This window comes from Fundulus heteroclitus, chromosome 21 (assembly GCF_011125445.2).
Source record: "Fundulus heteroclitus isolate FHET01 chromosome 21, MU-UCD_Fhet_4.1, whole genome shotgun sequence".
Taxonomy (NCBI): Eukaryota; Metazoa; Chordata; class Actinopteri; order Cyprinodontiformes; family Fundulidae; genus Fundulus; species Fundulus heteroclitus.
The window spans coordinates 26,358,645-26,502,823 of NC_046381.1; the positions used below are offsets into that span (position 1 = coordinate 26,358,645).

Consider the following 144,179-nt stretch of genomic DNA (forward strand, 5'->3'; position numbering starts at 1 on the left):
ATTAATATAAAGTGAGGTTGGAACAAATGAAACACATAAAAGACAATTAATGTCAACTAATTCTTAGAAGAATGGGTGACCAACGCTTGCAAAAAGATGAACATCTCAGTTATTCAATAACTCACGCCATCCCTATATTAATTGCATATGTTGAATATAGCCAATTAATGATTTAGTTGAGTATCTTTAAACATAGGAAAACTTAACCATACCTGATTAAACTTCATCAAGATTGGTTGCCATGTCCTTTCAATGCGCCCTCCCCACTCCCCCCTTTTGTGTTGAATTAGTGAAGTGGGAGAAAGAGTTAATTCTCCATCAGATAACTTTCACATCAAGCCAACTCGCTTTTTCAGCAGCAACAGCATAATTTCCTATAGTTAAATATTCTCCATATGCCTTTATTAAAATTTTATAATTCCAATCGTTGGAAATGCGCACTTTAAGGCTTATTTCCTGTCGTTGCCATGGTGAAGCATGTTATCTGAGTTCCATTGATCAGGGCTTCTTTCATGCTCGTACTCGTGTTGAAGTCATGGTTGGTTGGACACTGAGTTTAGTTACCTGTTCTGAAACCGAAAACCTGAGTATGACAGAGGGAGGAAGAACTACTCAGAGCAGCAGCTTTCTACTTGGGGTAGATTGTTATTTTTTCTTTAACGGAGTCCAGAACAAAGACGCACACCGCAATCTCCCCAAAGGCGTCTGCCCCACCCATCAATCAGTGATGCGCCTCAATCAGCACCTGCCGCTCACAGAGCGGGCCGTCGAACACCGTCTCACCAGAGTTGCAAAATAGTATAAAACAACTTGGTTCATTATTTTGTTTATTATCAAGTTCAGCTTGGATGTTATTTTCTGCGCAGCATTGATTTGCTGTGCGCGCTGAACCCAGATTCCGTGCTCGATGGCGCACGTGTGCAGCTTAGAGGAAACTCTGCCAGCACCCATATTAAAAACTAGTTATTATTCATTTCCAAATAAACTCCAGTGCTCTCATCAGACATTAAAGCTAAATAAAACTATCCTATCATGTAGTTTCACTTTAATGTCAACCATTGGTCTCAGTGATAAATTAAACACTGAGCGCCCCCAGAGGCCGCCTTCTCTGGGGCTGAGGAGCTTGATCCCCCGCTCAGCTACTGCTGGGTGAAGCGCAGTGAGAACGGACATAGCCGACTTTCACAACTAAGCCATATCTTGATAAGCCAATCAGATATTTTGGTTCTACACAGCCACATTCTTGCCTAAATCAATCTAAAAGTTAATTTTGCTACAAAGAAAGTGTAATTTACGAAACTTTACTAACTTTAGTTTCTTCTTCTTTCGGCTATTACTGCGGAGCTGCAGTCATATGAGAGGGTCATGTGACAGGGGTGGCTCTTTGCTGGGAACTGACACTATACTGCTCTCTGCTGCAGCCTTAATGAATCGCACGTGACTTAAACTCTACCACTGAAAGTGAAATATTAAGACCACAGCAATGTTTATATATTTTTAAACAACGTGTCAATGCATGCAGTTTTGTGTCAACAATTTTTCATTATCGGCATGGTCAATAATGGCGACTAATCGTTGCAGCCCTACTGCAGACCAACTCTGCCAACAGTTCACTGATTTGGACAGTAGACGGCTTGCGCAGGAATTCAAGAACTTCCCTGACCTGCCATCAAAAACATGAGCTTCCTTGAGCATATCACTTTTTTGCATGATAGGGTTCTATCTGAGTTCTAGCCTAACTTTTGGGCTGCTCTTAGGATTGCACTCACTTTGCCAGTCACTGTGGCTTAAGCAGAGATGAGCTTTTTAAAACTGAAACTGATCAAGTTGTACCTGAGGTCAACCATGTCTCAGGAACAGCTCACTTGCCTGGCTGACATCAGCATCAACAACTCAATAGGGGAGCAGAACTCCTGTGATGACATTATTGATGATTTTGCATCAAGGAAGGCAAGAAGGGTCAATCTGTAGTTTTAGTTTGTGTTTTCTGTTCTCAGTGCAACATAATGTATTGAGGACATACATCAACTCCCTCCCAAGATTAGCAGGATCCCCCCCAATCAAATGAGAATGAGAACAGCACCATCTCAGTGATGATCATGTGGTTCTTGAGGGTCAGGTACAACAGCTGTGGGCCAACTTGCTCTAGAAATACCACCTTGTGTCCAGTCCCAAGGGGTTCCACGCCATACGGAGATATGGAACCATCAGTGTGCTTAGACTGACAGCTGTTATCAGTAGTATAACTGTGGTGATGATTGCAGTTACATGCAGTGTTGTCACATTAACCACATAATCCATTTCATTCCCTTTCTGCAACTGTATCTGCATGTCTAACTTATTTCTATGGAAAATCTGACACCAGTTTGCACATTTTCTTCATCCAGTGTCTGAAATGGGTTTTCTTTCATTCTGCCCAGGGTTTCCATCCCACCACCCATTGATCTGTTGACCGACTTGGGAAGCAGGACTCTTTTCAGCACTGTCAGCAGTCTCTCCAGCAATTTACTGCAGCGTGGACTGTGCAAACAGACGGGATCCCTCAGTGTTTGAATTTCATCTGTGAAAATGGTTTATTTAAATATTATTCTGATACTGTCATTATAATACAAACGGTTGCAATGTTTCATTACAGAAGCCTCACACAATACCAAAGGAAAAGAAGAACCAGAGTTCCTATAGAAGTTTTGACAGCTTAACAGACAGACAGGACCGCATCAAAAATGAGATACATTATTAGAAGAAACAAACACATTTGAAGTGGATGAAAAGCGTGGCACCTTAAAACAGAACAGAAGGATCTCTGAGTGATGTGTCTGAGAGAACATCCCTGGAAGAAGGACCCACCGCTCAAGATGTCAGAATGAGCTCCTCTCCTTCCTGGCGGATAGAGACTGAGAAGCTTGTAAGCCACCATTACTCATTCCAATAACAATCCAATTTAAGTCATCGCTTTCCTTCTTTGTTATTGAGTATTTAGTGGGGGTGCCCAATCAAGCGAGCCCCCTAGATTATGATGAAATCATGATGGAGATGTTTTCGATATATCTATATCTATATATATCTATATATATTTATATATATATATATATTTATATATATATATATATATATATATGTATATATAATTATATATATATCTATATATTTATATATATCTATATATATCTATATCTATATATATATATCTATATCTATAGATATATATATATATATCTATATATATATATATATTTATTAATGTGTGTGTGTGTGTGTGAGAATATAGCTTCTTCTTTTGCATCAAAAAACATTTTATGCAAGTTCATTTTCAAGAGATGGGAAATCCACTTTGGACTTCTTAACATGTGAATATGAATACATGATACTATTTTTACAAATACAGAACATCACTGGCCTCTTCCTCTTCAACTGGCTCTGAAAAACCCACAGAAATAAAACGTTAACATGCTTTTTATCTCATGTACAAGTTATACAGATCTGCAACTTTTTTACACAATGGTTGGACAAACCGCCCACTCAGATTGTGCACACTCTCTAAAAGCATTCAAACAAACGTTCAGTGGAATCAGCATCACAATCCCATTCTCATTTCTGGAAAATAAGAGGCCTTTTATTTCTTTTTTTCTTGCAAAATAAATTTTCTGAACTATATTATATAACAGGTCTCATTTAAAAACAATCAGGTCTCAGTCACGGCAGAGTGACGATTATGAGACAGTGATGGTAGATTAACTATACAAACACACCCTGCAGCGGTTTGGAATTGGAGGGATTAGGCCGGGCTGACCCTCCGCCCGCCCACGCATCTTGCTGGAAGCTGCTGATCAGAGGACGTCTCGGGTCTCCGGAAGCACGCTGTGCTCCATCAGCCTGCGGACCTCACTGCTGAATCAACAAGTTTCCCTAAATCATTCTTTGGCAATGCAATAAACTATACAGGGGAGGGGATTCTGCTTCATTTGCAGAGTGAAATATGAGTTTAGAGTGGGGGTTTGCATTTTGAGAACACACAGCAGAGGGATTATTGCACATTGAGTTGTTTTGTTGCCTATAAATTGTACTGCACCACAAATGTCGGGCTGCATATTCATGCTACCCAGGACAGGCCACCTCACAGTTTGGCCATTGGGTTGGCAAAAAAAAAAAAGTGCTATTGATCAGGATGTACTTATCTAAAACTAGCTCTCATGGCGGGATAACAGCAGTGCTAAGGCAGTATGATACTCATGGAGGGTAACTTTCACTTCTGATATCACTCTTGGCAGATATCGGCTGCTCTGTCATTCATGGCTGTTTCAGTCTGAATTGTAATCTGAGCTGCTGATGGATGGGGTTCATAAGTTAACAATAAAAAATGTGTTTTAGTTTGGGTGTGTTCAGGATCGCGTTAAAGATCCTGAAATTACTGCACTACGAAGGCCAGCCACTGTTCTTCCTGTGTTTGTATCAGATTGTCAAGGCGTTTCGCTCATTATTCCTCTGTGCATGCAGGAATTCCAGGGACACAGGAACTTTATGTGAAACTGGAAAAAAACAGAGGATGAGATCAAAGAGAAGGAATTTCAGCAATGCCAACACACTTCTCTTGAAGATAGTTGTGTAACTCTAACTGATTTTAATTCATCATATTTCCACCCAAATATCTCTGGAACAGGTACAAACGCAGAAAATCTAAAATACTCAACACACCCTTGTTAAAGTGCCGGGTTTGCGGTGTAGAGAAACATTTTTTTCAAAACCTCTCCTGCCTTAAATGTAACACAAATCTGTTCATCCCTCCCTCCATCCTTTACCCTTATGGTGTGTTAACATACTAAATGCGTTTTGAGCGTCAGTGGCAATATGACCTCTTCAGAAGAAAATGAGAGCTTTGGACTCACTGTGACGCTGATTTCTTGATGTTTAGCTAGAACACACCTGATGGGATTGGATAACTGACCGATGTTAGAAACATCTGAACCAAGGTGAGAAAATGCAACCCCAGAGCATGATGCTGCCACTGCCAGGTTGTACTTTTGCAATGGCAGAGTTTTTAATTTGTTTTTTGATGTGCAGTGTTGTTTTTGCAACAACAGACTTTTAGGCATTTTCTCCCAGCTTTGGTGTCACCAAAAGCTCCATGCGCCTAAAGGATTTTGGAAGATTCTAGCCAAGCCTGGATCATTTCTTTGAATGACACACCTCTCATCTTGCAACAATGCTCCTGGGTGCAGACTTACGGAAAACACAGGAAATGGTTCTACATGGAGAACGCAACCAGTACTTCCCAGTAAACCTTGCAGTTCCTTCAGTTTTGCTGTCGGCCCCCTGGCAGCCTCCCTCACCAGTTTCAGTCTTGTTTCCATCCCACATTTTTTCCAGTTATTAATGTCTGTGTTAACTGTGGCGTAGTGTACATATAAATGCATTATGACCTTTCCCTGTCCAATACCGTTAAACCATTTGTCACTTTTAGATGTTTCACAATTGACTGTATATAATATGGCCCATTAAATGTAGAAAAAGTTTTGAAACGACTGACCTTGATTTGATTATTTGATATTAGAAAAAGTTGGCATTCAAACAGGGGTGTGAAGAGACTCTAGATCCTCTGTGTTTCTGTGTTGACAATTGTGATCTAGAGTTAATTAAATTATTCGTCAGCGATGAGGTGCACAGCTGCTGAAACATTTCAGATGGTAATTGCTGGTCATAATCAATCATCCAGTTGTCACACATCAGGATTTACAATAACTCATAAGTAGTGGCTTTCTGTTTTTTTTATTCCTACTAAGGGTGCATTACAAATTAAAATGACAAGGGGACATTATTTTCACACCAAAGCTAGCACAGAAAATTAAGTAGCAGGTCAAAAATATTGAAACATTAAACTCCAAGTGTTGGCCAATGTAGGTCAAATATTTTCCTCTTCTTTAAACCTTCAGACCAAGCATGCACATCTGATAATGAATCACTAACAAGATGTAAAATTATGCACATCTGAAATTTGGATGGCTAATATGGCTGAAAGAGAAATGAAAAGAATGAACCTTTCAACTTAAAGGTTAACATCAATCGTCTAATTCAACACATACTTGTATTAGATTTATCTCATCTGGTGAAGGCTAGAGGGCCTATCCACAATGATTCATGGCCAATATCAGCAGCAGCTATGTATACAGCACAGACATTAGTTCTATGTGTTTCAAATAAAACAGACATATATCTAGGATCATATATACTACACAAATAGAGATTCTTAATTTTTCTTGTTTACTTTTGAGTAATGAACACAGAAACGTCAACAGCAAAACTTTAAGAAAGTCATTCTTCCATGAGAGTTATCCAACAGGGTAGAGTCCTGGCGTCACGCGGCATCTCTGACGGCGTCGACTAGGCGTCTGTAGAAAAGGTGATCCTTCTGCTGCGGTTGTGACGGGTGTTTATAGTGGCTAGTAACAATGTGCTAAGTGCAAGAGCAGAAGTGGCGAGGAAATGAGGCGCAAACTGTGCTGTCCGCGTGGTGGAGTTCGGGGTTGCAGTGAGTGAGTTGCGAAGGGAGTAAAACAGGCAATTTTTTTTTCCCCCTCTGTTTGCTTTCAAAGCAAACATCTGGGCCAACATCTGGGAGCAAATCATGACTGTTCTTTAAATTATAACAAGGCATCCCTCACCAAGCCACACGCCAGAAGCAGGACAGCAAGTCCGTAGCTGGACGATATTCTTGAACCTGGGAAGAGACAAACAGAGGATACAGCCTTTGTTGTTTTAAGTGAATTTGAATCCTTACATCTGAATATGAATTAACATGCTAGAATGATTATTGTTAAAAGTGTTACTGAAACGACATGACAGCAGAATCTATGTGTTGATTTCATGTTTGCACACCAGCTAGTGCTGTCCTTGAAGCCTTGCTAGATGGACGTTAGAAAAGCGGAGGTTTAAAACTCCCTCCAGCTGTTGCTTCAGGTACTGTGGAACCTTTTGTCGTGACTTGTGCAACATGACAGCCAACCTGACACATGTGTTTCTAGTGAGTGCCTTTAGTATTTGTTCATTTATTTAGTTATTTGTAGCATTGTTGATTAATACCCATCATAATAAATGTCCCACCTTCCATTAGTAATGTGCTACCTAAATAATGAAGCATTATTTATAATTAACAAATAAGCACATAGATAAGCGTCATGGAGAAAAAAAGAGTATAAAACTTTATTTTGTTTGTCTGAAAACCTGTAAAAGCATAGGGCTTTAATCCACAATTATTTGTTTTAAAAAGCTAACCTGAATTCACTGGAAGGTTTGCTTGAAAATCATTCCAGCTTCAAAACTCGTAAAATATTCAATGAATTCGCCTCAAACCACCAAACAGCCAAGATGCACATCACATTTAATTTTGCTGAATAAATCTTTGATGAAAATTGCCCTTTTTGATGGTTGGAAACTAAAGGAAAAAAGAGAAACTAATTGAAAATGACAAGAACTTTGACTGAAACGGTCGGTATTTATGTTAACGACGTGAGTCCTTTCAGCTGCTCCATTATTCAGGGGCACCACATCAAATCATCACAACTCTCACACAGACTTGGCAGTTTTTACACTGGATCTCTTTCTGATGGAACCAGGATTCACACCCAAATTTCTCATATAGTCAATCACTCAATCAATCAAAATGTATTCATATAACATTTTTCAACAATCCATATGGTGTTCAAAGTGCTTTACAAACAAAAAGATGCTGAGACAAAATATAAAAATATATAGGAAAATAACAGGATAAAAACAGATAAAAGACTATGTATATATATATATATATATATATATATATATATATATATATATATATATATATATATATATATATATATAGAGAGAGAGAGAGAGAGAGAGAGAGAGAGAGAGAGAGAGAGAAAACCCACAAAATAAACAAAAGTAAACATTATCCATAGCTGAACAGCTGGGACTGAAAGGTCTGTCTGAACAGATGTGTTTTTAGTTGTGATTTAAAGACTCCTAGCTCAGTAATGGATCGTAGCTCTGGTGTTAAAGCATTCCACAGTTTAGGAGCAAAAACAGCAAAATAACGATCACCCCATCTTTTGCAACTAGTCCTGGGAAAATGCAGGGTTATAAGTTCGGATGAGCGCAGAGCCCTGACATTGCGGCAAACAGTTAAAAGTTAAAACAAATATGTTCAAGCAAGGTGATTTATGACTTTAAAAGCAAACAGCAGGACTTTAAATTCTATCCTAAAGCAAACTGGAAGGCAGGGGAGAGAGTTGAGAATGGGGCTGATATGGGCATGTTTGGGAGCGTTTAAGAGAAACCAAGCTGCTGCATTTTGGACCAGCTGAAGTTTATGGAGAATGGTTTGGCTGATTCCTAAATACAGAGCATTACAGTCGTCCAGCCTCAAACTCATGAATTCTTGCATTGCCTTTTCCAGATCAGCCCAGAATAGAAATGGTTTCACTTTTAATAGGAGTCCTAGCTGAAAAAAGCCTGCTCAGACCACTGCGTTAACATGTTTATAAAACTTCAGAGTGCTGTCCAAATCACACCGTAAAAGGTGGGGAAATGGGACCAAGGCTGGGACCCTTACAAGATAGTTAAGAATTGAAGAGAATGTACTCAGTTTTTCTTTCATTTACATGGAGAACATTTTTTAGAAAACCACTGCTCGATGTCAGACAGTTTTACAATATACAAAGAGTATTACTGTTGTTTGTTTCATTGGTAAGTTGAGTTGTACGTCATCACCATAAAAATGAAAAGAGACCTTGTTTTTGGAGATAAATCCTAGTGGCAACAGATAGAGGGAAAACAGAATTGGTCCAATAATTGAGCCTTGTGGCACACCATAGGACAAAGGGTCTATTTTTAGAGGTGAAGTCATCAATCATAACAGAAAACATTTGTTGCTTAGATACGAGGCAAACCGCTGGAGCAGTGGACCACGCAGGTCGATACAATGTTCCAGATGAGAAATAAGCTACATGGTCTGCAGTGTCAAAGGCAGCTGTGAGGTCTAACATCACATGCACAACTGAATTATTTACATTTAATGCTGTGAGGATATCATTATGAACCTTCAGCAATGCAGACTGTCATGATTTGGGTTTTGTTATGGTTTATGTTTATTTGATTTAATTAGTTCACTCTCCCGCCTTAAGTTCAGTTTCTGCTTTGAGTTATTTCTTGTTTGGTTTCTATTATAGCTTGTGTTCTGTTTAGTCTTAGGTTTAGGTTCTGTAGTAGTTGTGGTTTATGGAATAGTTTGGGTTTTTATTGTGGTATGATTTTGTACGTTGTTTTATGTTATCAGTTCTTCTGGCCTGCTCCCATCACTTCTGTCACCAGCCTTTATTCAGTTCACCTGCCAGCATTCTTTCACCTCTTTGTCACTAACCTGTCACTCCCCTTCTCCAGTCACTATCCAATCAGCTTCAGTTTACTTCCAGTCACTTCCCTTCCCCTGATTAGCTCCACCCATTCCGGTAATTAGTTTCACTCCATTCACCTGCTCACTCCCCTACTTATACCTGCCTCTGCCCCCTGCATTCTGCCAAATCAATTTGAGCCTTTTGGTGAGTCTTATCCAGTGGTCTTTTTTGATGGTCCTGTGAATATTGACCCAATCTGCCTTTTTGACTTCTGAGCCAGCCTGATCCCTGAACCTGTTTTTCCTGCCCTGTCTGACTGCTTACTTGTTTTGCCGACCTGATTCTGCCTTTGGATTATCTGAGCTTATCTGTTCCCTGTCTGTATTCCTGCCTGTTTTGGACTGTCAATCTGACCACTGAGTTCTGCCTGCCCCTGGATTGTCAAGATTGCCTCCATTAAACCAGCTTTTTCACTCACCCTGCTTGTCTGGTTTAATACTGGGTCCATCTGTCTCTGATTCTTGAAAAAGACAGACACTGCGCTGGGACAGTGCCTGAAGTATGACTGAAGCTTTTCAGCAATTTCATACAGCGAGAGATAATATTTTACCTGTGACAAGATACAATTTTTTCTATGACCTCAAAGATGAAAAGGCAGATGTGAAATTGGGCAAAGATTAGAACAAATGGATTAATCAAGATTGTTTTTTTTTTTCAGGAATTGCTTAAACACAGCATGCTTAAAGGCATAAGATTTAAAACAGATGAGGCTGGGTCCAGTGGTGTCAATTGCTTCTTTAATTATTTCAGTAGGGACAATGTCCAATGGGCAGTTGGTGGAATTTAGAGACTCGACTGCCCTGCACAGTTCTTTGAGAGAAATAAGGTCAACCTCTCAAAACATGTTACACAGATGAATCAGGCAAAATCTCAGTGGTTTTGGGAATATCTTGTCTAACAATGTTAGACAAGATAAAAGTTCAAAAGTGCTGTTTGAAGGTATTGCAGGTGTATATAGAAACATCACTGAAAACAACAATTCCAGGATTTATGACAGAATTTAAGGTATTAAATAGAACTCTAGTTTGATGGTAGAGATGATAGTAGATAGATATTGGGACTTCTCTTCCTTTACAGATTTTTGGTACGAAGCCAGACAATCTCATAGTATGTTCAGTGACACATGTAATCTGTCTTTTTTTACATCTACGCTCAGTTTGTCTGCACTGTCGGCTCAAAGCATAGGTGGAGTTATTGAGCCATGGTTCAGGTGCACATTTGGCAGTTCTGTGCCTGACATATGCTAAGATCTGAGTACATGTAGAGTGAAAAGAAGACAGAAAACTATCTGAGTCCATGACAGATACCAAACAAGGTTTGGAAGAAATTTTAGAAGCTGAAAAAGCTGCAGCAAAGTCATCAGTTGTTGTGGATGTGATGATACAGGTACCAGGACTTTGAACTGGATGGGAAAATGATCAGAGATGGGAATGTCCGATACATTATCAACTGCCACAGTGAGCCCAGGAGAGATGACTAGATCCAGCATGTGTCCAAGCTGATGGATAGGGCAGGTAACTGACAACATCAACATCTGATTGGAGGGGCAGCCAACGTGGATGTTAAAGTCACCACAAGCCAAAAGATTATCAAATTTTGGCATATACTCAGCCACAAACTCACTCTGGGGTACTTTGGAAGAGATACTCTGGAGGGAGGAGCTCTGAGAAACCACTGTTGTCACCCTGGAATTGCCACGTCTCCGTCAGAAATAAAAATTCCAGGTTATTAGTTAAAATCACTTAATTTAAATAAAAATCTTATTATAAAACAATCTGGTGTTTAAAAGCTCCATCTGACATGCACTCCTGTCTTCCTGGAGTGGAGCATGAGGAAACGAGCACAGGTTGGCCTGAACTTGATGTCGTCTGGATGGTCATGCCTGGCTGCGACACGGAAGCCAGAAGCCGGCTTCAGGGCAGACGGGTCGAAGCCAACGGTGCACGCACTGAAGCGATCGTCTCGGTCCAAAGAAATCCGCCTCCGTCAGGATGCCAAAGATAGGCAAATCCTCTGCTTAACGCGGAAACCAACTCTTTTCCCACATATTCTATGGCCTTTCCTGCCGGTTATTAGGTAGACTGAAAGAAGGAAAAAAAAGTGGGTGGAGGGGTTGATTGACCTTTGAAGCAATCGATTGAAGGAGGAACGAACACCTAGAAACATAAAAAATGAGCCGGCAATACAAGGTAAAACAAATTACACAAAGAGGAGAAGGATGAGGGAGAGGTGGACCAAACAAATGCGCCATCTTCCAGCCAGAAGCAGACTTAGTCTGCTAGACTGCAGAAAAAATCAAATCCATCCGTCCATCAATCCTGTGTCTACACCTATATAACCATGCATGCTCACAGGGGGACGTATGCTGTTCTTGCTGAGCGTTCATTCCCGACACAAGGGAAACATTCTGCTGGGCAATAAATACACTGACACAACACCAGTCCCTATCTCCAGGCTATGAGGCAAGCTACCCTAGACAGGTTTCCAATGAGACTGCACCCTCCTGAGTGATAGGAACTGTATGCTTCCTGCACGAGGTGTGGGTCATGTGTCTTATGAGGTGATTCTTCCCACAGTTCATATGAAGGAGCTCCTGGAACAATTTAAAAACAGATAGATACAAACAAAACAAACCTGAAGAGCCCAGTGGCTGTTTGTGATATACATAGGCTTGGAGAGGTGCGGTAGAAGTCGGCGATTGTTCCGTAATTTGACATGAACTATGGAGAGCGGGTCTGCTGACGGTGACGTTTGGAGTAGTCACAGAGAATGAGGAACCGTTCTCATTAATTAATATAGCAACGTAGTTGCTCCGTCGGATGCAACATGCAAGTATGTGAACGGAACGGATCATGTGGAATCTGGGGAAAAGCCAGTAATGTTGGTCCTGTAGGGCTTAAAAACATTTGGTATTTTGTTTGTCAACTTCCATTCATCCATCCATTTTCTGACCCGTTTAATTCCTCATGGGGTCGCTGGTGCCTATCTCCAGCAGTCACTGTGCAGGAGGCAGGATACACCCTGAACAGGTCGTCAGTCTGTTGCAGGGCAACACAGAGACAAACAGGACAAACAACCATTAACGCACACATTCACACCTAAGGACAATTTAGAGAAGCCAATTCATGTTTTTGGACTGTGGGAGGAAGCCAGAGTACCCGGAGAGAACCCACACATGCACAGGGAGAACATGCAAACTCCATGCAGAAAGACCCAGGGTTGGATTTGAACCCAGAACCTTCTTGCTGCAAGGAAACAGCACAACCCACTGCGCCACTGTGCAGCCCACTTTCTTAAGTTATTTTAGTTTATTTATTTTTTCTACCACTTATTGTATTGTGTCCACACTACCTCAACTACCATTAAAACTACCTCACTGACCGCCCTCAGTACGTGCGGCTGCACGGCTGTCAGTCAGAGGTGGCACTCTGCAGCACCGGGGGCCCCCAGGGCACCGTTCTATCGCCGTTTCTCTTCACCCTCTACACCTCGGACTTCACCTACAACACGGACAGCTGCTACCTTCAGAAGTTCTCTGACGACTCGGCCATTGTGGGCTGTGTATCTGAGGGGAACGAGCTGGAGTACCGGTCGGTCATCATGGACTTTGTGGACTGGTGTGAGAAGAACCATCTGTGTTTAAACACCAGTAAGACCAAGGAGATGGTGATCGACTTCAGGAGAAGACCCCCACCTCACTCCCCCGTGAACATCCAGGGGCAGGACATAGAAACTTAGGAGAGTTTCAAATACCTGGGTGTTCACGTTAATAATAAGCTGGACTGGACACATAACACCGACGCCCTGTATAAGAAGGGCCAGAGCCGCCTCCACCTCCTGAGGAGGCTGAGGTCCTTTGGAGTGAGCCGACCTCTGCTAAAAACTTTCTATGACTCTGTGGTGGCCTCAGCCCTTCTCTACGCTGTCGTCTGCTGGGCTCCAGGCAGCACAGAGCGGGACAGAAAGAGACTGAATAAACTGGTGAGAAGGTCCACTTCTGTCCTGGGCTGCACTCTGGACTCTGTGGAGGAAGTGGCTGAGAGGAGGGTGTTGTCCAAGCTTACATCCATCATGGACAACACCTTCCACCCCCTGCACCAGACTGTAGACGAGCTGAGCAGCTCCTTTAGTGACAGACTTAGACATCCTGTCTGTAAAAAGAAGCGCTACCGCAGGTCAATCATCCCTGCTGCTACCAGATTATACAATGCTGCACTATAACTGCAATAACGTGTGCAATAAGTAATGTGCAATTACTATTTAATAACTAACATATAATTACTATTTAATACCCTGTGCAATAACCTGTGCAATAATCCTGTTAAATAAGAGACTTCGGCTGTTATAGTTATCTCAATACCTCACTGTTGTTCTTTTGATGGTACCACTTTAATGCACAACGTCAAATCCATATGTATATAAGTCACCTAAATCTACATAAGTCATCTTAAATCTCTGCTTTATTTCTTTTTTATTCTCGATCCACTGTATATATGTGGACACACTATATACAGCTTATGCACCCTTTCCTCTTTTTGGCACCTTCTTTTGATTACTGAGCCGATGTGACACGTGAATTTTTTCACTGTGAGATCAATAAAGTCTATCTTATCTTATCTTATATTATCTTATCTTATCTTATCTTTCTTATCTCACAAAGTAGTAGTCTATAGATGCCCTGACGGTTACTCCTGCATGACCTGTAAATACTGCGTGCATACAATTTAAGTTAAACTGCAAGACAGCAAGTACCCCAAAGGCACACAGGATATACCCTGAAGTACCTAGTAGCTCGTAGCTACTCTGTAGGTAATCTGACGTTATCCAGCAGGTACCCTTTAAGAGTACTGGCTTGTATTGCACGCATCTTTCAAATATATGGAGTCGTATGCAAAAAAATTAAGATATCCATCCATCCATTTTCGAACACGCCTATCCCTTGTGGGGTAACGAGGGGTTCTGGTGACTATCTACAGCTGTCAATGAACAGGTCACCAGTCCATCGCAGAAAATAAAGGTATTTTATCTGTAAAATGTAAGAAGTATTTTCCTAGAAACAAATAATTGAAGGCCGTCTGTTCTGGCTCATTCTAAACGATTTACTTAAAAATCCTTCACATAATAGACAAGAAGAACTCTCCTTGCATAACACCAAGGGCACTCGTGTATTCTCTGAGCTGAAATTAACAGAGAGTGACTGAACATTTAATACTTAATGTGTGTAATGACTGCAGCAGCACAGAGGTCCAAGGGTCAGGCATCCCGGGCCCGTTCCACTTGACTTGATTAAAATGGCTGTTAACATGTTAGAAAATGAATCAGCTGACTATAAAGAGATGCAAAATGTCCAAAGGGAATGGGAAAGCCAACAGTACAAGGGCAGCCAAATAAGGACAGGAACCGACCCTCATCAGATAGAAAGCAGCCATAAAATGTATTCAAAGAGAGTCAAAAGCACAAATAGAAGGGTTAAAACTCTAAAAGGCATTCATGGATAAGAACAAATCCAACAATAGATGCAGAATGTACCTCATGTTTAAACAAGTTGAAGTTTTCAGACAAGGTCATACCCTGCTGCTTTTGCCTCAACAAGATCCAAAGTGCTGTGACTGTTTAACGACCGCCTGACATGACTAATAACTGCAGTCTGCACCACAGTCTGCTAAACCTACAGCTCCTTCTATCGCTGAGGTGCCGAAATGGAACCGAGACAGCATAGTTACACAACAAGTAATACTCAGATGTCTTATGCAGCAGATGTCTGTGGATAAAGATTGGTTATGTTTAAATCAATTGGGAAAAGTTTAAGTTAACTCGGAAAAAAGACAATTCTTATTAGAAAATAAAACAGTAAAGGAAAGTACATTTAGAGCACATGCACAATTTTTCTATCATTCCATATGGTATCTTATAATAACTGGACAGAATTTATTTAAGAAAATAAACTAGACATTTACCACGTATCTGGGCAACAGTTTTAAGACATCCAGGGGCCACGTTTCTTAAATGTTTAAATTTTGGATTGTCGGGACTTACATGAGTTTGAGGAATGAGGGGAGGAATGGTGTAGTTGGTGAAAGTTACTGAGACAGAAGGCTTTGGCACCAGATTTCTCACCATTACATCCTGTTTGTTTCGAGGGGACCCAGGGAGCAGGGGTGCCACACTGGACCACAAGTCATGCCAGGTCAAAGCATCCTAAACATAATTCCTATGCCTTTAGCTAGGAATCTGAGGACAGCTAAATAAAAGGGGGTGGGAAAATGAGAATAACATGGACTGATTCTGTATTTAAGCCTGAATTGACAGTTCTTGCATAGATTAACTATTGGGTGAGACATTGACTCAGCACCTCTGCACCCCCACCACCCCAATCACAGCCATACCCCCAACAAACAACCAAAACAGACAAAAACAATTAGACTAAACCAGTATTGATACATCCAACATTAATCTTATGAGACTGATGGACGGCCAGACAGACAGAATCCACCGGATGGATATAAGTGAGTAACAGAAACCCCTTGGGGTACAAAAGACATAACTTTTTAAAATGTTTTTGTGCATCCTCTAAGCTGAGTACCCTGGGTACATCTGCCTCATATTTTTAAAATGGTATGTATTAAATGTTAACAATGGGTTTCAAGTCATCCCATTATATCAAAATGCCTGAGCCCGCGCTTGGAGCTATTTTTTTTTTTTTACTTGAACTTCCAATTATTTTTCAGATCTGTTAAAGCTCAGTTGATTTTTATCAGACAATTGAAAACTGGAGTTACTATTCTGCCTCTGAAAGCTTCTTCTGATCCAGGGCGATCCATCCTCTGGTCTGTATGATTAGCTGTTTCATGAGCAACCTCCATGTGAAACAGTTTGAAACCTGACAACAACAAACCAGTGACTCCATATAGGCATCCACTATCTGACTGTGCAGGGTATAAAAGCAAGTTTAGCTTTAACAATTTTAAGGTAAACGGACCCAATTTTATATCTAGTTGCTGTTAGCATGTGAAAGTGGAAGTTCAGTGTTAGATATTAATATGGGCAAAAATTTGAATGTGTGTGCTTTTAGCTTGACACATTACACACATTTGATTGGCTAACCATAACCCAATAAAATGCAAACGATGTCATGTGCTCTGGATCTCCCTAAACTGAACATAAGGGCTACTTTACAGGTTTTTCATAAGCTGGGACTCCGTTTACTCTTCTCTTTTTCAAAATCTCTGTTTTTCTCACCATAACCAACTCCAAATTAGCCTGGAAAATAGAGACTCTGAAACACACTTTGAGAAGTAGGAAATATCCTCTATTTTTCTCTGTGAACTCTTCATTTGGTTAGGATTCTTGATTCCTACCCAAAACAGAGTTGAAAGTATTGTTGCACTCTTATTACTCCAGTTTCCATGACCTTTATCAGCTGGATGCTTAATACTGAGCCGTAAGAAAGGGAGACAGATCTGGAAAAACCAACAAAAATGCTTCCGTTCTTGAAAGCGAAGCGGGCATGTGAAGTAAGCCTCTACTGCATTGTTTCTTTAAATCTCAACTTCTCCATTCTATACAAGTACAACTCTGACAGAACTTTCATAAAATCTCTGCTTTTGAAAGATGTTTCAAAACCTGTTTTTCTCACCAAACACACAAGGAGTGAGCGGAGCAAACAAAGCAGAAAATAATTGAAAACAAAAATCAATTGGAACAATTGTTTAAAACCGTTAATCATGAGGGGGAAAAAAATCACCATTCAACAGCACTTCCAGAACCTGTAGTGCATGTATGAAACACCCGATGACCATCTGTTACACTTTAATACACGTCCTTTCCTAAAAAAAAAAGAAAGAAGGAGAATTCACCACCTGGATTTGACAAAATAATCAGGAAATACTCTTCCATTGGTTATTTAATACATGGAAGATTATGTTTCAGCTGGTAACACATTATTTAACCCTAACTGTATAACAAGGAGCTCTTTTTTTCTTAGACAACCATGTAAAAGATACATACTATGGTCTTGGAAATTTGTTTATTTGGTTCAAAAGAATGAAATTATTGATATGCATCAAGCAATGAAAACAAATAAGAACAGTGATAAAAGTACAGAAATTGGGTTCATAAATTGGATTCATAACATCATCAACCTGAAAGATAGTTGGGACGAAACATCTTCACAGAAGAAATGTGGACGGCAATAAGTCTTGGATGATTATGATCAGCGATCAGTTAGCTGTTGAAAATCTAATTGTAAAAACTGTAAAAATGGAACGTAAGAGCATTTAAATACTAAACAGCTATATAGTTTAAGAACACCACTCACTATTTAGAATGGGACTTCAATTACCAAGATATTGGATATAAAGATTGGATACTTGAGCAATGGAACGAGGTCAATGTGGTCTGATGAGTCCAGGTTGACCCTGTTCTATAGTGATGAACGGGTTGTCATCACTTCCCTTCATCTATGAAGAGAGCCACATGAAAGTGATGCAATGATGGGAGTGTTATGTGCCCAAAGAATGAGTTCAGCTGAACTGCCAGAATATACTGATTACCCACCTATGTTATTCCATCAGTGTCTTGTCTTATGGCAGAGACATATTCCAACATCACAAAGGCAGGATTCATCTGTCTCAAATTGTGCAAGAGTGGTTCAAGGAGGATGAGACATTGTTTTCACAGATGGATTGGCCACAACAGAGTCCAGACCTGATTCTCACTGAGAAAGTTTGGAATGTGCAGGAGAATAATTTGCACAGGATTCCAACTCTTCCATCTCTACAATATTTTTGGAGTAAAGTTGGTTGATACGACTTTGTGTTTGAATAAATGTTGTAAAATTGCAGAAGCTTAAGGAAACAATGCCACAGTGAGTGTACAGTACGCTATAATCAAAGCCAAAGGCAGGTTTACAAAAAAATAGGGTGTGACTTTTTTGGGGGTTAGACATTGTAGTACAGTCAAATTTATCTAAGAGTGCTACAATTATGACAATCGGTGCTACTTTGTTTTGTATGCCATATATTCTACTATTACTATCAAACAGTGTACAAAATGTCAGTGCAAAATGATTGACAGGACACATCTTTCACATAGCTGCTTCTCTTCCCTTTCTCAATCAATTCACCAGAAGCTTCATCAACAGCTTTAGAAGCAGAACAAAGATCTTTCACTCAGTTTTTGCAGCCCTGTGTAGAGAATCCTTATAGCCAACGGAGTCTCTTTCAGTTTTCTTTTTTTTGCCGTCTTGGTTGTTACTCTTTCATCCTGACCTCCATGCCTGTGGCTCAGTACATTTACCAAACGATTTTTAGAGCTCAGCGTTCTCTCTCAGGAAAAGTTTGAAATAAAACAACAACTTTAGAGCCTTGCACTTCCATAGACTTTCTATACATCGGCCAACTCCTTTAAAGAATCCCTGGCATTTGAGAAGTGCTGCATCGCAAAGCAATTTGAAATTATACGTGGACACTCTAAAGCACACGCAGCTCCTTTTAGTAATTTTTTTCATTTTCAGATATGCTATCCATATAGTTTCCCAAAAAGAAATGTCCTCTGAAGCAGCTGCTATTCGCCGTCTCTCAAGAATAGAGATTCACATGACGATACATGCAAAATGGAAGTGTTCATTGTCTTCAAGAGGCAATGTTTCTCTCTGCGACATTGACTGATAACATTACACAGATTTGCTACAACAAAGGGAATGTGCTTCACTCTCAAGAAACAATACTGTTCTGTCAATCCAACAGTACTCTGTCACCATTATTCAACCTTGATATTCGTTGTGGCCATAAACTGTCCAAGAAGTTCATTCTTCTCCTGTCAGGAAAATCAGCCTTTAATCTTTCAGACAGAATTCCCTTAAAGTCATCTTGGTCTTTTATCAGTTAACCACTCAAACTCACCTGTCCTATGACTGAGGTGAAGCTGATATTGTGAAACTGTGTTCCATTTAACACCTACTTGCCAACCTGGCTCAGTGACTACTTCTCTTGGGGGCCTAGTGGCATAACAGAGCCAGGCTAAAGCAGTATGGGGAAAAAAGGTATCTGTCCAGCAAACCAAAGTACTTCTGGCTGTTAAACTGCCTTAGTTTTATGAATGCAAAGGTACCCCTTTATCGCTCAATCATGAAATGGATCCTACATTCTAACTGAGCATGCTTTATTCCCCAGTGCTATTGTTTTTAGTTCCATCGGTATCTGGATCAGAACTTTTGTTTGTTCCACAAATTGTTTTACACACTTGCAAAAACTTTGTAGACTATCCAATAAAACGGAATAGGGACTGATTTAAGGCATATTTAACCTCCATCAACCTCCTTCCCACATCTTTCCTATATTCAAAGAAATCTCAGGTTTTTGTTTTGAGAATTGCAGTAAACATGTTTACAGTGCTCTCTTTTACTCTGGGAAAACTATGTTCAGTGTTCTTGCTCTGCTGCACATTGGTAGGTTTTGAGGCCGTTTGGATGGAAATAAAAATGGTCTTAGATTATGTATGAATGAGGGTGAAAGTCTTGCATCACTGACTGCTGTGATATAGCCCAGCCGGAATAATGAGGATGTATGGAAAGCATTCTTACTGGAGTCAAGGTAGCAGATCCTTTAGCCATGTACTGCTTTGTACTGCTAATGGCATTAACAATGTTTTACAGCAACATGCACACATAGCACGTAAGCCCACAAGTTACTGCTTTTTAATGTTAATTCTATTTTTTTTTATTGTTGCCATAGCAACATGTTGGAATCTTAGTGCACATCGTTGCAGGTTGGAATCTACAATTCTTCAGTCCAGACAATAAAGTAGTGGGTCTGACATGAAAGTTTTCTCATTATGCTTTAATTAGTGTCCAAATCAAAAGCCATAGGCAACTATGGTAGTTGGGGCCCATGGAGATTGAACATGGACTTCATTAAACTGACTTTTTATAGAAATCCATCTACTGCTTGGGTGTCAAGAAGTAAGGCAGGTGCTCCTCTCCCCCCCCCAAAAAAACAAAAATGGCTCCATAGCTTTAACTTACGTATGTCTTACGTGTAAAAGCTATCAATTTTCTTAGGAAGAGTGTTGTGCAATTGCATATCCTTTGTTTCTCAGTGTCAAAGTACAAGACTTTTATGTTTGTACTGTGCATGAAGTCACGTGTCTATAGTGTCTATACATGCAATAACCTATTTATACAAGGTGCTAGAACCCTTGCAATAATCCTGAGCAATAATCCTGTATAAAGTGTATAATAACATATGTGCAATAACCTATTTATACATAGAAGTGTATAGAATTGTTTATAGCTGTATAACTGTATCTAACTGATTCTACTTACCTACTTTGGCACCTTCTTCTGACTTTTGACTATTGAGCCGATGGGACAAGTGAATTTCTCCATTGTGAAATCAATAAAGCTTATCTTATCTTATAGGGAACATTTCACACATTTAAAAAGAAGGTAGTCGGAAAACAAGGTAGTCGCAAAACTCTGTCCTGGCTTGCAAACAGTTTCTCTCCCCTCAGTGGGCCAGTTTGCAACAAAGGGTTTCAGAATGTCTGCAGGAAAGAACAATTCAGGAATCTGTTGTTCACAGTTAATAAGTTGGGGGTTTAGTTGTCTCACTGCTTGTAACATAAAACTGTTACACATGTTCACACAATGTGGTGTTCATTCAGTCTGATATTTTCTGGATCAAATTTTGGAACAATAACAAGATCTGGATAAAGCTGCCTTGCAGATGGTGCAGGGAAATGATCAGGGGGGTTGTGGGTGCACTGGGAAATGGCATGGAGTCAGCAGTGGGTTGACTAAATGATCAAAAACAGAAACTGAAATGCACCAGAACTGAGGTACTTAACATGAACTGCTGAACATGTCTGGTTTTGATATTGTTTGATATTGTCCAAAACTAACCACTTACTAAATTAGAAAACTGTTTTTGGAGCACCCAGATGCACATTGTTTCATTTAAAACTTTCACAGTTCTTGCTGCATGTAAGAAAAGCACTGGTTTGTGGAATCTAAAGAACACATTGTTTGATCTGAGTGCTAGATTTGAACTTATTTAATCTAAAGAGGCACAGTACTCAAACCAAATCATTTTTTTCATATCCATTTGTGGTGTAAAATAGCAGAACAGTGAAATTAAAACACAACTCAGTTTAAAAACAAATGGAACTGCATTGTTTTCACAAGGTACAGAGATTCCAGGTTATTGACTATATGTACAACTCATTGTCATAAACATTGTTTTCTTGGTTTGTGGTGTAAATATTGTGCTGTCTTTATCGTGTGTGGATTTGTAGCTAGCAATTCAGGTGTATTTGTTGATTATGTTATATTGGCAGATATTGATTTGTAAACCTAATAACGTGTACTAGTAAGGATCCTACTAAATAAGTTTAGGTAATAAGTACCATCTATGTTTCCGAAGCATGTGCCTTTGTTGAATAATTGTGAAAACTTGATTCCATGTATTTATTTATACACATTGAAATTAAACTGTCAATCATAAAAACAATAGAAAAATCCCACTACTGCATTGTTTATCTTCTTTTAAAACATAAAGCAACATTTCTATATATAAATCATTTTCACATCCATTCTTGCAAAAACAGGATTACATAGCAGTGCAGAAATCAATATTGGGTTGTATGAACCCCTGTTTCAATTTTCCTTTCCATGTCTCCTCCTGTGTGTTTTTCCTGCCAGTCTTTGAGTGCGTTTCAGGGTACTGATCCTGCTGCCAATTACTCTGCAAATTTCTGCCTCATCAGGCCTCTCTCTCTCTCTCTGCTGAAAATTTACTCCCGTCTACTCTCCTCCAATTTCCACATTTGCCATCACACAGAGATGCATGACTGTAAAGCGTTTTGTTTAGACTCTTCGAAATAAGAGCTCAGTTGCTGAGTTTGTGTGTGTGTGTGTGTGTGTGTGTGTGTGTGTGTGTGTGTGTGTGTGTGTGTGTGTGTGTGTGTGTGTGTGTGTTAGGCTGAATTGGACTGCTGGGATATGGTAGCATCTTTTCGGTGAAGCTTTTAAAATGTTTAAAATTGCTTTCCGCGCATCACAGTTCTTTACAGCGAGAATGTTTGACAGAAGCTGAATTCTCGCTTCAAGGTCTGTTGTCTGTTTTTCTGTTAAGGGGCATCTTAAAATTTACTTGAAAGGTTGTTAATCGCTGAGAAAAAAAAAGACAGCCAAAAAAACATCTAACCGAGAAAAATAAGCACATGAAGAACTGGAGTCCTATAAATAGAGGTAAAGGAGGTATGAAGACCATGTTGGCAGGTGAGTTTTTTTAAATTCAAAAATGAAGAAATGATAACCCAAATCCATTTCCTTTAATCAGTTCCCTGTTCTATCCGTTATCTATCTGTTTTCTGGATTGTATCATTTATTGCTAATACCTCCATTAGTCCTCTCACTATAATTATTCCTGGCTCTCCTTTTCCCTGTTCTGTTTTTTTTTCTACCAGGTCTTGTTGTTCATGTGTTATGTCTTGGTTGAATTTCCCATTCCTTCCTCTCCAGCAACTTGACTTTACTGTTTAGTAAAACTCCTCTCCTTGTCTATCTGCTCCTCTCCTATCATTTTGCTGCGACTAGATTCCCATCCTCCATCTGATCCTCACAACAGGTTCATAAATTAAACTTTTAAGCCAGCTACACTAACACAGAAATCCCATTTTGTTTTTTTTTGTTTGTCACTTGCACGAGCTGTTATTTTTTTTGTTTGTTTGTTTTGTTTCCAAACTAACATAGCCAGTGACCATGCCTGGAAGATAAAGCTCCAGCACCAGTGCTATTTATAGAGAAGAACAAAGGAGCATCATTTGGGAGGTACCGTTGCATTTTTGTACGCTGCTGTGCATTCTGACTGCTGAGCATGTGGAGAACAACATGCTAGAGGAGTGCTGTGATACAGCTATAAAAACAAAAACACAATTTAGGTACATTCGTCATTCGCTATCCATAACAGCAGCTGAAAGCATCCTCCTCCCACCTTTTCTCACAGTTTGTTTGACAAGGTCACTCTCGCTTCACAAGCTGTGGAAGGAATTCACAGCTCATTGTCAAAGAGGCTGACGGAAAACTGAACGCCTGGGCATTTTACTTTTAAAAGGCGCAGTTTGAGCCTGCATTTCTCTTCCAACCCATGCCTTCCCCTTAAGCGGGCAGGGATTCTGTCAAGGCGTAGCGAGGAAGAGCATCCATGTGATTTAGTGGAGATGTGAGTTTTTTTTACTTTCTCAGCACAAGCTGGGGTACAGTAAGCCCACGCTGAACCATTATCCTCGACGACCCAACACGACACTCAGCTTTTGGCCAAAATGTTTTTGGCTTGGTGAATCAGTGATGTGAATATGGATTCCAGGCCAGCCGAGACAGTCGGGTTCAGTGAGCCGGCGAGGTGAAACACCGCAGCACCTCCACTGAGAGCTCCAACTGGCTTAATGCCACTTCCATCTACTGCTGCTGATCGCTGGCTGGCTGGCTGCTTTGCTGCTTTGCTGACGCTCTCTCTGAAATGCTTATTTACTTGCCTGGCGGGTCTTTCATAAAAGTTGCTGTCTGATTGGCTTGTCGAGTGATGCAGTCTCAAAGTGACTGAGTGCAAGCCCGAGCTATGTTTCTTAGGCTGTCTGAGTGCTTACTCTGTATGAAAGTGGATGTTATTACTGAGCATCGAGGCAGTTCATCTGTGAGCGAGGGTAAATATAATGTCAGACGAGTGAGGAATACAGCAGACCTAAAAATAATCATCAGCAGCACCAGAATCACATCAGCAGCTTTGTGTGATACAGGAAACATAACCATGGTCATTTTTGCAGCTTAAAAGCTAAGTCGTTACATCTTCATTCTGTCCTACAATCATCCATTGATCATCACAGATTCATTCACCTCATCCTTTTTCCCTTCTCATGACACCTTTTTTATTATTGTCATCAATTTCTTCACTCTTCATCACTCCAATTTTATGTAATTTATATTTCAATGATGACAAATGATAGAGGAAATCATCTAGACTTTAGAAACTTTGAAGCCTCCAACCCACAAAATAAATGAAAGACTTGTGTATACTGTATGTGTCGTATACTTCACCCGTAAGACAATCAAAGACAAAACACAACAGCTTCAAAAACCACTGAGGTTGTAATAATTTTCAGCTCATGGGATGAGACGGCTGCTATAGACTGGCGACCTGTCCAGGTTGTACCCTCCCTGTCGCCCATTGACAGCTGGAGATAGGCACCAGCTCCATCCATCCATCCATCCATCCATTTTCTAAAATAGGCACCGTTTTAGGAAATGGATGGATGGATGGGATGAGACGAACACTAGATTAACAAAAGTGGGTTTAAATTTTAGAAAAAACTAAAGGTATAGTGGCTTCAAGTTCCGGGGGGATCATCTTACCTATTGGTTGTCCCACTTCTATTGTTTATGTATCCAGTGAGCTTCAGTTTCACCCATTCATTGTAGCTCCACTGCTCTTACCATATACTTTGAAAATGGTGGAGAGTTGCAAGAAGAAAACTCTCTTACAAGTTTATGTTAAGAAGAGCAAGGACGCAGAAGAAAGAAATAAGACTAGGGTGTATTTGAGATATTCTTTCATGAGTTCACCCTATAGGAGCGGAAAGGCAGGTAAGATGATTTTGCGCATGGGCAGTATTTCAAAAAGTGACTTGGGTGTTTCTTGCCTACATTTCCAGAAAAATCACTTATTCTATCTGTAACAGTCCCATTTACCCTCCTACCTTCTTGATTAGCAGCCAAAGAAAGCGCAGAAGCTAACTTTAGCGTTTCTAACATTGGATGATTGTTACAGTGCTTGCAAATTATTTGTCTAAAAGGAACTCTAAATAGGTGGGTTTTTAGTCTTGATTTAAAGGAACTCACTGTTTCCGCTAATTTGCACTTTTCTGGAAATTTGTTCCAGATGTGTTGAGCATAAGAACTAAACGCATAGGAACTAAATGCTGCTTCTCCAAATTTAGATTTACCAACTGTCAGTTGGGGGAAACCTTGAAGCTTTCAGGTGACAGTTTAAACCACTGGAGCTAAGAAGTAACTCATTCCTGCATGATTAAAAGCATTTCTAGAAAAAACAATTCCGTATTCCACCATGACACACCTGCAAGAAAGGCATAGCACTACGTTTTAAAAACCAGGGAGTTAGAGGGCAGTCCATTAACGTTAACCAAGCAAGGAAGGATCGCCCTGAGGGAGATGCAAAGGTCTTCAGCAGATATTAGATTGTTTGACCAGAAACACACTTTCATCTCTTCACTTCACAAAGTTCAGCTGAATGAAAGGATAGCTGGAGAGAAAGAGAAAGAATATATTGATCAAAGGCAAAACAAGAAACCACATTTGGATGGATTTTTAAAAGGCATCCATTGAAATAAGCACTCTGGACAAATGAGACACTAATGACATTTTCAGGCCATCAAGGATAAAGCTCCATATGGTCCCAACTATTTTTTTTACAATCAGTTGAAAAAGGAGAAGCACTTATTTCCTCTCCATTTCATGATCATTTATAAGTGCAGCTACTAAGTGCTTACTAACGCTTTGATTAGAAATGTGGACATTACATACTTTCTAGGTTTAGGAAATAATATCTAACTTAAAATTGTTGATCACAACATCATTCAGGTAAATGCATCAGGATGTTTCAGTGATGGCTGAAAACAGGACTCATATTACTCTTAGATTTTCTTTGATGCACTAATTTCTATGCTGTAAAATATTGTTGAAGATGCTCCCACACTGCTTCTGATCTTCCAACATATATTGGTGGATCAAAAAACACATTGCATGGTTCAAAATTTTCATAACGCCTTTAATGATATGTAATTTTAAGTCTTGTCCTGCGCTTTGAATCATGATTGTCTCTCGTGAAGTGCTAAGGTTTGTTTGGTGTGTATGCGTATTGGAATGAGGGGTGTAAAAATGCCAGATTTTGGTCTTTCCGTACCCCAAATGAGCTGAATTAACCAGAAAGTAGGTTAGTCATATAGACGTTGGTGCCACGTCATGTGTTTCGCATGCCAAGAAGCCTGAAACTTCATCAGTGCAGACATAACATCTGCATGGCACAGCATGATTTTATTATTAGATTATTATTGGATCATTGCTTCAGCATTTTTCTGTTGCATCTCAGCGTTGTTAAGCTCATAGCACTGAGTTTTGTACAGCTAATTTCACACTGCACATTGCAAAGATGTCAGTGTTTAGAAAGCTCTAGTGCACTCCCTGTGTGCAGGGGTCCTGTTGTTTGCTGGACAATCTTGGACATCCTGAAGCCTCCTTCACTGCAGCTGAACTCCTTCTCACCTTCCTGATGATCCAGGTTTCCTTACATGTGATGTAAAATGATGATGGTTTCACGCTTTTTGTGGAGGTAACTATTGCTAAATCAAAAACACATTAGTTTAACTCACAACTGTCCTTGTGTAGTCCGTTTGCCCAGTATTTTGGCAGAGTGATTTGAGCTTGACTTTCACAGCTTCACCTGTGCTGGCCTCGCCCAGTTAGAAACCGTTCTGCAGTCTATGTTTTAGCAGCTGTTTCTATTCTTTGACGTAGTTTCCTTAATAATCTGTATGCATCAAAACCCTTGTCTGTTCATTTTACGAGCGTCCTGGTGAGCAGCTGCTCAATGAGGTGGACACTGCAGCTCTCATTGATGATGACTGCAGCTCTGCATTTTTTGTTTCAGAAAAGCGCATGTTGAATAATTGGGACATTGTTTCAGTTTGTGGGACAGCAAGACAAGAGTAAAAAATGCGTGGCTGTCCCGCACAAATGGGGACATCTGGTCACCCTATAGTGTCCCAGGGTATAGCAGTCTACTGAAGGGGGGCATTTTCAACATTGTAGCCCCTTGTAAACAGACTCCATTTGTCCTGGCTCTACTCGGCTCCACCCGCTTTGCAAGCATTTTGTTTACAGTTTTGTTCTACCGGCTGTTTTTTTCGGCCCTGCTCTGGAGTTGGGCTGATCAGAGCAGAGTAGAGCAAAAATGTGACATAAACTGTTCACTGATTGGCCAAGGATGAGGAGAAATGAGAAGGTTTTCTCCAAGTCCAGGGAAAAATGAAACTGCAGCGTGGCAGCAGTAATATTAAGGACCACCATAAACAGAGTGGGTCAAACCAAAATTTGATTTTATTATTTACAAACCATAAAACACTCCTGAAGGAAACAAAAGAAAAGAAAAAGGACAATTCAGCTTACTATACACTTACAGGGGCGCTGTATTTAATAACTCAGCGAGGCTCCGTATCGTTTTACACACATTGAATGCTGTTAGGTTTTGTCTGTAGAGTGTTTGGTTCAAAAGGTTGTTCATGGTCTCTGATCAAACCGCTGGGTGTACTGGAGAAAGGAGAAGACAGAGAGCAGCTGGCCCCTCTGCTGCAACAGCAGCTCCTCTTTGGGTTTAACCCAAAGAACACTCCGGTGAATCAGCACAACGCCAATATCCAATATCCAACCAATAAAAATGATTTCACTGCCATCAAAAGTCCTTAGTTTTGCACTTTAAAGTCCTTCGCATCATTCTTGCCATAGCTGAGGCAAAATACTCCTCCTTAAACCCCAGATTTGAACTCCATGGGGAAAACTTTGGAGCAGATCAGACAGTATCATTGCCCCTCTCCGCCTCTTTCAACCGCCTATACCTGTTCAGGCAGACAGAAGCTGCACTTCATGTTATTGATCCTAATTTTTATCCCAGGTTTATTTTATCCTTAAAAATATTAAAGACAATCTTGCATATATGATGATACAAACATAATTTATATTGTTTTACTTGTGTTTTCATTTACAATGATTTATTGCGTTTTTATTATTTGCTGTTTCTCACAGATTTCTTTAAAGTGTTGATGTCACACAGCAATGCTTAATGGCAGCAGAGTGCACAACAGTAACGGCTGGACGTGGGGCTAAAGCCCCCCCCCAGGAGGTGTTCAGCCCCTTCTGGCCCTTCTGGGTCTGTGGAAGACCAACAGGAGTAAAGTGCGGCCAAGCGGAGTAGAACATGCAGTGTAGGGTCAGACCGGTAGAAAAGGGGCTGCTGTGGAGTTTAACTGTCTGCTACTTTTACCCGATTTACTTTGATGATATGGCGTCTTTCTGCTCTTTATATTTATTTCTTCTGTTTATTCTTTTGTGGGAAAAAAATCTTTTTTATCTGTTAGGGTATTAGGGTACATGCATGAAGTAAGTAAATTAATCAAGTTTAAGTTAAACTATCTTATGAGTCCTTAATACACTCATCATAAACACATGTTAAAGCAAAACTACCATTTATTTTACATCAACATTTTAAGGAAATATATTGCCGGTTGTAAGCTGTTCAAGCCTCACCATCGGATTCTGACGTGTGTACATAAAGTCTGAAAACCCCTGTTATTGATCAACACAGTAATCATTCTAAAATTGACAAAAAATGACACACAGTTTTCTAATTTGATTTCAAACAAAAGTAAACATCACAAGCATATTTTTTCCCTTGTTTTTTTTGCAAAATACCTCAAGCTCTGTCAAAACGCAAGGAGAGCATGCAGTGAAAACAATTTTCCAAATCTCACCACAGATTCTCAGCTAGATTTAGTGACTAAGCCTTTCCAACACTTAGACTTGCTTTGATTCAAGCAGTGAGTTTCCTGTAGTTCTGGCTGTATGTTTAGGGGTATCCGGGTCCAGTCTCAACTAATTCTGTTCCTGCTAAAGAAATTCATGCCCAAAGCATAATGCTGGCAAAACCTCTCATTTGCAAGAAATTCTAAGGACTATGTATTTTTTCCTTCCGTTTTATAGTTATTCACTACAATGAGTTGGCCTATCACATAAACGTTCAGGTCTTCTTTAAATCCTCAGCAGCATCAAAGAATAATTATAATATTATACAAAATGCCACATTTCCTGTTCCTGATCCTTATATGTTGTCAGATGTGCTCAGAAATGGACTTTTGTCCTGCATGCTGCTCACTAACAAATGTTAGGCCAGTTTGCATGAATCCAAGAGACGTTGATAATGTGTTGGGAAGGAACGGACGACACTGACATTGAGTGCGTGTCCTTGAGCAACATCAATGCAACGATGAGCATTTCTGCTGCTGCTATCCACCTACTGAAAAGATGACTCACTGGTGTTTTTTTCCTTGGATGTGCCATTGAACTGGTTTTCAAAAAAAATATTGCACTTGTTAAAAAAGGTCAGCATCTCTTTTTTCTTTTCCATTTTTTTTTATATATTTTGAACGAGGGCTTATGCAATCAAGCTTGCTGCATATTTATTTTTCTTTCAAGCGGGGAGCAGGCTGGCCTCGGGAGGAAAGGCAAATCTGGCTTGGGGGACAGTTTTCTTTTCCCTGCATTATTCTGCGGTCACCTCTGAGCTTTAGAGAGAACAACACTGCCAGGAACGATGGAGGCCGAGCTGTGATCTAACAACAGCTGACACACTGGTGGGGAGTTAGCTGTGAACGAGCCTCTCTGCTGCTGCAGAAGACTCTCCAGCGGCCTTACTCCCATCACTCCCCTTCTGGGAAGTGCTTCAGTGTTTACAGACGCAGCAATGCGGAAAAATAAATATCCGCACTCCGCTCGGTTTAATTTCATCTCAGGCCATTTGCCTATTGTCGCTCGCCAGCTTCAAACCCGAGCACGGCGCTTCTAGAACTCTGTCCCCCTCAGTCGCAAAACACCTTTCTGAAACTCCGAGGAGGTTGCTAAGGCTGCTTGAGCAGTTACAGAGAGGCATTTATCTCTGTCAGACACACCGTGCCGGGGACTCACCGCAACACAGATGTCAGCATAATTTAGCTGCCTCATAATCTCCGGCTCTGCAGCCCTGGGGATTATTCAACTTTTTACTTCTATTCAGTGGCAAGTAATATCTTCCTATGTCTTGCTGCGGGGAGCACACGGCTATCATCCCCCAGAGTAGGGCTGAACGAGTCCGAACCGTCTGACCTGCAGGGAGATGATTGGCATTTAAAGCTGGGAAGGAGCTGCACAATTACAACACAGGTGGATAGTCAGAGAAATGATGGGGGATTGAATTCGAGTTCCCCTGAGGGTAAAATGTGAACTGGCACGCAGGGAATATGTGCCACTAATGATTCAAAAAATAGATCTTCTCTTTCAAGGCCTGAATGCTAACATAGGGGAGAATGTGGAGAATCAAGAACATGTTAGCTCTGCTGTTTACAATTTCACTAGCAACACAAACGTAAATATGCATTTATGTTCAAAGAGAAATTATAGGAATAAGCTAGAAGCAGCTAATGTCGAATTTTTAAATGAATCAAAAAAGGAAATGCTTTTATTTTGAAGAACCAAAAGTGCATCTGTAGCAATAGTAGCTTAAAAATGAGAGAAAAAGATACTGGAGGTAAGTTAGTTGTTCATACAGACTTCAGTTTAGTTTGGTTTGTACGGTGGCCGGGAAGTGCAGAAAACGTTTCTGAAATGAAAATTTGTTCCATCCATCCATCCATCCATCCATCCATCCATCCATCCATCCATCCATCCATCCATCCATCCATTTTCTAACACGTCTATCCCTTGTGGGTTTGCGAGGGGTGCTGGTATCTATCTCCAGCTGTCAATGGGCGAGAGGCGGGGTACACCCTGAACAGGTTGGTAGTCCATCGCAGGGCTGTAAATTTGTTTCAGATTTTGTATTGTTGGTTTGCACTTCCCAGTCACTATAGGTTTGAGGTTATTCAATAAACTCAAATAAACATCCGTTTTGGTCTTTGCCCATGTTGGACAAGCTGTTAGCTTCAGCCTCTGGAACCAACTATCTGAATTTATTTAAAAGCCAAACACCAAAAAGGTTGCCTCCTGCAGGTCAGATAATGCCCACTTATAACCTTTTAAACAGTCCTGTTAGCTGAGCTTTTTCATGATACAGGTATGTCAATGACATACCTGTATCATGACTCTGTGACATCTGAATCCATTCTTTAAAGGTCATAGTAGTAAATGTAGCAAATGTTAAAGGTTGTTTACTCTTACAAGGAAGGAATGCACGCGTAACCTTTACTCAGAGGCTTAATTTACCTACACCAAACAAATCAGAAAATGCTCAAACAAAGATGTTTGGTGGAAGGCTAGGGATTTACATTTCTCAGCCTTCTCATAAATAGTAGTTACATTATAATGTATTTGTAGAAAATGGGGAGAATAAAATGTATAAGATAATCTCTTTGAAAGCTTAGCTTGCATAAATTACTCCAGAGAGGAACGGATGTGTTTGAAATAATTGCCTTCCAATGTTATTGATGGTTACTTCCAATGAAAATTCAGCAGCCATAATGTCTTTGTCTCAAAATAGCCTGACAAGTAAGAAAACTGATGGAGGAATGTTCCAGATGGCAGTACAGGTTTCTGGATCACCAAGAACCTCAGGGTGAAGATGGTTTAAAAAGAAAAGAGGATCCAACAAGTTCCTAGATGGACTCATAAACAGAATAGTGTTAAGGAACAATACTCCCACAAAATCAGTTTCATTTAAGCGCATCTGCAACAAGCACTTTTGGGCAATGGACCCATGAAACGATGGGTAGCAAAGAGCCCACTTCAACAAAACCATCAAGAACTGAATGTCCGGAGGAAGCACAGGTGGGAACTGTAAAAAAATAAACAACAAAGGTTATTTTCTCTTTAATTCAGAGAAAATATTTGGCAACCAAATATTTTGGACAAAATCAAAAATCATTCGAAGACAAAGACAGCCAGAGCTAACATGAGTTCTCTATCGTTCCAACAGTGAAACATACTGATACTATTTACTTTTCTCTACGGAAACCATGTCATAAATAACATGTGGGATCAAAACCTTCTTCCACAGCAACTTTTTTCAAAAGCTCAGGAACAATTTGGTCATGGTCTGTGAAATTCCCAGCTTGAGGATCCTTGTGTTATAAGGCCAGAAGGGATAACTGTCCCTCAGATTAACTAAAATGTTTGGAGCTATAGCCAGAATCTCTCCAGATCTTAATCCCATGAGAAACTGTCTCAGTTCACAAAGAGTTTTTGTACATTCGCTTATTACCTGTACTGTCGCAGAGTGGACTAATTTCTATGAGAACTGTGAGCAGAAAGGTAAACCTTGGACAGGCTGATGGATAAATTGTTTGCTTTTAAGCAAGTTCACCCTAAAACCAGATTGCAATATATACTGTTAAAAAAGAACACTTGGAGTTACATTGTGTTAAGTGTTCCTTTTCTTTTAGCAGTATATTAAAAGAGGTCCCCAAAGCCCCTAAAATGTCATCATGGGTCCTATAGCAGAAATTTCTACTGTTGATATTAAGATTCACACTTGCACAATCAAAAAGAGACGGCATAGCTATAACTTTCATACCTCTGTTCTTTCTGAAAAAAACAAAAAAAAAAAACAAAACATAAAGGCCAGACTAAAGTTTGCCCTTCTGGAGTAATATTCTTTGGACTGGTGGGACTCCAGAAGAGAGGACGGATCTAGAGAACAAAAGGTCCCCCTTTGAAATCTCTCATTTGAAAGGGGGACCTAGGCAGAAGGACTGCAGCACAAATGGAAGGTTAGACTAGTCAAAAGACCATCAATTAAACCATTACAACAATCACACAATTATAGAAGGTAAAAAAAAAAAACGATTTAAGAGCATTAACATTGATTAATGTTGCTTTTTCTTAAGAATGGTTCAATAGAATTTAAAAGAAATTAGATCCAAAATCTTGAGCTCAGAGTGGAAATGATTCCATGCTGCAGGAGCTGTGATGCTGAATGCTTCTTTCCCTTTTTCTGTCTGAATACGTGGAACAAGCCAAAGGAAAGTGTTAGAGTGAGGGAGCCTGGACAAGCACAGTTTTATAAATCAAACTCATCAAAGGAATGTATGGCCGTACATTCAGAGCAGACCAATCAGCTTTGGTATGCAGCTCCCTGTGATGCTTGAGATGTCTGTTACAAACCTCAAACCACAGTGAGAAACAACATTTAATGACTGAAGACATCTGAATGAATCATTCCTACACAGCAAATGTCCATAATCAAGCAGAGGGAAAAAGGTTGCTAAAACCATTTTTCTTTCCAGTTTCAAGAGAAACAGGATCCATTGCCGTAGTAAAACCTAATCTTCACCTTCAGTCTATGGACACCATGATTACAATGTCATCATGAGAGAGAGCTCGTTATCCAGTATTAAATCTAGGTATCTAATTAGCAGCAAACTTATTTTGATTACCTAAAAGCAGACTAAAAACTCTACGGCCTAGGAGTGTGAAGAAGAGCAGCTATAGAGTATAGAGTAAAGTTATTTACATGAAAATGGTAAATACAGTGTTGCATAAATGATTTATATAAATGGAAAATAAAATTGGTCCCACAACTAAACCCTGTGGAAATTATTTTGTAATCTAAACAAGAGAGGAATAGGACCGAGCCAATTGAACACTCATAGGGTAGCTTGATTTGAAAGGTGAAATATACCGTATGTAAAAAATAAAAATCCATTTGAAACTGAACTGAAACCTGCAACATGAGAATGATCCAAACAATATTGGTAAATCCACCAGGGACTGGCTGGAATTGTCTGAGTCAAAGCCAGGACCTTGATCTCATTGAGGCACTGTAGGGTAACTGTGCATGCGAGGCGTCTCTCAAATGTGACACGTGAATTTCTCCACTGTGAGATCAATAAAGTCTATCTTATCTTAAATATCTCACACGAATCAAGCAAATTTTCCTCACTTAAGATACACATTTTGGTTGATCAGTTTTGTTCAATAATATCAAATCAATTCTGTTTGATTTGTAGTGTCCTTAAATCCCTATTTTTTTAAAACAAATAAATGTACAACAATACATGAACAATCCATGATTTTTTTTTACAAACAGTGAAGTGAAATCACACAGCGGAACATTGGAATATTTGTGGTTATATCTGCAGGGGAAACCTGGTGTTGGACTTTATCACTCCTTTTCTTGGCAACTCCAATAACTCTGAGCTAGTCTGGAACCATCTCACAGATTGTTCTTCAGATTGTCCCACTGAATATATAAGAACCCTTAAATGTTTTTAATAGTTCCAATGTTCTTTATAATGCATCAGCCCAAAGAAGAACTACAGCAATTAAGTGGTATACACTAGCAATGAATGTAATCAATCTGTTGAAAAGCACTGGAGGAGACCTGTTTGAAAATCTTTATCTAATCATTGAGGGTAAACATGTATTAATCACAGCAGGCCTGGCCATTTATCGCCTCAGACAGTAACAGTAAAGCCTCTTCACTAGCATCAAGGGAGAAGAAATGAGAGAGGCAATGAATTTAAAGCAATAACAAAACCTCGCAAAATGGGGAATAATCTAAAGGGAGCAGATTCATTCACAGCTGACTGCTGAATAATCATAACAAAATAAAACCAGACTCCAGTATATGTGGTGACTAAAGATTGGCTGGAGAAAGAGATCAGTGGGTTTCTTTGACCAGATCAGGTAATGCTCTGCCAGTTTCTGAACGGACAGGTTTCTTCTGTTCTTGCTTTTTTTTTTTTAAAGACAACAAAACCTAAGAAAATACAAAATGCAGCTATGATCAGCGATATAAATAATGAGTTTCTTAATTAAGAGAAAAAATGTTTTTAAACCCAACTCTATGTTAAAAAGTAATCCCCCACCCCCTTTGATAAATGATGCATTAACTGTGATTAACCACAATTTTTTTCACTAAATTCCATTTCACTAGCCACAATCAGGCTAAAGTCGTAGATGGTCAGAAGGTCAGCCAAGTTGGACTGGTAGAATGAAGGTATGGTTCACGCTCCAGATAACTGCAGTGAGAGTCATTATCCAAAAATGGGGAACAATTGGAAAATTATTCCAAGAAGGTATTGACAACTCATCCAGAAGGCCATAAACCAATTAAGAACAATATCTGAAGAACTGCAGGCAAAGGTAAAACTAATGAGTCCACGACAATAAGTATAAAGGGGTTCATAAAAAAGGAGGGACATAGGGATGCATTCACACCAGCCCTGTTTAGTTTTCTTTAATCGGACTCTGGTTTGTTTGCTCAACAAGTTTGGTTTGTTAAACCTTCTACTTGTATGTTAGACCCAATCCCAACCAAGTTATCTAAGGAACTATTCCCTTTGATTAATGCCACTATTTTAGACATGATTAATCATATTCTTAGTAAATAGATATGTACCACAGGCTTTTAAAGTAGCTGTTAGTAAACCTTTACTTAAGAAGCCATCTCGTGATCAAGATGACTTAATAAATTAAAGACATATATCTAATCTTCTTTTCCTATCTAAAATTCTTGAGAAAGTAGTTGCTAATTAACTATGTGAACTTTTACAAAGTAGTGACCCATTTGAAAAGTTTCAGTCAGGCTTCAGAGCTCAAACTGCACCAAAACAGCTCTGGTGAAGGTCACTAATGATATTCTCATGGCCTCAGAGACTGGACTTGTGTCTGTACTTGACCTGTTAGATCTCAGTGCTGCATTTGATACAGTTGATCACAATATTCAATGGATCAATGTGTGTTTCTGTACTCTTATGTCTCTGCTCTCTAAACCCCAGTTGGTCGAGGTAGATGACGGTTCACACTGAGCCCGGTTCTGCTGGAGGTTTTTTCTTCCCGTTAAAGGGGAGTTTTTCTCTCCACTGTCGCTTCATGCTTGGTCAGTATGAAGGATTGCTGCTAAGCCATGGACAGTGCATGGACTCTCCCTGTGGCTCTACGCTTCATCAGGAAGAGTGAATGCTGCTTGTCAAGACTGGATGCAGTCTACTGGGTTTCCTTAGATAGGAAACCTGTATAATCTGATTGAATTTCGCTTTGGAAAGTGCCTTGAGATGACATGTATAATGAATTGGTGCTATATAAATAACATTGAATTCAAATTAATTGTTTGGGGAGGTATAAATGTACAATCTATCTCTGATGCGAACCAAAAAATCAAACTTGGGTCTGCCTCATAACCTAGGACTCGGGTCGGTTGAACTGAACTCTGGAGTGGTTCGAATACATATGGGAATGCCAAGCGAATCAGAGGTTGCTCCAAAAGCAGGAACCGGACTACAGAGCAGGAACATGTGGGTAAATACAGTTGCAATTGAGCAATTATACTAATGAATAACATAAACCTCCAAATCTCATTGTACTGTGTACAATGACAATAAAGGCTTTCAATTCAATTCAATGAAGTAACTCATATATTGTAAATACCTTGCTAAAATGTAAACATGACATCAATTCAATGAAGCTGTATGCAGTTGCACGCTGCCACCTCATATGCCTTGTGTAAATTATAACAAATCTCTATCGTCAATCTCCGCAGGTGTCCTGCATTGCTGACCAATCTCTTTCGTTCTGTGTTTCTAGGTGCAGTGCCAGCACAGGCAGGGGTTGAACAGGTTGGTCAAAAGGTCTGGTTAATTTGACAGTACAGCATGAAAGCAAAACAACCATAAAAACGACCATAGTTAAAGGCTGGAAAATACTGACTGCCAGTTATTTAGGTGCTTGGCAATTGTTGGCAATTGTTGCCACCAAGATGGCAATTGTTGGCACCAAGGGTGGCACAATTGAGGGACTGGATTTCTCACATGGTGGCCAGACTGCTTTGGTTAGCCTTTTATTCTTTAATAAATTAAATCAACCTTTAAAATCTTCTTTTTGTATTTACTCAGGTTAAATTAGTTTGATATTATTATCTGCCCAATGATCCAAAAAATTTGAGAGAAAAACAAAAGAACTCTGAACATATTAGTTTTTCACAGCACCGTACAAATGAAAACAGTCCTTCCAGATGAAGCCGCTTTCCTCTACCGCTCAAAAAGATTCCGTTGCTTCTGTAAATGTCATCATGAGAATTTGATGCGCATCTCCTTTGAACAGCCACAACAAGAATAATTAGCTGGAAAAGGTGTAACATTGGAGTCGTTGGGCCAAACCAGATGCTGGATCCATACTCCACTGAACAGCAGTGACAAACTTAATGAACAAGGATTTCTGCTCTATGGGTTTGTGGGTCTTCCGCTGTGGCATTGGGTGGGCATTTGGGTTTAGGCATTGAAAAGCTGCTGTTCAGTGACTCTGCCATATGGCCATTACTCCACTCACTCATGAATCTGTAAATACCAAAATGAGGGTGTTTGACCATGTTCTCTGAACACCAATACACCCACTAACCCAGACAGATAAACTACTTTTCTCCTGTCACTAACAGGATATTTAGCATCTGTGTTTTAAGTGTTATTACCACCTCCAGGGATGAACCTTTAAGTAGTAGAATAAAGATATCCCACAACCTTTGTATATATTTTGTTTAAAATGATCAGAAATTAAATGCTAACATAGAATATGGTATGTCCTTCTGGCAATTCTTGTATATTTCAGTCATATATGTAAACCAATTCTCAGGCAAATTTTCATTGATTCTCCCTGGGCTGTTTTCACAACACATGTTCAAGCAGGATTAAGGCTTTTTTATACTGCCTCAATGTTTTGTTAAAGGAATGCTAAGGTGACGGGGTAGAAGTCACTGTTATACCCCTGACTCGCCAAGTCATTTAGTCAGAGCTCTGCACAGGATGCGTTGTATAAGGGTAAGCAGGCTTTTTAGGTAAAGCGAGTGATCCAGATTGGACGTATGCTTTCTGCGACCAGCAGCAGGATATGAAAGCATAAACAATACTCAAAAATAATTTATACCATAAAGAGTAGGAAGGTGAGATGCATCACTGAAATTTTAATAATTTTCTTGGCCAACAACAGATTTGCTACACATCAATACCTTTACAAAAAAAATCTATTTATTTCAAAATAATAATATTTTTATTTTCCTTTGTTGTATATTTGTACTCAAAGTATTACCATTGAGAATAAAGAGCTGAGGCTGCTTGTTTTTACAGGTTTGTGCCAAAAATGTTTCATGAAAGAGGCTATAGATAATATAACGTTGCCTTCGGTTTAATCGACATAAAACGATAGCAACAAAACAATGCCTAGGGATGTCCATGGATGGCTGAAAGGTGGTTGCTCTGACAGGCTAGCCAAGACTGACCATCCACATAACATAACTGTTTCACATAAATCTGTATAGGAACAAAGATTTAAAAAGTCTGATTTCCAACATATATTTTAAGTGTGAATAAAGACAATGACTGGCCAACCTTTGCTAGCCAGGACAATATAATCCATCAACCTCTAATGTTTTAATGTAGTCCTCTAAAATACAATATCTATAATGCATCGGTTTAAGGTTGGACCAAGATTATTTTCAAAACTAGGTAGGTCTTCACTGAGGTCTTACCTGAGCCGGGGTTGTGTTTTGCTGTGTTGGAGGATGTGTGGGAGGTGGATGTGGAAGCCACCCTCTGGTCTGAGCTCATGTTGTCTTGGCTCAGAGGTGAGGTGGACTTTCTTGGATTCTTGCCTGTCAGGTGCAGCGGGGAGCTCTTCTTGGCGGGAGACATTGGCCGCCGAGGCCTCGCCGTGGCATTGACCTTAAGCCAGGCTTGGGCTTTGTACTCCACAATCTCACCGTAGTTGGCTCTGGTCACCCGGCACTCGTAGAGACCTTCGTCATTCTTGCTGACTCTGGAGATCTGCAGCTTATGTGAGATGTCGTTGCCCTGGACCTTCACTGTCTGTTAAATAGATTGAAAGAGACAACAACTGTCACCACCTGGAGTGGGGAGACACCACTCTGAGTTTGAATGCTGCGTGTGTGACCATATCATTATCTCAAATAGTTGTAGAGGTATCTATCATTTCTACATCTGGATTCAAAAGGGTTTGTTTTCCTTCAGATGAAAGTAAACGTTCCTCCACAGTATCTGTTTAACTTTTGCAACATACTGTAATCCCTTTTAAAAATGTTAACTGAGATGTGTAGAGTTTTGGTAGAAGTTCTAGTATTTATATGGCAACTGCACATTCTCAACCTATAGTGATATTCATCTTAAAGGTTTTCTGCCTTTAGAAGGACAGAAGCTTAAGTAGATTTGGTTTTAAAGTAGTGCATTCAATAGGCATTCCTTTAGGCATTTCTTGTGCAAAGGAGTGAAATTAAGCAAAATTGGGTCTAACTTACTACTACATGGTAAAAAAGTGCTTCCTATACAATCTTTTTTCTGTGTAATATATGCATCAGCTGAACTTAGTGAGAAACAGATGCTTCCCTGACTGCATTCTTCAGAGGCGTTTTAGAAAGTGGTGGGCTCCCTCTCTACTACATGTGAGAGTTCCCTGAGAGTTTTGAGCACTCACAAAATAGTTCTACAATGGGTCATGATATTTTATTGTTTTAGATGCAGCCTACTGGGGTCCGGACAGAATGGCAGCAGAAATCCATGGAGTGGGGCCCATGTGCCCTGGCAGGGCTTAGCTGTCCAGAATTTAAAGCAGCAATGCAGAAATGATGCCCGTGGCAGGTGTCGTGGTGTCAAAGTGGGATTTTCTGACACATGGCATTGTTCTGATGTGTAAGACCGTTAAGTGAGGCCAAGTGGTGTGCAATCAAGCTCATTCACAGTACTATCACTGTGGGAAGCATGCTTTGTGGAAGCCAGAGAGATCACGTGGGTAATGTGTGAAACTCACATCCCTTTAGCAGGTGGGAGCGTGATAGCCTCAGGTTGGCCCCTGAGATTTAACAGATCCGCCAGAATGCAGTGACCGTCCTACAGGTTATGACCCATGGTGTGGAGATCTGGGAAAGCTTTTTGCACCCTTTATTTTTTACCAACCTAGTTGTCCTCTTAAATAAACACGACAATAGTGGAATCCAAGTATTTCCATACACTGGATAAAGACATATAATCCCTTTCTCACTGTCTGATGTTAAATCATACAGTGGTGCATACATGGCGTATGAGAGCTGCTGATCCTGCAGATTATTTCGCCATGTTCAAAGATTTGAAGCAGGCTCCCTCATGTGGTGATCACATTGCCCTTGCTAATGTGTTAAATACATAGGAAGGTATGTTTTTCATAAAACTTGTCTTCCAACACCATGAACATGAAAAGCTGACATGCAATAGTGAGACCACCAGAGGAACGGGCCAACATTTCAACAAACTGTTGGGAAAGCCAAACAGAAGGATGTCCAAACTGTTTGACCTGTTTGTTAAAGAGAGTATTACAGACAATTCTACAAAACACGAGGAAATGTGTGAACTTTTGAATTTGAAAGAAAGTGAATGCAGATTTTCTACAAAATATCTTGGTCATACATTTGGTTATACAGCAAATTAATATTTTTGGTAATTTGAAGTGACTGAAACAGGAAGAGTCTGGCCTGATCTCAGACAGTCAGAAAAATAAATTTTATTTATTTAGTGTATGCAAACATCTGGTTTCAACAGTACTTTAAAAGGTTTGTGATATTAAATAGTGTGGTTCATGAAGACAGATGTTCTTAAGAATAAAAGTAAAGAACAATAAGTGACATTTGTGACATGCAAATTTTAGTTTTACAGCTTGTCTTGCTGCATTGTCTTGAATATTTTTTTTTTTTAAAATGACTTTGTGTTTTGTGTGTCAGGTTATTTTACCTTAAAAAACAATTTCCATTCATCAGAACCAATCGCTTTTTAGGTCTGCTTTAGGTCACAAACACTTAATAAAACCTGGTCTGAAGATTTAAGGCGTTCTGTGATTTATTTAGCAAATCAGACTAAATCTCTTAAAATTGGGGATTCATACTTAATTGAAACAAAGTGGATGTAGAAGCTCTCCTGCAGCTCTGCACAGCTGAATTAGAACAGTGACCATTGGCACAGAAGCACCTCCATGGTGTCAGGCTTCATTAGGAGAATGGTTTGAGCCTTGCAAGCTGCACATGCTGACTGAGAGACGAGCCTTTTTATATCTAAGCCTGGGGCTATTTTTCAAATTTCGGTCTGGACAGACATCTGTGATTTCAGAGAATAACAGCCCTGCACCCTTAAGGCTATGCGGAGCAACCTTGGGTTCAACAAACGGACCCGTTGTAGGAAGTCCTGAAACGCAAAGGATCTGCTCGGCTCGTGCCGACCATACACTGAAACCCTCAAAACATAATGTTTACGTTTCTGCCTCATTAAAACATTCTTTTGGTTGATGAAATCCATTAAAAATGACCCAGAGAGTGATGGTGCTTTTATTGCATCCATTTTAAATCAAGAAACATGCACAACATTCATTCATTGCATGCACTGCAGTGCAGTGCAGTATTTGATTTCCCACAGTTTCATACGACAGCCTTATTACCATCTATAAAGATTATAGATATTACCATCTATAAGGACAGGAAGTTAAGACTCACTTGATTCAAACAAACCCGGTTCTAATGTTTCACTTTATGCAAACATGAAACGTTTAAATATTTCTGATTCTTCAGTTAAAACATCAGAAACCTTTAGTGTGAGAATATTTCAACCAAATTGTGGTTGCTACGCTTTACAGTTTGCTTTTTTCCCCCCACTTTGAACAAAAAAGTGACATCTGGATGGTTCATTGGTATTGCAGATTGGAAAAGGTTTCGCTTCAACAAGTAAATAATACATTTTTCTCCCTTTGGCAATTTCCAACCCCTGGCAAAGGTTTGGAGCAAAACATCCTAATTAGTAGTTCACCTCCTCCGGCTTTTCTGACAGCTTGGACTCGTTGAGGCATTAGTAATAAAATCACAGGTCAGCTTTGTAGCGTGAAGCCTTTTTATCAGTTGTTTTTTTCCCCACCATAAATTTGGAATTGGCTTCAGAGTCATGCTGTATGTTTGAAACCGAGTATCATCAAAGACCATGACAATGTGCTCCTTTTTTTATCTTTATGCAGTTCACAGGTATGGCACCAAAGGAACATTCCAGCATCTTCTCTTTGACCCACTGCAGATTGAAAAAATCTCACATCCACAGTCGATTACTGTTTCCTCTGCCCACACTAGCCATGTTGTCTTCTGTGAACGTATTAAAAATGGTTTGAGGTCAGCTTTCCTACACATAAATCCCGCTTCTGGCAGTTAGTTCATAAACCTTGACCCATGTTCCTTTATATTTTTTATTTACATTTTGAATTTCTTTCTGTTTTGTGTTTTTTAGTATGTATGGGCAACGTACTGCCTGAAAGAGTGTTAATATCGCTTTAGGGTTTACATTTCATGTTTTAAAACCTCAAATATCAGTGTATGTCATTGTATGCGTAGACCATAGCAGAGCATAATTAAGAAGTGGAAGTGTTTTGTATCACACATCTCAAAACTGTGAGGAGCATTTGCATTCATCTGTAGTTGTCCTGTTGGAAGGTAAACTCAATTCTTCTGCATTATCTAACAGTTTTGTTTTTGCCCCATTAACATTGACCAGCTCCCCTCCCCCTGAACAAGAACAGCACACCACAGCATGACGTTGCTGCCACCATGTTTCACAGTGTCAGTTTATGGAATTGGCCATGATTTGGTGATTTTCTCTTTTCATGTTCAGATGATTGATTGAACAATACTGTTAGACATTTTAAGCTTGGAGTAATTATTAATGTTTAGGCGCTTGGCAGATGCTCATTCAAAGCAGGATATAGCAATACAGTTAATGTTACATCTTGCGTTCTTTTTGTGTCTCTGCTCTGTCTTCTGAGAGCCCCAGTCTGTTGTGGGAGATGGCCGTTCACACTGAGCCTGGTTCTGGTTCTGCTGGAGGTTTCTTCCTGTTACAGAGGAATTTTCCTCTCCACTGTTGCTACATGTATGCTTCGGTAAGAGGGATTGCTGTTAAGTCAACGGCACAATGTAGGTAACCTTCCACTGTGGCTCCATGCTCTTTCAGGAGGAGTGACTGGCACTAGTAAATGAGTCAACCTGCTGAGTTTCCTTAGACTGAACATTTTTAACCAATTTGTCTGGATGATTTGACTGAATTTACTTACCAAGTACCTTCAGATGACACGTCATGAATTTCTGCTATACATAAAATACAATTTAACTGAATTAATGTTAAGGTTAACGCTAGGCTAATTATAAGGGGACCCTCTGGTAAGGCTCTTTTAGAGGTGACAGGACGGCAAAGTAGACATAGAGTGGAAGAAAAGATGGAAGTACAGGATAGGAGATTGTGGGCGGTGGTTGCTTAAGAGTTAGGGAGTTCTTCCTTTAACTGGGGGATTGTTGGTTCGATCCCCTGCTCTGACCGTCTCAGCCGTTATGTCCTTGGGCAAGGCACTTCACCCACATTGCCTGCTGGCGGTGGTTGGAGGGCCCGGTGGGGACTCGGTTACCATTAAAGGATAACACTTGGAAAAGGTGTGGATGGTCTTTAGCATGGTTTAGGTAAGTTTGCCAACATTCTTTGATGACTGGTGTGACCAAATTATGAAATATGCCTTTGTGATAGCCTATTGCAGGCTAAAATCAGTCACTGTGCCAACAAACAGGCTCTTCTAGTGGGTAGTGGACCATAGAGGTTTCACTGCCCATGCTTGGACACCAGTTAGGAGACCCCATGGACTGCACCAGGAGCTTGGTGGCATGTTGGGTATTTCCTGACCTTTCTCATGCTTAACATTGCAAAGTGGCAGGATCAAGCCACGGAGGCAACATTGTCTTTAGAGTTCAGTTGATCATGGAACCTTTACCCTAACCGTGCTTTAAACTTTGTAACAACGTTCTGCCTGAACTGCTCAAGTCTGCTGTGATCCTCTGTCTTCATGATGCTGATTGTTCACTGATGTTTCCTAGAAAATCTCTGATGCCCTCACCAGACTTCTGATAGCTGTTGGTTGCACTGAATTTGATTAAAGGGTATCAGTGAGAAAAAGGACACAACCCCCTTTCAGACAAAATTAAAAATAATTTATGGTTAACCTGTGAGGATACAATTATGTGACGTCTTCTGATTGTCTGTCACACAAAATCCCCCTTAAATATAATTTAGTCTGAGGTTGTAACATGACATGAAACTGGAATGTACAGTTATAAACAATAAAGCAACATGTCCTACTATCGTTTTCTGCTAATTTAAACAACGATTGTGTCCTTATCCACATCGCATGACAGAGTTTGCAATGTTTTACCAGTAGCTAAAACACTAAAACTAAAGAAGGCAGCTAAAACAGTAGAACTGGAGAGAAATTTCCCAATTAGCAGCGTTTCTAATCCGTCGTGCTATAACACATCTGCGAGGATCTGGGCGCTCCAGTGTGATCATGTGTTGGCTGGCTGCGCGTTGCTCTGAGCACAGAAGGCCCATGCAGCGTGGCAGGAAAAGGAGGCGGAACTGTTGCTGGTGTGCATGTGCGCAGGAAGGGAGCCACTCTGACAGTAATAACACGCTGCCACTGATTTCGCTGATTAGCTCCATTCTCCGGCGGAAGGTGTATTATTCAAGGAAATCAGCTGCTGTTGTGTCGGCTCAGAGTAAATCTCTGCCAACCCGGGTCACAATGGAGCGAGTCGGGAAAGCGTGGGGTTTGCATGATGTGTTCTCCAACTTACACTTATTTTTGTCCCCTCGTCATCAGGATCAGGCTCTGGTATCATCTCCATCTGTGAACACACGGAGAGAGAGCATTAGCAAAGTGACAGTGGGCTATTGTTGAGTACGTTCTCCGAGGACAGGCGTGGACGTATTTTATGCATGCCTAAAACCACTGAGGGGATTACTACGACAACTTTTCAAAGAGGCATCCTCTGTCTGCCGAGGCTTATAAATGTTGCAAACGGACATCAGCGCACAGTTTGCACACGGAGTGACTGTGTCGCCACTGCTCTGCCTTTTAAAAGTCAATGCCACTCTTCCCACTGTCTCTGCTTTATTTTTAGAGTCTTTGAGTGCTTCTGTGGGGGAAATTAAAAGCCAGCTCCCAAATGTTTCTGCAAATTGAAAAAAAAAAAGGTTTAAACCAGGATGAAGTGGTAAAACTGACAGCTTCCGGAGATAAAACGATGTTTGTGCTCCTTGCTGTGTCTTCTGAAAAAGTGACATTGCCCCTGGAAGCATATGACAAATCAAATGTCAGAGGGTCTGAAATAAACCATGAGATTCCCATTGTCTGATAACCTTGAGTAAAAATACCGCAGTTTGATGATATGAACACACACAAAAAAAAGGTATCACATCGAAACCAACAATTATTCTTACAGCCAAGTTGATTATTACAGTATTGATGATTATACCATTTATTATTTTGCTTTAGAAACAAATTAGACATAAGGGAAAATATATTAAACGCTCATTGAATAGAGGTTTTAACATGCTTTCTGCCATTCTGCGTTATATGGGTTTTGCTTGGATAATTTAGAGCCTTTTGGCAACATTTGGCCAGAATCCAGAAAGACTGCGGTCGTTCTGAAAGGGAAAAAAAACCAGCTTTTTATTTTGAAGGATTTTGCCAATTTCACTAGTGAGTAACAACCTCATGCAGTTTCCAAAGACTGGGCTCTGCATCAGTAAACAGGGAGATGCAAGTTGGAATTTGACTTAATTAATTTACTGCAGAAAGTGGAGTTTTAACAAGACATGGACCTGTGTATCTAACTCGAGCACTTTCTCTTTAAATGAAAAGGACAATAAACCATAAAATCTAAATATTTTAAAAAGGTCCTTATACTTTCAGAACAGTATGGCCTCCGTCTGTTCCGGAGTCTTAACAATAAACTGAATTTATTTGATAACTAGGATTAATTGGAAAGTGTGTGCTTGGCTTGGAATCTGTCTGGAGGAATTTACTTTTTTATTGCAAAGTGCCTTGAGAGAACATTTGTTGTCAATTAGTGCTGTATAAATAAATTGAATTGAAATTCAATTGAGCATCTTTTTTGTTTTCCAAAAGAACCAAACAGCTCAAGCCCCAGAGGCCCAACACATGCCTCGGTTTGAGCCCTGCTGGCAGAGTTTAGCATGGTGCTATGTGCTAAACCTCACAGCCAGCATAACAAAATGAGCATTGATTTTAGAAGCTATAATTTAATTATCCCTCAACAGATGAAAATGGATGTGAACCCAAGAAAACCTCCCAAAAAAGGATAAGACTAAAAGCGGCGCAGGAGTCATTACTTCAGATGTATCCTTCAGAGAATGATGGGAACTACTGGCTCTGTGAGTCAGACTGAAAGCAAAGGGCACAGGCGCTAGAAGATGGCTACCTATGAGCAATTGTTGCACCCGGCGCTTCTTCAAGAGCTGTAATTACTTTGAAAGAACTGCGCCGCTGTTCTCTGGAGGATGTTGGGCAGACAGGTGATTAATGAGGAGAATTAGGAGCCCAAGCTCCTCTCCCGGCGTACGTCTAGGACTCACAATGTGACTTCAATGGACGGCCCTGCCTTCCTCTGTTATACAAGATGGAGATTTTCACAGAGACGTCTTTAGGCGAGCCAGGATTAATTGTCCTCAGTCTTGGGGTAAGACTGTATTAGGTCATCAATTTCAGGCCTCCTCCTTTAAGAACCACTCTAACAGCGGTTATATAGCCCACGTGTGCAGTCTATATCTGTCACTTGAGGGGAGTTGAAACAGACTTCCACTGGAGGACAGATGCTCTAAATTAGTCTATGCACAGAGGCTGGTGTCTGAAGGAAAACACAATGAACGGAATAGACCCCCACATTCACATTGATAACTGTATTAGGATTTTTATTGCTGCACCGTTTTGTATTTCCAGCATCTAATCATTTATTAAGAGTTCAAATGACTGGCGGTTATGTTAGTTAGCCATCATGGGACAGTTGATAGAAACAACTTTGCCTAATTTGATAACTTTCTCATGGGGAACCTTTGGGCTAGCTCCTTCCCAGCCCGTCCACGGACCTCTCGGCGCTGAAGTCTGCGGATCGGAGTGGTCAGGGCAGTTTCAGTCAGCTGACATTTGGTGCTACTTTTCTCTGCAGATCTGGAAAGTTGCTGCTTCAGCGAGCGTCGTCAAAGTAAAGAAACCACACGTCACGACACATTCCCCGGAGCTCACTAATCTATTAACGGCCAGTTACACAGGGGAAGTGCAGCATTCAGTCTCAGCCGGTCATACGGCGTCAGTCAGCTGAAGAAGTGGCCCACTGCCCGCTGTAGGCCAGTTACACATACGGTGATATCAGACATATACCAGATTGTGCATTTTACTGCTGACAGATTAAGACAGGAGTAAAACCGCTGCAACATTCAAGCAAATGTGTAACTTTAACACTGTGCTCCATGTACACTCAGTCAGATTGGGTTGGTGGTGTTTCTTTGGCCTTTGAATGGAGTAAAACATTGTTTAGAACCTTATAGAGAAAAGAGAGTCAGGGTAAGTTTGTGATAGATGAATTAATTTGTGTACACTGAGCTTGGAAGTAGTTTATCTGTGTTTCAGAATATGAGCAACATTGTAAAATATGATATTCTGATATTTGATGATGGAGTCACCAAATATCAGCCTTTGAATGTTGCAAAGGAAGCCCATCATTTTTGTTTTACCTTCAGCAGTTAACAAAGAAAGCCGTAAAAAAGATGATGCTGGGAATAATAAACCAGTCTAAAAAGTTTACCACCCCTCCAATCTAAGGGTTCAGGTTATCTAGAAGGTACTATTTGTCTGTCGGTGTTGTATTGTGGGGAAGGGATTATCCTACTATCACAGTAACTGAGCAGGGGCAGTTGTGAGAATTAAAAAGTGTTTGTACAGCTTTAAACTTTCCCACATTTTGTCATAAAACAGATTTCATTGTATATATTTTCACTGGGATTTTATGAGATAAATCACCCCTCAGTGGTGTATAGTTTTAAACTAGAAGGAACATTTATCATGGCTTGAAAGCAGGTTAGCCTGGTCTGAGGAAAAAAAAAATGCCTTGTGTGAGGAAAACAAGCTTAATTTGGACCTTTTAAAAATGGCTGCTAAAAACAAATAAAGTTATATCTATAGTAATGGAAAATAATTCCTCAACAAAGCTAAGCCAAAACCATTCCTCTTTTGCTGCCTTTTTGGGCAAATCTATATCTGGCTCTTTGTGTTTGTTTAACTGACAGAATTTAAAACATGCGTTGGCTCTTGTACTTGAGATGAATAAAACTATTGCTTCAAAAAATCCAACTGAACTGCTCCAATGTAATGTTCTGCTCTGACAGCTCAAAGCTCAGCTGTAATTGTTCTCTAACGCCTGAAAATGAATCGCTGTCGGCTGCGATCAGCTCGGGCTGCTGCTTATATCACTGATTTTTGTCATTGTGTTTGTTATTTTAAGCTCTCTGTGTGACATAACTGCAAAGTGAAACTAGCACTCGCATTAAGCAATTTTTTAGAGTATTCTTAAAAAAAAAAAAATGAAATCCATGTTTGGCGCATCGTCCCTTCCAAATATGAATATTATGAAGCAGCCGTGATGCTGATATGGTTCTGGGTAAGACAACAGTGTTGTTGTGTATGCAGAGCTCTACGCCTGTACTGTACCATTTATCATTATTAAATATAACTGATTTACAGTGCAGGAAAAATATTTACTCTCTTAGAAATGTCCATACTCTTTTGTGAGACCTAAACATATGAACGGACAAATTCTAATATTAGACAAAGATAATCTGCTGTAAATTCAAACAAAACACAGTTTTCAAAGGATTCATTTATTAAGCGAAAAATATATCCAAACCAACCCAGACCTCTGTAAAGAAGAACCTTCTGTTAAAGGTGGAATCTTCCTTCCCACAATTGTTCCATGCATCCTCAGTATGAGGAACTGCCGGACAGATAACGCCTCAGTGAAAACAGATGGGTTTCCTTAGACAGAAAACATTTTTACCAATACCAAAAAATTGCTTACTATTAAATATTCCACAATCAGCTGTTTGTGGTGATATAACAAAGTGGAAGTGATCTGGAAATGTAACTCGTCCACATAGTCGAAGGCCACATTAAATCCCAGACCAAGGTCAACAAATGCAGAGATGCATAGTGTGCCAAGACCACCTACTTTCTGCACAGGCCCTAGTTACAGACCTGCATAGCTGCATTGGCAGTGCAGCTGCATTAAACCCTTACATCACAAATAGCAATGCAAAGCATCAGATGCAGTGATGCAAAGTTTTCCACCACTGGATTTAGAAGCAATGGTGACGTGTTCGCATGTATGACAAATCATGCATGTTACCAGGAGAACACCACCGAACTGACTGCGCTGTGTCAAGTGTACGGTTTGGTGCAAGGGACTCAGGTCCATCACAGTTTCCTGACTCCAATCTGATAGAACACTTTTGGGAGGAATTAGAGTAAAAAACATTGTCCTTTTAAAGTGTAACTCACCCCAAAAAATCAACCTTTTTGTACAGATACAGGGTATAAACTGGGCCAAAGGGGGCTACAGTAATGTTACTGTGCAATTTTTGAATTGTTGTTCTGCAATATTCTTAAAACCATCTTAGTGCTGCCTTCTTAGAGTAGAATAGTGGCTATTGCAGTGGAGTTTCCCTATTGGTTCAAAAAGTATACTTTTACATCGTTGTGAGTTACACTTTAAGCTCATCTCTTGGTTCTGTTACCCATTTATTATTGAATATGGAATGAAGTACCTCTTGAAATATTTTGACCCTATTTTACCTCAGGAGGTAAACACATAAACCCATTTCCTGGAGAAATCCTCAAGAGGAAACCCCCTACAGGTGAACACTAAGATACCCCCCTTTCATTCTGTAAGTGATACTTTGAGCTGAAAGCTCACAAGGCCATCAATCTTACTATGTGCTATGTGATATATTAAAAAGTGTTGTAGAACTATGATATGAAATGGACTTAAGAGCTAGACCATCTTGTCCAACATCAGTGTCTGACCTCACGCATTTGTTTCTGGAATAGTCCAAATCTCTCTTTAACACACCAGCAACCGTTGCAGAAAGCCTTCTCTGGGTAAATGAAGCCGCTAGAGCTGCAAAGGGTGGAGAGGTACATCAGACTCAATGGATTAAGAAGCTGACGTAACTCGAGCCTGTATGGGTAAACCACGTTCTAACCAAATTGGACTATTTCCTCTGGGCTCTTAAAGGTGGTGTTTAACATTTTGTTGTTTGCTTCATAATGACTCATAATTATGCACTTCTCAACATTGCTGTCATTTGTTAAAATTATGAACTATTTGCATATGCTTGGGGGCAGCAATACATAGGGGGTCAGAGAAAGTGTGTGGGGAAGGCAGCCCGGTGTCACAAAGGAATCATGTTTATTAACACAACAAAAAAATTGTTGTTGTTCATTTTACTAATAGACTGTTTTTACTGCAGCCACACAATGCAACAACAAAACCACCTGCAAAAGATTCCATGTGGAGAATATCAGAGAGAAAAAGCCCTTTTATTTCTGTTGTTTTAGCCTCCTACTCCTGGCTAGAGGATGGTGCTCATCTTGACCTTATATTGAAAATAAAACCTCACGTGGGCTCACCTCTGCCTTTCAAATACTTTCAAATATTCCCTTCAACCTGGCATGTTGAATCCACAAGCAGCTTAACTACAGAAAAGTGTGTTTTCTGAGAGTGAATCCATTAGTCACCCCGCACAGGACAAGTGCAATCAAGGTAATTGTGAGTTAATGAATGTCCAATATCGATTAATAATCCTGACATTTATTACTCGCAGTAAAAAGAAGACATTTATCTGCTACCTAGGTGTTACTTTCTGTGTCAGAAAAGAGGGAACGCAGGGCGACAGAGGGAAAAAAACACATTTGATGCATTTACCTATCTTAGCTTGGTGAGGTTTAAGTAAGTTCTGACCCTGTGATGACAGTGTAAAACTTTTCCTTGACAGCATCAGAGTAAACCTCCATTATTTTCCAATTTGTGTTTCATTTTTATCGCATGAGAGCCTTCTGAGCCAACGCCGCCGCAGCTCGCGAGTATCTCAATTTCAATCGCTTGTCTCTTTATTGCAAAACCCTTTCCACCATGACGCCCTGCCATTCTTCATGCAAATCTCAAATTGACTTCTTGTAAAAACGTGCTTCGCAATTACTGGGCATCAAAAAAAGGCCTCATTGAGTCGCCGAAACTAAATTAATGTCACATGAAGAAAAATGATCATCATTTAAAGTGAAAAATGGACCGGGCCTCCCTGTGCGGCCATCATTGTGAAGCGGGTCCAACTGTGACAGGATGAGATCTGGTGTGAGAGCCCGGCACAAGCAGAGAGAACACACTAATGTGAGCAGATATTAAAAGTGAGTTCAGCCAGCATTCGTCGGCTTGAGAAACACAAACAGCCTGGAAGAGTTCAAACTGAGGTCTTGATATGACACGTTACACCCAGTAATCTAAACGGTGATGGTGGAAGAAATCAGTAATATATACGATAGAGTGGGGATGGTGGTGGGGGGATTTGGATAAGCTGCCTGCATTATATAATGGCAGCTTAAAAGATCATTTTTAAAAAGTATATTAAAAGTTACATCTCAAAACTCCTCGGTGGCATTCCATTAATAAAAAGCTGTCATAGCTGTGGATTGAAAGGGGTAAACATAAAGGTTTCTTTCTCAAAAAGCCGCTGTTTTAACTGTCAGATTAAAGTCTGTGATGACTTGGAGAACCGCCATCTGGATAGGGCTTTCCACTAAATTATAAACCAGGGTTATTGTTCCATCAGGCCCACAAAGAAAACTAGATTTTGTGAAGTTCTTCTCTGTACTAGTCCCTTCACCTGTCTGCAGAGGGATGTCATACCCCCGTGAGCTTGGTAAAGCTACACCTTAATGTGGTGGAGGGGATTATAGTACCCCTGCTTCATGCTGTCCTGTTGGATTTTTCTCCTCCGTAGAAGGTCAAATATTGGAGAAGGTGGCCGCTGCTCATCCTGATCTGGTTTCCTCTCTGCCCTGCACAGAAACAGCTCTGCTAGGAGACACAGATGACCTCCTTGTGGCTCCAGATGCTGGCTCTCCCTCTCTTCTCATTCTCCATGACCTGTCTGCTGCATCTGATGCAGCTGACCATGACGTCGTCCTGCATCCGCTTCACCACCCCATCAGACTCAGAGACGCTGACTTCGGTCATAGTAGTTGTTGCTCCTCTGACCCTGAATGCGTCCCTCCCCTCCAGAGCAGGATGCTGGCCTGCATCGTTCAACTAAGGAACTGCTATGTCTTCCTCCTCTTCATCACTGCAGCCTGGGCTTAAACTCCTGATCCGCCGTCACCGACAGAGTCCAGGTGGAGCTGTCTGCGCCTTCAGCTCTGACAGAACGACCTGACTCAGCTGTATCTGTCAGAGACCTGCTGTGTATTTTACACAAACCAACGCACGTTAAAGTTAGAGCTGACCAGTTAGTGACTCTTACCAGCCAGGGAAATGTTAACAGCAGGGCTGTTTCTTAGTTCCAGATTGACGTTGCTGCTAGAGATTCCTTACCTGCTGCAATCTTTATCATCTTTTTAAGAAGATTTTGTCATGAAATCCAGCCTTGACTCTACTCTTTCTTCTTTTTCTGTGCTCCGGACGTAATTTATACTTTACTCAAACAGACACATTCCAGGTCAGAAGCTGCTAGTGGCCAAACTGTTTCTGTGTCAGGGCAGCCGTGTGCTTGACCGCAGTTTCAGTAAAACATATGGAAGAAAAAAGAATGTCACATATTTTCCCCCCTAAAATTGGCAAGTATATAAAATGATTCTTGCTAGTAGTTTAATGGTTGGATTCCTACCCCCCGACTCCTCTCACATGGGCGCAGAAAAATGGATGGATTGGCTTTTTGACTCTAGTTCTTAATTTTTAAATAACAGGTCATCTTCATAAAAGCAAAGCCAGGAATTGTCCAGAAAGCTTCCATTGGTGCCTATTGATGCAAAATCCATGACCTTGAGTACCCTAAAAGAAAAAAAACTCAAAGGTGTGAAATGCATCTCTTGTTGTTCATTTCTCTGACTCAGAAAAAAACATTTTTAAAGCCCAGCAAGGTAAATAATGATAGACTGACAAACATTTCCATCACCAAAGAGGCCTGAAATAATAGTCTCTCTGCCCACAGAAGCAAACGCTAGCCTAGCGTCCTCTGCAGCCTTTCATTTGATTCCACTTTGCATAAGAAGAGTAAAATACAGCTCACAACTGAAGACAGAGATAAATATACAGACTGAGATTTCCCAGTGTTTCTCTGAGGGCTGTCGGTGAGCATGCGGTGCCTTGTTGAGCTGAAGAGGAGACAGACGAGGGAACCTCTGATGCATCAATCATTACAAATTGATGATATTTAACAATGAACGAATATCTGTCAAGCGTGTGCTCTGGCAAAAGACAAGACGAAACATATGTGAAGTCAAAGCAGAGGAGGCGGTCCGGTGCGATGAACATCATAAAGAGACAGCCGCCGAAGAGAAAGAATAAACGGAATTCAGATCTGAAAACTTTCCTTTTGGCAGTAGCAGACAGGCACCGTACACACAGGAATCTCCAGGGATTCTTTCAGCAGCTCTTGAAAGCTGTCCAGGTTCGAATGCAACACATACCAAAAAAAGGACTGAAAACAAGATTTATCCACAGCATAAAAAGTAATTACTTTCTGAAAGACTTCAGCCTCAGGCTCATTCTTTAAAGTGGATGTAGCCTTGAGCCTTTTAAATGGACCCTACCCCAAAAACATTTGGTAAAACATTTCCTTTTTTTTAGGCCCTAACTGGGAGCTCTGATTTAATCACTGTTTGTCTTTGATTATGTGAAGCTCAGTTGACTTTTTTTGTCATCAACAGCAGTGGAATTTAAAACTGGCTGCTGTGATAAATGGGGAATAATAAGTGCTGGACTGATTGGAAAATGGTTTGGATTCTTAGATTAAGTAAAAGTACAAAAACCATCAAACGAGCTGCTGGAAGTAACATTTTTACAGTTGTCTAAAAATAATCCTGAACTGTTGAAATTGATGTCAGGATGGTGCATGTGACAAGCAGGGGCACGAGCCAGTTTGCATCCCTGTTGCATCAGCTCTCCTTCTAACCAAATGCTGACAACTTTGGGCGGGAGCTCTGCCACTTCTATGGACGGTTTCCTTTTAACAACTTCATATCTTGGGAACATTTGCTTATTGTCGGCTCTCTTTTTGAGGATACTTAAATGGAGGAGAGAATATAGGGCTCTGAAACTGTAACTCACTGGTGCAACATCATGTTAGTTAAAACATATATTTTGCTTTATAGTGTACTCACTAGCTTCATTCCTGAATGCCTCAACAATGTTTGAGGGAATTCTTCTGCATTATCTTTAAGAAAAATGAAGGAAATATTTTCAATTAGAAATGTTGAAAGTTGCCAATGCAGCCACGACCCAAACCACTCATCAATCTTTAACATTTCTTAAAAGCCCTTAAAGAAGATGTAAACATACTCATGCAACATTTACTTTTGCTAATCTTGGTTGTGACGGACCTAGAATCAGATTTCGGAGAGTTTTTGTAAACATTAATGTAAAAGTTCCTGCTTAGCTTTTTAAGACTAGAAATACACAAGTCTGCAGAGGTTCTGACCCTTTTGCCAATTTCATAAGTTCATTTCAGAGAAAGCATGCATGCTGCAATGTATTTGTTCTCTGAAGTAATATTTTATGAGTTCCCAACTGCTAACTAGAACAACTAAGAAAGGCAGCAGGCTCCAGGTAGCCCTAAGTTGGCTGTGTAGTATGGCAGCGCCATCTATAAAAGAAGGAATGTTGCAGTTGAAGTCTATTTCTTTGCAGTTCTGACTAGAGTTGTCGCAATGCTGAAACTTTTACCTCGATATGATACAAAGTAAAAACACTCCATACTCAACACCATTTTTGATGCTGCACAAAATTTTTCTGATCATACAGGGTTCTTTCTAGTTAAGATAAAAAAGCATTAACAATACAATGTGACAATATTTTAACTTTCTCAATTAAGGGGCAAAGCCAAGAGGTATGGGATAATTTAGCCCTGCATGCTGCCACTCAACGCCTTCATTATTTCACAGTTGGGTGGACTCTACACACGGCAAGCGTATGTTGAAGGGATGACCGACAGACCACAGTCATTGAGCTGCCTAATATTCAAACTGACAACGTTAGCTTGTGTTGCTACTTCACTGGTCCAGATCCAGGTGCTTTACTGATCTCCTTACATCGCTCTCAAACCTCAGGGTGAAAGTGTTACACTGCAAAAACGGAACTAAAAATAAGTAGAATTTTCTTAAAATTAGTGTATCTGTTCTTGATTTGAGCAGGTAAATAAGATGATCTGCCAATAGAATAAGATTTTTGCACTTTAAATAGGAACAATTTATTTCCATCGTCTTATTTCAAATGCAGGATGTCTAATTATCTTAATTTAAGAGTCAAAATACTCATTCTATTGGCAGATGATATTATTTACCTGCTCAAATCAAGGATAAAAACACTATGTTTAAGAACATTTTGCTGATTTTTAGATCTGATTTTGCAGTGTAGCTTGTAGCAAAGTCCTTTTTGTAGGAAAACGTTGAACTGTATTGAATAATCTTATCCAATTTGTATAATCTGATTGAATTTGACTTTGGAAAGTGCCTTGAGATGACATGTTTCATGAATTGGTGCTATATAAATGGCATTGAATCGAATTGAAAACAGCCCTGTGATAGACTGGCGACCTGTCCAGGGTGTACCCCGCCTCTCGCCCATTGACAGCTGGAGATAGATACCAGCACCCCTTATGACCCGGCAACGGATAGACGTGTTAGAAAATGGATGGATGGATGGATTGAAAACAATGACCATAAAAAGGAAAAGGGCTGCACAGTTGGTAGCAGTTACCTTGCAGCAAGAAGGTCCTGGGTTCAAACCCCAGGCCTAACCTGGGGTCTTTCTGCATGGAGGTTGCATGTGCACCCCCTCGCCCATTGACTGCTGGAGATGAGCACCAGCCATGCATAAGTGGGTAAAGGCAATAGATGGACAGACAAAAGGAAGAATTTCTGAAAAGACCATTTTAGTTTGTCTGCATGCTCTGCACTACTTATGTGATTAAAAAAACAAAAAAAAAAAAAAAAAAAAAAACATTGTAAGATCTAACACAGTGCAAGAGGGTGTAAGAAGACAAAAATGTCGACACTTGTTCTTAACCTGTGCCTTTGAAGCCAAATAAATTAAAATATGTTTGAATATGTCGGAGAGTAAATAACTGTGTTAAGCTACAAAATCACTCTCTAGGAATAGCTGTTTGATGGGAAATCACTTTCATTCAGTTCATGACCGTCTTAAACATTAAAAGTGTTTCTAAAAAAATGTTGTGAAGGCAGGCTGAGCCATAGAGCTCTAAGGAATGGATCTTTTCACTGCCAAAATCCCTTTGGAATAGTTTCCGCTTGCAGATTTTGTGAAATGTATAAAATCGACCGTATCAATCCTGAAAGTTAAATCACACCATTCCCTGTTGAGCTGCAAGTTTTTTTGTTTTTTTTTGTGTTTGGTTTTGTCTGTTCTGGTGTGGTTCTGTATTTGGCTTGGATTTGACCAATCCTGTGGGAGGGTTGGAGAAAATAAAGATTAAGATGGAAATATGTGAACAGTAAACAGTGTTTTCCGTTGCCTATTGGTAAACCTAAACAAAAGAAGTGCACCAGTGATGTGCCTGACAAAGACATATGAAGGTTTAAAGACTGAACTTTTTGAAGCTCAGATCAAGGCCAGGCAGAACATTTTTACAACTGCATAAAGTGGGATGCTGCTGTTGGCTACTATTCTAGTCCCCCCCCCCCCACACACACACACACACACTTTTAATCCCATTACTACTGAAATTCTTTCATGTTTAGATCAGACCAGTCAGGACCAGGCCAGAGCATGGCACGGCCTATCAGTGACACAGAGAACTGAAAAGATTCCAGAGCATATAAGCAAATGTGATGTGTATGTTCTGCAACCAAATAAGGCAGCCTGAATCCTCTTCAAAGTATTTTTGCTCAGGGACTTTGGAATTTTTCTCAGTATATTAATACAGAAAGAACACCATCAAACACAAAGATCTTTTGGGATATAAAATAAACAGGATCAGAAGAACACAAGTAGGAGAAAAAGTTTTGCTTTCTAGTCTTCTGCATCTGTCTCCCTGATAGAAATGAGACGGTGATTAGCATTAGGTTTCCTCCCATTTCTACACGCAGCAGTAAGTAGCGCTCTGATCACAGCCAGGACATTGTAGGCAGTAAGTTAATCAGATCAGTGACTTCAGGTAACCTGTTAGTTTTAATGAGGGCTTTTTTTAGCTTCTATTTTAGGCCTGAACACGAGAGTATGAGGGTTTCCATCTTTGTCACGTTCACCACCAAAGTGAAGGATTATGGGAATTTGTCCATGAAGCGAAAATAATGCAGAATGATCAAAGATCACATTCCAGCCGGGTAAAAATGAGAAGGAGCGCGTGAGCAGACAGCAAAGAGGGCAAGGTTTGAAACGAAAAAATAAAAAACATCATAAAAATAACTTTAAATAACATTATTGTAAAATCTTATGTTTGATTTTAACTGTTTGTTACACATAACCAACATGCATTACTTTGTCCACTAAGATTTTTTCATTTTCATACCAACTTGACAACTTGCACACGTCTGCCCATGTAGCAGATTGTCCTGAGATTGTGAGCCCGGATGGCAGCAACAGGAAGTTTAACAGGAAGGCGTCACAGTTTAATGGATGTTCAAAACAACACACCTTAAGGGGTAACAAGCTCTTAAACCAAACAGAATAAAAAAAACAAACAAAACTGTCTGTCTGTATTATTTTCAGCTGTGATGCTCAGATGAGGACTTTTTGTCCCTAATCCTGATCCAGGTCTTTTATAAAGCTGCATTTGATGAGACCCTGCCCCACTTCCTTTAAATCAACACAATGTCTTTGCTAGAAGACATTTCAGCATTGAAGAACAGTAAATTAATTGGTCGTGTTTAGCATTAACTAACTCAACATTGTTTCAAAGGATTTGTCATTTGGGCTCATACCATCTTAGTCTTTGCAGTGTAAAAAGAGGATTTTTTTAAATTTAAAATGTAATTCTACCAAATACATGCAATTCATCTCTTTAAGATGCACGGTGTAGTTTGTAGCTAACTATTCTTGATTTTGTGCATGTCTTTGGTACAAGGTGATTCGTACAGTAAAATGCACAACAGAGCCTCAAGGGTAATGCTTGAGGGGAACGAATGCAGCGCATGTAAACCCTTAGAAAGTGACGCTGCATTGATACTCAATGGCACGTTTCCAATTATGATGGATGTGTTTGACGTCTTCAGAATCCATTACAGCCTGGACAACTTCATCATACCCAATAATGAGTCATGGGCGTCGTCTGTATTACAAATCTAATTCCTCTTCTGGCAGTGGCCCTTGGGAACAATCTGGTCCCCCCTTAAGGGACAGAAGAAGGGAGGCAACAGTAGGTGAAGCACATAAAATGCAACGGAGCATCCGGAAGATTGTTTCCTAATTACAACGCTTACTGACACCTGCTTGAAGATGTTTTGGGTCCATGCTTAGTTGTTGCCTCTAATTATTTCCCCCTGGTGACAGGGGTCTCATTCACATGCAAACACTAATCCCTTCACAGCCCATTGGTTTATGACAAGAGTTACGTTAATTACCTGTAAAGCTGTGATTGTTTTGTTTAAACAACCCGCTTTAGCTTGAATTTGGTACAATGGGAAACAAGCCTTGAGACTTATTTCAGGACTCAACCTCGGATCTCAGTGTACGTTAGTTGGATTCTATGCGATGGACTGGCAAAGGGGAAACAATGCATGAACAGCTTTTAGAAATGAAGATTAAAAAAAAATGCAGATTTTGATACGCCTAAATAAATCCTAATGTCATCCGTTTTCCCTCAGAAGTCATTTAATTGTCTACCTGTGTGCAATTAAATCCCAGATTAAATGAAACTGTTCTGTGAAGACCTCAGCAATTTGTAGAGTCAATTTACAGTACATTAAAATTAAAGCTAAACGTGTGTTATGTGGAGTATGTCTATCAGCTCTGTGCATCTAGAGATTAGCATTTTCCCCCATTTCTCTTCATAAAATAAGCTCACTATCAGATTAGATGGGGAGTGGTTATTCTGTAATCATAAGGCGTCATGCTTCATGACCTTCATTGCTGAGGTATGAATATTTTTTCTTTGATTGTGAATCTCTGATAATTTCTTCATGAAGACATAGAGAGATCTTGCCTAAATTTGACTAGTGTTAACATCTATCAGGGTTCTGTATTGAGGAGATGATGCCTATCTCCAGCCTACATGCTGGACAAGTTGCCCACACAGGACAGCAAAGAGACAAACGATACAAAAACCATACATGTCTTTAAATCCATTTAAATGCCTGCTTAGAAATAAAATGTTTAAATCAGATTTAGTTTCTTGTGAGTTAATATCAATGTAAATAATAGTGTTAGATGAGCAGATGATATTGCATCAAACCGATCACATCGATTGGAAATTTTAACAGATTTTGCAATATCTGCAAATATCGTATCACCATCCGAACAAAACGATATAGCATTGTATTGTAATAAAGCTGGTAATTTACACCTCTATTATTTAGCTCCATTCATCTTTCCATCAGAGCTGACCGGGGTCCCAGCCCCTGTGGCGCCAATGCATCAAACAGCATGATGCTACCATCGTCACGTTTCTCTACAAGTGTGTTCAGGCTGTTGAGCGGTTTTACGTTTTGCCCATTTATAGGTTTTTGAATGTAGAGAAGACAAAATAAAATGTCTGTTCCACCTGAGCAGAGCGTAGCTTGTTAAAAACTACAAATACAACTCTGTCTGGCTTTCTCTTTGACTCTCTCCAGTCTTATTAGGGGCAGATTAGTAGAGTGCACAACCAATGGGGATTTCTTGAAAGCAAAATATGAATGTCTAAACGAGGAATTGTGCTACCTGTGGTATACCTGATCACATTCAGTTCAAATTAAACACATTGAAGATGGAGGCTGTAAAGTGGTAAAACATAGAAAAGTATGAGGGTTGTGCATGGCTCGTCACTGGACTGTAATGGAGATGCATGCACTTGACTCGTCAAGGTTGTTTGACTCAAAGTCCAACGTGTCATTTTACAGAAGAGTGAGATGTCTTCAATCAACAATAAGAATATGCAGTGATTGTATAGATGGGTTCTAAAAGCATTCTGTATTTTCACACTTGACTCATGCCATCTATCACGCTATCGTAACGTCGGCATTTCAAATACTTATAAATCACCCTGTTATCAAACCAGAGAGCATAAAATGTTACTTCCTTTGTTTTTCTTTTTTTGTTTTTTGAGTCATGCTATACATAAGTAGTCACGCATACATCCTCAGACATGTACTTATCTCTCTTTGTATCCAAGCACAGGATCTTACATAGCTGCTGCAGATTACAAGAAGCCCTTTGGCTGCTGGAGCACTTTTCAGCTCTGTTCGCATTTCAGCCAAATTGCTGCACTTAAAAATATTCTTCACTCACACGTGCATCAGAATGTCAGCGTGTGATGTTCTTGTAAAAGAGCACTAAAAGGAGTGCTTGAGTGAAGAACATGTTGCTGTTTGTTGCTGTAATCAACTGATTGTACACTGCGAGGATGAGGTAACAACGTTTTCATCTTGCAGCCGAGAAACCCATATGACCTAGTACGGTGTTTCAGTAGGTGCCAGAATCATACAGGATGATTTTTTTCTTTTTGATTACAAAAGTTAGGTTTTCTGTATTGTAAAGTAAAAAAAAAAAAAAATCATCTTTTGTCATTTCTCAAGCAATACTTTCCCATGCCTTTGATGACTACTTTGTTAGTTAGGGATCTTGGAATTTAATCGTCAAAGTCCGATGTAACCTGCCTAACGTTGGAGCAGCAGCTGATCTGTAGCTGGGAGGAAGCGGCTGGATAAACTCATTAGGAGGTCCAGGTCTGTCCTGGGGTCCCCTCTGGACCCAGTGCAGGTGGTGGGAGACAAAAGGACTGTAAAGAAAATCACATCACTGATGGACAATGTCTCCCACCTCATGCATGGAGCTGCAGCAGAGCTGGAGAGCTCATAGTGATATACTGCTGCATCCTAGATGCTGCTAGACTTTAGAATCTCTGCTGCTCACAACAGACTCAACAACTATTTACAAACATGATAATGGCTGCATAGGTTAATGATCTGATCAAGAATAATTTACACTATCAGACGCTGCTGTCCATTTGCACACTTTAAAGCTTCCCAGGCAGAGTTTGTAGAATCATGCATATTGCACAGTTGTCTTACATTGTTCTGGCTGCTGTCTTTCTTCTATTTTAACTTAAACATTGAACTGCTACATGAACATACTCTAATATCTATTAATTAATGCACAGTACCCCCTTCTGATAAGTTAATTGTCTTCTACATACACCTTAACTTTAAATTAGCTTTTTTATTCACATTACTAAATCTAGTGTGTAAGTCTGATGTATCTTGTCTGCATGTTTTTTTTTTTGCCACTGTCACACCCAAATTCCTCCAATATGGGACAATAAAGACATTTCTATTCTATTCTATTCTATTCTATTCTATTCTATTCTATTCCATCCCATTCTATATGTCAGTACTTCTGACCCCACTAACCCACTAATCCTCCTGAAAAATTAGACATTCTGTTGCAATGTCCATTTTTTTCCCTGGCATAACACAGCAAAGAACCTATTTAGCAATCAGGACTCCTAAAAACTAGCTGTAGAATGTTTAACGCTTACACAAAATCATCTGCAACACAAGACGAAGCTTGATAATAACAAACAAAAATCCAGAGTGTACAGCTTGCACTCAAAGATCACTTCATTACACAAGTTTAATCACTTGTAAGTACTTCTAGAAGAGTTCAGAATAAGTTTGTAAAGTTAAAACCGAGCATTCCAAAAGGAAAATATAATAGTAGCAATTGTATGGATGACTTGTTGATGTAAGTGTTTAGAGGAATAAAAGTAGACTGGATCAAGAAAAGAAATGGAAACAGTAGCTCAAATATTGCTCGGTAACAACAAGGAATACCATATCTGAATACACAACTTGTCAAACCTTGCTGCAGATGCGCTACAGCAGCTGAAAACCAGAGATGCCACAATTATTAGCTAAAAATAGAAAACTGAGGCTACAAATCACATAGGCTGACCATAACTGGACAATACCAGACTGGGAAAATGCTCCCTGAGCCCAAGAGTCACGATTTCAGCTGCAACGCTCCAATTAAAGGGGACAAGTCATTCTTTTCAGTTCTTCCTTTTCACAGTGAAATTATTCATTTGTGGTCTAAACAAAGTGGAACTGCAACCACTTCCCTATGTTCGGCCATGTCTGTACTATGCTGGTGTACAGTGTAATGAACGACCAATGGCTTATCCACTTGCAGCTTCAGCATCCTTTAGCTTGGACTACGAAATCATTTCAGTGAAACAAAAATTATGGATTTGCTAGACTGGTGAACTTGGAGGTCCATGATCTTGTTTAACAGCTCTGCAGCAAATATTGTGATGTAATCGTTCAAAATATTTTATAGAAAAGAAGAAAACTGAACGGTCTTGAAAAATCTGACCCTAAAAGAAAATACAGATATGTATGCACCTCCTGGACAGACTACATTCATGTTGTCTGCAGTCTGACACGCTCAAGTGTACAACAACATGGATTTAAAGGCTAAAAAAAGTGGATTTTGCATGATATATCTCCTTTAAAGCAAATACTAATTATTTTACAAAATATTAAAAAAACAAATGAAATGTACACATCTCAGTGAAAGGTACAAGGTGAAACATCAGACTATTACTGTAGTCTAAAATTCTTGTTGAACAGATTACTTTAAATTTTATTTAGTCAGTCAATTTGATTTCTGAGACATTTCAGTGAATAGCAAACAGATGTTTGTGGTATTATACAAAAAGTTAAGATGTGTTCGGTTTTGACTGGATGAGCATAAAAACCTGTGACTGTAAAGGGCTTCTGAAGAAGTACACTGAAAAGCATGACAGAAGGGCAGACGCCTTCAAAGGGAGCACTTTGGTGCTGTTTCCTAACCCCGTAAGTACGTCATCTCTTTGCATCCAGAGAGTTTTAGTTGTTTCTAAATTTCTACCTTTGTTGGGTTTGACACACAGAAGCCAATAACTGAGGGATGGAAATAGACAAGAATAGAAAGGGGCAAGATGAACAAGCAGAAAAATGAATGGGCAGCTTTTGAGAGCTCCTAATTGATTTGGCAGTTTAATTTTTGTCTTAGCAGGCTAATCTATTTCCAGGGAGACAAAAAGGTGAAGTGGCACGGCTGAGAATGAGAGGGGAGAGGCACAGGCAGCCTCTGAGGAATACTGAGTGAAATGAGAGACACTGGGTGAAATGCCAATTTAAGCCAACGGCCAGCAGAATGACAAAGCTCTCCCTACCCACAACGTGAAGGGCAAACAGAAGCAGAGAAGTGGCATTCTGAGGAGAACCCGAAGTTGTGACACCTTGAGTTTGAGAAGCTTGGTTCTACTATTCTGTTAATTTACACATATGACCTGCTGTAAAATGTGTTCTACTGTCCTGCTTTATCTCAACCATGTGTTGCTCTTGATGGTTTAGGATGCCCGTTTGGGGAATTTGTCTCATTGTGAGGACAGACTTTTTCATTAGCGACAACTCAGAGGGCCACACTTAATTTGGAAGAAAGGAGGAAATTGGAGGGAGGAAATTAATGGAAAAGCCTCTTCTCTTCCAAGCTTATTAAAGCTTGGTTCCAAGCGTTCCAACTTACAAATCAACTCTTCCCTTGGGGAATGGGGAAAATCCAGTGAGCTTTTTAACATGTTTGTATTTGTCGTTACAACAAATACCAAAAAAAACACTAAATCACAAAATTATCGGATGTTTTCAATTACATCTCAACATTATAATGATCTTTCCACGTTTTGATCTAAACATAAACAAATGAAGTGGGATAGATTGAGAATGAGATCACAGTAAACTTCTTGACTTTGTGATGTGTGAAACTGAAAGACTTGGGTAGACGAGGGGTATGTGTTAAATGAGTGAGGCCATTAAAGAAAGGCCACAAGGGTGGCATAATGGACGCATCACAAGAAAAGGTCCTTTGAAATAACTACTTTACAATTTCAAGAGCGGCAACACAAATGAGCTGGATCCAGCGGAATGGCAATTAGTGGAATGTGTCAGCAGAGTTTGCCAGTTGCTACTTTTATACTGATAGGTGTGTGTGTTTCCTGCCATGATCAGTAAGTGGCACCTGGCTATAAACTTCAGTAATGAAGAAATCATCGCTACAAACTGCAATTTTGCCCTAATGTTATTTTTTGCCTAACATAAGCTAACTGATCGACTCTGGGTTAAACACTACAAGTATAGTGCCTGGGAAACTATTCAATCCCCTTGAAACTTTCTTTTTTTCACCTCACAACCAGAAACCAATTGTGATTTTGTTAATAAAATAGAAGAGAACATTTTGGTAAATGCTGAGTTTTCTCTGGCAGAAGAGACCAGAGGTGCTGAGCCCTCAGGGAATTACAGGCAGTGGCTTTAACTTGTAGCATTTCCACATTCACTGTTTGAGTTTTGGATGGCAGAACATCAGAATACGAATCAGAAATACTTTAATAATTCCAGAGGGAAACTATCAGAGGGAAACTATTTGCGTTACATACTCCAGATATACAAACAACACACACACACACACACACATATATATATATATATATATATATATATATATATATATATATATATATATATATATATATATATATATATATATATTAGTGCTGTCAGTTAAACGCGTTATTAACGGCGTTAACGTAAACCCATTTCAATGCCGACAATTTTTTTGTTGCCGTTAATCGCGCGTCAAAACACACACACCGTTCCCTAATGTTTTTTCCCCCGCCGCGCTCTCCGGACTGTGTTTCTTTTACCCTCGGCGCTTTCCGTAGTTTCAAGAGTGCTAGAAAACTGTAGCAAAACACACCCGCCCCGAAGGGTTTCTTTTACCCTCGGACACATGCGACTTTGGGCTTCTTTTATTCTAAAGGTGCTTCTAAATTTCATGAGTCACGGGTTGCGTTCTTTTGGGCACGTTTCTGAAAGTGAAATCGCTTATTTGGGCTCTAAAATAAGTGACGAAACAGCTTTTATTAAGAGACCTGCCTGCACTAGACACTTTGTATCCAGCTGAAATATCCCTCCATCATAGGAGACGACGGTAGTAAAGGCAGACAGAGAAACTCTGCACGTATTTTCTGCAGTTTACGGTGCAATAACCGGTGATAACTGCTGAAAGTAGATTACTTGGTGCAGATCACCATTTTTAGCAGACATTGGTTCTGAAGATGAGGTTTTAACATGCTGATAACATTGCAGAAACCCAACTCATAAACCGTACTTTAATGCTTATTCATTTGTTTTCTCTGTATTTGACAACCCAGGGATGAATCACGTTGCCAAACGAAGGACCTGGAGTTACTAAACAGTTGCTAAACAGTCTCATTCAGGGTATTAAGCTCCTGCCCAGTTGCAAGCAAAGTGTAAGACTGGAATGACCTGGAGATTTAAAACCTTTTTCCAGGCTTAAACTATGAATATGGATATAAACAGCAAGCAAAAATATTCAAAGAAATTGTTGTTGGTGTGAAAGCTCAGAATTAGATGTGTGTGAGAGAGAGAGAGTGAAGAACAAAACTTATTAGTGTCTTACTAAACTTACTAGTGTATACTCAAACTGTTTCCCAGTATGAGCCACATTCAGCCATTCCCACGTTCAACACAGCAGCTTTGTTTCTCTCACACAGAGATTCTGGCCCTGCTGAATGTGTTGGTGGGACGCATAAGTTCCTTATGAATACTAGCTGACTAACGGTCTGTCACTGCCAAATGGGAGCAACGGAAGTTCATTTAATCTGAACAATTCCTTTCCTTAAACATAATTGTTTTACTGAATGACAAACATAATCCTGATCCTACCTACAAATCGATCTTACAGTGTGAGTTGTAAAAGCTGAAGCTGGTGTTGTGCCAACATCACAGCACTTTCATGCTTTTCGCGCAGACCTGGACAAATCCTGATGTGCTGTTTTTATTTTGAAAAAAATCCTTTTGTGTTTGAAATTGTCATCTTTCGTTTCCTGCGTATGCCCACTATAATTACCCAACTGAAAGCAATTCTATGCAGGCGCTTTGGAGATAGATAGATAGTTTATTAGATGTTTTTATTTATGTTTTTATTTATTTATTTTACTTGGATTATTGAGATGCATCAGGACACTTGTATTGTAATCATGCTAAAAAATAAAAACAATTCATCCACAATCCAGAAAAAAAATCTGACACTTTTCCTACACAACCAGGTGTAAAGTGACTGGGTGCTTTGCTAGTATCAAAAAGCAGTTCTTCCAAAAGCACTAATGATCCTTTTTTCTTTAGTATAAGAATGAATCCATCCATCCATCCATCCATCCATCCATCCATCCATCCATCCATCCATCCATCCATCCTCTTCAGCATATCCGGGGTCGGGTCTTCCTCTGGGCCTCCTCCTGGTGGGACGTGCCAGGAACACCTCACCAGGGAAGCGTCCAGGAGGCATCCTAACCAGATGCCCGAGCCACCTCAACTGTCTTTATACTTGCTTATTTCGAGTCAAAATACAGTAAAATACAAGAATATACTAAATTTTTACACTTGCTTTTGTAAAAGATATGTCAGACATTCTTTTGCTTTCATTTGTTTTAATTTCACATAACTTTGGCTCTGTAGAAGCAAACTGAATAACACCTGACAGCTTAAACCAGCATTTAAGGACCTTCTAAAAACAGAAAATATTTATCAGATAGGTCCGGACAGAAGTTACAAATCATATTTATATAATAACGGCTAAAATGTTTTGATACACTGTTTTTCAGGTCAATTAAAAGCACAAAATAGAACAAACCCATACGCGTTATAAATATGAAGGCTCAGTTGCCTGAAAGGTAACTGGTAGCAGAAGAGAATACAACTGAAATTAACGGTTTAATATCAAATAGATACTTGGAAATATTTAGGTCTCCCAACAGCGCAGCCCCTTAACAGTTACAGTTGCTTGTGTGGTTCTTTGGGGAAAAATAACGGCCCAATCGGCTCTTGTGTCTCACACCAAACCCAGCAGGTCTTCCATTGTTGGACAGCTAAAAAGGAATTGTTCTGCTTGTCCAACAGCAGACAGGTACATTATGAGCCGTTCTGAGATTAGGTTCACTTTATTTCTGTTTTGAGTCTAGTGTAACACCCAGCAGTCTTACTGTGAACCTTTTAAAGCACTTCTCAGACATGGTCCAGGGTGAGAATGTCTGGGGAGGGAGTCAAGGCTGCATGGTGAGTGTTAGATAGATGATGCTGAGCACAGATTCTTTCACTTCTCTGTGAAACTATCAGTATTCCATGTCTCAAATGTGAAGTCTGACTTTAAAAGAAAGCTTTTTATATTTTATCATGGTGGACTGTGTCATTTGGCCTTGAAAACAGTTTAAACTTTGTTTAAAATGGCAGCCCTGCCATGAGAAAACGTACAAAACAGATACAAATTTTAAACATGAACATGAAACTCAAAACAGAGAAGTAAAATAAAACATATATGTGTAAAGATGGTGACATGTATCAAAAGTGACAAATGGTTAAAAGCAAGGCAATGGTTGTGTACTATTGATCGTAGGGTGGAGAGTGAAATGAGTCAACCGCAGCTGAAAACTGAAAGAAGTGAAACCAAGTGAAGCAAATGTATGTTTGCTGAGCCATGAAAGTGTTTAATGCTCATCAGATAGCGCTGATGGTTTTGAAGTGGACTGGCATGTTGCACAACATTCTACGACTTTACGTCACATAAACTATTTCCTGGCCTTTGTTAAAGCTATAGTTGGTAATCCTGTGCAGAGACACTTTTTGTTATACCGGTTAAAATTGCCCTTCCAGCCTGAAAGTGGTCAATACATTAAGTATTCAGATAAAGGAGGTTAAAAAACTACCTATGTGGGAGCTGCAGGTCTGTAAAACTCTGACCAATCCCAGCCCTCAGGTCTTTGGAAAATATATACAGGACTGTCTCAGAAAATTAGAATATTGTGATAAAGTTCTTTATTTTCTGTAATGCAATTAAAAAACATGAAATGTCGTACATTCTGGATTCATCACAAATCAACTGAAATATCGCAAGCCTTTTATTGTTTTAATATCGCTGATTATGGCGTAGAGCTGAAGAAAACTCAAAAATCCTATCTAAAAATATTAGAATATTTCCCCAAACCAAGTAAAAAAAAAATTATAACAGCAAAACAAAATCAAACATTTGAAAATGTCCATTAATGCACTCAGTACTTGGTTGGGAATCCTTTTGCACAGATTACTGCATCAATGCGGCGTGGCATGGAGGCAATCAGCCTGTGGCATTGCTGAGGTGTTATGGATGCCCAGGATGCTTCAATAGCGGCCTTTAGCTCATTTGCATTGTTGGCTCTGGTGTCTTTCAGCTTCTTCTTCACAATACCCCACAAATTCTCTATGGGGTTCAGGTCAGGGGAATTGGCAGGCCAATCAAGGACAGTAATGCCATGGTCAGTACACCAGTTACTGTGAGAATCTTATGTCGTCTCTTAACCACTACCATACTTGCGATTTAGTTTACTGAACCAAGCTGAGTGTTTTTCAAGGCTCAGGAAACCCTGCAGTGTTTCCAGTTAATTAGACGATTCAAGTGATTAGTTGAATAGCCTACTAGTATACTTTTTTACGATATTCTAATTTTCTGAGACAGTCCTGTAGATCCACATCATCCCAGATCTTCCACCGTAATTAACTTCAGGGATGAGGCCCACTCCCAGATACTCATCCTTTGTTTAATGTTGGACTCACCTGCAGAGTCAAGCCTGGTCTTGTCTGATCAAAGCACATGGTTCTAGGTAAAGTTCCAATAGTGATTAGCAATGATTTTGTTTTGGGATTTTGAGAAAGACAGGTCATTCTCCTGGCACGGCTCCAAAACGACAAGCTAGCCTCTGGTTGCTAAGGAGACTAAAATGGCATTCATTTTTAACTCCATTACCATTCTTCATAATGTCACTGTTCAGACTTGTTTTGACACAGATCCAGCTCTTTTAAACGTTTTAGGTTTTACCCTATCTTTAAATAAGAATATGCATGTGCATGTTTATATTTTTAATCTTCTTTATCCATTTCCTTAATGATGAAGACTAACACTGATCTGCCTTTCTTTGATGGCTGTTTATTTGCTTTCCCCTTCTTTTCAAGAGTAACTAAAAGATGCAGGCATACTGTGTCCTACAATAACAAGAAGTCACAGATTACTAATAAACAAAACACACACACACATCTTTAAAATTTAAAAAAGTAAAGTATGAATAGGAAAGGAGAGCTTAATGTTATGATTACCAGTTTGTTTTGGACGCCAATACTGAGCATCAGTGACTTGGTAAAAAAAAAAAAACTATTACAAATATCCCTTATAGTTATGCCATGAATAATTTAACATGATAATGAAATGTATTGACATTTCTCTCCTCTATAACTCCTTGTAAGAATAAAAAGAATGCGAGTGCACACCGGGCTGATTTGCTCAACGCCTCAGCCTTCTGGACATTTGTCTCCTCATCAGCATTCGGGCTCATGCCGCTCCGTGGAGATTCTAGGTTGGCCCAGTGGGTTGGTCATTCTCCAAGAGTCAGCAGTTAGAGGCAGCTACACAGGCTGTGTGCCCCTAATGGAGGCGAGTGAGGTACTTAAAATCCTTTAGCTTCCTACTGCTGCAATTTGTCTCCAAAACTGCACCTCTTCAATAAAATACTGTCAGTAAATATTAGCTTCTTCAGGACCATCATAAATCTACTTGGAATCCATAAAAATAAATGAGTCTAGCAAGGCCCAACATTCCTTGTGGCATTCCTTGTAACAGCGATCAAAGTTTTAAAGAGAAAATCGTTCATGTTCACTAAACTCATTTTTATACAAAAAATTATCTTAACCTGAGTGAGGAAAAAACCCTCAAATGAGTTTGCAGTAAATTTCCATGAAAATAGTAGCATTAGAGGAGCCTCACTACTGAAATGATGTGATCTGTGTTAGGAATCTGTAAACAGATGCAGAAGTTTGTCAGCAGATTAACAAGCAGCAATCTAATAGATTACTTTCTGAACTTTAACTTAATGCCTTTGCCCTGATGTTCAATTAATGCAAATATGAAATGGTTTCTATTGTTAAAATGAGCCTGAGTTTCTTTAAATTAAGGTTAAAAACCAAGTTGATTAGCGGTGCCTTTAAATGTTATTATTGAAGTTTGTAGTCCAACTTGTCTTATGCCGTGTCTGACCTGCTATTCCACTGCAATGTGCTTTCCTTTGTAATGTTTTGTTTTCCTATGTTCTGCCCATGTACATCACATGTATATCACTACAGTTGATTCAGGCTATAATAAACAAGCCATTTAGAAGACAAGCTGACTGAACGGCCCAAATATTGATTATTAGTATCATAAGACAGTATAAGGAAAGTTAATAAAAAGACTGGCTGATTTCCTCAAATAAAAAGACTTTTCAAGGTTGTAATGGTGTTGTTAAATCTTATATTATTGTTTTTGAAGAGAAATGGAAATCAGTTAAAACTGGTTCTGGCATGTCAGAGCTTCCAAAAAGTACCAGTCCCTGCATCTCTTCTTCTTTTATGAATCCTCCTGTTTTGAGATTTCGTGATCTTATTTCAGTAAAAAATGCTAGACATTGAGTGTATAAATGCTGCTAAAATCAGCCTCTCTAAAACACAGCATCAGTTACCATCATTGCCTCTAGCAGAGAAATTGGTTGGTCATGTGGTCACATGTCCTTAAGCTTGAAACCAGTGGGCTACATTATCCTGCTTTGCTGAGAGTTCTGAAGGTGTTCAGATTGTAAGCTCCTGCAGCCGTTGTTCTCTTTCTCAAAGCCAGGAGGAAGCAGACATTGTCCAAGGGCTAACCGGCTCTGGAGGAACACTTAAGACTTAAAAGGGTTCGGCAATGGTGCCCGTGTTAACCGTTCCCTTAAAATCATACCGTGTCACCAACTCAGCACTAAGACTTCGTTTCTTAGCCTGCTGGTCATTGAAGACTTTTGTGTCACCTTTTTGGTCCATTACTTTAAGCAGCCTGACAGCTGTGACAGGTTTTAATCTCAAATTTAAAAGCTCAAATGGTTGTGAAATTGTAAGGGTAGGAAAATCAAGGTTGCAGTGTGCTAGATGTTCAGTGCACAGGTCAGAAGGAACAAGTTATACATTTAGAAAGGATTAAGTCGGCCATTGACACGATTCCATGGGACAATGAGACCGAGAGCCTGAGCTTCTTGTAGAAATGCTTTTGTTTCCAAATGCTGGCTGTAATAGTGTTATACTCGTGGAACACCACAGTGTAAACAGATGCTTGGGTCTTATCGCAACAATTACACAGTCAATTAACCAGGCATAATGTTAACAACTAACCATTGAATACAATTAGCCCCTTATTTCCCAAAATAGTTCTTTGCATAATTTTCAGCACCTTTTTCAGGCGAATCTGTATGGTTTACTTGGGGGTAGGTGTTTAATGTTTTTAAACAGTGGATTCTTGTTTCTAATAAACTTTAATTATATTAATCCAAATGACCAAATTTCCTGCAAAGAAGACAATGAATGCAACTTCCTTCTAAAAGGCCTGTAATTGCAGTTCTTTTGTTGAACTCTTGTACGCTGATATCTGACTGTTCTGATCAATTCTAGCTTTCCAATTTTGCATTTGCCATTCTGCACAGTTCATGTTGCTGCATTCAAGTGCATACTCACATAATTACCCATAATAATGCTATTGTTCCCATCTGCAGCCAGTGTTTGCAGGAATGTTTGTTGCTGTTGGGACTTTGAAAGTGCAGTGGAACAAATAGGAAAAAGTGGAGAGATAATTAGATAAATGCGATGTATGAAAAACAAATATGCAAATGCAGTTTATGTGCTTCTAAAGTTAAGAAATAAAAGCCTTTATGCTGATTTGATTAAATGGTTTAGAAGGTTTTCTTGGCTGCGTCCATTGTGAAGGTGCGTAGCTGTGATTAAACAGGGTTCTGTGTTTACGGCCTTGTTTATTATAGTTCTGTTTGCTATTCAGTTACTACACATTATACAACAGAAATACTAAGAATTAGCTGGATCAAGTTTCTAGGAGTTGAGATTGCCCTTTATTAAGTTTTTTTTGTGGAATTGCTTTGCAAGAGGGTCTATATGCTTGCTTTGCACATTACTTTTCATTTAGCTGAGTTTTTACGGGTGGGAAAAGCAACCATCTGCCACAGGATGTTTTGTACTGATCATGTGCCAATTTGGGAGCTTTTCTACCCGTTTTATATCTAATGTTTTAAAGTACATTTCTGTAACCTATCAAAAGCCTTTTTTTGATGGAACATGATAAATATCTTCCTAAAAGAAAAAATAGCTAGTCAACGCAGAGATCAGAACCACAGTCAGGATTAGGGTTAGGGTTAGCATCAGTTTTATTGGCCAAGATTGTGTGCACAAACAAACATTCTGACTTTGGTTCCAATCTGACAGTGTGCAAAAATCAAATATAAATATAGAAACTTTTGAGGAAATAAAACATGGATTAAAGTAAAGGAATCTGCGTTGTATGTGCAGCCAATTCTATTCAATCCAGCTGGGGGGATTGGCACAAATATGACTCCATTACCAGCATCACACCCAGTACCTCCTACATGACTGATGTCTCCATCGCTGGGGAGATGTCAGCAATCCTCTTTGATTGGCACACTGAATTGCCCACATTTACTCAGGCAACGTGCTTCTTGTCAGCAATTCAAAATGCAATCAGTTTTTTCCTTCTGGAGCCCCTCCTATTCAGGGCAGGCAAACACAAACAAACTGGGATTTAAAGAATAATTTCCTTTTTTATTTAAATGAATGTGCCGTCAGTTTTAGCATTTACAGTGTGGAAAACATTCAACTTCAAATAAACCCAGTAAGGACATCTTCATCTCAGCTAAGCTTGACCAAGACAACAACAGGACTGTATTAGCCTATATTATTCCCTCTGTCTAGGGCATTTCATGAGATTAACGTTGTTGAAAGTTATCCTCTAAATTGACCTTCTGACGGCGCATGTCAGCTTTGAGACAGCTTAACTAGATGTTGGGAATGTCTAGGCTTCAGCTTCATTATTGTGGCTTCATCATTTCTGGCACACTCTAAAAAATTACACAAATATGTACTTATTTGTTTTATGAGCCTTTGGCAGCGTCGTCTTTCTTTTCCCCCTCTCTATGTTTCATAATTAAATAATTCATTAATAACTGGAACTCATTTAAAAAGATTAAAATCGACTGATATGCGTACCCATTAACGGCCAGTATCTTATGCATACACACCAATCATATAACGTTATGTCCAGCTGCCAAGCCGCGCATCGGTCCCCCTCTGGCTGCCAAAACAGCTAGAGGGGGGTCCAACGTGAGCAGAACATTTAGCAAAGCGTCACACTGCCTCCACCAGCTTGCCTGCTTCCCATAGTGCACCCTGGTGCAATGTGCATCTCAATTAAAGAATGCATCCAGACCAGGCCAGCCAGATGTTTTAAAAGGGACTGATAAACCACGGCCTCCTTTGCCGCCTGTCCCAAAACAGTCATCCAAAGGAAATTGGAGAAGATCTGCAAGAACAATAGCGGTAACACATCACTGGAAAGAACACGTTCAAGCTCAGCTTCCCACGATGGACGGTAAATCTCCTCTGTGGAAGACTTTTATGGTTGGACGACACAAAGACTAGATAGGCTGACGATAACATTGTTGGAGGAGTCAAGTCCACTGTCTTGCAGGGAGGTGGTGGCATCATGTTGTGGGGTACCGATAAACTGTACAAAGTATTTAGTTTCACTAAAATGAACAGTAAACAATTATTTGAAACTTGGATACAAACACAGACAGAAAAAGAAAAGCACACTGGCAGTCCCAAAGCTCCCACCTGAACCTTGCTGACAATCCTTCTTCCCTTAAACTTGTCTTCAGCCTCTCTGCCTCCCCCTCACCTTTCTTTATCTCCTCCACTAGCCATTGCTTTGGATGGTTGAATCAAGGTACCTGAACTCATCCAGCTGTAACGTATTGACCCTTTGCATCATACACACACAGGGATTCTGTCTTGCTGCAACATGTACCTCACCTCCATCTTTCCAGGCTCTCCTGTACCTACTCTGTACTCCCAATGCAGATCCCAGTGTTGCAAGGTGACAAGTATTCACCCTGCAATTGTCATGCAATTTTGCCTCACAACCTGGAATAAAAGTGGATAATTGGAGCTTCTAAGAAACATGGCTACAACTTTGAAGATGTTTTCTTTTTCTTTTGTGAAGCAGAGAAAAAAATAGGACAAGATAACAGAAAACTGGGCTTCAGCCTTCCATGATTCTCGCCACATCTTTCCACTGGGAGCTAAACTGCTGCAGCTCGGTGCAGCCCGGTGTGTAAGTTTTTTTTTTTTTTTGGGGGGGGGGGTGACCCTCTCTTGGTAGGTGTGTTGTATGTTTATTTCTATCCCCACCATGACTTGCTCTTCTCGACAACTTTGTCCCTAACTTGCTCGGAGAGCTCCTTGAACTTTATGCTGTGATGCATGTTGCTTAGTGCTGCTGCAGACTCTGCTGCCTTTCAGGATCGTTGTGTTTGTATAGACATGATGTGACACTTTGACTGCCCACGGGTGGACTTCATTTCACTAATTGTGGATCTTTTGAAGGTAACTACTGGCTGCACCAGAAGGATATATATATATATATATATATATATATATATATATATATATATATATATATATATATATATATATATATATATATATATATATACACTATAATATTCTGAAAATATTTATCTCTGGAGATTTCAAATGTAGCTGGATAACTAGACCTTGAGGACAAGTCTTGAGGGTTTGCTGAAAAAACACTTGAATTTCTCCCTGACAATTGGTCCAACCTTTCATGCTTCAAATCAAATCAAACCCCCTGAATATCATGTCGAAGCTATAGTAAACATCAACACTAAATAACCAGCACACAGACGATTTGTGTAGCTTTCTATCCTAATACACATTAAAGGCTGTGGTAGAGTACATTTGGCAAACAAGCAAGTTCAAATGGAGCCACTGCTCTGCGAGTTGGTCTAATTAAGTGCTTAATTAGTACGCCTTGAGAAAGACTCACTCATGCAGTCTAACTGTGGATTCAGGCAAAACTTTAGAAAAGCAAATTAAATAAACATCATCATAAAGTCCAGAATTAGGAGGGGCCACATTATCTCAGTCCGGGTCCTTAAAGAGGAAATGAGGATTCTAAAACATCTATTGCTTTTGTTAACAATTATTATCCTAAAGTCCTGAAGCAAATGTCCTGGATGCAACATCAGGCTCAAATTTTGGATGAATAACGGGGAAAAAAAACATTCAATGACCATCAGTTTTTTTCTATCTTAAAACGATAAATTAAAAAAATAATTAAAAAAAACAATAGTTTCTATCCTTTACTGTCACTTGGAGCTTTGGAGCAGGACACGTTTCTATAATAGTGCTGAAATAAACAGTTTGACATCTTGCAGAATAAACATTGATCTCCATCCAGACTCAGATAAGGGATCAATATAATTTTCACCTCAAAGGATTTATTCCAAAGACATTTAAACCTGGTATTAGGGAGGGAAATTCTCCTTATTGCCTTGTATTTTGCAGCCCGATCAATAGATTGTAATCTAAGCGGCTGCTGCGAGCAGCAACTTCCAGAGTTATTATTGCTTCTAGCACTTACGCCAAAGAAACAAAAATGCTATTATTACAAAACTATTGGATTATTTTTTTTCTTTTTATTTCTTATCCCATGTGGTCTCAGTGTCTGGGATGGTCACATCAGATCACATCCACCTTTCTCTAAAGGGGACAGTACATCTGCTGTGGATCAGAGCTGTTGTAGCCCAATAACTAGCCCAGGGCAATCAACGCTGCCAGGCCCGTTGGATGACCAAATTTATTTATATTTGCCAAATGTTAGGTGTGTGCTACTTTCTTCAAAATGAAACGATTTTAGAGACAGGGATTACTATCACTTTAAACCATTTGGAAATGCCATATAACAGTATAGTGGCTTTGTAAGCTTCCTTTAGGTTAATCCAGAACATCTGAGTCAAATGGAGGTACATCTGTCGATGGCTTTTAAAACAACATCTTAAACATACTACTTTGTTAAAGAAATCAGGAAAGATGTTAGATGAAGAATTCTATACAGGACTGGTTGCCCTTTGCAGAAAATCTCTTGGTACGTGTAGGTGCAACGTGTTAAACGCAACTATACATGTAAGAACGTCCAGCCGTCAAACAATTCAGGAAGGAATTAGAAATTAGATTCTAGAATTAGAATTCACACCTAGAATTAAAACCAAAGATGTCCGGATGCTGAAGGTGTTCAGAGAGTGTCATGATCCACAATGAAACCAACTCATCAAGCCTTGGATATACATTTACAGGGCAGGTGCCTCAACAGCTTTCCAACATCAAGATTGTCCTTGCTACTTTTATACTTGTGCTTGAGGAGCAAAACATTCACAGCAGTTTTCATTTTATTCTTGAAAATCACTGTTGATGAAATCTGTCAGTTTTCACCAATTGCTAATAGAGGGCGAGTCGGTGGAGGCATTCCTAATAAACTGTGAAGTGAAAAATATGGCCTCATAAGTGTGTCACATTGGGCATCATCAAAAATGTTGTAATAATAATTTCTCCTATGTATTTGTATTTAGCAGTGCAGATTAGTGTGAAATAAACTAGTTTCAGACTCCGCCTTGCTGGTCCTCCTGTATGGTTAGCACCACTCCCTCTGGAAGCAAATGCATGAAGTCAACTCTTAGAGTGAATGGGCTTCTGTAGCGAGACGCTGTTTGTGAGGGCAGACACTGCAGGTCAGAACCAGATGTAACTCAGAGTAGAGCTTCTTTACCACTGCATTGGATGGTGTCGGTTAAGGTGGTCGGGCTGTCTGATCAGGATCTCACATGGCGCCACAATGCTTAGGGCAGTGGTCTCAAACGCCTACACGCCTGAATCAAATAACTAAACTACCTCCGTAGCACGGGGTCCACCTCTGCAGAGGTCTGTAACAGGGATCATTTAACATCAATCCACTGAACTACTTCTAAATTGTACATTGTAGTAACAAAACCAAAAAAAAAAAAATGTCCAAAGAAATAGAACGCTGATTAAAACGTCCTACTTTGGGTATTTTGTCTTGAAAAGGTGCAGAGTAGGGAGAAGAAAGACACGATCAAACTAAAACAAGTGCTTTCTGGTGAAATAAGAGAAACTTTGGGTCAACTGTTTGTGATCTTATCATCACGCTGATACTCATCTTGTTCCTGGAACCTCAGTGTATCCCCACAACCAGACCGGCACCCAGGGGAGAGCAGGAAAGCAACACACCTTCAGGGCTATTTCCACACTGAAAGAACAGCAGAACGCCGTTTTTGTCTGGGCTGCTCAACTCACACAATTGCTTTAATTGTTTGTTGGCAGCTCTAATCGATAAAAGGATTATTGGCACTGACAACACGTGAGTACATATCAGAGTGTAATCAGTGTCATAACTGCTTGAGTGCAACAATACATTGTATTTAATATCCTTGGACTGCTATGCAGCCAGCGGAGGCCTGAAGCAATTAAAGGCAGAATCAATGCCCTAAGTCAAAACACTGTGACAGCTCTATTATCCCTGGATATAGAAGGCATGGTGGATTTCCATCTGCACACACTCCTCTCTCTTCCTGTTGCCTGCTGCTCTCACACATGCACACACATTCTCTGTTATCACGCTCTGACTGTCTGCAGTGGAGTAGCTGCAGCCTCTCTGATTCCATTTTCAGCTGCCTTCCTTCTAATTTCGTTCACAAAGGGTTTTTTTGCCATCTTTTGAAAAACATTCCCTCTATTTTTTTTGTGCATCTTGCTTCATTACTTGTCTCTCCTTGTTCTGTCACCCTGTCTGCCACCATCACTCTTTGGCTGCTAAAATACTCCCCATCAGCGTCAGCTGTAGATCAGCCATGACAGGGCTTTCATTTAATCACACTTTTTAATGTGTTCAGGCACTTTTACCTCTCTCAGGTGTCTAAGGTAAATCATTTTTGTCTGCACCTGTTCATTTTTGACTAAAAGTACTTTGTTCGGTTAAACTGTTGTGGCAACAGTGAGATTTAACAAATCCCCAAAGGTTTCAAAAGTTTTATTGAACAAGAAAAATAGTGGCAGTAGCAAAAAAACAACGACAAAAAAACAAACAAACACTGGTAATGATATGGGACAGTTACATTATACATTCTGTCTGTAATGTCCTCCCAAAACTGATGCCAACTTTTTGGACCCATATTTTCTAACATAGTTTATCAAACAGCTATAAAACATCAACAACGTGGTGCTGATGTTTATTATTTTTTTAATTTCTCCTAGTAAAAATATTTGTCCAATAAACTGTTAAGGCAGCAATCCTTGCAGACTGGAGCAGTTGTAAGCACAGCGACCTTTTAGCAAGAAGGGCCTGGGTTTGAATCCCTGCCTGGGATCTTTCTACATTGTGTTTACATGTCATTGCTCTGCATGCTGTTCTCTGTGGGTACTCCAGCTTCCTCCCAGTCATGACACATGACTTTTAGGTTAATTGGTCGCCCAAAATGTTTTCTAAATCTTTTGTGGAATGGTGACCTGTCCAGGGACCACCTGCCTGGATGAGCTGCTTTGACAATGGATGGAGGATGTACTGATGCTGGAAGCGAAGATGAGGACTCCAGTCTGTGACTTGTAGAGCGCTCCATTTGTCCTCGGTAGTCGGAATTCTTGACCTATGGGTCGTAAAATGTAACTGTAATGGTTCCTAAAGCCGGTATTACGAGTCAGAAGGTCGGTGCAACATGATGGTACCTGACTTTGACATTCATGATGCAACATTGAGTAAAACCTCATACTTTGACTCTTTCCAGCAGCTCTCTATTGTTTATGTAACATTTATTCAGTCGTACAAGTGCTACCTTTTAGTGATCATCAGACGTGGTGTTTCAGCACAAAATACCGTCCATGTTTTTCTTCCTACTGTTTAACAAGTGGGAATGGGAACGAAAAAGGCGCAGACAAGAGACATAATCTGCGACTGGTTAGTTCTGATCTCCGAGGCAAAAGGAACGCACCTTAAGATCCACATTGAAGTTAAGACACAAAAAAGACTCACACTCCAAAGACTCGAGATCTTTCACTCAAATCTCAGAAGCAATCTGTAATCAGTGGTGAAACTGTTCCACTAGTTACAAAGTAAATGCTTAATATGCACGTTACATTTTGGTTCTCTGTAGTGTTACTTAGGGTAATGGAGCCACTACCTGATGTAATCTTAATGTAGCCATCATATCTTCAAGGTGAAAGGAGATTTTTCTCAGAAATGCAAAAAAGATACAAACCATTTGTTAGGGTTCAGTTTTGATTGGGTTTTTGTTCACTGCTATTTCAGTTCTTCCTCCTTGTCAGTGTTTAGTTAGGTTCTGGCCTCATTTTATGTTAGTTTTCAGTTTTCCTGCTGTCATCCTGGCCTACAAGTATTCTTCCAGCCAAGCTATATATCCTGTTGTGACTCTGACCAGCAAGTATTCTTCCAGCCAAGCTGTGGATCCTGCTACTGTGCTCTGGTTCCCTCTCTGCCGTGCTGTGGATCCTTCTGCTGTACTCTAGTCTCCAAGCACACTCTCTGCCGTGTCTCTGGTCCTGCTTGCCAGCTCCTGCACACATCTACACCTCTGCTCCAGTTCAGTCCTGCATCTCTGGTTGCACCAGCCATTATTCATCTTTCTTACAATAAACTCTCTATTTTAGCTCTGTGTGTGCCTGCTCTGTCCGGGTTCATCCAAGAACAAATCATGACAGCATTAAGATAGCAATTTGTTACAGTTGCAAAAATTTATTTTAAACACAACAAAAGATACACATAAAAACAATAAAAAGATTTTTAGTATTTTACAATAGGTGCTGGTCCTTCATCATTTCAGCCCCTTCGATGCATTTAACTATTTCTCAAGATTATTTTTTCCCCCCAGAAAAGTTCATCTACCCTGACTGTGAGCATGTCAACTGTTTAAACGGCCATTAAATCAGCAGATGCTGACTCCTCCCACTGCAGCAGCACCCACTGAGCTGTCTGTCAGCCGCTGAGTGCAGGATAACGGTTATCACAGACTTAAAAAGCAAAGAATCAAGGTGGTGCAACAGCCTAGCTGGAGGATCTGTACAACAAAGATATGTCTTGATGAACTGAACCAATGTTTTAAAGCAGAGTGTGACAAAGCTCCGCCACAATATAAGAGGCTTATAGAGCCATACAGCAGGAAGCGACCCCTGATTTTTCCTGCTGATGCTGGTTCTATGTGCTGCTGAATTTCAGGGTGTACTTAGTTTTTCCCATGCTGCAGATAATAGGCATAACATGCTTTTTCCTTTCATTAGTGCCAGTTCTAGACCAGATTGACCAGGTGGGCTGGGGTGGGGTTAGAGTTTTTCTATGGGTGCACAAAACAAAGGAAAAACATGTTTCAGTGTTTAGAGTTTATTGAGTGAACCACAAAGCCACATGCAGCTCTGGAACTGCAGGTCGGGGACAACTGATCTATGAATAATGTGATCCTATCTTAATACGGCTAAAGGTAAAACTCCAAAACATTCATTTCAAAATAATTGTTGAAGTAAACTAAACTAAATAAATTGATCCAAAAGGAGCAACCTGTTGCAGTTTCTGTGCCAGCACATCACCATAAGAAATGTTTTTATTATTATGTCTTCAGGAAAGGGGCCACAACAGGGGCCAGGACCGGTTCTACGGGGGCACTGGCCCCTGCTGGCCCCTGCTGGCCCCTGTCTTGATCTGCCCATGACGTCTGACATCCTAATCAGGTGGATCCTTTGCAGCTTTCATTTTTCCCCAGTGCAGCCAGCCAGTCAGTGTTCTGCCTCTGCTGATGATTCAACATGACGTGTTGCCTAAATAACCACAGCTGTCGGCTGACAACAGCCAACAGACAAAGCTGCCAAGGCTAAAGATGGTGATCAGCCATAAATGTTCAACACAGGCCCACAATGGCCCTAATAGGGTATAGTAACGGTCAGAGGTGATGGGTCTAAATCTTTTCATTGTATTGTCCCTCCATCCGTGCAGTCATCATCTGTTTGGGCTTGTTCGTGCAGGGAAGCAGTCATTGTGTGAGGGGCCAGTGACCCTGGACAGGTTGCCCGTCTATAACAGAGCAACACACACACACACACACACACACACACACACACACACACACACACACACACACACACACACACAACCTTACACCTCAGGACAATTTAGAGACCAATTAACCTCTTTTTTACAGTGTGGGAGGGAGCCGGAGTCATTATTGGAGTGATCACGAAATTATTTTCATTGTAAGAACTTTCATGGGAATAATATAATGTTATGGGACATTCAATAACACCAAGTCCAAGCACACTTCATTTCTTATGGGCTTTATGGAATAGTGACAAGAAGAAGGCTGTGACCGGTCCTGATGCAGTATGCCACAAGCCATGGAGATAACACGGCAACCGTGTGGTTCTCTGGTCAGATGAGAACAAACTAGAGCTTTCTGGCCTAAATGCAAAAACAGCATAGGGCTGATGCACAAAGCTATCAGTTTGCCTGTGCTCTCAATTCAGAAAACTGGTCCAAAAGCAGATCCGCTTCACATGTAGATTTCCAAAGTCCTCTCACATTTATGTGAGTCGGCAAGAGCAGAAACCTCCGGATTTTACAAAACCAAAAACGTTTTGTGTTTTATAGAACAAAAAATAAATATAAAATAAGGGAAAAGCTAATGGGAAATTTGTCACAAAAGAAGTGACGTTTTTTTGAAAAGGCAGCAGGTTGCTGGCACTTCAAAAGACGGATTGGTGAACTGATCTTGTCTTCAAGTTAGTTTTACCTGATATTTTTGCTAAATATTTTCTATTTGAGTAAACTGCCTAAACTGTATTTGTATTATAGTCACTTTTGTACAATTGTCAAAGCAAAACATATCATTTTGAAACATACGGTAAAGGTTGAGTTTATTAAAACCAGTTGAAATGCAACTACCTTTGTAAAGAAGCTGTGTCTGCGTGAGGTGCACTTGGTATTCTTTGCCCCTCTCAGGTGTTACTCTGGGGGTGATGGACTGGGGGGACAGTCGTGACTGCATTGTACATGTCATCAACAATAAATCAAAGTTTTTAAAAAAAAATATTTTATGCCCTCTTGGTTCATAATTCATTTGACATTCAATGATGCTTCAAACCAGCACCAGCATCCCCTCTGAAAGGTAACTGTAATGACGGTGAGTTGGCTCGGCTGTCTCAGGCTCGTCTGAGACGTGGAGGAGGTAATAAAAAGACAACAATCATGGAGGAGGAACTGAAAGCCCCGTTCTCAGTAACACCATGAGGCTTGAGGCTCTTTCAAGGAGGTCGATGGTATCTGTAACTGTCTTTAAATTAGCTGAGTTGCTATAAGAAGACAGGAGAAAAGTTGCTCACCAGTTTTTGGAGCTCCATGTTCAATACAAGTCCTGACCTGAAGCAGGTAATACTGGGTTACAGCAGACCTGCAGCCACGCCCTGTTGCTGTCTGTAGTCAGTTGTTCTAAGTCATAGTTAGCTGGTGTGTGCCTATGTAGCACCTTCACCACCTTTGCTCATTGTTTGTGGCAGATGCCTCACTCCACCTCCTTAAAGGGATCCATGATTAGTTGTAACAATAGGCAATAGACACAATCAAACAATTGAGCAGAAATCATTACAAAAAGGATTTTAAATAAAAGCATAAAGCATCTTATCATTAAACATTAAATATATCCAAGCCAAAATCGTGTATATACAGCAAACACATTTACTATCAGACAAAATCATATGTATTAAGAGAAGATGGCCTGGGCAAGTTATTGCATCTTGTCACTCGTCACAGGCTAGAGGAGTTGCGGTTCTAATCCATAAATGAGATTCTTTCAGAACACAAAAAATTATCTTAGATCCAAGGGGCGGATTTGTAATAGTCAAGGGCTCTCTGTTAAATCAAGAAATTATCCTGGCTAATATATATGGTCCCAACAGAGATGATGACTTATTCTTTAATAACCTGTTTATGACCGATTTTAACTGCATGCTTAACCCCTATTTAGACAGGTCAACAAGAGTAGACCCTTCTCATACCCGATCCCGCAAAACGATGGAGCACTTTATATCAGAGCTTCATCTTTGCGATATTTGGAGATATGGGAATCCTAACATTTCAAACACCTACTCGACTCAATCCCGCATCAATTACTTTTCTATCTCCAAAACGCTTAAAGATTCAGTCTGTGATTGTGTACATAAAGGTATTATACTTTCAGACCATGCTCTTCTATGTTTACATTACCGTTACAATTCATACTCGAAAGGACAGACACTACGCAACCAGAACTTTCTACAATATGTAGAAGATAATATTGATGTATTCTTCGCTACAAATACATACCAAACATCAGCCTCTATTAGGTGGGAAGACTTTCATAACATCCGTAGAGTGTTAAATATCATCTACACAAAGCAGGAATGCACAAACACAGCAATAATTTCACTTGACGCAAAAAGTGCTTTCGACATGGTTGAACACGCATATTTGTTTGATATTATGAGGTGATTTGGCGACTACTTTGTGAAATTTGTGAAAATGCCTTACCAATCCCCAAGTGCAGCAGTCACAACTTATCTCGCCACATCGGAATCCTTTCAACTGCAGCGAGGAACGAGGGAAGGGTTCCCTCTCTCGCCCCTTTTGTTTGCATTAGCAATCGAACCACTGGCTATCGCAGTCAGCCAAAGCACTAATATAACAGGCATCAGACTAGGCGATGTTGAGAACAAAATAGGTATTTTTGCTGACGATATAGTTTTGTTCCTGACACAGTTAAGTGATTCAATTCCTAACCTGCTAAAGTTAATAAATACGTTTGGCTCGTTTTCAGGGCATACAGTTAATTAATCAAAGTTCAAAGTTTTAGAATTTGTTGGAGGCCGCCAGTTTCTGCTAGCTGTGAACTGACATTTACTGCCTTTATCATGAACCGAACCTAAACAGAATTCTGTTCTGAAACTGGTGTAAGAAAATCCTACACTTCCTCCTACCTGTACCAATGTTTGTTTGTACCTTTCATTTATCTACTTCTTGTTCATTCATTTTCTCCGTGTGTATGTGTGTGCGTGTATGGGTGCGTGTATGTGTGTGTGTGTGTGTGTGTGCGTGTGTGTGTGTGTGCGTGAGTGTGAGTGTTCTGTGTTTACTTTACACATTTGTATTATGGTTATTGTTACTTGAAGAAAAAACAAATAAACAAAAAAAAAGAACACTTTTGCAAAGCCTTGTAGCCAGACTGCTGTGATGATTTACAATTGCTCACTGATTCGGAAATTTAGGAACAATCACCATCGACTTCCTGTGAGGTTCCACCCTTTGGTTTGATAGAAAGTGGCAGTGGAACTATTGATCCACCCAGTGTGTATCTGATGTACACTCCTGCCTAGAAAAGCTGCAGACACACTTGTCAGTTTCACCTGCGCTAATTTGTCTCAACAGTTCTTCAACATCACAACTGCTGACTGATGAGGAGGACGCCTGAGGAAGTTACACCTTAAGCTCAGTCCTTACTCGCGTTTTGTCACATAGCTGTCACCAGGCTCCCTTGATAAAAAGCAGCATGTCCTGTTTTACAAGAACTAACAACTGATCATCTTTTTTCATAAATGCATGTTGTCATCTAGATGACAGACTATATGATTTATGTCTTACAAATCCTGCGGTTAAAGTGCAAGTTAACTTTTAAAAGTTTACGAAAGAAGCTTGATTTGGAGTCACTAGTTAATTTTATTTATTTTTTCTGACTAATTCGGACAATTAGGCCTTGTACACACATTGCCGGGTCTTTTTAAAAACAAATATCTGCACATTGTTTTTAAAAATAACATTGTACACACACAATCGTTTTTCGAAAGGTTTTCATCCACACAAACCTGGGTAAGTTCACCACTGATGGTTGTTTTAAACATGCCAGATACATAGGGGGCATTGTACTGCAAAGATAATGGCCGCTAATTGTTTCCAGGAGGCTGAGTCATTGTCACAATAATGACAATGTAAGAGGGGGACAACTGAACACCACCACCAATGGTTCCCCTCTTACACCGTCTTTAGTATGAGGAGTGTGACTCAGCCCCCTGGGAACAATTAGTGGCCATCAGAGCTCTAACAGTGACCATCTAACCTGATGGTCCATTTTTCATGTGGGCTACCAGCTTTGACTGTCATCTGTTGATCCCCTATGCAAAGGTTCTGCTCATAAGACCCACTATGTAGAATTTTCAGCTATTTATGCTTAAAGTTTTTGTACTTTTTCCACATGTATCATGTGTCTTCTTCCTTTCAACGCAAAGTGGTAGCAGGCTAAAAAAGGTAAAAAAAAAAAAAAATCATCACTTAATCAACATCAGTTTATTGGCCAAAATTGTTTGAGCGAGCAAACTAGAAATTTGACTGCGGTTTTACATGCTTACAGCATACAGATATCAAGCAACAAAATAAATAATTATATAAACTTTAGTGGCAACTAGGTATTTGAGTCTTAAAAGGACAGTTCCTATGTTTTAAAATGTGTTTCTGTGAAGTTATCAGCAATGATTCCATTACCTGTAGAAGAAACCGTTTTACCGCAGTGAGTCAGTAAAGCTTCCCCGTGCTTCAGCTGGTTTTACCAATTAATAAAAACACCCAAACTGGAAAGCTTTACATCCTTTTTGCACAGCGCTAAAGTAGTGTAAATTGAATGTCTACACTTTCTGTCTCCCCCGAGAATCCATGTTTATCATTAAAATTAAGCTGAACGGTGCTGCAAATAGAAAACGTCAGTAGAGAATCTGTGGGATATGCAACATCGGTGGAGAGTTACTGTCTAAACTTGTCACAGTTTTGTTCAGCTGGACCACGTATCACTGGACCTGCCCATCACGGTCAGATGAGCCAGAAGCTGGAAGTCTACATAAATGCCCCATCTTTGATGCTGGTGAGCAACAGGCTGACGGAAATCACAGCTGATGACGTGGATCCATACATCTAGCAGCTTCAGCCAGCATAAATGGACAGTATTTGGTACCACGGATGTTGTTTGGCTGGGAAAAAGAGCAACACACTTTACAGTGTCTTGGTCAAGCACAGACATTTTCATGACCACTGATACAGTGCTGTTTCCCATCTAAGTATTGGTTTAAACATCTAAAGTCAGCTAAGACAGGAGATCAACCTGACTGGTCATCAGATGCGCTGAGGTTTTCTTCACTTTTCTATAAACCGGCTGTGATTTGGCATCTGTCATCTACATGGATCTGTTACTGTTAAAAATATCCAAGCCATCTCTTCGATGAGCCATCAGTATTCAGACGGAGGCCTGTGGTGTGACATGTGTAAGGTTCAGGAGTGTTTCACTCCCAACATGAGCGTGCCAGAGGTCGGACGTTTTCACTTCCAGAGTCAGCAGCAGTCCTGATCTTGTTACACAGAGCGGTGCATTTCTAATGAACAACGGGAAGCATTTGCATGAGTGTTTTATCCAGCGATGAAGTGCATGTTTGTCACATTCACTAGGTTACAATGCAGCTTAGTTTAGTATTTAAAGCGTGTTCACTGAACACTGAGACAACGTTTTTACCATAGGCTTGTGATATTTATCCTCATTTTAGCAAAGGTGCTGGAAAGGCAGATTTCATTGAATAATGTGTTTGTCACCTGTCACTGTAGTGATTATTAAGCATCATTGAGATGACAGAAAGGACAAACTGAATACTAGATTTAATATTGCATTGTTCCATATTTTCTTAACAGATTTAGATATTTTCTGATCTTCAGAAATCATGAAATGGACTTCAGGGCATACGTTGGTGTAGATTTGTGTTATTTAGGGACAAAATAATCCAAATAGAAGGCGACTCCTTCTGTTGTAGCTAGTTCTCTTCTCATCCAAAACAAGTCATAGGGTACAGGTCAGGGGCTCGTTGTACCTTAACGAACTGAATAGTGTGTTTGTTCCAACTACACCATCTAAGCTGGGGTCTCCAAACCCATGTCAGAATCACTGAGGCCTTGTGAATAAGGAGTGAAATGTTTTAAAGAAGAAGCGAGAGGAGCAGTAGTTGCTTTCTGTTTAAGCACCCATGGTTGTTTAGGATACATTCGTCTTCGGCTGCAATGTGCAGTCATTGCAAAAAGAAAGATGTTATGTTGGTGCAGGGGCTTTAAAGCAAAAATGATATTTTCTGTGCCGGGCTCCTCCACTACCACCGTACTGGGTCACACACAGAACCCCACCCGATCTGCACAGTCGGCTTAGAATATTGTGTGTGTGTGTGTGTGTGTGTGTCATGTGCCTTTAGTTGGGCGGGTGAATGAAGGTTATGTATGGTGAAAAATACCCTACATTTTCCATTCACTGTATAACAAAACCTGAACCTAAAATTAAGTATACATATTGTATGAAGGATATTTAAAGCTAACCAATTATTTAAACTTGTTAAAAAAAGGTAGAAATGCTTTCTTTGAGCTGTTATGCAACTAAGTAAATATATAAATACACTTGAGGAGACAAGCCACCGATGAAACTGTAAATATAAGTAAAACTAGAAAAAAAAGACAAACAACAGTAAGTATGGTCATATTCAATAAATGAGCATATTGGTTGAGTAATATCTGAGTTTACTCATGAAAAGTTTGCTAAATGTTGTTTCCAAGGCCAAACAGTCTATTATGCCGCTCACTCATGTTTGATGTTTTTTACTGAGTTGGAACATTGATGTTAGAATGATGTATTGTTTTAACAAATATCGTCCTGGGTAATGCTGGGGGGAATCATACACAGCCACAACAGCCTGGCATCCTCCTCTTTATGCTGTCCAACACCTCGGTGATTGTGGGATGGTGTCCTATTTCATTATCTGAAGCTAGTCTGCCATAAATGCTTCTCTGTGGGGGCAAGCGTCAGCATCTGGTAGGTAGAGTTCAGTCTCTAAAGGTGGAGGTATGGATTGCCACTCATCAGACCATCTCATCTCAATATATCTGCATTGAGATTAGCTGGATGCCTTGGTGGACATTGTTTAGCCCGTGATGGAGATGCCGCCTCACACCATCACACTGACTCTGCCAAAAGCTGTTTGGCATCGGCAGAGAGGATGTGGCAGCACTACCCTCATACTCAACTCTGCTGCTCACCCCACAAATTCATTTTCCTCCTTAAAAAGAACTTCCTCCTCTTCATTCTTCTTTATTCTTCTTGTTCGTGTTCTTCAGTGTGCCATTTGCTTTCAGGCTCATGGTAACCCGACATTTCTATAGTAACCAGCAGTTCATTCTAGGCTCGTAGAAACAGTACAGAGAAATGTGTAGATGATACCTAAAGCAACGTGTTCTAAAATCATCACATTTCTAGTCATAAATATTTATTTGTACACACTTTTGTTTTAACATTGAATCCCCTGCCAACACGTGCTTTATGTCTCTCTTCTTGTCGTTTGAATAAAATCATTGTATTTTAGTAATTTGCGAGGTAAATACAAACGGAGCAAAATCTTTAAAACAACCCTTTTCCACTAAACATCAATCAATACAGAAAATATTCAAATTCCAGAGGCTGGCACAAAATTATCTTTATCCAACTGAAGGTGAGTGAGTAAAGATACTCTGAGGCTTTGGAGAAATTTATTGTAATGGCCAATAAAAGTCCACTACACTAGATCTAAGCTCCTCAGGGAGGCTATTATGGGCCATGAGCCCTGTAAGTTGAAACAAATCTTCCCCAATTGCTCCTCTTGTAATAAGACGCTCGCAATCTGCAGAATAAACCTAAAAGCAATAGTCTTTCAGAAAAACAGTCACAGCTTTTTCTCTAAATTCAGCATACTTGGTGAATTATGTGCAAATTGAAAATGCATATTATTCTTATTTTTACAAGGAACTGTAACATTTTGGTTGTATAATGTAATTGCCTTGCACAGTTAGGTACATATTACACATGTCAATATGTTTAGGATGCTGGGGAAAACTTGCATCAAAAAATCCTTAATTCTTTATTAGGGTCAAATGTTGAGATGACCAGAACGATTGGTAACATGGAAAGCACCCCATCACAGGTTCTAGGTGTGGACCAAGTGTGGTAGAGTTCTCATTAGGTTTTGTAATAAAGAATGCATGTGCATTTTACCTGAACCACATCCAGAACCAGTTAGATGTAAACTAATCTCTTTGTAGATGTTTCAATTAACCAACGTTTCTCATGCCTGGAAGTAGTATTAACATTTTGGCGCGGCCTTGCAAGACTTGGAGCTCATCACCAAAGATAAATAGTCAAAATAGCAGAACCTGCAACAAGCTGGCTTTTTCATTGATTATTGTGAAGAGTATGAATCATTTTTTTCCCATCCCCTTGTTTAAAATGCAGAATAAAACAGAAATTATGTAAAATTCTACAACTGCTTCTGACATTTTACATTAGCTAACAAGTCAGTCCATATTCATTTCTCAAGTTAAAGTTGTTAAGGCTAAGGTGACAGGAGTGAGCTCCAGCAAGTAAGGCATTAAAAGTGTGCCACAGAACTCTAAGAGAAAAAGTTCCCAGAGTACATTTTTGGCGCTAAAATAACAAATAGATGATATTGCCTCTTGTGTCCGAGAAGATCCCGCTGAGAGGGGAAAGGTTAAAAGGTGCAGACATAGATACATCTATCGCTCCATCCATCCATCCATCCATCCATCCATCCATCCATCCATCCATCCATCCATCCATCCATCCATCCTCTTCCGCTTATCCAGGGTCGGGTCGCGGGGGTAGCAGCTTTGGGACGTGCCCAGAACACCTCACCAGGGAGGCGTCCAGGAGGCATCCTGACCAGATGTAATCAAGATAACTAAACCTGAAACTAAATCATTTTACATTTCATCTTCTCACATTGTCAGAGGAGGTGTCACCACATGTGCTCCTTCATGGTTTTACCTTTAGACTAATGAGTTTTAACATCAGCCTCTAACTTTTTAATAATATGTCTCAATCTTAATCAGAACAAACGTTTAAACCAGTTTGAAATGTGTTTCTCTGCCTGGATGGAACGCCTGTGATGAAATGACAGCACTGCCTGCATTCTTTCTGATCTAGTTCTGATCTAGTTCTGCCGTCTGTCGACTCTGAAGAGCTATCATAAACCATGTCAACTGAACCCGATCACTGACTCCAGAGAGCATCATGGGAGTAGATTCACCTGCTTGGACGTTTTCTCACAAGCGACATAATTTATGGATTCCTCTCATGAAATCCCCAAAGTGCGTCTTTTGCTGTTCAACTCACCAAAAAAACCCCAGGAGGAAATGTGGGAGGAATCAATATGTAATCACCGCTGAGGCATTAGAAGAATGGCAGATAGATCGTTCAGTTTGCGTTGTCACTCCTGCTTCCAGACGTATATCAAACCTCTGAGAAATACCACTTCACATCACTGCCAGATATTCCCGCAGACAGCATGGGATATAAAAACATGCAGCGAAATGCTGGTTGGACCTTTTGTCTTTCGTCTCAGTAGATGCCTAAAATTCACTGAGAATGAGCTTTATTTGGGTGACTGATTTACTTGATAAAAATGATCCTAAAATATTGACCAGTATTTCCCCATGCAGCTGATTCGTGGATAAGGATCACTCCTTTTGACTTCACAAGTCAAGAGAGGGTTGTTGTTTCCAATGGAATAAATAAATGATAAAAAAGTCAAATAAAATCATTTAACATTGGATGAAGGAAAGATCCACACGAACAACCAAATATTATCCTCCACACAGAAAGCCTGCTGGCATGACGGACGTCCTGGTCTGATTTCCACTATTGAGGTATAGCAAGGTTTCAGCTTATAGTCTCAGCACTACTTAGACTTTCCATCGTATTGTTTTAAGTTGTTTTTACACCTTTAGTTATACAGATAAAGTCATTGAAAAACTTAAACAGTGAGCTGGTTTAATTATATGTGCAAAACCACAATTTGCTGAAGCATACTTTGGCCACTACTATTCATCCAAGTAACAGCTAAAAAAAATACAGCTGAATAGAAAATAGAAGACAAGTACAAACTCTTCACTTCAGTTCGGTTGCACAGCTTCAGGCCTTGTTTTTTTTTTTTTTCAAGCAGACGGGGCATTGTAAGGAAATGCCTTTTTTTCCCCCAAGTTCTGTACATACTAAAGGAACACTGAATGTCCTAGAAGCCTGAGAGCAAAGGCTGTAGTCCCTCTGTTTAGGTGACATTTATGTAATATATTACATAAATTAGAAGATCCTTTTTTTCAGACTAAAAGTACCTTTTGAAAATAATAACCTATAAGTAGGTATTAAACATATATTTCATTAAGCCAGCATTTTGTCTGATACAATTGACTAATGTTAAATGTTGTGTTTTCATTAGCTGTAAGCAGAAAGACATCATAATTAACAGCATAAACATCAGTCTGCATATAATTAATCTAAATAATGGGTTTCACTTAGTGACTTGAGTTACTGAAATAAATGTACTGTTCAATAATGTTCTATTTTATGGAGTATGAGGTTATTACACCGGTAGTACTCCAATTACTGATTTCTAAAGGAAAACATGCTAATGCAGTCGTCTGCGTGTGGACAGTGAAGTCCAAAGAGCGGTAAAAGGTTTACATCCTGCACTGAATTGCAGTCCTTTTCACGTAGAATGAAAGCATGATTAACTTCTACAGAAACCTTCTACAGAATACCTTTTTTCATCTTCAATATGTGACCAAAAAACCTAAAAGAAGGATTTTTATCTATTAAAACACCTAGATATTTATAACAAGACACAAAGGCAGTTGGACTACCTTGTCCACACACACTAGCAGGGAGAACAGAAGGGCCTTTATTTTGCTTTGAAAACAGCATTTAGACTTTGTACCAGTTGAAAGTGGCTGAATATTGTCAAAGGTACACTGTAGAAGCTTAAAAATTAGGCTAATTGTGTTTGAATCAGAATCAAACATACTTTAATAATCCCAGAGGGAAATTACTGCCTTCCATGACAGCATGACGGTAAACAGTGTCATCATCGCAGAGATGGAGAGATGCAGTGCATACATTCTGCCACAAATAAAAGATGTTCATTGAAAAACATGTTGAACTTAATACAGAACCTTGAGAGACACCCTTTGTGCCTCTAGGCTTTTTCCTCAACCACGCCTTTTCTTTAAAATGACAAGAGGAACAATCAGAGTTTGAAACACTGCTTATGACCAGAATTTAATATGAAAACCAGCCAATAGCCTGGAATGTTAGGCTGATGTGGCTGACTGTAGCTCATGATGTGAGCTAATCTATGAAAAGTGCTAGTCAAAGTGATACTTGGCATCCAAAGCTTCCACAAATTCATTGAAAACTTTAGAAACTGATTGGAGGATAGAATGTTATTAGATTCCAAGAATGTATTTAATTGGTCATTCACCAGTTGCTCAAGTACTTTGGCTTGGATACAGAGATTAGACATGGGTCGATAGTTATTGAATAAATTGGGATCAATGCCTTTCCGTAAAGCTCTTTTCCAACTATCGGGAAAAGTGCTAGTTTCAATAAAAATGATGATGTCATAAGAACTGCATTGAGGTGTAAGAAATAGGTATAAAGGTTATCTGAATCTGTTGATTTTTCTTTTTTTTTTGGAATCTCTGTCTTTTAAGGATTTAAAACGTACATCACAGGAAACAGAGATTCAGAGAAATTGTGATCACTGGGAACAGGATTAGTAGGTAGGAAGACTGTAGATTTACAATCGAGTTGGAAAGTCCTTTGAAGAAATGTCAAAAAGAGTGAGAGGAGATTTCTTCAGCTTTAAGGAGCTGAGATGTTCAAGGCTAACCCGTCGCTGACCTGCACCAGTGCTGTGTCAGTCACTCCTAAACATTGTCCTTCCTTCCTTACAAGGCAGCAACCACTGCTCTGACACTGTTTCCAATCTCCTCGTGTGTACAGCATCCTGAAAAAATGTGTAGCTTTAAATTTAAGAAAGGGAGGGTGAATTTTTTTAACAGCAAGTCCTGCTTCGTGTCTTTGAAGTATATGTATCGCTTTTGATGTTCTCCTGTTCTGAATAGTGCATGTGCACCAAAAACAAGGATGTAGAATTCACAGGATTCAGTATTTCCCTGTTGTCATGACATCAGTGTTTTTTTTCTTTTCTTTTTTCATAACATAGAACCATACTGGTGTTGACCATCATGGTGTCTTGACAAATTTCAAATTCAAGCACCTGGCACATGAGCTGAATGAATCTTCATCATTTCAAGTTCAAGTAACTTTACTCATCCGTTTAAGTTTAAAGCAGCATCAACTTACAGTGCAGAGATGAAAGACACCGTAATAAACACCGGTCACACACAAACATTAGACACCACTGCACATACATCATAAGACTATAAATATACAATAAATGTCATGCAAATGTCAAAAAAAGAATCAGTCACTGTTCATGAGTGTAACTGAGGTAGGAACAAAGCTGGACATTGCCCTCTTTATCCTGAATGACAGTGACCTGTACCTACGACCTGATGGGAGGGGGGGGGGGGGGGGGGCATACTGACTGTGCAGTGTGTGAGTTTCTATTCAGAAATCATAGTGTAGAGTGAGACTAAGTAATATCACTATTATTGGATCATAGCTGGTATATTTGAGTTGCAGTGGCAACAAATCAGAAGCAGTGTGTGGTATACAGGGCGAGCGTGGGCTGCGGCACTTATCCAGTTTTTATACTGTTCAGAAACATATGAGGCAGCCTGTGATATCTGTTATCAACTGGTGTATGCTACAGAATTACATGCCTAGAAACCAAATGCCAGAGCATAATGTTCCCATGGTATGGTGTAGTTATTCACCTCTGAAACACATGGGAGTCAAAATAATGATGAATTAATGCTACAGATACTATCATTGGAACTCTAATAACCAGTTATATTTGTTAAAGAAAAGTAGAGTATAACTGTACTTCAACCATGCCAACTATACTCAAGTTGGCAACTGGATTTGATTTTAAAGTCTCAGTTTGAAATAAATGGCTCTCTGTGTGTATTAGCGCCCCTGATAATTATGTGTAAAATAAAATGATGTTTCATTGCAGTGTAATCTGACACTGAGGGTTTTGCTGCAGTTCCCTAAAAGCAGCTTTTTATCTCCCTTACTATCCTCGCCGTGCTGGGGGCGTGATCAACTTGGTGTCAGCTTCAGTTTATTATAATGTTTTAATTATTGATCTGACGAGTTTGACACATAACTATTTACTAAATCATTACGACCAAATCACACTGTAAAGAGGTAATTATTATTCCTTCAGTTTCTTTAAATATTAAACATTTTGCTGAAAAACCCTGTTTTCATTCTGCTATTCTAAAATGTGAATTTGTTTCCATGTTTTTAAATCTTAAAAAAAATAACAGTGAGATTATGGTTGTTAAATTTCATTACAAAACAAGCTAATTTTCTATACTAGGGATTTTTTTAAATGAATTCATCTACTTAATAAATGTACATTCATTCATTTATTAACACAGTTGCTTATTCGGTGTACTAATTATTTAAAACGTTTAATTGACAAGCCAAAACATTTGTTGGGTCATAGTGGTTTTTTGAAGACCCCTTGTCGAAAATGCGTCTTTAGCTCTGAATATGGTTGGACATAACAGGCTTATAAGTTTCAGTCTGAGCAATCACGCATATATGGTCATCACGGCCACTAATGGCATAATTAGGACATGTGAGTCATTGGCCCTACCATCTTTTCAGCTCAATGTTTGGTTTGTTGCTGTCTGACGATCCAAACATGTCCCTGACAGTGCCATTGGAGTTGTTTTGTTCACATGTCCCAGGGTTTGAATTGCTGTGAAACCGCGTGGGGAGATGAGTCAGAGATGCAGAGTGCAGTAGTTGTTCAACTCCAACTCAGGCTCATTTGGTTAGTATTGGCTTTTCAGGTTTAACGTAGATGGATTCTTTCCCACCTCGACCATCCTGTCCAAAATGTGCATATTGCTGTGTTCAAATGAGTGTCCCTTGTCCTTCAGATGTAAATAAGGGAAGTCTTGATCCGATGATGTTGCACTTCTGTTTTGGGCCATCCATTTGTGTAGCTGCTGATTAGCTTCTCCATTGCAAAAATATATTTTTCACTGCACTAGATTATGCTTACCACACAAGTGAACTTGTCTTTTGGTGTTTTAGCTTTGGAACAAACCTGTCTGTGAGTGTTTGGTACATTGTAAAATGTACCAACAATGTAGAAACTAGTGATTTCTTGTGTCCCTTGTCCTTCATGTCCTTCTTTGTAGAGACATTATCAGCTCAATGCTGAGTTCTGATGATTGACAGTTTTTGTTCCAGTGGGTTACAAGATTAAAAAAATAAGGAGTGGTTATGTGTGTGGGGGCTTGCAACAGACTTCAGTGGTGATGCATCAGTATTTCTAAATGTGCACCAGACTATCCAAAAAGGTAGTGTGTTACCTTTGGCATCCTCTATCATAGACTTGATTTTGTTTTCCACTGAGCTGTCTTCAGTAAAGGCTTCCACTTCTGTGGCACATTTAAACTATTGTCTGTAGAACGTTTCCTCGTATTTAATATATGTGGAGGAGAGACAGAGATCCAACAGATCAAAAATCCAATCTGGAGGGAAATTGGTCATGTCTTGCTGCTAAATAAATACAAATAAATATTTACCTTTTTAGTCCCTCAGATGGGAGATTTGCGTCTGCGTTTAACGAATCCCATAGGCAGCAGTGTGCTGCCACACTGAGTGGCACACAGGAAGCAATCTGTGGTCAAGGGTCTTGTTCAGGGAGGCAAAATGATGGACTAAGTATGGAACCACTGACCTTTGCAGCCTCTCCAAGATGCAAACACCTGGTTCCCTAACCCTGAGCCCGCGACTGCAACGGCTTGAGGGTGGAGTTGGACATCCGACTCCTTCCCAATTATTTCTAAACAGCTGTCTAAAAACTGCATGTGATCTCACAGACAGGAAATGGAGAGGTGGGATGAATGTCTTCCTACCTTTGATTGTAGAGTTGAGTTGAATCCTGTTGTACCTTGTGTGTAATACCCTGTTGTGTGCATCTGAGGCTGAAACAAAGATGGTTACTGCAATCTGCAAGCTTCCTTGACATCTTCTCACACTGCCTTACCATTCCTAGGCTGTTCTTCCTAAAGTGTGAGGCATTACTGGTGTAGATTCTCAGTCATCCAGGACATGACAATCCTCAGTGCTCAGCCAATTGGACTTCTTCACTACTATCAGGACATATCTCCAAGAAGATAAGCAGCCACTCATTGTGGCGCCCTGGAAATGCATTGACTGGCTACAATCAATACAAGGCACTTCTTTTATGGTTCCAATCCATCAAGTAAGAGAAGCACTACTTCAACTAAATTTGACACAAGTAAAAAGTTGACAGCCAGGAAATTACTCAAGTAAGAGTAAAAAAGTATTCAGTAAGAGGGCTAATCAAGTACTGAGTAGCTGAATCATAACAGCTGATGATTTAATATTTAAAATGACAAAAACAAAAGGTTAGGTACAAATTCTGGTATTCTAAAAGACAAAAAAAAAACATACAAAGAAAAACATCTAACTCAGGCAGAAGAAACACTTTTCTAGATCTTTTTTTCCAACATTAAACTTGAAAACAATATTTACATCAATTACTGTACATACAGTAAGTTAGAACAGTGCAAAGTACTTCCAATAGCAATATCTACTGTTTACTGTACATTCATTTGACCTCCAATTGGCTCAATGATCTCAGCAGATAGAAAATAATATTAAAATAACAAGACTTGTGTACTAATAAGTCTCACTTTACCATAAACTCTGGGTCTTTGTCCCTCAGGTGCATTAGTTCTGCGGTACTGCCAGTAGATGGCGACACATCTTTTTATATCTGCTCATCATGCCTGGTGCTGGGGTTATTTTTAGGCTCAAAAAGGACTATTAATACTCTATCAGGATGGCGGCTTGGTATATGTAGCCTTATTTTATCATGATCAAATGGTGTTTTTTATAGCCATATTTACAGCCATACCTTAAATCATTGCGGTAGGGATGTAACAAAAATTCCGGTTCAGGATGAATTATTAGCTAAAATTCCCCCATTTCTTTCAAAATAAATAAATAAAGGTCTCGTAAAACACAAAATGTGTTTCAAACAAGCTGATCAGTGTAGAACATTCAAGTCTAACTGTGGCTTGTGTGCAGGTTGTGCTAGTTTTGCTTTTCTAATCTATAAATTGACTCCAATGTCAAAACAGATCGGAGTGATAACATTTTGTGTTTTCAAAAAGAGATTATAGGTTTCATTAATCTCAAATAGTTTTTTAAATAGGATGTTATCAGTGTAGATCATCAGAAGCTCAAGTTTATTACATTATGAACTCGAAAGAAAGAAAACTCTGATAACAAACTTTCCGACAGGATCACTGGTATATTTACTTTCACATTTCTTTGTCTATTAATGCACGTTGGTACTTTTAATCAAACACATTTAAAATTAAATCAAAAGCAGTCAAGTCCTCTTAAAGTCACATAATAAAAGCAAATGGAATAGTGTCAAGCTAAATATCATGATACAGCATCTCATCAAACAATTGAAATATCACATCATAGTGGCACTGTGTCTGCAACTGATTAGCCGGACAAATTTAAACCTAATTTTTCCTTTTTTTCAATATTCAGCTAGTTCCACAATCTTTTAGGGGAATTCTGTGTCATTGTGGTTAGTAGTGATAGCAAGTAGAGGATGGAGGTTTGTTCTCAGGCATCGAATCAAGGCATTCAATATAAAAACAAAACCTAAAACACTATAAACATGCTAATATATTCATAAACATCAAGGTGTTGCCTTAAATTACTACCCTGCAATAAGCTTGAGGTAAGCAGGGATAACAAACAGTTCCACCAGAACAGAACAATAAAATTACTTGATTATCTACATGCCTGTTTAATGGTCTAATTATTAGTATTTAAATCCCATTGAATTAAATCTGATTTAAATTTAAATGGCAAAGAAAGGTTAGCTTTTGACTACAACACCTTATCATACAAAATACTATAGAACTAAATTATGGTAACGTCTGTGTTAGAGGAAAAAAAACAACAACTTAAATTGCAATTAGGAAAAGACATCAAGCTGCTCATCACAACAAATAAAAGGAGGCAATACTTGTAACAACAGGGCAGCCTTTTACCATCACAGACCTTGTCTGTAGTGCAGACATCTTAAAGAAGTGTCTGATTCAATTTGAAAAGTCTTTCTATGTGTGTGACAACTCCTGTTGTAGCACCAAATGGATTCAGTTCCCTTTTTAGTGACAGTGTAACAGAGGGGTCAGGAAGAGCAGTGACAGCGGAGCTTTCACTGATTGAATTATCTGCGGCTGCTGTTAGAAAAAGGCACATGAGAGCCCCGGCCCTTACCCCCTCATCTCTCTCCACTCCTACAACCCCAAAAGCAATAAAGAGAGTTTACTGTTGGTGGCCATGTATCTGTGTCACGCAGCCCCCCACCCCTGAGCGCGATAACAACAAATGGAATACGATGCTTCAGATGGAAGAGGAATCATTGTCGAATCTAAAAGAGCAGAGTGCGTCGTTCGCTTCCCACTAGTAGGATGGAAAACGTGCTTTAAAAAAAAAATCAGCATCTTTTAAATTACCGTAAAAATGATAAGAATAAGATGGATGGGACGGGTGGAGTTTGAAAAGAAATGTAAATGTTTGGCACTGATACACAGTTGAATAAACAGATGCATCAAACAGTCGAGGCAGGAGTGGATCTATTTTTCAATGTGATTCTCACTGTTATATGTGGTGGTGGTGGTGGGGGGGGGGGGGTACAAGCCAGAGCTAATGCATTCAGAGGAATGCCTGAGTTTATAAGCTGATTTCCATAGTGCCACAGTCATAGGCAACCCTAACACCTTCATCATTAACCATGAATTACAATCTGCCACTGCTATCAGGCAGCAAGAATAAAGCATCTCCATAATCCGTGTTTAATTTCCTGTCCCACTGTGGTGGGGATGAGCCCTTCTCTGTCCCATCACTGGTCATTACTGGCTGCTGATTACACAACCCAAAGAATATGGTGGATTAAGGGGAAGCTGTCAGGAAATATATTGCCTGCAATGAATGTATAGCAATCGTGGGGCACAGCAGTGATTAAAGATGGCATCACAGATCCTCATGAATATGTGTGAACACATATATTTAAAGGATGTAAAACCAAAAAGATCGGTCCCTATAAAATACATCTCAATGTCTCTCAAAATGCTTAAAACAGGATGCTCGCTACGGTAGTACTGCACTGCCATTTAATTCAGCTTTAAAGCCACTGAAATGTTGGATCAAAATGTTTCTGCTGTTCTAACCTTTGGTAACAGGCAAAAAGTAAATAAGTTGTGCTTTTAGTTGTTGTTTTAATATTAAATGCTTGTATTCCTTTACTGTTTACATCTGATAAAAAAGGATTTATATAAAATATAAAAAGAAAAGTATCAAGTAAGGCCCCCTGAGGAAAGATTGTGTTCTCAATAGTTATTCCTAAACCGTGGCTCAGGGTTTCTCACCATCAGAATCCCGTACCGCCCCACGCATGCGTATGAAATGCAGAGAAGCAACCCAAACTGGTTACGCTGCTGCTGTTGTTGCCCTGCTCCATTGGCCTTTCTACTGGAAATCTTATTTTTAATTCAAGGCAACTTCATTTTTCTTGCCGGCATTTAGCCTTCAACACTTAATGGTTTCCGTCCTCTCCCTGTAGGTTACGTCGCCACCCTTTGGCACGTGTATTAATTAAGCAAACAGGCACCAATTAATGATAAATGATATGGCTTTTGGATATGTTGTGCACAGACATGTTGAAATGAGCACATTCATGAGTTACATTCCCATTTTGCCATTTTTAACTCTCTGCCCTGACATTCCACGTTGTTCCGTTTACATCTAGTGGTGCATCTGGTGCTGTGGGTGTGCCGCACAGCCGAGCCGTGCTGGAGAATCCCAGACAGCTTTATTTTGCCCTGACTGCGTGTGCAATTGAAGAATCTGACTAGTTACAGCTTGCAGACATTAGGTATAGCTATATAAACAGTCGTAACTACGTGTGTTTTGTCATGTGAAGACAATTTCAAAAAATAGGGGGGTTGTGATAGTGTGAATATGCTTATATTGTTTCACAGCGTGGTAATGTACTACTCAGGCTCTGCGAGGTATTCATTGTATTCACACATATCCTGTAAATATTCCTGTCTTTGTGGGGACCCAGTACAGATGAAATATTCTGAGACGCTGCAAGCGGAGACTAGCCCAGACAACAGCACAGATGCTATCCCTAAAGGATGTGGCTAGATGTTGCTTTTTTTTCCTTTTCCAAAACACAAGCAGCACGACATCAACAGTACGGTACCAGGAAGGTAAGATGACCGGCGGGTTATCTGGAGAGATCTGCTCAATTTATTTCTTCTGTAATTATCCATAAACTGACTGTGGGTTAAATGAGTCACTGACCTAACTAACCTGTTTTAACCACTTTTCTTCTTCTCTGTTGTTGCAGAAGATGTGATAAAAAAAATCTGGCCAGTATACAGAGCAGTTGGGTTCCTCAGAACAAAGCCTGTACAGTGTAACAGTGCTTTGTATTCACAAAGAAAACCTATCAAGATTTCCCCCCAGAGCAACAGTATGGCCTTATTGCATAAGACACTTTATTTATTATTTAGTTATTTATTTTACATCTGCCGGTCCCTTCTCTTCCTCCCTCCACCAACTCGGTGCTCTGAAGTACGTGAATGGACATGACACAGCCGAACAGCCCTGGCTCTAACAACAGAGTCCTTTAAAGTTACACATCGGGCTTTCCTTGGCATTCTGGAGAGGAGGAAAGAGGCACAGAATGCAGATAATAGCAGTAACCCATGAAATGACCCACGTGAAAACTCACGAGATAGCCCATGAAGCATTAGATTGTTTTTTTCCATGATAGATTTTGTGGTGCCCTAAGATAATTAGTGACTGAAAGAAGCAGCCAGAGGTTTAAATCAAACTCCTGTCAGACAACAAAGCCTGAGTTTATGAGGTAAGAAAAACACACATTCAACAGCCTTAGCTGTACCAGTATAGATTCAACAATAATTTAATTACTTCTTTCTGATTTCTGTTCCCCCCACTCATCACAGACTATCTTCTATGCATTGTATTGCTTATTTTATTGCTCATGGTGTCAAACTCCTATTTTATTGATAATTGTTTTTTTTTATGTTTTAGTTGTTTTTATTTGGTTGAAAAATTTTACCAAAAAACAATCAGTTTTAATTAAAACATAAACACTTTTAAATAAGAATTGATCCATTGAAAATATTTTCCGTTTCTGTTCAAGCAGGAGAACAGTCATATCTAGAACCTGAGGAGATCCGGAGCAACGTCAATAAATCCATTTCAAAGCGCATTTTCTTTATATTCTATGTAGAAAACAGCAAATGTTTGCAGTCCTCTAGCTGCTAGTTCTGACTTGCTGGACCCTGAACTGTCAGCCATGTCTGAAAACACTCCTGGAGCCACCGTGGAAGAGGAAACACCTGCTGGCATGACCTTCCAGAGGTGTTGGTTATCTGGATTGCTCACCATTTTCCAAGAAATAATGAACTGACACGCTTAATTATTTGCACTCAAAAGGATGAACTGAGTCCACATTTACTAATTACCAGGGCTTTAACTGTAACTTCATGAGTTTATAGGACATTGTGTATTGTATTCTCTACGTCTGTGCAAAATCTAAGAGTGTAAACTATATCTATGTAATCGGCTGAACAATACGGTAGTCAGAGGTCATCACCGCTCGCATCCTGAAGAGAACTCACACAAGTCCCACAACAGAAGATTATGTAGAAACGGGAAACAATCCAAAGCGTTCCACTCCAAAGCACTTAGATCATTCAGAGAAATGGTCCTATAACACTTAGGAGCTTCTGGACCTGCCAACTCTGTTTTACGTTGCAGTGTGAAAGGTTTTCTGGGTGTTCTGTGCTCTAGTGGGCAGAAGAAAACAATCAAAAGCTGTTACCAGAACCTAAAGGAAAGATCTTCACCAGCGCCACCTAGTGTTAAACCATAGTCAGACCAGATTAAGGGTTTATTTCTTTATCCAATCATGTCTACACTGGAACAAATGATGTCTCTTCTGTATTGCCCATGCTTTCATATGAACTATAGACCAAGTTAATTGAAAGCAACCCTTGTTGTCATTTTGCATTCGGAGATAATTTCAGAATAAGAGTTTCCTTTCAATGGCGTTCATTTCAAAATGGATAAACGTTTTCAAAAGGATGCCGATGTTAAAGAGAAAGTTTTTAAAGGCATTTGAAAATATTTGAAATAATAAAAAAAAAGAATCATCTACCGTTTGATCGTCTGCCAAACCTGTGCTGAACTGTGATCCCAAAATCAACCCAACAGTTAGATGGACTGTTATATGCCATTTTTATATATATGCCATTTTTATATACCATCCATGCATCAAACCTGACCATCTGACAAGTCAATAAATGTAATCCATTGATCTCCATATTTTGGTCTCTAAATACATCTACAAACAACATTTTCTTTAAAACAATTTGTTGAGAGATTAAGAGTGTATGTTTGGAATCATAAATATGGATAATCCTGTAATTCCTTTATTTACTGGTGGCTTGTCAACTACAACCTCTATCAAATAACTAGCAGCACATTTATTTCTCCTATAGAACCCGTTTGTTACATTTGATTGTTTACACAGATGCGTTTGTTTGTGTCTTAAGAAATAGAACAAAAACAAAGCCAAAAGGAACCGGGTTGCAAAGAAAACCGCTGATCCGTTTTACCCAACGAACCAATAAAAAATGCATGTGCTGTATATCTGTGGCTAGAAAGAAGCTCATTCTTCATTCTTTTCATGTAGCCATAAAACAAATGATCGGCTGTGTTTCTTCTAAAGGGAGAATAAAATGGAGGCCCGGTTGGTCTGCAGAACCATGAGATGGCTCTCGTTGTCTCACACAGCAATCAAGCAATCGATGAAAGACGTGAAACTATGTGCATACAACTATATAAATATGGAAACGCGTAGGGAAATCAGGGCACACATTTCTCTTTCAAGTACGTGCAGATAAATATTCCATTAACTACGTTCTATGACAACTTGGTGAAACCTCAGATTCAGATGATTAGAGGACGTAATTTGGCTCTGAGCTCGTAGAGGAGACAACGACACATATTTAGTTTGGAGTCAGAACACGCGCAGAGAAACAAGATCATTAGGAGTTTTATCTACAAAGTTCTGCTTGACTGACCCGACAACAACCCTCTCAATGCTCAGCTAGTCACGTCATTCTACAATTCCTCACATGTGACCATGCAGAACAGCAAATAAAGCCGGAGAGCCGCTCATGGCCATTTTTATTGATATTTATTGGCTTCATCGATCGTTGGAGCCAGAATTCTCTGATGCTGCAGCATGAGCTCGAACATCTTTCTTCATTTCGTCTCCCGGAGCCTCCATCAGCTGTCAGTCAAACACGCGGTGCAGTCAGAGCCCCCAGGAAGATTCCTGATCAAAAAGTCTCATTTTAGAGCTCTCTTCTGGCTTTAATTTTAACATGAAAGTAAACGCTGGTCAGTTACTCTGATATCACCATATTATCATGGATACTACAGACAATACATAGAAACATTGAGAAACATTGAGAATTTAAGCAGGGTGCGTTTTACAAACAAAAACGGTCAAAAGATTCTAGTCTCCACATGTTGCAAAACTGGTAGGGAGATCCTCAAACAGACTTGCTGGTGGTTCTACCAAATACTGAATCAGGGCGAAACCTAAAAATCAAAATTAGTCATCACTGGGTTCCGTCAGAGTCTGGAATTGTAATGATTTAGACTATAGAATGAATGAAATACTTGTATTTTCAGATTTAAGGGGGCTGACCCTTCCCTTCTCGTGATTTTCCTTTTTTCTTTGCATGGGCCATTCATTTTGAGATTTGACATATTTGTTGAAATTGTCCTGACAGGGAAATATGAGAGAGATAATCTGTGAAAAAAAACAAACACCTCTGACTGCCCCCAGTGCAAGTGAAAAAGAAAGAATTAGAATGAGCCTGAAATACAATGAGGGTAAACATCAGAGCAGCACGGCAGGCTCCGCTGTGGGGGAGGGACCTGGAAGGTGTGCTTGTTCACATTTTCAGGCCAAGTCTACAAATTTCTCAAAACTCCCTGCTGCAGCTTTAAGTCGTGAAATGTCAGAAGTTTTACATGAAAAGTTAACAGGAACCCCGGTATTGCTTCCTTTTCCTTCCGAATTATGTTCCACTTCCTGTTTGTCTGCCTCATTAAACCCCTATTTAAATAAATTTAAATTGTGGTTTTAACATGACAAAATGTGAACGAGTTTTTATTCAAGGTTCTGTACACGGAGAAGATCAGAGCAGTTTCCTATTTTCCTTCCTCTCCTGACTAGCGGCTGAGCCTGACGGGGAGCGCTTCACAGTCCACTGATCATAAATGAAGGCAGCAGACTCTTCACCTTCACACACAAAGCAGCAACTTCCTGTGGAGATCTTCTGTTCATTACAACCAACACAGATTGTTACAAATGCTTGACTGCGTGATCCAGCTGAACGGAGTTGTTCCCAGGCCTGGGCCCGCTGAATCCTGCCAAACTCTGGCAGCAGCTCTGTGAACTTGAGGAAAGCCCAACTGCTGCAGATGAACTGCGGCTTTGATGGAGGGGCAGGAGGGCCGGGGGGCCGGGGTAAGGTCACCCAGAGAGCATGGCCACCGATGGGTTTCATGCTACAGCCACTGCATTTATTAACTGACTTGTAAAGAGAGGCGAGGCTTGCTGTGGCAGGGGGGCGTTCAGGTAGAAGTGAGCCAGCAGATGTTTTATGAGAGGCTCGTTTGTATTCATACATCAAGCCTCGGTTTCAGCTGCAGGAGTCTGAGGGCCATCTTGCTACACGTTCTCCTACCTCTTTTATCTCCTTTAGAAAAAAAAAGAAAAGAAATTCTCACAATATTCACAGCCTCACCTTACCATACCCCGGGTCAGCTAAAGCCGCCTTTCAATCCAGGAGCAGCTGAGCCATGCGTGCACTCCGGGGTGTATTTGAGGAACGGAATGCGGCAGGAATCTCTAAACTGCACCCGTCTGCGTTCGGCCGTCATCTCTGTCCATTTGAGCCTTCGCTTGATCCGCCTTTGAAATTCATACTGTCAAGGTGTAGCCACTCTGAAACCACAGATATGCAAAGACGTTCTGTTTTTTTTTCCCCCCCCCGTCACAGAGGGGATTCGATCGATTTTAAGCTGCTTTTATTTTTATGAATTTATTCTGAGAGCAGGCGAGACTGATAAATTAGTTATAAACCTTGCAGAGGGCTGGATGAAAGGAGCAGAGCAGGTGAAACTGTTACCGCCACAGAGGTTGCCCAGTTTAATCCAAAAATAATCCCACTCTAAACAGAACTACAAGAGGGTGGTGGGGCAAAGATCCGACTAATAAATCAATGTTATTGCAGGCAATAGCATCCTGATGGGGTGACTAAGGGACATTTAAGTCAGTTTCTTCTGAAAGGACTTAAACCCCAAAGGGAAATTAACTTGTCTGTTTTTAGCATCTTACAAATAAAATAAGGCTCCAGGTCAGACATGTGTTTTAGGATTAGTCTACTGTTCCATCATACCTGTAGGAATGGCACAGAAGAGGGAACAATCCCAACGAACCAGTTGACAAACATTTGCTTTTCATCGTATCTTGTGAAGCTGCTTTGTCTTTTTTAAGATCACATAATTTAGAACTGAGCTAACGTCAAGCTTCAGTTCATTTTCTAACATTTTCAGATGGACATGCGATTCACATGCGATGGGTGATTCGTACAAGATCAGCTAATGAGAAAACACATTCTCTAAGAAGAGAAGAAGCTGCCGTTACAACAGCTTCAGCTGTTTTCATCTCTAGTTTGGATGTTCAGGATCAATGTAGAAAAATATGGACATTGAGGCAAATACACAGGAACATGTAAAAAAAAAAAAAAAATAGAATAGTGCATAAAAGTACATTATTTTTAGCCAGTCATCTTAGACAGTGAAACTCTTATCTTATATAGAACCATTTTAGATAGTAATATATATCCAATCCTTTCTTTCTTGTTATTCTGGTGACTATAGCTTACAGATAATGAAAACCCAAAATTCTGTGTCTCGTATATTAGCATAATGTGGAAAAGTTAATTACTGGAAACAGTTGGTGTCACTGATTAGCTAACTCAAACTCAACTCAAAGGTTTCCTAAACCTTTAAACAGTCTCACTCTGTGTCAGCTGGCCACACCATCATGGGTAAGAATGCTGAGTGGACAGATGTCCAGAAATCAAATCATAAGATTTTAAAATCATTATGTTATGTTTCTAACATCCCAACCTTTTTTAAATTAAGGTTCTGTTATCAAAAACAACACTGCCAACGATTCCTAAAGACCTCAAAATGCCCCCCTCCCCCCAAAGAACATTGTATTTCTCAATTTTAAATATTTTTGTCACACCTGCTATAATGATTAGTTTGGTGTATACATTATTTTTTATTCTTCTCAATATGATAAGCATAGAACTCCATACAAAAGGTGGTGTAATGACAACGAAAAGCTTTTCACCATTTATTTCGATGATTCCCAGTCTGGTGTGTTTGGTTGTATGCCCAGGTCTGCACCTCTTGTATATTCCATATGGATATATTAATGTTGCATGTAGAAAGTGGTGACAGCTGAAGATTGAATGCCTTTTTAAAAGGGTATCACATTCTGCAGTGAAATATCTCAACAACTGCTTAAATCAGGAGCCATGGGAAAAAAGATATGCAGTATTGTGAATGAAGGTGTGTGGGTAGGACTAGAAGATTAGATAAGATTAGATTAGATTAGATTAGATTAGATTAGATTAGATTAGATTAAATTAAATCCGATCAGTGGTGTCCAAAGTCAGTCCTCAACGTCGCTATACTGAATGCTTAAGATGTTTCCCTGGTTCAGAACAACTGAATCATATAAATGGGTCATTAGCATGTTTCTGCAGAACTTGATTAGATGCTGAGGAGCTAATTAAGCCGTCGTCTTGGATCAGCAACACATTTAAAACACGCAGGACGTCATCACGTGAGGCCTGGCATAGGGCAGCTCTGGATTAAATGCAATCTGTAGAAGGCAAAGTGTAAATCACAGTAACGCACAGCATAGATTAGCGCAAACCAATTTATTCAACAGTGAGAACAATTTAAAAACTAGAAATCCCATTAATACAAATATATAAAAATCACAAGGATATTCGATGAAACAAGTTACACTCTCATCACACTATAGCCATCAGTTCATTTTTGATGGCAAGGGCAATGGCAGATAATCTCCCATATTGGGTTACTACGCATTTAAGACTGCAGGATTAGTACGATTTGATCAGAAAATAAACCAGCCGGTCCCAGGTTTGTTTGGACACTGCTGCTCTGACGTGTCATGTAAGCCAAGCGTCTGCACCACTGCAACAAAGTCAGTGCAACAGCGCCTAAAGTATTGCGGCAGTGAAGCGATAACACCCGTTAAACTCCCACTACGCTTTGCAGATTATTTCCTTATGCGGTTTGATGGAAACGAAAACTAAAAGCATTCAGTTGCTTTTGGATTAATTCATGCTGTTTCAAAACACCAGCATATGAGACAAAACAGACAACAGGGGGTTCTGGACAATGAAATGGCACGAAGCATTTTAGAATGCACAAGCAAAGCATGCAAACAAAAATTTGTTTTTTACAGCCAAGCTCCATCATATATTAAATTCAAATCTGTTCAGTATATTCCAAGCAAAAATAGAGAATTTCTGTTCATTTCCTATAGTTTCAGTTAAATAGCAGCCTTTGGCATATAGCAGTGGCTGTTATCCTCATTTAACCCGGTTCCATCGGAGTTCTGAGGCAGACACCATCTATACAATAAAGACTAGATCTAAAATGTTATTTTTATATAGATACACAGTAATTATTGACTTACTCTGAGTTTTTCCTTTATCAAGGAGCTTTACGCTCAGGGGGTCGGGGAACTGTCCATGGTGTACTGACCGCCTGCCAATAATCTGATACCTTTACTGTCTTCATGAATCTAGATGGGATTGTTGTTATTGTAAACTTTGTGTACCAATCTTTTTCTGTGTTCTCCAAATTATGTCTGTTTTAGTTGACTCCTTTCTATAAAAATGGGCTAGTTTCCATAAATGAAGGTGTATAAACTAGATTTCATTTTTTTCCCTCACTGGCAGTGAATTAGTCTATATTAGAATTAGTCTGTGTTGGACCTGAACTCAAAGAGTTTACTTTGTGCTGGAAGTACCCATAAAACATCTGTTGTGTTCTGCCGCTATATGAATCAAGTAAAATGAACTGCAATGTACTGTATAATGACACAATTATGTGTGGTTGGTAACCACAGAGGTTGCATTCCAACTCTGGAACCACATTTTCTTTCCCACCTAGAATTAAATCAGAACAGAGAAGCCATCATCGGGGGTATTGATGTATTACTAGAGGGTTTGTAGAGATGGGCTGCTGTCTGCTGAATTATAATGGACACTGACCATCTCTCTTATCTCAAAAAAAAAGCCAGAAAGCAACAGGAAACATGAAAAACAGCAGTTTTAGTTAATCTAAGTTCGTTACAAAACAGCCTAAGAATATGTGTATTTTTAATAAAGTGGCAACACTCCACATTCTCCTGCAGAAATGTTTCCAGAACCTGAGTGCCTCAGTCTCGCTACACTTACCATTGTGTAATAAGTGGAAGAATTTACCGACTAACCTGCAAATATGGTGCCAAGATTTTCCACAATAATACAATGCATCATAAACGTATTAAAACCCCTTGAAACATAAACAGCAATGTATTCTTGTGGGATTTTATGGGAACGACCAACACAAAGTAGTGATAGCTCCCATCTGAAAGGAGTAATTCTCCCAAAGGAAAATCTGAAAAGTGTGGCATGCATTTTTAAACTGCCCTCTGTACCCTGATACATTTATACTGACATTGTGTTATACAATTGCAGTATGAATCCAGCTGGTCTGTGAAGGCCTCACATCTTAGAGAATAATAAATAACACACAGGTCATGGGGAGAGCTATGTTCTAAACCACAGAGAGTCACAACTGAGATAGGAAATCTATCGCTAGGGCAGCCATCCTTCGAGTACTCCATCTCCTGGCCTTGAGGGAAGAGTGGCAAGTACAAAAATGTTGATGAAAGAAAGTCCTAGAAAGTCCAGTTTGGTGGAAGTTATAAAAGGACACCGCAGACATGTGGAAGAAGGTGCTCTGGTCAGATGAGGCTAAACATAAAGTTTTTGGCCAACATGCAAAACTCTACATGGTGGAAAGCTAACACATACTAACACATAGCATCCCCCTGAGCAGAAGGTCCCTGTGGTGAAACACAGTAATGGCAGAATCATGCTGTGGGGGTTCTTTTTTTCAGCATGGCCAGGGAAGCTAGTTAGAGCTGATGGGAAGATGGATGGAGCTAAAGAAAATATAGAAAAAAAGTTAGAATCTACAGATGGATTAAAACTGTTCCTGTTGGTTCACAATTAAAGAATAATCATGTGTTGGAATGGCCTAGTCAAAGCTTATGCCTAAATCTAATTGATAATCTGTGACCAGACTTGAAAATGCATGTTGACAAAGGCTCTCCATCAAATCCGATTAAGGTTAAGATTTATTTCAGTCAGCCAAACCCCAAAAGAGTCATAGCTGGATTTCAAATAAGAGAAAGTAGTTCTACAAATTTATGACTTAGTCGGGGTGAATTACAATTTTCTGATTAGATTTTTGTAAATATTCTGTACTACTTTGTGTTGCTCTGACACCTAAAACACCTATTATCACATTGCAACTGTTGTTGTTATGTAAGAAAATCTGAAAGAGTTGGGTGGGCACTCTTGCAAGGCACCGTACCTGCTACCAGATCCTTGACTTTCGACTCGTATGAGCTTTCATCCTGCATGACAAGACCAAAAGCTGAACTGTAGCCATGGCGCAGAGATGTTCTGCATTGCTAGAATCATCTTGTTTGTTCCTTTTCAACCTTGACTGTCCTTTCAAAACTAATGACCCGGACCAGAATATCTGTAACCCAATCCTCTCATCCTCTACCTTCCAAGAAAAACTTATCAAAGCCTTGTCTCAGGGTGAAAGGCCCACACAGCTCTACTTTGGTGCCATCTATCTACAAGTCAGAGCATGAGAATGTAAAAAATAAAGAAATGTAATCTAACACAGCAGGGCTATTGAGGGGACGGGCTTTACAGATGCAGATGAGGATTTTATGACACGCCAAACCTCAAACTCCACATCATTAGTGTCAGTTGTGGACGGCTGGTTTTAAATACGTACTCTGTATTCCAAGCTGAAATAAGATGGCTTTGTGGCGGCGCCTCTCCCGTTTGAAATGACACAAGTGCTTTACGAGCCCTTTGAAAAGCTGCTTCCCCTGCTCATTAAATGCTCACATCCCCAGATCTATTCAAATATATGGGTGCAAAAATGATATTCCAAGTCTGCTTTGACAGCCACACTTAAGCCTTTGTTGATGACACTCAACAACGGTGCATTATTATATGTTATTGCAGCTGCCTGAAGCTGGGAGAAAGCACAGCCTAAAATGCCTCCCAGAGTGATGACCAGGCGTTTCTCAGCACTCCGCTCATTTTCTGTAACTGCACTTCCCCTCCCTCCCCCGCCTCCGCTCCGCTCCGCTCTGCGTAGCTTTTTGACTTGAATCAACAACATCACAAAGTGTAGCAAATCGCGGCGGCACCAGCGCGCCTTCCCCGTGTCATGGAGGTGCGATTGTTTCTGTCTGAGCTGGTGCATAATTATGAAGTGGCAGCGTGTTTGCCTCTGAAGAATCTCAGAAGGAGACTCATTTATGCAGTTGTTTGGAAGGCGAAGGCCAGACCGCTCCCTTCTCTATTGATGTTTGTTTTCAGCCCTGTCTTTCTAATCCACGTCCAGGACAGACGTCGCAGGGGATATGTTGCAACATGTTGTCCCCGGAGACTTCAACACAATGCACTGCTTCATCTTTCCCCCTTGCAGTCACTCCTGTACGTTCTAAATCAAAGCTGCAGTGGTTCCATGCAGGAAGGTCGTTGGAAAGATTGTACATATAAAGACAACCAGAGAACTAGGTGACACCTCCTGTACAGAGAAGTCTTCCCATTGGGCTTTGATCATTAAATGAATCATTACTGGTTTAATGTCTCTGTGCGTGTGCATATTGCAAATGCCTGTTTTTGTGTAACTGGCAGACGATGGCACTTCAATTACAGAGCAATTTTATTCCCCAAACACTGACTGGGCTCCTGGTAAAGACGGTGAAAGCTCTGTCTGAATGTTCTCTTTCCTGCTCTGTGAGATCTACTTGACTTCAATGCTCAGCAAAAACTGCAACTCTGAGGGGTAACCTCCCCGGCGAAAATAATTTAGATGATAGTTTTGTCAGGTGTCCACCACAGTGTGCTATCTAACAGTTTCACTCAAGACACCATAACAACAATGATGGTTCTTTACTCCAAAGTATAGCAGGTCACAACAAGGGGATGAAAAGAGTACACGCAAAATAAAGGCTTGACCAGATTGGCTGCCCGTGAATTCCAAGTTATTTCCTTAAATACTAGCTGTGTGTATTTCCAACCCTTCTAGTTGAAGTAAGTATACTCATGGTCAAAGCAGAATAACCCTAACCCTAGATCTTAGGAAGAAAGATTTAGGGTTAGGATTACCCCCACTCAAACCACAAACCAAAAACACAATGTTGAGCATTGGTACTAGTTTAAGTTTATATGGTTATAAGTAGTAAGGCTTAAATATGAATACAAATCAGTATGTGGTCAGTTCTATCTCACATTTTGTTAACCATATGCATATTAGTGCCATAGGTTTTTGGGACACCACTGTACATATGGAAAAATGCACCTGTTGGTTGTTTTCTCATGGAAAGAAATTGCAGCTGAGGACATTATTTAATCTAAAAATTAGGGTTATCAGGATTGATTTATTTAAAACTCTTAACGAAGGTTATCTCCCAGAATCGTACAGAAATTTTTCACGTTGACAGACTGTGTGTGCTCATTACAGCCAGGTTCCACTTCATACTCATGTACATATACAATCCAATTCAAACAATCGATTTAGTCCATATATATCAAACTACAGGTAGGGTACAGAACAGATTATCTGCACTACAAGAAAAAAAATAGGGTGCTGTTAATTTCATCTCTTTGGCCTTTTTATAGCTTTGGAGACCCAATTTTCCCCCCCAGGGTAAAAAGTGAGCCAACTGCCATAGGATCTTTATCAATGGCAATCATGTAGCAATTCATGCTTGTCTTAATGTAATTTCATATAAGTTTTGAAATCTAAAACGTAAAGTAATTTTCTTTTAACATACTTACAGTTTATTGTAAAGAGAAGATTTTTTTTCATTGCAGAAAACAATATCTACCTGCAGAAAGTCCAACCTTTTGCACCTCTATGTTCCACCCCTTCTCCCAATCTGGTTGGGAGACGGTGGAGGCACGTGTCTTCTAACAGTTCCTTTACAATTAAAAACTGTAGGGGAGCGTGCTTTTTCCTTTCGTGCCTGGGTTCTGTCAAACAATCTCCCTTTAGACATTTGGCAGGCTTGTTCTGTGGAGGTTTTTAAAGCCAAGCTAAATACCCACTTGTTCACCTTATCTTATGAAACCTAATGCGATGCCTAAACTATATTGTTTTCATATTGGTCTTACCTTTTGGTTTTACCAGTTTTTTAGGTTGTATTGTTTTATTTCTTGATTTATTATTTTTATTACCTACTGTTCAGCACCTTGATTGATAGTTATTATTATTATTATTATTATTATTATTATTATTATTATTATTATTATTATTATTATTATTATTATTATTATCATTATTAAAGTTATTCAATTGCCACAATCGGGATAAGAACCAGAATTAATGAACGAAGGGTGTACTACGATATAAATAATTTACAAAGAAATATAAATTCACATGGGATTTGAGCTTTGTATGCTAAGTCCTTCGATTTTATGAATATATGTAACATCCCAGATGAATAACCTGGTTGGCAGGCTTAAAACTGAAGTAGTGAGACAAAAGGAGACATTGTGCTGGTATGAAATAGGGCTTTGACTTGAATTGACCCTTCACCATGCCATTTATGAATATATTAAAACATAATCCTGATTTGTGTGTGCACATTATAGGCTTTAGGATTGCTAGTCTTTGTGCTGTAGAAGAAACATTTCAAAAGTCTAAATAAGCATTAACTTTGGTGGTCATGCAGAGGTGAAAATACCTCCTCACTACGGCTTTATTTCACATATGCTATGCCAATAAAAAAAAAAGCTGCTCTCAGAGTCTTTTCATGTGAACCTTTGAAAGAGCCAAAGAACTCCAACTTTTTTATGCATGCAGCCTTTATTTGCATGAACATTTGCATTCTAACATATCCTGCTCATTTCCCCCGAACTAGCAGGAGGACCACTGCTTTCGAAACAGCTTCTGTCACATGGAGCGTCCATTCACACTGCAGCGCAGTGGGACAAATACACACAGCAGCTTTCATTTCAAACAGACTTCCACTGATAAGAAATATGACAAACAATGTGATGTGTGCCTGAATAGGCCACTTCAGCCCAACATCCAAGAGTCACGTGGGATCAAGCTCAGATCAAAGCCTGGCTGATGCCACTCAGAGAGCTGGGCCACAATAGAACAATAATTAAAAGGCACATGGATATCCAGCCTTGCTCGCATCTCTCTAGCACACATACACACATATGCACATTTCCCGTCTACCCCTTTGTCAAGGAAACAGGAAAAAAATAAACAGCTCCGTTTTGATGTCTGTCTTGACAATACAGCAGCTCCTCCAAATCCTGACATGCAGCTACCTGCCACACAATAAGTAAGCAAGTCATTTCCATCCATCTGAATGCAGTAAACACACAGAGAGGCCCTCTCAGCCACCGAGCAGCCCGTCATTAATCGGGGGCAAAGGGGAGCTGTCAGAACCAGCAATAACACAGCAACAATACATAAGCTGAGGGGAAAAAAGGCACTGTGTTTCCAGTTGAGCTGTTTAATGAGGCAGCGTATAAGAATATGCTTCGGTCGAATCAGTTCAGCCACTTTTATCCATTCATCAACAGCAGGGCTCATTGACTTCATTTATTATGTAATTAACATGCAGAACCAGCTCATTTTTTATTTTTTCCCAACTCGTAATTAATACTCTTGTTTTGTTCCCTTGATGGGTCCCTCAATGTGTTGGGATTTTTATTAGTGTTTTTTTTTAAGGTAAAGGGGGAATTTATGACCAAATTTGGATTTAAATGGGAAGGAAAAGGAAGATTTAAAAAAGGTTTTAGGCTTGTTACTTTAATGTCCTTTCCTGTTGGGTCTGGGGGCCTTACAGCGGCAGTGACAGATTTAAAAAAAAAAAAAATGTTTTGGTCTCACTGAATTCCGAGCTCGAGTTATCCTTGAGTTCAGACCTGCAGATTCATATTTGAACAGTTATTTCCAAACACAAAAAAGAAACTAGAGGTTGTAGTCTTGGAAAGATGTTTCACTTGTTGACCTGCCAATCACAGACCAGAGCCAATCCAGGGAAACTCTGATATCTGGCTGATCACTTGGTACATCTCTAAAAATTACAATATTCTTCCTGTTTCTTACCTGACTTTATTAAATTTCTGGCAACAGGTTGTAATAATTAATATGAACGTTGAAAAAGTAATAATAAACATTATCATTATATTAAAGTAAAAAACTTAGCACTGATAATTAGGTATTAATTTCCTTTTTAGATTAAATCGGTTCATTGAATGCCAAAAGGAACCAACCAGGGAAACTAATGACGACTAACAAAGTAAAAATAACCACAGACAAATGTAGTTCAAAATTTACATAGTTGATGTATTATATCTAATGTGTATGTGCATGGAGAAGGCATATAATCATGACCACATGCAACATGTGAGGAGCGGGTCCTTTAAGTCCTATAAATTGGAATAACATCAGGGGTCAAGTCAGCACCACAAACTCCTTGTTATGCTCCTTAAACATTCCCAATCTATTTTGGCATGCAATGTCATATTTTGCTGAAGGAGTTCATGGTCATCAAGCAATACAGCTGTGACTGGGCTGTGCCTATGCAACACACTGTGTAATCCGACACCCCTCTATCAGCGCCAGCATAACTCACTCAATGATTTAAACCATAGTAGCATTGCCCATGACCCTTTCACCATGTCACAAGTATTGCTTCATTGGACCATATGGAAGATATTGACCACAGCAGAGAACCAGGAACACCACTCTAACACTGTAGTTTTGGAGATTCTCTGAATCCAGTCTTCCAGTCGTCACAATGTGGCCCTTGTGAAATTTGCTGAAATGCTTCTGCTTGATAATTGTTCTGCTTGTAACACATCAGCTATGAGAACACAATGTTCTCTATGGTCATAATGTTGTGTCTGAACGTATGCATAGCTGCCTTTCATTAGTTTCGGGTCACATTAAATCTCCACACATGGCAATAACACCAAAAGCTCAGAGGCAGATTTTACGTGTGCTGAACAGGTCGGTGAGTTTGGGTGTTTGTGCGTAAAAGCGCGCAGATCACTTTGGATGAAGCCTGTTTTCCTTTAATGAGTGGGTGTGCTTATAACTCAGCAATAAAACCTCTCCATTAGGGGAAGAAGCTGGGGTGTGGGGTTGGGGGTAGCTTTAGTCAAAGCACAAACAGAGGTTTCTTTGTACCTCCTCAGCGTCAACAGCCTCCTCGCTGTCAGTGGGCTCCGGAGCTTTCACGAACCACCACTGGATCTCCAAATACACAGACGTAGTTCCACTCTGGAAGGCGCATGCCATTTCTATGTTTTGGCCCTCTTTAACTGTCATATTGGATGGCAGATCCGTAAAGCGACCTGTGGACCAAAAATAAAAAAGAGAAAAGGAAGGGGTGAGAAGGTGGTGGAAGTCGTGAGGATGGGTTATGATGGGTTGGAGAAATGACGATGTTGGGATTTCTACGGCCGTTAATCAATTCAGGCGCATGCAGTGGAGAGGAGCACATGAAACGTACACTCCTGAGCAAACGAAGGTAGATTCCCATCTTTCCAGTCTCCCACAGTCCTCAATTCACAGAATACTGACGACACTTTGACGGGTAAAAGGCAGCATGGTTAGATTATTCAGACTTTTCATGGCGCACAGGCTCCAGCGGATTTATTTTTTTCTGGAGTTGTTCTTTACACACACACACAGACACACACACAGACACACACACACACATATGTATATATATATATATGAATGTATATATATATATATATATATATATATATATATATATATATATATATATATATATATATATATATATATATATATATATATATATGTGTGTGTCTGTGTGTGTGTGTTAAGTAATCTAAGAGAAAGTGCATTAAAACGGGGAAAAGCGGATCTCAGAAACTCGGCTGCAACCTATCGATCTTTAATGGAAAGAGATGTGTATATATAGATGTGTGTGTGTGTGAGTGTGTTTTATTTTCAGGATTGCCACCGTTTAGCTTTTATTGCATTTCAACTATTCTGTGTGCAGGATGTGCATCCTTTAAGCTGTTTCAAAGTGGGGATCTCGGCAGAATGAGCCAGCCGGGGTCTGCGTGGCGCTTTCAGCACCGCGGACAGCTCCTGCAGCCGCTCTCCACGGCGCTCCAACCAGCAGGGCAGCTTTTAAAACAAGTGCTCTTTCTTTACCGAGCCATCTGTTTCACTGTGGTGAAGAGAAACCGGATAAACAGCAACCGATTCTCCTCAACAAGAAAAATAAGTGACTTATTAAAAAACACCAGTTGCTTATGTTTCAAAAAAGACGCAACCTTCCTCATTTCTCATCCCTTGTTCCCAGTGCGCATCCACTTAATATGAGTCGTTTTCTCCGCAGCATCCGTTGCGCTGCGCACTTTTAACAGGGCAGCCCATGAAAAAAAAAGAAAAAAAGAAAAAGAAAAGCCCCAACACGATCAGCGTCTTACCTTCAAAGGAGAATCCGAACTGAACACAGAATCCGGCTAGGAAAACAAATCCAACAGTGTCATGAGAGGTCCACATCATTTCAGTTGTATAGAGGTTCGCTTTTTCACATCAGACGTTTAATAAAGAGAGACGGGGGGGAAACCCAGCAGCAGCAGCAGCAGCAGCAGCCTGCACTCCAGTTGAATCAAACAGTCACAGGGCGAGCGTGCCTGAACGCAGCTTTCCGCAGGTTGAACATGCTGAGAAACTACAGCTTCCTCCCCGCTCAAGTTTGGAGTCCCGCTCCGTGGATTCCTGCCTCACTCTGCGGGCAGCGGCTGGCTTCTGCCTGGCTGCGCTCAAGTGTGTGAAAGAACCCGGCTGCGGTCTTCTTCTGCGCTACCGGAGAGACGTCAGTCTTAGAGGATCACTGTAGCATCCACACACGCACACACACACCCACCTCAGAGAATCTGCTCTGCATCCGGCCCCGTCCCCGCACACTGACCGTTAGGACTCACGGAGGAGGGAAGGAGCGAGCATGCAGACAGATAAACAGACAGGCGTGTGCGCTGCGCATTCAGGGTTCTGGAAACCTGCCGACAGATGAGTGGATTTTATTTTGAAATTTCCCGAACTGTTGTTCGCGGTTTACTTCCCCGGCTTTAGATCTACACAGATGCGGGGATTAATGGAGTTGTAACTAAATGCGGGGTCAGCTGCAACACGTAGACACGAGATGCGCTGTTTGTACAGGGAAGTCGAATTTTTACGCTTTAAAGTCGGGTAGATGAAGCGGGACCCAGGCCAGTAATCGGAGGTTCCCCATCAAGCCCCCACGTCAAAAACCCGCGCACATAAAATGGTAGAGGAAGTTTCAGTTATAACTGCTTTATTTTAGGGTGACGATATTTTGAATTTGCGAAGAGACTCCGTCAGGAAACACTTTAACGCCCCCAAACAGAAGACTTATACTTCAAACATATTGAAATTCTGCCTTATCTGCGAGGTGAGATGGAAGAGTCAAATAACAAACTTCATGAGTCAACAGTGCCTTTAGAATATCTGGAATTAAAACATGATGGGAATAATAATAAAAAAAGTAGAATTTAAAATAATATTCTGAGGAAATATTCTACTAATTTTGTTTTAATGTAGTTATGAAAAGAAGCAGCAGTCTCAGTAAGTCACTTATTTAACAAACAAAAATTTTCTTCTTCATCCTAATTTTCTTTCATCCTCCGTGTCTGCCCATCCATATTTTGCTGAAGAGCTGATCTTACATTCCAGACTTTTTTATTCTTGTAAATAGTCTGTTTTTCTGCATAAATACACACGTTCAACACAATCTTGAGCTCACACTGTCAGTTGCAAATTTTTTTTCTTTTTTGATTATGCTTTTTAGTAACTGATAACTCTACTAATATGTAAAATTTTTTCTTATGATGCAAATTTCCCTTCGCTGCCTAGTCTAATAGGGTTATTTTTATTTTTGTAATTCTCACCCTTGTTTGTTTTTGCATGCTTCCAATTATGTTTCACTTTGCTGCTGAGAAACCTGGATTTCTTCACTATGAGATAATAAAGGATATTCCCACTGTTTTCAGTTCTATTCAACTATTCAGTTTTGGTAGCTTATCAAATAAGCATGAAAGTCTTTCAAAGTATATGGCACAGACAGAATCCCCATTCAGTGACTTAACAGAAAGCTGGCTCCCGTCCTAGGTCCACTGTGTCTGCAACAACCCTTGCATTGTGTGATTAAAGTGCAAAGAAAATGAAGCAATCTGCTGTTATTCTGAGTAAGATGTTTTTTTTCTCTCAAAATATTCTGTCCACTTGTAGCGCACCCTAAGACTTTTGGCAGTATAATAATAAACTTATTGAACTTACACTGCCTTTTCATATTTGTCTGTGTCCATGTGAACTAAGAAATCTATGCTTTGTCATTTCATAGAAATGTTAATGACAGCTTTGTGCGTGTGCGTGTGTGTGTGTGTGTGTGTGTGTGTGTGTGTGTGTGTGTGTGTGTGTGTGTGTGTCCTGTCTGGCGATGTAGCATTAATAATTGTTGCCTTATTGCCAAAGAGAGACCAACAGATTTTACTTTCCCAAGTGGAGCTTTACTGCTTTTGCCATAGTGCTCTGCTTGATTTATATATGCAAGAAACTTTATTAGATTTTATGCTGGGACTATGTCATGTTCAGTGGACACTGAAATAGAAAGGTAGAAGAGGAAAAAAGAAGAGAAACTTTGTGGAGACCTGAGATGTCCCAGGAGAGGGAACAGTCCAAAACCCAACCTGACAAAAAAAAACAAAAACACTTACACATTCAAACGTTCCCACCCTAGTGCCTCCACATACAAACACTCCTACCCATAAAAAAAAACAAGGGACACAGTACACACACACACTCTCACTCACCACACACATCCTATACTCCCAGGTCCAGGTACCGGCACCCCAGAGGAGTGTGCTAGCTTTGCACACGGTGCTCTCCACCACCCAGTAGTTGTGACCGGGATGGTATAAGATACATTTCTTTTGAGATGCGTTCGTAAAGCTACACCAGCTTTGACATCTTGTAAACAGCTGCTCTTTGAGAAGAGGAAAAATACCCAAAAGACAGCTGCTCAGAGATGATATCACACAAAAGAAAGGCTGTCGTATTCCTTGCACCGTACCAGCTAGTATAACTACATACCTAATGCTCCTGTAAAAATCTGAGGAAAACCAAACATTTTGATTAATCTATGAGTCCCCTTGGATGCCAAAGACAAAATGTTCAGGCAAAAGAGGACGTTTGGTCAACCAGGTTCATTTGCACTTCCAAGCAGGGGTGGCCCTAGCACAAAATGTAGTGTATAGGTGTCAACATCTCTATGTAGAGCTGCATTATCATCAGACTGTGGTCTTTGAGCTAGAAATGCATAATCTCTTCTTTTGTATGATTAATTGCTGCTATACCTGAAAGATTGCTCCATTTGATAATTGTGTATTGTATGGCAATGGAAAATGTCATCTTAACAAGTGCCCATGAAAGGCTTTTTGAAAGGTTCCTTTAAAAAAAAAAATACAGAATAGGCAATTAAAAAGCCACAACACCATTGTGCATGATGCAACTTGCAGACACAAAAAACATGCAGAGATAAAAAAAACAAAAAACTTAAACAGTTAAGCATTTACCAATTTTGTGAACAATGACTGCTATTTTTTGTTTTTGTTTGTGTGTGTGTGTGTGTGTGTGTGTGTGTGTGTGTGTGTGTGTGTGTGTGTGTGTGTGTGTGTGTGTCTGTCTGTCTTACAGTTCAATTTGGTGTGGTAATTCTTTGGAGAGTTGAAAGATTGTTTCAATTTGTTCAATGCACAGATATAACACAGATATTGTAATGCAGGGCTGTAAATTATCTTTAGATAAACAAAATAGCGCAGTGAGTTAATCTGGACCCTCTATTGACCGGCATTAAAGGGGTGGGACGCTTTGCTGAAAGCTATGCAAAGTCATTCAAATGAACACCTTATGTTAACATCCCCCTGGCTGACGGGGATTCTAAAGAAATTGTGGGGCTTGTTTTCTCCCTAATCTTCTTTGCAGAGTACCAACATTCAAAAGGTCATATCTTTTTCAATTTTGATTTGATTTCCACAAGTTTGACTTTGTTGGAAAGCTTATAATCCACCCTTTCTGAATGTGTAAATAACTCAAAACGGCCCTGGGGAGACCTTTTCCTTGTTTTGCTGTGACCAGTCACATTTACTATAATATCAGATCTTTTACTAATTTCACAGAAACATTAACTATTTCTCTTTTGATGTTGGGGGTTGGCTTCATAAATTGAAACATAGATACTTCAATGTTCGTGCCTCTCATTGACATCCTGACTCTCTGGATCTCATAACTTCATGCTCCATTACTGTTGCATGTAACTTTCAATTTCAGTAGGTTATTTTTTTTTTGTTTGTATTTAATTTTGAATTTTTTGGAAGTTACAACTCAAAACTATGCATGATATCCTATCCTACTAAAACCAGGCTAATGCAGGGTTAATCATAAAATGTAATCAGTTGTAAGACTTGTAGGATTTTCTGAATGTCCTCTTGGTTGTTGATACTCACTACTACCTGACACTTTCCAGTTCAGAACTTCGGAGCACAAACAAAACACACCATTCAAACAATTTTCAGAAAATTGTTACCAGAATTGAGTAAAATATGCAGTACAGCGTCTTTCAACATTGTGAAAAGTCATTTTTCTATTCGCTAATATTTTTATTTTGTTTTTTTGGCTGTATGTGTCAGCTGCTGAATCCAGTCATATGGTAAATTTATACCTTGTAAAAAAAATGGTTTTAGTACCCGTCCTCAATGAATTATAGATTTTATTAGGAATTAACAAAAAATGTATTATTGTGAACATAAACCATTGGGTTTAATTAAAAAGAATGAAATGTTTCAAAAAATAATAATTTATGAATCAAATATTTAACCACTGGAAAGCAATAATATGGAATTCATACAGATGGAAAGCAAACATAGATATGGGTAGTTATTATTCATCCCTGAAATGTTTATATGATTACCAGTTAAATGGAAAATGAACGGGTGATTAAATACAGAGCCTGAAACAGTGTGTGTCTGCAGTGAAGAAATTAATTAAATAAATTACATTCTGATAAAACCTACAGCTAACCCATTCTGGTTCAGCTAATCCTCACATGGGGTACTCTGTGACATTTCATCCAGGCTGCTACTGTGGGGTTGTACAAAACTGTAAGACATTTAAACATCAGAGCTTTGCAAAATGATTCATCCGCCCTATGTTGTCAAATTACAGTCACAGCAGCAGCCTGAATCATTGCCATTATAAGTGATTGGCCAACAGAATGTGGTGCATAATTGTGAAGTGGAAGTACAATGAATACGGTTTTCAAAATGTTCCACTGATAAACAAAAATGTAGGTGTTGCAAGCTTTGATAACCAGCCCTCTTTGCTCAGGCACCCCTTAAATGAAAAACAGTGCAGCCAGCTGCCTTTAGAAGCCACACACTTAGTACCTAGAGTCTACCTGTGTGGACTTAATCCTAGTCTGAATCCTGTTGTGTGAGGGTCTGAGAGGTGTATTAGAAAACATTAGTGAACAAACAGCATCATATAGTGGACACAGCACACATAGAGAAGAAGATACTCTCATCAGGTGACCAAAAAGCAAACTTTTGATTTATATGTAAAACACTGTGTTGTACAGAACTAACACTACACCCTCTCTGAATATAGCATTCATTAAAGAAGCATGGTGGCGGCAGAATCATGCAGTTCTTTATCAGGTAGAGGAATCCTGGTCAGAGTTGATGGGAAGACTGGTGGACATAACGCATGGCCATTTTGGAAAAGGTTCCCCTTCAAGGAGGATCATAACCCTAAAGATACAGCCCGAGCTACGATGGAATGGTTTAGATCAGAGCATACTGACATCCGATTGGCCGAGTCAAAATCCAGACCTCAGCCCTGCTGAAGATTTCTGACAAGACTTGACATTTATGTTCACAGAATCTTTCCATCCAGTGTGACTGAGCCTGAGCTATTCTATAAAAAAGAGTCTGTAAATGTTTCAGTCTGTAAACGTGTGAAGCTTTTGGAGACAAACCACAAAAGACTTACAGCCGTAACTCCAGAGACACAAAGCTCTGCCGCTGACTCATTGGTGAACGCGCACAGTTTTAAGGGATTTATTTGTATTTTCCTTCCGCATTACACACAACTCAATGTTGGCCAGTCACACAACTTGCTTTGAAGTGTGTGTTGTAATGTCACAAATACAAAGGAAACATGTACATTTTATGTACATAGCACCTTTTACAGTTAGAGAGTGTTTTACAAAGAGAGTATAGTATTATAACCTGAGTAAAAGTGCAGGTAGATGGTTAAAAAAGACAAAAAAGAAATTAAAGGATATAAATAAATAAGAACAATCATAGTTGAACAAAAAATCTTTAAAAAATCACATTTGAATAAATACATCTTCAGCTGTTTTTCAATGAGCCCCAACTGTGAAGAGAGTGTGAAAACAAAGGAAGCTCATTTCACAATCAAGCTGCAAAGAAAGAGTGATCTTTGAGTTTCATACCGGGTCCTTGCGACTATAAATAGAATTTACTTTGAGGACCTGCGGGCTTGAGTTGAAGTATGAGGTTTAACAACAAGGTAGACGCTTGATCAAGCAGGGCCCTGAAATGCTAAAGCCTGTATTTTTAAATAAGTGTTCAAATTAACCAGTAAACATAAAAAAAAACAACAGAAGAGGAGTGGTGTGAGTCATTCTATTTGTTCCAGTTTGTTGCAGTCAGGAACCAACGGAAGGTGATCAATGATGTTTTTGTTGATTTATGTCTAAAGTCTCTGGAACAAGCTGGATAAGAGGGAACAAAAGCATTTATAACAATCTCATGTTCCTGCTGTGACACAAAAGCTTCTCAGCTTTAAATATTTCTCAAAGGATAGAAACTGTCTTGGACAAGATGTTTTGAGTAATCTTCAGGTGACATTGATCAAAAACTGGAACTGAATTCCTTAAATTGTGCTTTACAGTTGAGTTTATAAATCTAATTGGTTGCGAGATTAGAGGAACCATGCTCTCCAGAGCAATGATCAGACTCTCGGTCTTCTCAGAATTTAGATAAAGGGACTCATTTTAACCAGCTCATTTATTTTAGGGACTGAACTATTAAGACAGTTTAACAAACTCTTCAGATTTGGAAGGACCAGCTTAGCTGAGTGCTATCTGCATAAAAGTGGTCAGTAATGAAACCCTAAAATTTCATAACCTACCATAAATTATAAGATTAGTCCAAGTGGCTGAATACATAGCAAAAAAGAAATTAAAAAGTGGGACCAAAATAGGGTGCACAAAGCATGATCAGTAAAGTTCAGTGATCAGTAAAATGGACAAAATTAAACTTCTCAGTGTCCCTTAAGCATTTATGATGTATGTGCACACTGTAAGCAAAGAAGCTTCTGTTGAAAGTTTTTTACAAAACACAGATTGCTATTCATCAAAATGTATGTGCTGTTTAAAAAAAAAGATAAATCAGTTTTATAACCCTAACCATAACTTTTTCTAAAAGGTTAATTATAAATGAACTGACAATTATTTGGCTGAGAGGAGAGCCAGCTGGGTTTCTTCAGATAAGTTTAGACAACAGCATGTTGAGGAGGCAGAGCCCTGTTTAAGCATTCTTTTAGTCAAATGTAGATGTTAATAATGGTTAAAACCAGGTTTGCACCTGGTTTGCAACTAAGACAAACACACAAACTGCAAAACCTCTCAAGTCAAAGCCCCATAATGCTTTAAAATCTAACATGGTCTGTATTTAGCAAGGGCGTGTCCAATTTGTCTGTGCCTCTGTGGCAAAAAAAGGTTATAAAACTAGTTTGTAGCAGCACACAGAAATAATCCGTGATGGAAGTAAGGTGCGGGTGGGGTGGAGATTGACCAGCGACCCAACAAGTGCAGGGCAGGCACAGCTCGTCCTGAGTCATTAGGCCAGCAGAGACCCTGCTGGAATGTTATTAGTCTCTCAGGCAGACAGAGAACACTCTGCCCTTTGTTGCGACAGGCACAAATCCTGTCACTCTTAAAATTTGCTCTTAATTGAACTGGAGACCAATCAGGGATCCCCCTTTGGGGAGAGGCACTCCAGCTCCTCTGATAACATGCGTCTTCAGGCAGAGGTGTTAAAGTAAAGGCTGAATAATAAGTGACCCCCTGCTTTTCACGGCATACTGAGTAAATGAAGCTAAAACTGATTTCATTAACTCTAAAACCCAAAGAGCTCTCTCCCTGTTTTGGAGTGCAATATGACACAGGAGCAGGAGAGCACTCAAATTTGCTGATATACAGTATGAGCCATGATTAACTGCAATGCATTTACAACTGGAAGATGAAAAAAGCTATAATGACATTCTTGTATTTAAGTGCATAGCAAAGTCGGTCATATTAATACATTGGATCTTTGTAAAACCTAAAAAAGCAACGAGAAGTGCCCATCGTTTTGTAAATTGCTTTGCGTGATCAGATGTTTTTGACGTTTGTTTTGGCACTGTTGGCCTTTAGACACAGTGCTTCACACAAGAAAAGGCAGAGAATGGAGGAGGGTGAACATGCAGCAAGACTCCTGAGGTGGGGGGTCGGACAGCTGCATCAAGAACTAACAGCCAGTGGGACACTATTTTGTATGTTGATATTTAACCACTGAAGCCAATAAAAGCAAAACTGTTGGAATTTTTGTTCTTTCTTGCCCATCATACGACCTAGAAAAAAAAACATGGTTTTGCAGTAGCCAGGGCAATTCATTTTAGCTTTGGTTCAGGTCAGTTACATCCAATTTCATTCAGTTTTTTTTTTGTTCAGCTCAATTTTGTTCAAATAAATTAAATTCAGTTTATTTCAGTGCAATTATATTCAGCTCAGTTCAATTTAATTCAAATTCATTTTATTAGAGTTCTGATACATTCATTTTAATTAAATTCATTTTAGTTTATTTCAATTAATCCTGTGATAAAGATGGTGATCAGCTATAAAGGTTCACCACATTCCCACAATGGTCTTAATATGGAATAAAAATGATCAGAGGTTATTGGGTCTAAATGTTTTCAGTGCATTGTCCATCTATCCCTCCATTCATCCCTTGTCCACAGGTCTGTTTGCAGATTGGTGTGGCTGTAGCTGCGTTTCTCTCTCTCCTCTCTCCTCTCTCCTGCAGGGTGTGACTGGCAGGCCGCAGCTCTTCAGGTGCTCCTATATCAGTGCAGACTAGGAGAGAGCAAAGAGGAGCAGGAGGCAAACGGAAGCCGTCTGAGCATTTGCTCACCTAGCATGGTAACCTGACCTGAGATCTCTGTGTTCCCTTGTTCCTGTCAGTCTCGAAACAAAGTTTCTTCACATTTTCTCCTTCCAGGATCGTCCGTTATCTTTTTTTCATCCACCTCCAGTTCCCTGTGAAAGGCCTGAATGAAGTCAGTGAAGATTTCCCAAGCTTTGTTAGCATGAGCTTTCCCTCACTTAATGGCGTTGTTCATCTATACACCTATGATTAGTCACCTTACTGCACTAATGTGGATGTACCTGCCTGCCCACCCGCCAACGATCTTCATCCACCCTCGCCGATCCACCTGCAAGAACAAAGAGAGAAAGTAAGCGGAACTAACCCAGCCGTCTGCCAGCAGCAGCTCTGTGCAGATTCACTCCTCCCATGGATTCATCCTCTACTGCTAACTGTTAGCCTGTCAGAACAAGTTCTGATCATTGCACTCATCAGCTGTCAGCTTATAATCGGTCTCACCTTCTCTCCTCGGTTCATCACCAGAGCTTTCCCAATAGACCAGGCATCCTTTCCATCTAACCATTTACGCTGTCAATGAATAATTTAAACCTTTACTCTGTCTACATACTTGCTGTCCTATTCAGAGTCAGACAAAAAGCAAAGATCAAGACAATCCATCCATCATCTATACCAGTTTATCCATGGAAAGTTGCAGGGGGGGTTATCTTTTCAGTTATCTTACAACTGAAAATGCAGGGCAATCTTTATTCTCTGAGATTATCAGCAAAAACATTAATAATGCTTGTGCTTTTGCCACAGTCGGCAGGTTAACTAACTCCCATGTGACCCCGGCATCTGGACTCCACCTTCGCCTACAATGAATTAGAAAACTTCTTTACCAAGAAAGACTAAAAGACTAGAGGGGGCAGTCTGTACATCTATATGAAGTTCAGAACCAAAGCTGTCTCCAACAAGAACTGTTCTGGACAAAATGTCCCAACTTAGCCAGATAAACTACAACAGCTTAGAAGAAATCATACACCAGCTAAGTTCCTCCTCCTGCTGCCTTGATGTTCTACCTACAGCTTTCTTTAAGACACTTTTGCCTGTCGTGACGTATGATTGGTCAGGTGATTTCCCCAGTCCCTAAAAACAGCAATTATCAGACCACTGTTGAAAAATTACAATTTGGACAAATTACTACTGCAGAATTACAAGCCCTTCTCAAACCTCCCCTTTATTGGTGACATTTTTGAAAAAGGTGTTTTTCAAAAACTGAACACCCTAACAGTGACCAGATGCGTTGATATTTTTCAGTCATGTTTGTGTGCTCACATCAGTACAGAGACTGCCTTTTCAGACTGTGGAAGAACCAGTGCTGGTGTTATTGGACCTCAGTGCAGCATTCAACACTGCTGATTGCTCCGTTCTGTTTGAGCTCGTGGATCACTGGGTCTGTCACAATCCTCAGGTGTTTGGTTATTTATTAGTGTTTAAGTTCCTTGGATTGTGCATGTTTTCAGTTAGTGTGTGTCATTCCTTCTAGTTTCTTGTCCAGTTTGACTATTGTCCAGCATATTTAAGTTCCTGGTTTATGTTCTGTCTTCACTGGATGCTTAGTCAACCTTAGTTAACTGTTAACCATAGTTATACTTAGTTATACATAGTTATACTCCTGAGTCAACCTGTTTGTAACCTTACCTGAAGTTCCGTCATTAAAGTTACCTACCTTTGATGACTCTGAGTCGTCTTCGCTGCCCCGCTGATCCTCAACTCCCACAAACCATCTCAGAAGGATCCAGCCACCATGAGGACCCATCAGCAGGCGGTGAGAAGATAACTCTTGTTGAGTTTCTTCGTTGGGAGGCAGAGAAGGGTACACGCCTTGATAACCGTGATGAGGCAAGATCGCCATTTTGGGGCTCAAAGTTCCCCAAAGGTCCATCTTGGGTCGCCTCCTGTTCAATATCCACTGTTGCGTTCATAATAATAGCAGTGTGTTTAAAAGGGTGAGTAAAACCTCAGAATTCTTCAAATAAATTGTATTTTAAGTAACACTTATGCAGTGGGAAACGGGTCAATTGTCCCAGGCCCAGGACAGAGGGGGGCCCAAAACTGACACTCTGAAATATATATATATATACACATCTGCATTAGGTATATGTAATATGTTTTCTTTAAATAAAGGTCCATTAGAACTCCCTCCACTCCAACATAAAATGGTTTGACCATTAGGACAACGTCTGGCTGCAACTTTGAAAGTTTGTTCCGCTGCAAATTAGAATCACAGGTGCACAGAAAAGAAAAAAAAAGAGAAGATGACACCAAAGGCTCGAGGGATTTTATTAGTAAATATTTTTTTTAAAACTGAGGATGAGTCAGGAACAGGTCTAGGAACGGAAATGCAGAGGAATGATGCCCAATCAGAGCCAGGCAACAAGCAATGCATTTATCAATGTGATTTTAAAGTATAGCATCTGCTAGATAGTGTAAGGGGGAAAACACCTTTTGTTTTACAGAATTATTTAAGCTTAGCTCCAAAAGAGCAGAAAGCAGAGAGATGGCAGAGATTCAATCTGAAAGACAGCGTAGCAGAAGCCAGCTGAGGCGGGGAGCAGGGGGGGGGCAGCGTGTGTTTGAGGAGGAGACAGAGAGAGCCCTCCTTAGCGATAACAGAGACAGTGCAGGTGGAGAGGCTTACTGCCCGATTGAATAGTCTGAGCATAGTCGCTCAGAGATGGATCACAGCGTTAATTTCAATGATCCCACGTTATGACCAACAAAACTGACTGATTCTGATCGAATGAATGTTGTGCGTTTAATGGCAAAAAGGAAGCCTTTCTCAGAGATGGCAAATGAACCGCCAGCAGATTCAGAGGGCAGAGAATTCTCAAAGTATCTAACATATTCTACCTCCTGCAATGGAAGGGAACACATTTGTTAGGGACTAGCTAATATACAGCAGGTAAAAAAGGCCATATTTTGGCTGCTGCTCTCTTATGAAGAAAAAATCAACTAGTGCACTAAATTCAATAGATGGGTTGAAAATATCCAATATAAAATACAGAGATTTCCAGGGCATGAAGTATGCAGTTAAGTTGACTTTTTTGTTGTTGTGTGTGTGGTGTGGTGGCGGTAGGTGTAGAGGGGGGGGGCAAAAACACTGTGTTGTCCCGGGCCCTAGCAAAGCTGTCAGCTGGCCTGAGGACAAGTACACAGCCAGCATATGCAGCGTCAGTTGCCTTAATCCTTAAATAAGGGCCACCTGTTTAACACCTCTTTTTTCACATAATCAATGACCTAACTAATTGAACTTGGCACTATTATTTTTTGCCCTATTTCTAACATGCCCCTTTCAGTAAATGATTCAGTTTCACAGAATCAGCAGCATGAAAACTTACTTGCAGTGTAGAAATTGAAATTCTAACAAAAACAGTGGTTTATCTAGCCAGTGGTGTGGGACTGCTATTATTTTGGACACAACTGTACATGCTTCCTCTAGCTCAGATCATAAAAAAGCAACAACTTAAGTTACCATAACTATGCAGATGAAACACAGCTCTACATCATTATGTCACTATGAACCCATTCAAGCACTGAGTAAATGCTTAGAAGAAATCAATGCATTGATGTGCCAAACCTTTCTTCATTTGAATAAAAACTAAACTGAAGACCTGGACCAATAGAGAAGCGATCAAAATTTAGCACACAGCTTCAGCTGCTTCAGCTAGGAACCACTGATCAGGCCTGAAATATGGGAGTAGTGATGGACTCAGACCTGAATCTTCAAAAACATCTAAAGACAATTACAATGTTGGCTTTCTATCACCTGAAGAACATTTCCAGGATTAAAGGACTAATGTCTCAGCAGGATCTGGAAAAACTAATCCATGCGTTTATTTTTAGTAGGATTGATTACTGGGTGTCTTCCCAGGTCTTCCTAAAAAGTTGATCAGGCAGCTGCAGTTGATCCATATCGCTGCTGCCTACGTAGCACAGCACATTGACCCGGTTCTGAAGTCCTGAGACAGGCTCCATGTATCTCCAGAGAATAGACTTTAAAATACTTCTGTTAGTCTGTAAATCACTGAATGGCTTAGTACCTAAAAACATCACAGACTTGCTGTCAACCATCTAGACCACTCAGGTCGTCCGGCTCCAGCCTAGTCTGCATACCCAGAACCAGAACCAAACACGGGGAACCAGCATTTAGGTTTTATGCTCCACATAAGTGCAGCAAATTTTCAGAAGATTGTAAAAGTGCTGAAACCCCGAGTTCCTTTAAATCATGTTTAAAACCCTATTTGTTTAGAGTTGCCTTTAAATGTTAATGTTCAGTTCAAACTGTTGTGGTTCACTGAAACTTCATTAGATTGAGTTTGTAACTTGTCCTGACCTACTCCTACTATTCCAGGGCAATATCCTTTCCTCTGTATGTTTTCATTTTTATATGTTCTGTTCATGTAAAGCATTTTGAATTGTCTTCTTACTGAAATGTGCTATGGAAATAAACTTGCCCTGCCTTTCCAAGCTCTAGGAGTCATTGAACAAGAAGCAGGGTACACCCTGGACAGGTTGCCAGTCCATCACAGGACAACACAGAGACACATAAGACAAAGATGCCTGCACACAGATTACCTGAAGGCTATTTAGACGGACAATCATGTTTTTTGGACTGTGGGAGGAAGCCGGAGTACCTGGAGAGAATCCATGCTTGCAGGGGAGAAATCCCCCTTCATAAAGGCTGTGATTCCAGGTCCTTCCAGCTGCAAGGCAACATTGCTAACAACTGTGTCATCTTACAGCCCTTAAATTAATTTAATTCATATTAATTTCATTTAATTTGATTTCAGTTTAGTTCAAGTAAATTCTAATCTTGAATTGTATTGAATTGAATTGAATTCATATTTTAATCCAGATTAATTTAATGAAGTGAGTGAAACTACCTAGTTTTAGCTGGACAGGTTTAGTTCATCACAAAGCAACACAGAGACACACTGAATAGACCATGTTTGACCCATAATCAATTATGCACATTTCGGTTTACCCCAAATTCATTAAATTCAATGCAGTTCATTCCAATACGATTCAATCCAGTACAGACAAGATCAAGTTACACGCAGGAAATCCCGACACAATTGAAGTACAATGCCTCCAAGTTGTTCAGAATATGCAATGCAAATTAGCAAAACTTTCTTCTCTAAGGAAATAAGCTGTTAGCATACACTATACCGCTACGTCTTCAAACAACTAACATAAGGGAATCATCACCTCTGTACATGCCATCTGATTCTGATTTGGTGGGAAAACATTCTCCCTGACTGTAATATTCCTAAACTCAAGGTTGTAGCAAACTTGTCAACAGTTCTACAGAAAAGACAGGAGAGCAAGAGAGAAAGAAAACACTGGATGACATAACATGTCTTTATTTTAACTTTTTACACACTGAGAAGTGGAAGAATATTTGGACCATATGGCCTGCTACAAATAATTTAACCACCTCTGGTTAAATATGTACCTCAGGTGCATGCAATTCCCCAAAACCTTTCATAAAGTATATTCCTAACTGTGGCCCATCCCTAAAGGGGTGCTAACATTGCCTTCATGTAAAAGCATTTTTAAATCTAAAATTATAGTAAGACCGTTTTTTATGATTGCTCAGAGACTTAGACAGACTTTATTGTCATTCAGCTGCACATTCACAATGTATATTTCAAGTCCAAGTAAAAACACAAGACAAAAGAGACAGATTACACATATAAGTATTTGCAATTTGTCAGGAACGTAGCAGCAAACCAAAAGAGACATTTTATATGTACAGAAAAGTTATGTGTAAGACAATATGATCACTGCAAGTATTTGTAGCAGCAGGATGTATTGCAACAATGAACGAACGATATGATGGTGCAGATACTACATAAAAGAAATGGAGACAAAAAATATTAGGACATTTATCAGCTATCCCTCTGTGCTGAGGCAGCTGCATTTTAGAAAATAAACAGAAGCCAGTGCTGTCCATTACTGGAAGAGAAACAAGCAACCAGCTCTATTACCTCTACCTTGTAAACAGTATAAGTGAACAAGCCCAACATCACAGTTGATAAGCGGACGTGGCAATACTGCTAGAAACTCACAACACAGTCGGCATGTTTTCATCCAGTTGTCATGGAAATTGTGAGCAAACTTTTAAAATGTTGCAAAAAAGAAAATACAGCGAGTCAGGCGAGTTTCCATCTACTGGTTTGTAGTGAATTAACCAAAGTGAATTCTGTCAGAAGTCGACGTTACACATGGCTGTAATGTCAGCGTTTTCAGGAATGTGTTGCTAATTGTGCTAAATGTACAACTGTACTGTAACTAGTACTGGTGATGTTACATCCTGTCAGAGATGTAAAGAAAGAAATACTATTCTCTGGGAATTATGGGAATATCCAGGAAGATGCCGACAGCGGATACAGCTTATCAGTCATGTGACGTAAATGTTTGCTACGTAAAAACTTATTAGGCAAATATGTTTCTATCTCCCGTTCGAACTCTTTCGTGCAAAAGTTAAAAACCACCTCAAGCGAGTATAAAAACTTTTTTGCAAAATTGAGGAAGTTGCAAATTTTTACCATTTCCATCAACCTTTTCTAATACGATATCTCAAAATGCACATAACAAAGTCTTTAACAAACGTGCAATAAAGCATGACTTTTTGGGATACTTGTTATTGTAACATCAATAACATTATTCTTATATGTAATATGCAGTATTTGTGAATTGAAAAGCATAAATAAAAATCTGTTTCATCATTGCTGTGTAGAAACATATTTTCCTATCCATATATGCTGGTTAAAGGATCCTGATGAGAGTATGAAGGTACAACCACATCACACCCATTCTCCACTCATTTCATTGGCTGCCTGTTTCTGCTAAGATTGAATACAAGGTCTCCATTCTGACCCATCAATGCATCTATGGAAATGCTCCACCATACCTAAAAGAACTACTTACAAAAAACACAAATCGCCTCTCACTCCCCAGAACTAAGTTGAGCACCATTGGTGTTTGTGCCTTTTGCTCAGCCACTCCCCGGGATGGGAATGTCCTCACTGGCAATTTGAAAGAACCACAGATAATTGAGACTTTTAAAAAAAGGACTAAAAACATTTACTTTAGCAGAATGTATGACTTTTAACCTTACACAATAATGTTGTTGCACTAGTTATACACACACACACATACTGATTACACTGATATTACACTGTTTTTATCTCACTGAGATAAAAAGGTTTTTAATGTAAAGTGCATTACAAATAATAATAGTAATATCAACATTAATAATAATAATAATAATAATAATAATAATAATAATAATAATAATAATAATAATAATAATAATAATAATAATAATAATAATTATTATCATTATTATTAATGTCCCTCAAGGAATGCCATAGGGTAGGCAATAAGTGCCAGCTAGTGTTTTGTACGGAAGTGTTGGAAAAATAAAAGTCCCACTGAGCCATGTGACAACCAAATACCAACCAGTCCAGGAACACACTAACTAAAGAGATCAAAGTTCCTGGTGTACACGTAAATGGCCAATAAAGCTGATTCTGATTCCTTCGGATTTTTTTACTCATGCTGACCACTTAAAGCTCTTTATAGCCACGATCACACAAACGCACTCGCAGATATAGATCAGTGTGCAGATTAGTAGATAATTTGGGTTCAAATGACAAAAGAAAGCAGCAATCTAAGCAAACATCTTTAGTTTGCAGGACAACTACATTACTCACTGAACCAGAATCTTGTTTTTTGCTTTCAATCATGTTTCACAAAACTGATAAAGAGAGAACAGATCTTAACCAGTTTTATCATTGCCGTAGCTCAGAATGTACATACTCTATGTGAAGAAAGTAAGGGGTGTACTTTACTTTGATTTTTTTTTTAAGTCTGTTTCAGTGCCATCTCTGAGAGTAACAAATGCTACTTTTCTCTCAAAGTCATCTGTGTTAAGAGTGAAAATATCTTCACAATAAACCTTCAAGAAAATTCCTGTTGACCTGATTTTTATCCTCCAAGAAATAGATGCACTAGAGCCCAAGTGTGCCACTTTACTTCATGTCCCACTTTCCTAATTCAGAAAGCATACACCGCACATGCCTCATTCAGTGTAATACAGGTTTGATGCTCTTGTGTATATATATATATATATATATATATATATATATATATATATATATATATATATATATATATATATATATATATGTGTGTGTGTGTGTGTGTGTGTGTGTGTGTGTGAGTGTGGTTTAAAACTGCAACATACATTACATAAAAAACGTTCCCTGTGAATAAAGGGACTCCTGGACATCAACTAATTTTAAATAAAACATGAAAACAAAGTTGGCTGGAAATATACAAAGATCAGGGCCCTTTTTCAGAAAGCTGGGTTAGTGTACCCCCCTTTTTTGGTGTTGAATGATCACGGACTGCTGATAATACAGCTTTAAATCTCCATCATATCATTCATGCATTGACTTGTTCAGCAATTCTGTGCCGCTAACTCGCTTTTTCTGCAGCAACATTGTTTCTTTTTTGTTAGTTATGGTTTAATATTCTTCATATGTCTTCATTAAAGAATTCTAATTCCACTCACGGGAAATGCGTACTTCACATTTATTTGTGTTATTACCATGGTGAATCTCGTTGTCTGGGTTCCATTGATGAGGGCTTCTTTCATGCTCGTGCTTAACTCAGGGTTCAAAGGATGCTGGGTTTAGTTACCTGATTGATATCACAGCGTGATGTAGAACTATCTGCTTTCTATTCAGGGTAGATGACTTGGTGTTAAAACTCTCTTAAGTTTTTTTTTTTTTTTTAATCAAAGATATGCCAGTCCTACTAGTTTATTTATACATAAAAAAGCAGGTTGTAAAGGTAAGTAAAATTACCTATTTTGATCCATAGCAGAGTAGCTGGCCTCCGTTTAAGAAAGAATGGCAAACTTAACCCCAAGTAGATGCAGATACCCTGAGTAGATCTACACAGACTCTGTCATGCTCAGTATTTTCGCTTTCAGAACAAGTGATATTAATCTGGTAACTTGGCTCAGTGTCCAATCAGCTCTGAGTTAAGTATGAGCATTTAAGAAGCCCTCAACAATGGAACACAGATAAAGTGATTCATCATGGCAGTGTCACCAATCAGGAGGAGCATTGAAGTCAACTGGAGACAGAAGGAAGGCGTCAGGTACTGCTCACCTGAGCACCTCAAAAGATTATTCCTCGTTCCCTGTTCTCTAATACCTTGTCTCATATCCACTAATGGTGGTAAGATCAGACCTCATAAGGCCACTTGAGCCAATTGCTTCAGGAAAGGGTTAATTTGTCAATGCTTCATTTGCACATGACACCACCTACTGGCTGGATGCATAATCACAGCAACATAGTTAAGCTTGCCTCTATTTGATCTTTTAGGCCCCTTGGGAATTATCATTAATAAAAATTACACAATGTATCTTATGAGTATCACATCTGTATGGTAAATATTTTAACATGTTCTGTGTGTATTATATAAGTACAATATTATATGGCAGGTTCTGTAAGTTGTTCTCACTTTAATGAGATGGCATGGGCTTAAACAGACAGTTAAAGTGCTTATGGCACAGGACATGCTTGTGTAACTTGGACAATGATGAGAAAACGGGGGATTGTATTACAAAATAAGAGTTATTGAAGAGTTTTTGGTTTTAACAGATTCTTCTTTTTCACACAACGGCTCCAGCCTTTGAAAACACAATTTTTTAATTTAATTAATTTAAATTAATTATTTTTTTATTATTTTTTTTCATTAAAAAATCAATGAAAAATAATGTTTAACTATATACAGTGAACAAAAGAAGGAAATCCATTTTGCATGTTTATGTTTATATAAAAAATATATATGATAAAACATGCAGTCGACCAAAACCTACGACTTAAATTCTAGGGTTAAAGAGGATAAATAGGGATAGGATGGTCATGGGCTGCAAAATCTGAAGCTTTTCCTGGAGTTGCTTGATGAGGGACCACTGGGTTAGTAGACATCCAGAATATGGTCTGGGGTAAATTCCTGCACACCCTGGCTTTTCTGTTACAGAACGCAAGGGAGCTGCAACCCTGAGTCAAATTATGAAAACAACTTACTCTGTGAGAATTTCTAATGCTGCCGCTGGCTTTGTCATCTCCTCCTGGAGGCTTTGCACCAACATTTTCATGAGAAGAACCACTTTGGAGGCAGAAACATTTTCCTCTGCAGACAGCTCATAAAATGCAGACAGCAAAGAAAGGCACCCTACAGTCACATTGAATTCCTCTGATGTTAATATAGGGATGTCATTTTGTATGCCAGCTAATGCACCTCACCAATAGATAAAGAAACAGTGAAAAATGCAGTTCTTGATAAGCAAATGATGGTGTGTTCGGACCAACAGTGGTGTCCACGGCATGAACGCTGCTTTTACATATTATCTCCATGTAAATTGCACGGCCACGGTGAGGCACCTGGCTGCAGACCTCCACTGTCAGGCAAGGAAATGCAAGGGATACTTTCCAAACTAAAATTGGGACTGCCCTTCAGGTTTAATCGTTTTCCTCACAAAGGAATTAATTGGTAAACGGTATGGCATACATTCTATCAATTCCCAGTCTATTGTACAAATTGGTTTTATTTGTATAGTAAACTTGTTTGGTCAGTGTACACATTTTCTCTTAAGCTATTACTCATATTCATATACCACTAAATTTCATATTCAGTACCACTAAATACTACCCTAACTCTTGATATCTACAGTACAAGTCAAATTATGAGAACGCAAACACACCAAGTCACAATGTGATCAATGCTCTGTAGAGCTTTACCCTCACACAAAAAAAATAAATAAAATAAAATCATGCAGTACGGCATTCACAATATGCCAAATAATTTATTTTGTACATTATTTCCTCACAAAATCTCCACATGTTGTCAAGGTTGTGAAACATAAATTTAAACGGCTCCATGATCAATTCCCTTTTGCTCTCTTCCAGTTCTTCCTTCCACAACCTCCCATATTGTGAAGCCGCCTCTGCCTGCGCCTCCTCCCCCATGCACAGAACATCAGGCAGGTCTGCTGTGGCAGAGAACAGTGATTTGTTGGCCTCAACCCACTCTGCTGCATTTCTGCAACTGTGAACAATGCGATCTTCAACCGAGTCCTATGGAAAGACAAGAAGAAAGATGTATGCACTATAGTTTCCACACCAACAGTATCTGACGAAAATATACTGTGAAAAAGCATCTGCTTTCCACTGGTGTGTCCACATCAGCCAGTCTGACTGAGACCTCTGCCTGCTGCCCTTCTTTTTTAAAATATAGATAAGCAAAATTATCAATTGCAATATTTAAAACACAAGCTCCAAAAAGAAATGATCCCATCATTGCCCTCCTCTAATAAGTCTAACTCAACAAATGTTAATTTTGAAAATAAGTAAACCTGACAGCTTGTACTGCTTGGTAACACAAAAATGCCTTTTTATTTGCTATTCAGTAACATATATCAGACATAAAGCTCTACAAGGAGGAGCCTGGAACATTCAAAGGGCTTGACTGGTGTCACCGTGGGTTCTTATGGGTTAAGAAATTTATGGGTTTTTGGTCTCCCGGTGCTTCTGTCTGAGCTCTGTTGCCGGTGCGTCTTCTGCCGAGTTGGGTGCCCTGTCTCTCAGCCGTTGTTCTAACCTGACTCCGCCAGATGGATTTGCTCCGCATATCCATCTGGAAACCTTCCTTTGAAGTAATTTTGGGAAGGGGCGAAAATACTGGTTAGCTGATTGGCCTATGTTGGTGATAGACGGGCCAAATAAACCAATCAGATCAACGAAGCATATGACATACTAACAGCGACGACGAAAACACAACCACAAGCTCTTGCCGAAACCCATCGGGAGAAGAGCAAAAACATCTTTTCCTCTGAGAAAAGCCTCCAGAGCAGTGTTTTGCTCTTCTTTCAGTGAAGAAATACTCTGTAATTCCGATAAAACTTGCTCAATAGCCACGCTAACGCTAGTTTCATCGGCTGAAGCCGCCATGTTCTTTAGACTGAACTGTCGCGCTTCTCGTTGCGTCACACCTCAACCCGCCTCTAAGCCAACGCTGATTGGACGTTCGTTTGGTGAACTGCTCCGAATTTTCTTTAACGGAGAGTAGCCAGACTGATCTGCGAGTGAAACCTTGAAAGCTCGCGAGATCAGGATGGTCTCACGAGGCTACAGTTGTTCTGCTTTCCTCACAAAGTGCAGCGCTGTGACTCGCTTGGTAAAATCACGGTCTGCTGTGTTGAGATGAGAAGCGGTTAGAAGCGGTTAGAAGCTCCTCCTATTTGATGATGTGGTAACTCACGGTGAGGCCGGAGTAGGCACAGATTTTGCAGTCACATTAATGAATCCTAAGTATGTTAGGTTATCTTACCTTATTGGGCAAAATCAAGTCAAATATTCTCACATAGGTGAAATCCTCCTCATCCTAGCTTGCTCCATCCTCTATCATCTCCTCACTGTCTTCAATCTCCAAGTCCCTCCTCTCACCTAAACTTTACAAACTGTCTCCAAGCTGTCAAAATTCTATCCGGAACCTGAACTGACCACAACTCTCCAACAAACACACTCCCCTAAATGAAGCAAGCCTCGATACGTGCTTCATGGGAATGCCCCCTCCATTACTTGACACACAAGTGTGAGGCCATTTACGACGTGACACACTACATTTCCCAGCATGCAATATGGTCAAAATGGCCGCTAACTACCAGCATGCAACACGGTCAATGAAACCACCGGCCCTAGCAACGAGATAACGTTGCTATGGTATGATATAAAAAGAGCCTGCAAGCTCCGCTCTATCTTCTTCACTGGCACCACGCCAACTGGGAAGACACACACACACACACACACACACACACACACACACACACACAGCTGTTCATCCCGTTGGGATTTTTACCCACGTGGCACGTGCTTCCATTTCTCACTGGTCCGAAAATTTCAAATCAACTTTCCCTGCTTTCCTATGCAGGAGGTCGACTTTAAAAGTACTTTGAATTCACTTCGATCAGAGACTGAGACTTATCTCCCAGTGATCGTCGGACTCCGGTTTGTTTTGGCCAAACAAAACGTCGAACAGCCCAGAGACTTCGGGGTTCCCCTTTACCATGCTGCCTGACGGGCCTACGCTCGCCGAAGTGCTCCAGGACGCCCGCGGTTTCGGAGCTGGGACATCCCCCTGAGACAACACAAGTGAAACGGGACTTCGCCCTTTTATTTCTCTTTTCACCCATACGGTGATATATTTTGTGCCTGGGCAGAACCTATTAGGATTTAGTTTAATGCTTAATTACTCTGAGACGGAGTTGTTTAACAGTGCTGGATATTTCTGATAATGTGCATGTAATAAGTGATTCTGGTGTGTTTGGTTGGTTACACCTTGGCTCCGCTGAGAGCTGATCTCCATTTATCTTCATCTCCATCTCTTTGTCTGCAATTTCTCAGTTTGCGCACTTTCTTTGAATCCCTTATTCAGAAGTAAGACCACCTCTCTGGTCAAAGCCCGCCCCACACTAGCGTGTGCGCTAAAGATGTTATTAGGATCTCCTTCTCACGCATCACGCAAGGTCGTAGGTTGTATGCCATCATAGTTGCCATCTTGGGAAGGTGCAAGGTAGCTCTAAACTATCGGCTTAGCTTGTTGTGGAATATAAGGCGTCTTTCATAGCAGGTCTGTTTTCTCAGAGCTATTTTGTTTTTCAATGCTGCTACGTCAAAGTGCCGACGTCTTGAATGTGATTTTTAAACAACTGTGAGTTGAACTAAGAATTGCTATCTCTCATTTTAATCCATTTTTGACTTGTTTATTTTCATTCATTTTCTTTTGCATGTTTATTTTTTTTTTTTTTTTTGTAGTGAGTAGTGTTACCTAGTTTATTGAATTAGAATAATTACTGTAACAAGGCAATTATTTTGGGTTTAATAAATATTAACGTGAGGAATAGTAATTGTTTGTGTTTATTTTGATCCAGAAGTTATATGGATTCTAAGAGTACAGAATTACCTCTTTTTGAGTTAACAACTGAAATCAACTGAGACTATTTTCAGTGGTTTGTGGTAAAGGAGTAACGATTGAGCTCCAATTGCAGTTATAATTGAGTTATCAACGTTTGCTAGATAAACCCCATCGCTCAGAAACCAGTCAGATCACACTTTTCCAGTATAAATAAGTTCATAACAGCTAATTAATAAATGCATTATTGGTATTAATCATTATAAGCTTAAAGCCCTGGGATCACAACCATTTGAATTATATTTGTTACAGCTACCATTTGTGTTTGAATGACCTATTATTAAAATGATAATAGCAAATTATAATTAATAATAATAATCATAATCAAACAGGTTTCAAGTGAAAGCCTCAGCTCACCTCATAACATCCCTAATATCCACAGATACATACCTGTTCCTGATTAAGTCTCTCCTTGGTCTTCATTACTCAAATCCTCTGAAAGTACCGCATCCTTTGAGCCTTCCTGGCACTTCAGTCAACCGAAGCTCCTCCAAGTCTGCTGGTGTCCTGCATACATCTTGCTTGTACACCCTCTGTCAAGAAATCGCCCATCAGGACCTGGAACCGCACCTCGGCCCTGTCACTTATCACCTCACCCTGACTAGGCTCTGTTCTCCACCGTTCCAACCTGTCTGTTGTCTGCACTCACCTTCTTCTCTCTCCTTTCCCCACAGTCCGTGACCAGAGACCTTCCCAGCCGGCCAGACCCACTCTCACTTCCACTATAACTGTATGCGGGTATCACTCAATGAAACACTATTAAATCGTAATCTGCCTCTGTGTTTGCTGGTTTCGAGTCATCATGCAAAACAAGGTCCTGACAAATGTCTGTTATTTGACGGAGAATTAAAGCTGTATTTTCACACTACACTCATTCAGCATTCAGAAACGGGTGTGTGTGCATTGATGTTTAACCTTAACCAACTAAACCATTTATTAGTTATATTAAATATACAGTTAATGATGGGATGATGCGAGTTATTGGATGCGCTGATATGTTTATTCATCCTTTTGCCAGCATTTGGCTCTATGACACCCAACAGTCTTAAAAAGTAGTCGACACTTTGATTATTGCAGGGATATCATTTGTGCCAACCACATGTTCATATTATTTATCATATATATTTATAGACTTTAGGTTTAAGTAAAGGTGGTGTTATTTAAGTGAACAAATGTGATGTGGCCATAACAGTGTTGGTCTAAAAAAACTCCTCAAAAGCCATGCATATGAAGTGGTTGTCTGGGGTAAATGTGTAATTTAACAGTCTTATCTTTGTATTTTCAGTTGTGGATGGTCTACTGACTCTTGTGGAGCATTCTGTCCCAAAGCTCAGCTGTGGGATATAAAGACTAGATGCAGCTGTATTCTTATTACCCCACAGGTTTTGTTTTTATAATGGATTAAAGAAAACTCAATTTTTTTTTTTAATCTTTGATAATGGGATGATGATAAATACAATTTGTCTGCTGCCACAGAGAGGGAGCAGAGGCAGGTGCTTACTGAGGTCTGGTCCTTAAAAGTGTAATCTAACAGTCGATTATACTGTTCAGTGTGCAACAGAATAATAGTTGGACATTTTTTTCCCAAGCAGAACAATGCTGGACATTTAGGCGAAGAGGGTCCATCCACCTCTGGGGCACAACTTGCCTCTGATGGAAGTTAAACCCCATGATTTAATATAAAAACAGCAGACATGCAACTGAAATTGAAATATTTTTCTGTCACTAGAGCTCCCTGTGAAAAAGCTGTACTGGGTGTACTTAGAAGAAAACATCCAAACACGAGTAATCAAAAAGGAGTACCTACAAATGCAGCTGCAGAACACACCACCATACAAATGTTGAAGCACCTGCAGGTGAGGTGTCCACAGGGATGGATGGTTTTATTTGAACAAAATATTAACAACTACTATATTTCCACTTGCAGGCAATAAAGAACATCATCGCCTTTGGGAACATTAAAATGAATATTGTCTTTAGTTGGGAAGTGATCGGTGTATCAGAAATTAATATATTGCATCTCAAACCACTCAGTCATCTATTTTTTTCCAGGTATAAATGCACATACCCAGGCCACTTGGCTTCCATATTACTGATTGTGTGGGTTGCATCTTATATATCTTCACTGTACAAATCTATAATTAGCTCAACTGTCAACTACATGTATGCATTGATTAAGTATATTTAGGCCTACCTGTAGATTAACATTATGGAAAACTTCTTATCCACACAATTCCCTATGTAATTTCCCTATGTAAGCAAATTATGCGTGGGAAAGCTAAAATATATGAATATAAATCTGTGTTTCAAGTCTCAAATGAAATCATTTCAAGACTTCAAATGTGATACTGTTCAAATTATTGCTTTTACTGATATCTTCAATTCTGTGTAGTTGTTTTATTTGTGTTGTGGGTCGGTGAATAGGGAAACACCACAAGACTCTGCAGTAACATTCCTGACAGGACAACATATTCCTTTAATGGATTTTCTACGCTACCTATGTTATATAAAAAGCTGCCATTGGCATAAAAACAAAGTGCAGTACAAACTATCTGTTATGTTATACAAGCGATGTGTGCACTGAGAATATTAATACGATAAATTAATGACTGCGGGAAAAACTTAATGCTCAAAAATATATTGAATCCAGAAATGATAAAACATTTAATCATGGTCTGTGCCCTCTAGCATTTACAGGTTCCTCCGGAAATTGATGCTCCTTTTCCGACACTATCTCTGCTAAAATGTGAGGCAAACTAAGGCTTAGTCCTTACTACCCTGCTTGGTAGCAGTGTTGTTTTACAGAGTAAGTTGTTTTCATGATTTGACTCAGGCTTGCAGCTCCCTAGCTTTCTGAATCAGGAAAACCGGGTGTACGGTAATTTACCCCACAACTTATTCTGGATTTCCACTAACCCAGTGGTCTCAAACTCCAGTCCTCAAGGACTGATGTCCTGCAACGTTTAGATGTCTCTCTGCTTCAACACACCTGACCCAGTATAAGCTCATTACCAGAGCTGGCCCACATGCTAGCATGGCAGTTTAGCCACGTGATTCAGGTCTGTGGGGCAAGGGACACATCTAAAGGTTGCAGGACACCGGACTCGAAGATTTCAGTTTGAGACCACTCCACTGACCCCGTTTGTAAAATGTCGCCCTCCTGTAAGGTGTTCATTGTTTTCATCAGCGGGACAATGCAAACTATCTCTGTGATAACCATTTTGTTTAGTTTTTTTTGCAAATAGCACTCTGTAGCAGAAGTCTAAACTGTACACAGGTTTTGCACGGCCGTGCGCTTCATCCCTCATCCAAACTCTATCCACACTTCTGCTCGTGAAGAGCTGTGACACCTGTTGATTGAAAGTGACGTCAAAGACGCATTAAATCCGCCTTGATTGTTCCCACTGGAGTCACATTCATAAAG

At 39.7% G+C, this 144,179-nt stretch overlaps 1 protein-coding gene across 1 annotated transcript; it reads right to left on the reverse strand.

The window, feature by feature from the left end:
• Positions 1–5,080: 5,080 nt before the first annotated feature.
• vstm2a (V-set and transmembrane domain containing 2A) lies at positions 5,081–119,123 on the reverse strand. The gene is made up of 5 exons (XM_012851582.3): positions 117,836–119,123; positions 116,553–116,719; positions 44,912–44,962; positions 38,756–39,092; positions 5,081–6,712 (listed from the first exon to the last, which is right to left on the reverse strand). Exons 1-5 carry the CDS (start codon positions 117,912–117,914, stop codon positions 6,636–6,638), a joined length of 711 nt encoding a protein of 236 aa, XP_012707036.2. The 5' UTR covers positions 117,915–119,123; the 3' UTR covers positions 5,081–6,635.
• Between the last annotated feature and the right edge of the window lie 25,056 nt (positions 119,124–144,179).

Bases quoted from the DNA above. Each gene is read 5' to 3' on its own strand.
- vstm2a (XM_012851582.3), bottom strand. From the start codon at position 117,914: ATGATGTGGACCTCTCATGACACTGTTGGATTTGTTTTCCTAGCCGGA. The intron at 44,963-116,552 runs GTACAAAGAAAC...GTGTGTTCACAG, and splicing joins AGGCTGTTGACGCTGAGGAG to ATGGAGATGATACCAGAGCC. The intron at 39,093-44,911 runs GTAAGTTGGAGA...TCTATTTAACAG, and splicing joins ACGAGGGGACAAAAATAAGT to ACAGTGAAGGTCCAGGGCAA.